The following is a 112501-nucleotide window of genomic DNA, read 5'->3' as shown; positions in this document are numbered from 1 at the left end:
GAGGGTCTATGGTTGCTCTAATGGACATTTTAGTTCAAGGATGAGAACAAGTCATGCTCTCGATGTTCCCTATGAGCCCTCAGCATAAATTTTGTGATATTATATCAGGGCAGGTTTGCCCGGACCAGAAGAATTTGAAGAATAAAACAAAGGGTAATGGTCCCGGAGATGGTCTGAACTAGAGCTGCCATCTCATCTGAATCCAATCAGTTACAATGAGGTAGTATGTTTTTTACTTTTTTTTTTTTTTTCTCTTTTGGTTGGAAGATTTTAGGTTTCTTAACTGATCTGATAAAGTATGATCCTATTAATTATCTAACCAATTCTGGAAATGTGTTAATCTTATACAATTACAATCAGAGGCAATCAAAATCATATAGTTATATGTAACAATTTGAATTGACTTTTGAAGCAACCTGTTAAAGACTTTTTTTTTTTGTTGGTAAAAACCTGTTAAAGACTTAAGTAGCTGATAGCTCAAGCAGTTGAGATGGACCATTAAAAATACTTCTCATCAAACTTATGCCATTCTCTTTTCCCTTCTTCCAGTGCATCATCATCCCACATGACACAATGAGGATGGGCATTTGATAAACTTAAGTGGGCTGCTCATAACCAGACCTGGATAATATATAATAATGACATTTTGTCAGGGTTAAGTTTGGGAAAAGGGGGGGGGGGGGGAACCTTTTTACATTCAAAGGAAGCAAGGTTTTAGTTCATGGTATCGGCCACCGTTCACTGGCAAACTGCACCGGCAAAATGCCTTTCTATTTTGTATCATCTTCAGATTCTTCATTCTGGTGCTAGTGAAGCCTCTCCTCCAGCTATCATAGATGTGGTCCACCAGCTTAAGAAAGGGGAAAATGGATTCAATTGTCAACTGCTCCTTTCGGTGTGTATGGGGCCAATTCCAGTAAAAGAGCTGTTTTTTTACAGAAAAAAGCACTTTTTGACTATCAATGGTAATGGTATTGATCTATCCATGAAAGGAAGGGAAAGCATCTCATAGTATTACCCCACCAGAAAAATTCGATCTTGAATTTTTTTATGGATTATAAGAAAAGGCAATGATGTATGGAGTGTAGGAAGAAGCATCATCAGTCTCAGATTCTCAGTATTCCATTGGATCACCATGGCCCAACTAATGACATTATACAATACACATACAGATGCCCTTCAGCCCTTGAACCATTTGATTTATACAAGAAAATGACATTCTTTGGCATCAAAGATAGTAATTCTTCTATATCTTCACAGAGTTCATTCCATTTTTGGTGATGAGAATCCCCCACAACCTCTGAATCTCACCGAAGACATCGTCGGTGGGAAGCTGAAAGCGGCAGCAAGGACAAGTGTTCCTCTTCTTCAGCCATGGCACCACACACATCCAATGAAACAAGTGTTCACATGGCAATCCACACATCTCCCTCCCTTCCCTAATCTCTTCCCTGCATATGACACACTCCACACCACCACAACCACCTATCTCCACTGACGGCAACACCACCACCGCTGCCACCGACGCCGCCACCTCCCTCACCATCTCATCACCACAACCTACTGCATCAAGAAACCTCCGGCACTTTATCGTTAAATCGACATACGGAGTCAAGACAGCACTACTAGACACTCCAAGACCGGCCAACGTCAACAAGCGACTACGCACTACGTAGTCGTTGAGAACTATGTGCCATTCGGCTGGAGAACCCTGTAAAGCTTGGGGTGCCTGCTGATGAACTTCGCAGAGCAGCATGAGAAGCAAGGCAGCGTCGAGGTCTCTCAAGTTCAATTTGAGGGAGGAGGAGGAGGAAGGGGAGGTTTCCAAGAAGTGTGTGAGGTGTGTGAGGGTGGATAGGAGATAACGAGCTATTAAGAGGGCTTTGTGGTGAAGGGAAATGGTTTGGAGGTGGAGGAGAGTTAGTGGGAAGCGCGTGGAGGAGCGGAGAAGGGAACAGAGGTGGTGGTCATGACGTCGGAACTCCGACGAGACAGAGTTCATCAGATCGGAGAATTGGTGGGTGTTGAGGGAGTAGATTGCTGCCATGATTATCTCGCTGGGATCCTTCTCTTTCTTCTCGTCCATGGAGAATGCATCTATGATGTTAATCATGTCATGTGTGTGTGTGTGAGAGAGAGAGAGAGAGAGACTCTTTGGGAAGGTGAGGGAGTTGGAGAACGTTTGGTTTATAGAATGAACTTGAAAGACTGATACGGACGTGAACCTCTTTTCTATTGACCATTGAATGCCTTTTTTTTTTGGTTTTTAATCCCCCGAGCTCATGGCCATGGGACTTTTAAGGTATTAGAAAGTGGGGCATTTGTGGAAGAAAAAGAACATGTGTAGCAAAACTGTACATTCCCCGACTAACTGGCACGGCAAAATCAACTACGCTAGCAGAGTTAAATGCTCTTCTAACTCACTACAATCTTCTTATAACAAGGTTCAAGGGTATGGAATCGTTGCATGGGGTCGGCTTCAACAACTCCGATCCGTTGGAATGGGTTTGGATTTGTACATAGGATTGGCCTCCACGATTCCGATCCAAACTTGGAATTGGTTGCAATTTGTTCGGAATTGACTTGGAATCAATTGAAACCCTAAAAGAAAAAGCGAAGATTTCTCAAAATCTTTGATTTTTAGTTAGTAAAAGAAAGAAACAATACCAAATAGTGAGATTAAATATGAAACAATAGCGATTCATAAAGAGGGCTCAGTGGATCCATAGAAATGGGATCGGGTGCTGCCGATTCTAATTCAAAATAGAATGATTCAACCGATCCAATATGATTTGGCCTTCCGCCTTCATAAGTAATAAGGGCGAAAGGCAAGGACAGGAAGGAAATTTCTTGGGGAGGAGAAAAGTCAATGCTTCTAATCTCTATTGGAGAAAGAGAGAGGAGGAGTAAGTGTGTGGTTGGAGCATTCTTCCCGTCGTTTTCCTGTTGGCTTCTTGTATGGTATACGACAGATGATCCATTAGCTTTTCTGTTACTGAGATGGAGTCCTCTCTTCTCTAGTAAGTAGTTCTCTTCCTCAGCTTTCGTTTGTAATGATGTTGTGACTTGTGTGAAGGAGAGAGAGAGTGAAATGAAATGGTGGGCTCACTAAATAACTGGATAATGTGTACATTTTGTTCTTGTCCCTTTTGTCAATTGTTTTAAAGTCCCTCAGAACAGAACCACTTAATAATTGAGGAAACTGAGGCTGTGTTTGGTATGCATTCTAGGTTGATTTCGCATTCTCAGATGATAAAAATAGTTGTTTTTATTATCCAAAAATTTGAAATCCTCAACTGTATTCTAAGAATGCATACCAAACACAACATGAGAGTGATCATAATAAGGGAGAAGCCAAGAGCAAAGCACAGCTCAAAAAACCCCTTGAAATGGCTTGAGAGTGACGATATAGTAATTGGTATCAGGATCCGATACTTATATTGATCGGACAGATCTACCCTTGTTTTACTTCAAAAATTTTAAAAAAAAATTTTAACCATTGGTATACAGATTGGCAAGGAATTGAGATGACAAATTCAAAAGAAAATGTTTCTTCAAATAAAAAAGAAGAGAGTGAAAGTACACCGGTGAAGTGCACTGATGGCACTTAAAATCCTCTCCAATTCCTCTATGGTGCAGTGCGGTGTAGTTCAGGGTGGAGAGGTTGACACTTGGTAGGCACGACATCCAACGGTCTGAGCTCCATCACCCCAGTTTTTTTACTTTCTTTCTTCTCGAGCTTGACACAACTGGATATCTCGTCTGCCATGTGTCTGCATCTCCACCCTGAATTGTACTGCACTACACTTTTAGGTAATTGGACAGAATTTTTTCCCAATAATATGAACCCTCATAATACTTCCTAAGCAAAGCGCAGCCAGGCTGATTATGTAGCATTTATGTTCATTTTTACAAGCAGTGGGGCATTTCTGAAAGCAAAAGGGCCACGTGTTGAGTGTTGACCGTACGATCATTAGAGTAGGACTCGAGTGCCTAAAGAGATCCTATGAGCCAGTCTCCCATCTCTTACCTCTTCTCTCCAGGAACAGGATCCTCATAGACCAAACATACACAACTTCACCTTTGGATATACATGTACATTTTCAAACAACAACTTCAGTTGGGGAGTTATTAAATCACTCTAGCTGGAATAATTGATCACTTCTAGCTGGTACCCATCCTCTCTAGTTCTATGTTCCAATAACCCTTTTTTTTTGACTTCGGAATAGTGAAAGTAAAAAAAAATAGTTAAACCAATGAACTGAAATTGATTAAGCTCTGAGCCCACGAATGTATGAAACAAAAGGAAAAGAAAAAACAGATTCTATCTACTTCGATTCTTTTTTGTTTCATCTTTACTTTGTAGAAAGGCTACAATCTGCTTTTGTTCCTCGGCAATTCAGCAACTAAAATTCATCTCAATATAGACCTCTTGCAAGATCATCTACATACTTTCAACTTAATCATTTATGTTTACATACTGTTTCCATCAAGACTTCCTCAAACATCTTCAATACTTGCCACCTATTAAACCAAACTTCCAAATTTTCTCCACTTGAGAGATTGACAGGAGGGACAGTGCTCCATAAAAACTATTCTTGATGAGCAGATGTGTTGAAGAGCCACCAAGAAAGTAACAAAATGCCCAGAAAACATCTGCTATGGACATCTAAAATATCTTACAATAGTTTAGAGGTGGACATTCCTCCCAATTCACCCCCAAGTATGTTGGATCCTAAAGAGTTTTTAGACTGTAACACATCACACAGTTAGCCCAAATCATCACTTCTTGATCAATGAAAGTGAAGCAACAAAACATGAATTATTTCCTCCACCTGACCAGTTTCGACAGAAACTAATTTAGAAATGCTGGGACTTCGAGGAAACAGCTTCCCTGTCAGCTCCTTTATCTGAAGAAGTACCACTTGTGTCAATGGAGGTGGATATAGATTGGTCATTGCATTGGGGCATATAAGAATTAAAAAATGGGGACTTAAATTTTTTTTTTTCCCAGCATAAACCCAAAGTGACTACCCTCTCGCTGGCAAGCTCAACAACAAAAGGACAAACCTACTTCAGCAACATTCTCCATATCTTCCTCATGTACACGGCCAATGACCACACGGCAAGACCGGCTGAGATGTAAAGTAAAATAACACCAGAGGCAACTAGAATTTCTGACCCTGTTAGACTGAAATTTGCAAACATGAAAATGGAAATTAAAGAATTTTCCAACATCCAAAATGAGGAATTTTCCCTCCTTCTGAGTCTTAAGAATTAGTATGGATATTTATGAAGTAATTCAGGAGAATAATATAATATTATTCTATTACCTGCTGTCTCGTGCAGCCAATAGCGCAGTCAATGCAGTCATTTGTGTAGCTGTTTTCCACTTCCCAAGATTATTTACAGCAACAGCCTGACAAGTAACACTTTTTGAATTATATCGGGAATTAAGTATAAACAATTAGCATCCCAATGGTTTTGTAAAATGGTAGGGAGGTATAGGTGAGAAAGAACCTCAAGAACTTTGCTATTTTGTGAAGCAGCCCATTCCCTTACTGCTGACATTGTTATCTACAAAAACGAGGGGGTGGGAAGCAAATAACGTTTGAAATATCTTCATATGATATAAACATAATAACCAGAAGAAGCAACAACAATTACTGCAGGAACAAGCCACATTTTGGTCCCAATCAGGATGCCCATGCATAGTTAAAAAGAGCCACGTAGATCTTTGATAAACTAAAAGTGTTCATTGGAAAATTTTCAACAGCCAAAAGGGGGGGGGGGGGGGTGAGGTAAAATTATCAAACCTGGAAAATAATTCAACTCCACGAGAGTAAATACCATACAGTTTCATTACTTCTAGCTAAAGTTAGAGCCTATAGGCTATCAAAATGAGCCAACCATGATTTGATATGGTTTGGCCACAGTTGGAGTATTATGAAGCAGGTATTGCTGAAGCAAGCTCCCTAAGGTTCTGTAACACATGAACCAGCTGTTACAATGGTGTCTTGGTACAGAAGATGTTAACCATCAGGAGGTTTGCTCGGTTATCTCAATTGTTCTATTGACGAAGAAAGCAACGACGACAAAACAACAGGGTAAGTGAACCATAAGTTATTAAAAATGCTAAGATAGCCATAATTAGTACCTTAGACAACAACAATGGCTGTTTTAAGAAACATAGATCCATTTATTAAACCAAATTGAGTAATACTGCTTTTTATGGGTTTGTATGTTCTCAAACTAGCTAGCATGCCACAACCAACACACATGCAAGAGTAGCAATTGTGCAAGAAGTTTCATCTTATCAGGCCAAACTTCTTGCCAATGTAAACAGCATTTGCACAGCCAGTTCAATAGAATACTTCATTAAAATACCGCCTTTCCATATCCTTCAACAACCCCAACTGATGACAACCAATGAGTGGAAGAAACGTGGCTTGGGATTCAAAAGATTGGATTTACAGTACCTTGTGTAGACACCCCAACCCATTCTTCTTTTGCTGTCTAATTTGGCTGGATCAATTCCAAAGATCAGAAAATAAGTTATTGAAAGAGCAATGAAAGATGCCTTTTACCTCTTAAATGACCTAAAAAGAGAGAAGGAAAAAAAAGGCCGAAAAGGCTGCAAATGCAGTTTGCCAGAACCTTGCAAGGTCGTACACCATAAGTAGATTTTGCACAGTTCGGCATAAACTGGTCTAACAGGATGCCTCAACGCTAAAAATTTTCGTTCTAAAATGTCATTAAGTGCAGAAAACTCACATCTAAGAAAAAAGTGGGGATTTTGCAAGTGCTAGAATTGAATGAAAACAGTTTCTTGAATTATTATAAACCTCTTGTTGGGGGGAAAATATTTATCATACAACCAAGAACACTACATTCTCAAACCTCATTTTCTAGAATTCTACTGGGTTAAGATGTCTAATTGATGAACCTATGTTAAGTGTGGCATGCATACATTCAAAATACTAGAGCAGCATAAAAATTTGAGATGTAAAGAAGAAAAGTACACATATAGACAAAAGGTATATCCAGGGGTGTAAGTCAATCCCAAAGTAGTGGTATAGGTATATGAGATGCAGTAGAGATCAGGTAATCACCTCTCTACCAATTATGGCAATTGAAGGTATAGGCAGTAGCCATGGTACTTCTCCAAACATAGCAACTTCCAATGGTCTGGTACACAATAACACCAAGGTTGCAGCAACCATAAGCTGCATTCAATGAACAGAATAAGCAAACAAAGACCTAGTACAGACATCTAGAATAAATTGTTTCACATTTTTCCCTTCTTTTTTCTTTTCTCTTTTTCTTGACCAGAACACCATGTCTTATTTGACTCAACTAGCTCAATGAACATGAGGCTCTTTTCTTTTGGGTTCGAAGGAGGAGCTCAAACCTTATCGGCTACAGGGTCCAAAAATGCACCAAATACCGTTCCTAATCCCATCTGATACACATAGAAGGAGAAAGGTTCCAGAGACAAAAATGAGATAAAATGGGAGCAACGGAAAGATTATTCAATGTGTCTCTTTCAGAATCGTTCAGAAGTTGAGTACCTTTCGAGCAATGTACCCATCAAGCCAATCTGTAATTGCAGCAGCAATGAAAATACCTGTTGTTGCTGTTGTTCCCCATGAACCATTCGTGTAAAATGCTAGTGAGCAAAATCAACATATTAGCTTTATTAATATACAGATTTCATACAGCAATGAGTGACAGTAAACTAGGCAAAATATCAATACAGAAGGGAAAAAAATAGTGTTATGGTATTTGCATTTCATACTCTAATTGCAGCACCCCTCCCCCCCCCCCCCCCAAGAGAGAGAGAGAGAGAGAGAAGTAATGCTAGGTAAAACCGTAAAACTGAAGTACTTTTAGTCCATATGTTGGATCAGCAAGCACTACCTTGAAAGTTAAATTAACTAATGCAGCTAATAATCCTTTTGTAGTAATCTATTTGTATTCATGCATATGCTTCTTTTTTGGCAAGAAACGTTGCTTTACTAAAGGACTATATGCAGAAAATATGGACAAACATAAGGACACAGCATTGAAATTTGATCCGAGACCATATTTTATCTCCTAATGGTTCAAGATTTCGGTTTCCCAAGAACCCATATGTAATACTGTACCGACCAGGTTTCAACAATATTTTGGAAATTTGGATAATTTCAACGAGTTTCGACCAATTTTAACCAATTTCAACCAGCCCAGTTTCGGTAGTTTCAACCAGTTTTGACCAGCCCATGACATGTCGAGTTTGCACAAAAAATACCATGTTTTGACCGAAACCTAGTAAATTTTGATTTCCTGGCTGGTCGAAAATGGCCTCAAAACCGAGATTTAGAACCTTGCTCCTAATTCCACCCTTGTTTACAATACATTGTTTACCCTCAACAAAGCAGGATTTTTTTTTTTTAATGAATAGCCTAATATATTCAACCAACAAAACACGGAGATAGAAGTAGAACATGAAGTATATCAAAATACCTAAAAATGTACCAACATACTTAAATACTTAACACGCATTCCAAAAACAACCAACAAATAAAAAAAAATGTCTCCTTCCCACTTCCAAACAACAACTCAGCCTTATGCCAACTAATTGGGGTCGGCTACATGGATCATTACCCTCCAGTCAGCTCTATTCAAAGTCATACATGATACAAGGCCAAATCTATGCATGTCTTTCCTCACCACTTTTCCCAAAGTCATTTAGGTCTGCCCTGTCTCTTTTAGAACCTTCAATTTGAATCAAATCACTCCTCCGTATTAGAGCATCTAAAAGCCTCCATTGTACATGGCCATGCTACCTCAAATGTCTTTCTCGCAGCTTATTATGTATTGGAGTTACACCCAAATCAGCTCTAATTCGATCATTCCTTACTTTATCTTTCCTAGTTTTACCACATCCATCCCAACAACCTCATCTCAAGTACACTGAGTTAATCTATACAATGTTTCTTACTTGCCAAAATTTTGTGCCATATATCATAGCCGGTCGTATGACTGTCCTATAGAATTTTCCTTTGAGTTTTAAAAAAAATGCCGATCACACCACTCCGGACGCACCTCTCCATTTCATCCATCCTATTTTAATTCTCTATGTAACATCATCATCTATTTCTCCTTCTTTATTTATGATTGAGCCCATATACCTAAAATAATCACTTTGCAAGGATCTCCCTCTCATCAATTTTCACAATCTCTTTATCCGTCATAGTGTAACTGAAGTTACACACCAAATACTCCGTTTTCATTCTACTTGTATTAAAAGTTAAAACCTTTTAATTCCAAGGTTGATCTCCATAGTTCCAACTTGGTGCTAATCCTTACTTTTATTTCATCCACCAAAACAATATCATCAGCAAAAAGCATACACTAAGGAACCTGATCTTGAATGTCTCTAGTTAGATCATCAATGATAAACGCAAACAAATAAGGGCTTAAAGCCGATCCTTGATGTAATGCAATTATAATTGGGAATTCACTACCTTGACCCCCATTGTTCTTACACTAGTCACCACACTATTATACATATCTTTAATTGTGTCCACATATTTACTTGAAAATTGAAACACATCACTTGTTTGGTACATGCCAATTTACACTTTAGGGACTCTGTCATAAGCTTTTTTCTAGGTCAATAGAGACTATATGGAGATTCTTTTTGCAATCTCTATATCTTTCCATGAGTATCCTAAGTAAATAGTTTTTGTTGTGGATCTTCCTAGCATAAATCAAATTGGTTTTCTGTCAATAGTAGTTTCTTTTCTAAGGCGAGTTTCAATAACTCTCTTGCATAACTTCATAATAGTACTCTTTAGTTTTATGCCTCCATAGTTAATTAATTATTACAGCCATGAATATCACCTTTATTTTTATAAATCGGAACCACAATGCTTCTCCTCCACTCATCTAGCATTTTCCTTGTGCTCCTAATTTTACTAAACGGCTTGGTCAGCCAAGAAAAACCACATAATCCTAAGATCTTCCACACTTCTATTGTGACCCCATCTGTACTAGGAGCCTTGCCTATTTTCATCCTCCTTAAAGCTTCTTTTACTTTAGGCACCCTAATTTTTCGTATTTATCTATTACATGTGGTATCTTGACAAGTAGTACAACCTTCTGGGATACTAATACTCGAAGTGTCTCCATTTAGTAAGCAATAGAAATAATTTTTCCATCTCTCCTTAATGTCCTCATCGCTTATTAGTACTTTATCATCTTCACTTTTGATGCATCTAACATGGTTAAAACATCTTATAGATAGCTTTTCTTCCTTCCCTTCATTTTAGCTATCTTATAGATAGCTTTTCTTCCTTCCCTTTGTGCTCAAATTGTAATAGAGATCCCATATTTCTTTGCCCTTGCTTTTTCCACAAGCTTCTTAGCTTCATTCATAGCAGCTTTATACCTTTTTAAATCCTCTACATCCTTAGTCCTTTGCCATGTCTGCTTGAATGTCATAATCCCACCACCAAGTCTCCCTAAATGAATGACCACTAATCTATGTTGAGTGGTTAAGCTCTCCCCCGGTATAACCTTACAATCCTTTCATAACAACCTATAGGACCTTCTAATTAGAAAGAAATCTATTGGCTACCATGATGCCCACTTTTGAAGGTAATTAAATGATCATCTTTTTTCAAAGTATGTGTTTACTATGGATAAATCATAAGCCACAACAAAATCTAAACTAAAGTCCCCTTCTCATTCCTCTCTCCAAAACCATTTCCTCCATGTACTCCTTCATAGACTCAACGATCTCTCCCAACATGTCCATTCAGATCTCCCCCTATAATAATCTTTTCTCCTTGACTAAAACCTTGCACTAAACCATCCATGTGTTCCCAAAATTGTATCTTACTACTTCAATCCAATCCAACTTGGGGTGCGTAAGTGTTAATTATATTGACAACTACTTTCTCCAACACAAGATGATGGATATAATCCTATCCTCAAATCTTTTAACATCCACCACATCATTTTTTAAATCTTTATCCACTACTATGCCCACTCCACTTCTATTACTTTTATCCCCTGTATACCAACGTATAAAGTCATCCAACTCCTTAGCTTTTATACCCTTCCATCTAGTCTCTTGAATACAAGTTATGTTAATCCTTCTCCTCGTAATGAGTTTTCTAGAAATGCCCCAATATATAATGAGTTTCTAGAAGCTTCATCTCTGGTGAACCGATCTGTTGTAGAGTTACCCAGCCTTGTTCTCCACTTAAATGACATATTTCTATGAGAACACAAGGATCTTGCCTTCCTAATCGAATGAGTAGTATCTCCAAGAACCTGAGTTCAGAGATGGTATCCATTCAATAACTGTAGTTGAATCCACCAACAATCAAATGCTCTGTATGGTAGTAGCAATACCTAGGCCCATAATCATCCCCCCCACCCCCGGAAAAATGTCTGCCTACAATGTCCAAGAAAACAAGTAGAACCTGAAAACATTCACTCAAAAGCACCACTGATTCCTGCTACTCCTGAGTTCCCCAAGCTACTGCTATCAAATTTAATGGCCAACAGGGATGGATTGATCTATTGATTAACCTGTCTTAATGCAAATGGATTCATGACATGATCTTTAACACACTTCTTTTTAGAGGCAAAGAGCGCAATCCAGAACGCTCAGTTCTTTTGGGTGTCTGGTTGAAAAAATCTTCGGGCTTTCCCATAAAATTGGAACTTAATGAGCAAATCAATGAGACAGAGCCTAATAATGTTGAAAAAATTTCAATTTGTTCCTTAAAATTGGAACTTAATGAGCAAGTCAATGAGACAGAGCCTAATGATTTGCTCTCATCTTAGGCATGTTTAAGCATAGATACCGCATTGAGAAAAGTTGTCCAAGCATATTCATGAACCGGCTGAACACTAAATGTGTCCTCTTACATATCGATCAGTGTGCACTTCGATTCAACATTTGCCCGGACAAGAAGATGAAATATTGGAATGACTTTAAAGTTCTAACCTCTTTTCCCAACAAACTCTCAACTTCTAAGAGAAACAGTAGCAGTAGGATAAAGTATCAATACTCTGGAGGAAGGGCAACAGAGGGATCCTCCTTCTACTCCATCATCAAATTAATACCTAATGCTATGTATAATTTGGGAGTAAATTAAACTTCAATGCAATGGCAGTAACATTAGACTTCCTCCAAGAACAGTATAGAAACTATGTCTCCTTGAACATAAACGTTATTGTTCTACCTCTTTAAGTGGATAATTCAATAGATGTAATAGCAACTTTCAGACCCTTCAAGTGATCAATTGCATTTAGGTTTTGAAGATGTGCCTACTATTCTACCGGTTCCTATTCAGGGAGAGCCTTCTCCTCCAGACCCTCCAACGTCAGCTTCTAGTTTGGTTCCTATTCAGGGGGAGCGTAGGCCTGTCAGTCAGATTCCTATTGATAAAGTCTATACTCGGAAGCACAAGGAGCAAGTTGAGACTACCACAACTGTACCTCTTCTCCAATCGCCAGAACTTGATCCAGATCTGGACTTTGCTACACCTTCTGGTAAGGATCCTTCTCTTGACTTACCTATTGTTGTTCGTAAAGGCATTAGGTCTTGTACCCAACATCCCATCTCCAATGTTGTTTCCTATGATTCTTTGTCTTCTTCCTAACGTGTATTTGTGTCTTCTCTTTCCTCTGTTTCTATTCTTCAGAAGTGGCAGGAGGCGATTGCAAATACCAAAGTGGAAAATAGCCATGATGGAAGAGATGAAGGCCTTATCCAAAAATGAGACGTGGGAGCTAGTGGTTCTTCCTCCAGGCAAGAAACCAGTCGGTTGTAAATGGGTGTTTATTGTCAAGCAAAAGGTGGACGGGACAGTAGATAGATAGAAGGCCAGACTTGTGGCCAAGGGTTTTACTCAGACCTATGGGATCGACTATCAGGAGACATTTGCCCCAATTGCAAAATTGAATACTGTTTGGGTTTTAGTGTCATATGCTGTCAATCTAGGCATCAGAATTAGAATCAAAATGCGAGTTTGCACGGGTCTAACTCTGACATGCATCTAAATCCAAATAATCCCACACCTCAAGAGTAGAGATTAAAATTCCAAACCGATTCAGTTTGTTTCTCACACAATAATGCAAACACATGCATACATGCACCAAATAAAACAAACCTCGGGAAGAAAATATTCAAACCGTTCCTCCCTTGCACATTCAAAATGTCATATCGAAAAACCCACAGAAACCAACATTGAAATAATGGAAGGGGGAAAGAGCCCATAAATCAGAAGCACATATCAATATATAAAACAGATCTGGCAATGACAAATCATGATGTTTTTAAACAAAAGAAATGGAACATACTGCAAACGAGGAGCGGGACGGCGGCAACGCGAGCAAGCGTTAAAATTGTAGGCAATGTAAGCAATCTGGGAGACTGCAGTTGTTGTTGTTGATGAAATGCGTGGTGGTCGTGGTTCAATTGCAACGATGGCAACCGTTCCTTGTCAGGCCTATCGTCCTTATTTTCAGAACCCACATCGGGAACAGAGCCTCCAGTCGATCCAGAAGAAGCAGAAGATAAAGCTTTTTTACCCAAATTTCTACGCAAGTACACATTAGGTAATGAAGCACCAAAACGTGCGCAGGAAAGTCGCCTCCAGCCCTCACTCCATCCCACCGAAAATCGCTCTCCTTTATCACCGCTACTACTACCGAGGGCCACCGATCCCTTCGCTCTCGTCATCACCCCAACATCCATCATCGCACTCTCAGTAATCCTGCCGCCACTACTATTGCTATTGCCATTTCCATTGTTACTGCTTATCCTGCGCACCCATTTATTCATCAGGTGCGGCTTCTTGCCACAAATTGAAGTTACCGTGCTCACTTTAACAAGTGCTGCCATGGGGGCTTAATCTGTAATATTATACTAGAGGGACCGCACGGACTCTTGTGTTGTGTTGGCGATTTCAAGGGATTGGTCTCCTTCAACTACGCCATTAATGAGGGTTATAATTCTGACTTTGGAACTTCGAATCGGGAATTCGGAATGTGATTCTGACTCAAGGAGACGTTGCAGACACACAGACTCCAGACGAATGCCTTAAATGGGAAAAGATCTGGCAATTCCTCGTACCCTTCCTTCTAAACTCTTCTTTTTTTCTCAATATATTGAGAAAAAATCGCCAGAAGGGTGTACCGTGTGTTCAGATTCCTATACGGCTCTACCTTCATACATCCAAGGTTTTAGACTTTTATAGTGCACGGTTACCTTCAAAACCGATACAATAACGATACGGATTGGCATGCAACATGGTTTGTAGTCACAGAAATTGGATTGGGATCGGTCTCGGCCGGTAACAATTCGGATTGCCCTTAATAGGATTGGATTGGAGTCTGTTTTTATAACTTTTTTACCCTTTTGATGTAGCAGCGGATTGATATCGGATTGGTCAAGATTTGGGATTGACCTCAATCGATATTGATCCGATCCAAGGTTACGAACCATGACACGGATCGAATAATTTTACCCCTAGTTTTTCAAAATAATCGGGGTTTTTTTTACTGTTTTAGCCTTGGTTCATACCATTTTACCTATTCAATATTGGCATGCCGCTCGGTATGGGTGATTCGATACCGATACCTTAAACCATGCTCAGAGGTCACATCTCACTTGTGGACCCTATTCTCTCCTCATTAAAACCCTCCTGGTTTTCTAACCGCTCATTGGATGGAAATTGCACTTTTGCACTATAGTTATGGTTTTGGGTATCGATTCGGTATTTGATGTATCAGGCGATCCATATTGGCCAACCCCGACACCATACCGGTATCGAATGATATGGACGAGTCTGAAATTTTTTTTAAAAAGGTATGGTATCACTGTTTTTTAGGGCAAAATTATCAAATATAAACAAATACAGATCGATATGGGTCGTAGAATCCATTTATTTGCAAAACGGATGAATGAATGTCTTTCAATTCTTATGGCTCGTGTGATTGGATTTGGATCCTCGAATTATTATCCTTTTTAAATCCTAAAGTTCGGCAGTGCGGCAGTGTTAGGTGGAGATGCCGACACTGGTAGTTCGGACATTAAAACACTGTCATGTGTCTAAGCTATCATGTGTCGGCATCTCTACCTAGCACTACTGCACTACCGAGTTCTAAAGAATTGAAGAGGATAATTTTCCCCAACATAGGGGATGTTGGGATCGCCCAGTGAGGGCTTCTCCAACTGACACCTATGCTGGGAAGATAAAGGCTGCAATATAAAAAGATAGGGAAATTCTTGTGGGTGAAATCATGAATTGAAGAATTGTTTTTTTTTTTTTAGGAGAGGGGGGAGAAGGAGACCAACGTCAACAATGGTGTTTCACAACCATCTTTGGCACAAGATGGCTCTTCAGCATTTGTCAGACCAGCTAAGGAGAACACATCCCTCTGTGGAGTATATTGTCGGAGGAGCTTGGTTAGTCATCGTCGAATGCCACCACGCCACCACCGGTGCCGGAAAAGACTAGAAGATATACAGAGGTAGATGATCATCCAGACTAGATACGGATAAAGTGATCTGTCTAATGAAGAGATGACACGTGGCCAACAAGAATCTCAGGGTCTCACAATCTTAGTAAGTTCGCGTATTATACGCGTGTCCGAATGTTTAATTCAAAAAAACCTATTTTACCATATATTTTTGTATATATAGTAAAATATTCATTTTTTAAGTGCATCCGTATTAAACACGTTTAATACTTTTTTATTTAAGTTTAGTTTTGTTTAAAAAAAAAAACTCAAAACTTAAAGAAGAAAAAACGCAAAACAAAACCCTCGCATAATACGATTTTGGTCTTCTTCTCTTCAAACCCTGGCCGTCGACTGCCCCCATTCCATTCATCTTCTTCATCTCCGTTCTCATTTCAGTTCAAGTAGCCAGTTAATTGCAGCTGGGTGAATTGGCGATTGCAGAGGCAAATGAACTTCCATTGGTGATGTTAGTTCATCTTAGAGATGAGTTCTAGAACACAGCATGTCTTATTTTTTTTTTCTTATGTTGGATGAGATACTTTTATTGATATTTTGATTTGTTAAATGATAATCTTATGAGATGTAATAGGGGATATTATATTGTGTTTATTTTAGTTGTGAGATTTCTTTTTGATAAAATCATTGTCTATATGCTATTATTTTGTTTATTAGGTGGTACATGTCTATTACATAGTGAATATATGCCCGTATTTTTGCTTATATAGCGGTCCTATTAAACACATATCGAATTATTGCTGTATGCATTTTATTACACCGGATTTTTGAAAATTATTATTGCCGTCGAGTCCGTTTAATTGCCGAACGTATCCATTCCCAAACTTACTAACTAAGCTCACAATTCAGAGAGGGCTCCGAAAGTAATTAATGGAAAGCAACATGAAAAGTGAAAACCAAATCACAAATTTTATCAGTCATGGCCTCATGACTCCCCTAAAGAAATGGATGAGTCCATTTTAAAATAGATAAAATTTTGGGATTAAACGAAAGGAATTTTTCTCCTCTCAGGTTCCCTGCCTGATAAGGTTTGTAGGTTCCTCTCATAGGGAGGGCGGAAATGACGACCTCACCCCACCCGGGTAGTGTGTTCGAGCAGGGGGTGAGGTCGTCATTTCCGATCTCCTATGAGAGGAACCTACAAACCTGACCTGGCAGGGAACTTGAGAAGAGTTAAGTCCAAACGAAAGAGGCCAGGGCAATTGTAATGTCGCATTTGAACGGAAATAATTGCAGCCCTTGGATCCTCTCCAGCACAGGTGTCATCTGGAGAGGTCCTCACTAGGAGATCCCAACACACCCCCATTAGCAGATCCGACTCCTCTCCAGCGAGCCCTTTGCCTAGGGAATACCCAATGAGCATCCAACGGCTGGGTTTAGTGGGTGCACACTAGGATGTGTGCCTGCACGCCAAACAGTTGTCAGCTGGAGAGGTCCTCATTGGATGTCTCATTGGACACTCATTGGAGGAGCCCGATGATCCATGTTGGAGAGGATCCAAATCTAAATCTGGGGTGATTTGATATACCTCCATTTCCATGTTATCTTCAAGAATATTATTCATTCAATTTCTTCTGTTTTGTTTGAATTTAGCTCGTCTCTAGGGTGCTGCCAGCCGTTGGACTGTGATACACACATCCCTAGGCGTGCACCGAAATGTGTGTGGCACAGCTCAACTGCTAGATGCCCCCTGGCAGCACCCTGGGTGTTGGGCTCCCTAGAGACGATCCTGATCCGTTTTATTTCTAGATGTATTTAGTTTACTCCAGATTACTGTCATCCTCCCTCTAATAACACTACTCATGCTTCCATGTTCTCTAATGTAATTTTGCAGCATATATATATGATCAAGAAAACTCTGTAGCTGATTCTGCTGCCAATTTTGTACATCAGCAAAAAAAAAAAAACACAAAATACCCAAAAAAAAACTATCAGAGTCTGAAAGCACCATTGTTCATTTAGGATCAACTCCTTCACCATGTAGAAAGCCATCTATATTCCTCTCAGTTTTGACTTGGAGTGCTCGCAACTGCAATTTCCATTCCTAACTCTAGAGCATGGACTTGAGATACATGTACCTGGCATAAGAAGGATTGCATTTGGAAAACCATCTGAGAAAATCAGATGATATGTAGTAACTACCATCAGAGATGCTCACAAACAGGATTGGTTAATGCCATTCTCCATGTTCAAATCAAATCAAATCATTTAATTGAGTCTAGCAGCATATTATTGTTAACCATGGATGGGGTACTATGATGATGACAAGGTGGGTAATCAGTAAAGTATAAATCAAGTGGAAATTGGACTCATTATTCCATGGGGTTTTTTTTTTTAATGAGAAAAAGGAAAATAGATTAACTTAAATGAGAATGTACATGAGATTCCAGATGGTTAACAGAGTATTCAGAAAGAGCCTTGTAAACTAACAAAGAAAGCCTACTTTTAAGACCATTGTCCGTTAAACACTTAAAAGTAGTACATGAAAAGTGAACCGTGCGGTCTGCCAGTTCCAAAAAGTTATGTAAAACATCCCAAGGTATATTACTAGAGTTAGGACTAGAGAGAAGGTTGAGTAATTCTCTATTTTGACTCCAGACTTCTTTGACGTTGATTTTGGAAGCCATGCATTGCACTTTTCCATCCATGGATTAGTCCTGTGAGTTCCGCATTCAATACATCAGAGGAGTAGAGGTGCCCTGCAGAGGTTAGAACAACCTTCTCATCTAGCACTATACAAAAAGCCCAACCAGTTATTTTTATTTGGGGTTCAAAAAGACCTGCACAAATTAAAACAGGACAATGTATTTCAACATTAGAACCTATAGTCAAGGGAGAACAATGATTAGAAAATAGTGGCTTGTCATGCGGAGAGGGTTGGGGGTGAAATGTTTAGATAATTAAGCCATCTAGATACAAACCTTAAAACATACTGGGGATCAGCTGTGGCTGACCCATGGATTACTTTGTTCCTTACATCCCAAATATAATAACAAGTAATAATAAAAACAGAACAGATACAAAGAGAAGATCGTTTTTCCAAATTGCTGGGAAGAAAAAGAGAACGACACAAATGTGTTAGAGATGGGGTGGAGAGTAATTTTGTTCTCAAGCCAAGGGGAACAGAAACCCAGCTATGCTTAGTCCAATCACAAGATAGAAAGAGATGCCACACAGACTCATTACTCCATAGGTTAAATTGTTTTTAACATATAATCCTGGTTTCTTGCTTGCCATATCAGGGTTTAAGAATCGGCCGAGGCCGATCCGATTCTCCCCAATCTGACTCGGGCCAATCCCGTGTGGAAAAACTATAGATGCCTGGAATATGACGATTACGAGGCTGATCTGGGCTCATCCAGTCCAAGCCGATTTCAATCCAAAACTCAATTACAAGTTTCTTGTGCCATATGGAATAGGCTAATTAACAATGTACTATTTTATATCATTTATACATTTCCATAAAACAAGAGAAATGTCAGACTTATTGGAAATTTCCAAATGATCATATTCAAGAGAAATTAACATTTAAGGGACTAAAAGATGTCTATGGTGTGTAGCTTACGGTTGAGCTGTATACATAGTTCTTGGCGTCCAGGCGCCTTTCTCTCGCCTTGACTTTTGGTGTCACCTTGGTTCGCCTAGGCGGCTTAACAACTATGGTTGTATAGTTTGAGATGTTCTATAATTTGTCATGCCCTGTATAGCTTTTTTGGTCGCCCCCCCCCCCCCCCTCTTCTTAAATAAATTATGGAAGAGAGATGGGTGTGCTAGCGGTATACCGTAAGCTAGCACCCTGTGTGTCTATCTCTCTCTTCCCCCTCCCCCTTTTGAAATGATTCCCTTATGCCTCAAAGGGAGGAAGAGAGAGAGAGACAAAGGGTGCTAGCTTACAGTATACCGCTAGCATACCCAGCCTTTTTCCTTAGATTATTTTGACTTATTAGAAAAAGGGAAATCACCACTTCATGGAACTGTCGACTGTCAGGATAAGCTTCCCTTTATGATTCACAATTTTTCTAGGTGGTAAAATGATGTGACAATGTCGACTGTTGTATAGACATCTGCCAGTCTGGATATGTCACTAGTCAAGGTTCAGACTCAAATTCAACCACATACTCTCCTGTAATTGGCATGCATTTCTATGTATGTCTATGTACATTTATAATACTCCGACCACTACTATTCATTTTACCATAATCTTGGATTTTCAAAACTTTATTTTGCCACTTAGCAAATTCTTTTTGGGATGAAACCTAGCATGTGAACAGGGGATATAGGAAGAAACACATCAACAAAATTTGGTCCCTAAACATACCACATGGTACATATCCTTGGGCCGTCAAGATAAGCCTATACTGACGGGCCGACCAGATAACCTTTGCCCATTAAAAAAGAACTGAAATTTAAACTCCTAAGCTAAACATAACTTCAGACACAATCTAACTAGCCCTTCATTAAACAACCAAAAGAATGAGGCCAAAGGAGGGTCATATGCAGTTCTAGTCGCCTATTGTGCCTTACAAAAAGATGCTCAAAGTTGGGCATATTGACCTCAGCCTCTATGAGAAGGGAAAAAAGATGCAGCACCTTCACCCACACCTCACCAACAGCTCAAAAATTCCCTCCAAGAACACCCAGGAACCCAGACCTCCAATAAAGATTCAATAATAAATTAACAAAACAAAGTAACTTACTAAAGGATTCTCTAAGTTACAAACAGTAATGCCTCCAACTTTTTCACCCAAGAGATAACACACCATTAATAAAAACTCAAATATGGTACACCAAAATAAATGAACTTACAAGCATGTTACACAATATGGACCAATAGGAAAAGCAGTTCCATATAGAATTACTAGGGAGCATCTTTGTTCACATCATGCTGATACCTTGCTCTTAATTGTCAAAGAACTGCCCAAATTTTTTTATGGTTGTGTTTCCTGATACAACATGAAGCAATATACTTTACATAATCCATCACTAATCATTTCGTTTGTTGCAATTCCTTCTATTTTTACCTCCTATTGTGAATATCACTTCTATTGATTAGAACATGAAGAATAATTACATATATGAGTAAATTACCATTAATTCAATGTAAGACCACATATGAGTAAGAGTAAAACTACTTCACTATGTAAGATCAAACTTTTATGTTCTCCCTGTTGAAAGCTCATAAGAGGAGTTGCAAGTTCTGGCTTCATCAGAATGAGCTAATCCTAGGAAAAATAAGAGATCCCAAACTTTGATAAGGTGGGCATATCTCTAATGGAGTGCCACTCCTGATGACATTTACCTAATGAACAATGCAGAGTCACCTTCAATAATTGAATTGGTTACAAATTATTCTCAATTACCTTAACTGACCTATTTTATCTTGCCTAATAAGGATCAGGCAATTAAAATTATCTCAATTTTCCATTTCATCCTATCCAGATGAAATATCACTCTATTTCATGGAGAAAAGAGATCATTATGAAGCCATTTATTTGATAAATCATTTTCACAATTATTCTCTACACAGAAAATCAGTCCTGCAATGAAAAACCAACCCTTAAGTCAATGTTTTGAAAAAATAAAAATTGAGAAACTATATTTCCAAGGAATCCAACAACAAAAATAGAACAGGTAAGCAACTTATGAATCAATTTGCACTTCTAACAAATACAATGGCAAACAAATGAACAGAAAGATCTCAACAACTACTTAGTCATGAGCTAAATAGCAGATAGAATGAATTAAAAGGGGCAGGATCGTTACCTATATACCTGTTCATATTCTTCATTCATCTTCTTCTCCCTTATGCTTAAGGTTCCCCCTCCTGTCCATAGCCAACCTTGAGTGAAACAAGGCTCTCCACATAAGTAAAAGACTCAAAACATGTTGAAAGCCCGCCAGGTCCAATTACACTCTGTCTTCCGCTTTTTGGGTCATAAGAAACCAGCTCAATACCAATTTCCATAAGAACTTCACCATTCTTCCTTATTGTTATTGGCAGTATGGACTTAAATGGAACAGATGCTGTAATGTTTGGCAGGGCATCAATGGTGAACAGTTTAGTCCAAGAATCCTTCACGCCATAATCCTTCATCACCCATATTTCAATACATTGGTCACCATAAACATCAAACACAGAAAGGCATCCTCCTAAGACTCCAAGGGTTTTGGAAAACGATATACCTCCATGTCGATATTCATGCTCTGGGATTTCGCGGAATTTCTCTAGTCCAAGGTCAAATGATATAATAAACTCAGAACGAAAGTTCCCATAATTTCCCATCCAGTGTATAGCACCATTAACTACTGCATTCGTCAGTTTAATTTTCCGACCTAGACTGATAATAAAAGATGCATCTTCAACTCTTCTCCACAGGCCTGTGTTTAAAGAGTACACCTTGACTTCTGAGTGATATATAGTTTTTCCCAACCTTCCATACTTGAGATAGTAGTCAATACTTACCACCTTGCAATCGTTGGCTATGGAATCAAAACCAAACCCAAATACAGTGTATGAGGAATTCCATGCTCCTGTGTACTCAATGGGAGCATTTGGTAAATGCTTGATTTCTAGGGTTGCTGGGTTGCATAGGTAAAGAGTATTTCATTACATGAAGCATCGGCAAAGCTTAAACACGCCAAGCCATTAGAGGAACCAACAATCTCCAACAATGAGAAACCAGGAGAAAATTTGGAAAAATCATATCTAAGCACCTCGCTGGATGTCTCATAGTTTATGTTAAAAATTTCATAATTTTGTAATTGCCCAAGGATGAGACGGGGGTAGTTCTCAGCTGAACGATTGAGGTGTTGGGTAATGAAATTAGGGTCACTAATTAGAGTGCGCCAGCCTTTGGATACACACCTGAATCGCAATAGCGTCTCTACTGGTAATCTGGAGAGAATACATATCAGTATTTCTTCAGGTAACTGTGGCATCATTGCCATCAATTGGACTTCTTCCTCCATTGATTCTCGTTGTCTCTTCTTTGTTTTCTGCATCATCTTCTTCCTCGTCCTCCTCCTTAAGAATAAAGGACCATGACATGCGGTGGGCTTCGAATCGTCAGCATTGCTTGTTCCTCTTCTGCTACAACTTAGTTGATCAGACGCAACAGAGAGGGTAGATCCGTGTTTTGGTGGAGAATAAATAGACCTTAATCCAAAAATCCAAATAAAGATGGCTCAACTCTCGAGAACTCGATCAAGGAAGGAGGGTTCCGGAGAGCGTGCTACGTGTTCTGGGATGAAGCCGTTGATATCATCTTTCATTCGAATTTCAAAACTAAAATATTTAACCCAAAAAAATGAAAACGGGAATCCACCTATTTCAAAATTCAAAACTAATCCACCTATTATGAAGCCGTTGATATCATCTTTTATTCTAATTTCAAAACTAAAATATTTAACCAAAAAAAAAAAAGAAAACGAGAATCCACCTATTTTTTAAGTTTAAACTAAAACCAACACAACCCAAGCTGCTCAAACCGGGGTTGGTTTTTTCTACAAAAACTCAAAACTCGATGGCAGAACCCTAAATCGCAAATTTCACCTTTGCAACTCTTCTTCCCAAAACCATCACTTGACGGGACCTCTTTCTGCAACTCTTCTTCTCCATCGAACCCCTGCAACGAAGCTTGGAAGTCCCAAATCAAAGGACCTCTGCTGCAATGACCGTTGCATCCTCATGGAAAAGCAGAATTTTTCTTGGGTCCACGGTCATTTCACTCACCCATGTGTCTGTGCGCAGGGGCAGCTCAAAGCATGCGCCCAAGTAGCATTCTCTTTCCCTTAAAATTATTACAAACAAAAAAAAAAAAAAAAAGATTTTCGATTTAAATTTTAAAATCATTAGTTGGCCCAACAAGAAATATGTAAAATTGTGCGTGGTTAGTACGCATGTTACTACTTACCGCCTTGACCTATGAAGTCGTACGGAACTACAACTAGCGCATATCACTGACGCCACCTCCTCTATATAACTATTTTTTCTTGACCATTTTTTCATTTCCTCCCTTTGTAATCGACTCTATTTTCTCTTCTCCCTCTCATTCTTTTGTTCTCTCACACACTCACTTGCATGTAAGCACCTCTGTGCCTGTGCAAATTATGTGAAATTAGTTATCTATTTTAAATATACATTACGTTCCTCCATATACATACATTATGGGAAATTAATGTTATCTAATTATGAAAGCAAGGTGATTTTGTCAGTATAAATTACAGTCCTCCACATTAATACATGTACATTATTCGAAAAGGCCAACCCATATACATCCCATCCAAACAACCCATGAGGCATGACTCATGGACTACACCCATGACCTATTTCATCCAACCCAATTATCATTCATATAACTTTACGATTGATAATGCTTTATTCATTTTCTTGTTTATTTGTTAGGTAATAGGAATTTTCATTTGTGGCCGACCTACAAGGTCAAAATAAGGGCATGATGAAAACCTTTTATAACAGTAAGAAAGTTTTCCTTCAGCGATGGTCAAGGGATTCTCTCTTGATCGAGGGAATCGAATAGTGTCCATAGGGTATTGACAATAATAGAGATATTTTTGACCACTCATAAATAGAGGGTAGGCATTGGCAATCACCAATGTCAGCCTTTTTACTTCACGTGACAAGAAGATAAACTTTCCCCAAAAAAAAACAGAACTATGGCAATTCACCAAAAGAAAAAAAGAAAAAAAAAAAACTTTTAAATAAAAATTTTGATTGAAGATATTAAATAAACATGCCAATACATTATGGATGCACATGATTAAATGGAAGTACTAATTGCATGCAAGCATGTGAAAATACTCTCTTTGTAATCACTCAAACAATGCAAGAGTAATCCATGGGAGAATTCTATTGCTCTGCATGCAAAAAACACTCACTTTTAATTGAACTGAGCTAAAAAAATTGTCATGTGGCTAATGCAAACCATGTCCTATCCCGACTTTAGTTATTTAAGGAATGATATAAATTGACCAAATAACAAAGGGAGTAAGATATATATGATACCTCCTTATGTTGGCATCATATATGCAATGCTTAGAGATGTTTTTGATGGATTTCAATTCATAGATAAGGAGACCCACATCATTAAATTAGGAAGAGGAGAAGGAGGTTATTAGTAGGTGTGTACATGGTCACAAGTAGACCTTTTTACAACAACAACTATGTCTTATCCCAACTAAATGGGGTCAGCTACATGGACCGCATTAGAAACAAAAAAATAGTAATAAGAAGTGGAAGAAGGATATGTTATCGATTGTGATTGATCTTGATTTTGAATGTATCAATCCAGTTGATTCTAGGGTTTTAGGACCAAATCATTGGGTTTTTGGATCTAGGGGGTCAATTCACAGATTCAACATTTAATTCCGAGTCGAAAATCATTGGCTCGCCTGGCAAGAAATACAATAAAATTGCTCGTAGTGACTACACAAATGCTTTTTGTTCCAGGGTGTTTAGGATCCATACGCTAAAAAGCGGAAGCTTAATGATTTTATGGCTTTTAAGACCCGTTCTTTTTTTTTTTTTTTTTGAAAAGTCAGAGAGACATGGATTGAGAGTGACCCGTTATGCTAGAGAGAGGAAGGTCTAAGTTACACAAGTCAGGGATGTGAATGGATAGTCAAAAATCAGAATTCGATTTGCATCCGTAATTGTTTAGGGATATCAAGTCAGGCCAAGTAGAATGCAATGCAGCAATGCTACAGACATTGTTTCGCTTTCAACACTTGTAGAGTTCACCCTAGGCTTAGGTACAATTAGAGGTTCATTATTCTCTTGATCTCTTCACAATTAATGCTGATCTCTCTGCAATTTTTCTCCTCTCCATTTCTGCTTATTCAAGGGTTTTAAAACATGGAATCAATAACCATATATCGGTCACTGATGATTCCAATATGGATCGGATCAGAATCGGTCATTGGTGATTTTGATCTGGATCGGATTAAAATCAGCCCGAATTGATGCTCAATAACCCTAGAATTGGTCTTCAAATCCAAATAAAGGAATTTCTAAAGTTTATGGGTATGAATCGGTGGTTATATTGTTAGATCTCGCTGCTATTGTTCTACAACTCTCTCTTGCCTTTCCCTTGGGCTCTCTAGCTACTGTCCTTGCCTCCAGAATCGGTAGGAACTTCCAATTTAAATCGGCCGATTTACCAAAAAAAAATAAAAAATGAAGCCATTGACTTTTATTTTTTTTTTTTGGGGTGGAAAAATGAAGTCATTGATTGCAACCGTTACGTAGGCTATCTCGATCTATTTCGTAACCGATGATGGATTCTTATCCAACGGTGAAAGCATGTGATCTACAGCCTCGTATTTATAAGACCGGAGGTGAATGAATACGTTACGCCACATGGAAGAAAGTCAAGAAACCATGCATGGTTTCACTAATTCAGATTCATGATGTCCCTCAGAAGGTGGGGTTCCGTGCTACGATATCTGTAACAAGTGAAAAGTTATGCGTAAAGGTAAACTTCCGGTGCATATGCATCTGTGTGGATTATTATAGTAGGGAGCACTCACGTTTAAACGTGCAGTAAGCCCAGGGAATGAAGCGCGAGAGACGGAGCGAGCAAGTGTAGTGTCTAAGGCTGAGCCTGGGCCGCTGAGGAGCGCAAGATCTTGCATTCTTCCTTATCTACCGACGAACTGAAAATTCGCACTGCCGATCAAATCAATCGTTACATCCAGGGAAGATGAAGGAGACGAAGACCTTAATTCCTCTAATCACTTTCGAGCACAAGAGGTAAAACTCAAAATCTATGTACTTGCCTCCCCAACCCCGCATTTCTCTCTTTTTCTCAACGTCTCTATGCATCCACGCGTCCTTGAATCCCGAAATCTTCTCAAATTTCTGTTCAAAGCGAAAAATGTCGTTATTTCCCCCCTTTCGATCGATCTTTTCTCTTTCGATGGAGATAATTCATGTTGGAGTAGTGTAAATTAACGTAATATGGTCCGTCATTTTCGGTTTCTTATCGATCCCGTCGATCGTTTAACTGTGCTGACGTTTCTACTCTTTGCGTCACGATAAGAGCAGTTTTGGATAGATACGCGGATTTTTTGGTTGCTTTCTTGAAAACAATGCTTCTGTTCGAGGAGATGAATGCTGTTTTAGTCCGTGGCGGAGGATTTTTACTATTTTCTCTTTGCTCTTGCTTTTGAGTTTCACTCGGTTTTTCGAGGTTTTAGGGTTTAGGATTACAATGTGCGTATTGGATCCTGATTCCGATTTGATGTGCGAAATGGTGTCTGATTTTTGATAATTGAGTTGCGTGGGGCCAATGCCGAGCGCTATGGGTAGGCGGATTGTAATTTTCATTGGAAGATGTTATTGTCGCTAGTGAGTAGGCGTCATTTGGACGGCGAGTCCAGGTAATTTGTTTGAGCGACCTCATGGTCAGTATTATATGCTTTCTAGATTGTAACCTTATGACGGATAATGTCCACCTAGTAATTTGCAACTGTATCTTCTTCCTTGATGTCATTTTCAGTTTATTATTCATATTGGAATTGCTTGAAATGTCTCCCGATTTTTCAGAATTGAATAGGCTTTGCTGTAAACAGGGACGCCTATGGATTTGCTGTCAGACCTCAGCACTTGCAGAGATATCGAGAGTATGCTAATATCTACAAGGTACAAGCTACTTTTGACTCTCACTCTGTTTTAGCCCGAGCAGTATATTGAAACAAAAAGACACAAAAGGTGCCTCCCCTGTTTTGCTTGATTCTACTCGTACTTAAATACTTTCAGGTAGAGGAAGAGGAGAGATCAGAACGATGGAAACAGTTCCTAGAGAGGCAAGCAGAGTCTTCTGAACCGCCTGCAAATGGCATATCTGAGGAGGGAGGGGATGCGGCTTCACATACTGAAGGAACTTTGGAGGAAGCAGATACAGCTGTGGACAATGTGGAAGAAGCTGATTCAATTTGCAGAAAATCTGCTGCTGAGGATTCCGTCGAACATGTCCCAGAAAAGGAGGAAGCTCCTGCAGAAATTCAGACAAAAACCCACAAGGTTCAAATTTGGGCGCAGATTAGACCATCCCTTAGTGCCATTGAAGATATGATGAGTTTTCATGTTAAGAAGAGGAAAAATGTACAAAAGGATGAGCAAGGGGTGGGAAGAAAAAACCAGCTTTCACCGATTGAAGAGGCAAGACCCGCAAAAGGGTCATCGGAAGAGGACTCTGAGGACGAGTTCTATGATGTGGAAAGATCAGATCCAGCTCAAGATGCCTCCCCAGTTGACAATGTCAACTCAAATAGTGGTGGTGATGCAGTGTCTCTGGAACCTTTCTTTCCTTGGAAAGAAGAGCTGGAATGTCTAGTCCTTGGTGGAGTGCCAATGGCTCTAAGGGGAGAGGTACATATGACATTTTGTGCTTGTTGAATCTTTTGAAGATGAAGTTATTATCTCAATAAGGCCTTATTTGTAACTACAGCTGTGGCAAGCCTTTGTGAGTGCGAAGGCACGGCGGATGGATGGATATTACCAAGATCTGCTTGCTATTGAAAGCAATGCTCAATCTGAGAAGGATAATCTAAGTGCTTCCAATGACACTAGCAAGGGATCAAATTTAGGCCATCGTTGTGCTAACGAAAAATGGAAAGGGCAAATTGAGAAGGTTGTTTGATGCATGGCTTTGAACTTTAAATTTCAATCTTGTCAAGTTGTAGGTGCTACCTTGGTTTTCATGGTAATGTCATCCAAGTTTCCATCAATCTGATGTGTAAGTTTGTCTTAGCAGGATTTGCCTCGGACTTTCCCTGGTCATCCTGCTCTGGACGAGGATGGCAGAAATGCTTTGAGGCGTCTACTTACAGCATATGCTCGACATAACCCCTCTGTGGGCTACTGTCAGGTATTTGGTCTTGTAAAAGTTCTTATGCTTTATATCAAACTTGTAGTTTATCTACCATGAAACTTTGAGGATGCAGACTCTGCAGTCAACATATATGAGTTTAGAGCCTCGTTACGCTAGTGGACAGAAGTCACAGAACATTGTACATCTGGAGTGGTTTTGCTAAATTTTAGCATTCTCTGTATTATTTTTAGTGACCAGACTAGCACAGCTTGTAAATGAAGAAATACCAATATCTGATACTAGTTAATACGTTTAAGAGCCTCGTTATGCCAGTGGACAGAACATTATCTAGCAATGCTGCAAGAAATACCAATATCTGATACTAGTTAATACATGTTAATCCTTGCTGATGGACACTGTAAATCAGAGTATTGGTCTAATGTAAATTACCAGGGCTTGGTTCAGAATGATGGTTTGACTGTTGGTCACTTGCTCCTAGTTTTGTACTATTAATGTATTAAGAAGATTGTTCAAAATATAGTTAAACTAAAATTCTGGTGAGACTACATGGATAATGCCTTTTAAAAGGAGACATATTTGACACCTTTTTGAGATCCATATGCTTATTGATCTATTGTTGTCGATATTGATGGTGGATTGAAATACAATACCTGGGGATGTGGAGCTGCAGAACAGTATTTCTGGTTCTGGGGATTATTGAAACTGAAGACCATTCTTAGTGACTGGGGAAGGATTTTAATGTTTCATGCCTAAATACTATCGTATTGCTAAGCATGTTGGAACATCAAAAGTTTAACTTAGATTTTTTATTTAATTGATTACTTTTTGACTTTAGGACTATACATGATATTTCCACTTCTAAGTTCATTCTTCTATTTCATGGAAGTAACTTTCCAAATGTGATACTGATTAATGCATATGTTTTTTTCGGATTCTATGCAAATGCAGGCCATGAATTTCTTTGCTGGCTTGTTGCTACTTCTTATGCCTGAGGAAAATGCTTTTTGGTAGGTTTCAAAAGCTTATTTCTCATTATCCAGTTTTTAAAAGAGGTATTTCCATTGAACTAGTATGCAAGATTGGTTTGGGGCTCTTCTTGGATAGTAGGATGATTATCATTCTATTGTTATAACGATTGGCATTGTATTCATAAAGTTATTTTAGGAGAATTTATTTATATGGTTGCTCATCATGGTCTATCTGCCGGCAGGGTTGATATTGTATTTGTCAATTGACCTTTGCTAATTTTATGGATGCTATGTTTCTGTAATATTTTTCAGGACTCTGGTGGGTATAATCGATGATTATTTTGATGGGTATTACTCTGAGGAAATGATAGAATCTCAGGTAGACTTGTTTTGTCTCTAATTGACTGGAGTTGTCTAGAAATTTTTTTTTTCTTTTAAAAACTTGAGGAATTAGTGAACGACCCTCTAACTGAGGGCCTGCATATGTTGGTCTTTTAAAGATTATTTTGTACTCTGTTTCTTCAGGTGGACCAACTTGTTTTTGAGGACCTAGTGCGCGAGAAGTTTCCCAAACTGGGTTTGTATTTTGTGATTATCATCCCTTTACAATGGTGTCAGCTATGTGCAGCAGGTTGACTGGTTTCTTACTTCAAATATGCTGCTGTTGCAGTTAATCATCTTGATTACCTGGGAGTGCAGGTGGCATGGGTTAGTGGACCCTGGTTCCTTTCCATTTTTGTGAACATGCTACCTTGGGAAAGTGGTCAGGTTCTAAATTTTGTTTAATATTGCAGTTCCATTTGAATGTGCTTGAAGACTTTATCTGTTATGTGCCATTGTCATCTGTCTTCACACTCACTTATAAAATTGGAGATGGTTGTGTCTTTGTTCTAATGCAGAACTACATTTTGATGGGTTTCTGTGACTGCAGTTCTTCGGGTCTGGGATGTGCTTTTGTTTGAAGGAAATCGTGTTATGCTCTTTCGTACAGCTCTCGCAGTGATGGATTTATATGGTACTGGGTAAATCAAACCTTGGTTCTGTGTTTGGTATGCTGTATTAGGGGAAATTAACCGCATTTCACTATGGTGAATCTTGGAAATTAAATGCAATCAGTTACTTGTAGGTCCTGCGTTGGTTACAACTAAGGATGCTGGTGATGCTGTTACTTTGTTGCAGTCCCTTGCTGGCTCAACGTTTGATAGTAGCCAACTTGTCTTAACTGCTAGCATGGGTTACCAAACTGTAAATGAAGCTCGATTGCAAGAGTTGAGGGAAAAACATCGACCTTCAATAATAGCTGCTATGGAGGAACGATCCAAAGGGCTTCGTGTGTGGAAAGATTCCAAGGGTCTTGCATCCAAACTATACAGCTTCAAGCATGATCCTGGATCATTGATAAAAGAAACAAATGCAGCGGAAGGATTAGGTGATCTAGAGACAAATGGCGATCTATATCCTATTCAATTGGGATCTGCTAATTTGGATGAAAAGTTTGGCGGTTTAAGAGGGGATGTGGAAGCAGATTCTCTTCCTGATCTTCAAGAACAGGTGCATGCATTTTTTGTTATTTACAGATATCCATGCTCTCCTCCTTCCTAGTATAATAACCATTCTGCTTTTATTGCTGCTATATGTAGAGTTGGGTATATGTCTTGTTTCTATGCTTTACTTATTGGCATATTCATGATTCACTGGGGGGATGAGAAGAGGATGGATAGGGCTTCTTGAGTAGTTAATTTGGACTGCCTGTAAGGTGGACCAGTCACATGTGATAACCAGCCCACGAGGATCACAAACTTTAGGTCCAACAACTGTAATTACTTTGATTGGTTCTCAGATTTGCAAGAAATTACAGATCAATAAAATAAAAAACAGAAATTGAAGAAGGGAGGAACAAGATAGGGTAGTCTCTCTCAGGCTCGGGTCTCTCACCAATGGCATCTCACCATAGACCATACTTTTTTTCTCAATCTCATTATCAAATTCATGTACAGGATTGTAGCCCTAATGTAGAGCTAGGTTAGGGTTAACCCAGCCCCAAGTAAACCCACAATAAATCACAGCAGTCAACCAGCAATAACCTTAACAGAAGGGTACAAACCAGGTTCGAAAATAGGACTTGGGGTTCAGGTCAAACACAACTTTCAGCCACTTAAAAGGAACTGTGAGCAGGGCCGAATGCAACGCTGAGAATGCTCAGCAAACCCTCAAGACGGACTGATTTGGATGGGCAGAAAACGGTAGAAACAGTAGGTCACCAAATTAGAAAGTAAAGGATTAGGTGTAGAGACCAAACCAGCCAAGTGATAATCAATTAATCACCCAACTTGGATCGAGTGTAGATGATGTTAAGGGGGTGCTTGACTCCAAGTTTGATTCAGTTCTGATGGCCTGATGTGGAGATATAAGTGAGACACCAAAATAGAAGGTTAAGAGAAACCCTCCAAAACAGTGCTGTTCTATGACTCCAACAGTAGCCGAATGTTGGACTTGGTGATTGAAGTTTGGTCAGCAATTTTGGGTCAATTCTGTTGGATAAAAGTGGAGATGAGAGAAAGAGAATGAAAATAGAAAGTGAAATTTGGGATGTTCAGGCTTGTGGAATGAGGTGGAAGTGACAATCGAGTGGAGGGAATGGTAGGGGGAAATTGAGTTTTGAAACCCAGCAGGGTTGGTGAAGATCTGGGGGTGTTATGGAATTAGAAAGTCTCAGCCAGAGGAGTGCAGAGGTGCAGCAGCAGCAACCACAATGAGAAAGAGATGTCCTCAGCCCTTGATGATGATCTCCAGCAACTGCAGCAGTCACAGACAGTAGCAGTTGAAGACTCACAGCAGCAGCTCAACAGAGATCAAGCAGGGTAATAAAGAGGAGAAGATAGAAGAGAAGGGGGTAAGGGAATGGCTCTCTCAGCCTGGGTCTCTCACCCACAGCTATCTCAGCTGTTGAAACGAGGAAGATCTCCCATAATTTGTGGGGGCATATTTGGTCCCTGCTTGGCTGGCTCGAGTTGGTTCTGCTGGGCTGGCTCGAGCTGGTGCAGTTCTGGCCCAAAAATGCGATGGGTCTTTTGCTTCTTCCTCTGGCCTGGATCTACATCAAGCCCCTTACAAACTTAAATAGAAGACTCAAAAAATTCACTAAGAAGGAAAGGCCCATTACAACGAAACTGACTCGAAACATAACTCTAACTAAGCTAATGAAGTAAATCCCGTTTTTCTACTTTACCCATATTTTAGGCTTATTAAAGTGGCCCATTACAAAGAAAACCCATGGGATCAAAGACCCAACACCTACATAATCTAACCCGAGGCTTATTTCCAATAAAATAAGCCCCTTTAGGTGGCTTATTTGCATCAGCCTGCCAGCTTATGCACGATAATAGACTTGACCACAGACATGAAAATTTCCACCCTTTTTTTTGAGGGCCGGGGGGGGGGGGGGTTGAAGGGGTGCGATCAGCAATGAATTGTATTACTGCAAATAGTATAGGAAAGGGAGAGGGGGGGGGGGGGGAGAGGGACTACACAACCTGTCTTGACAGGCCCAATTTCAACTTCCCTTTGATTACCAAGAAAAAGAAATCAACTTCCCTTTAGCTTTGTGGAGAATACGCTCAAAAGAAAAAAGAGTTCACTGCTCTCAATTTGAAAGTAGAAGCATAGTTGTCACGACGTCTAGGCGACCCAAGGCGCTGGAGAGGGTCCAAAAGAAAGGCGACACCAATTAGGCGACCAAGGCGCCTGGACGCTTAGGCGACGCCTTGACAACTATGAGTAGAAGTGGAAAAGAAGAAGAATAACTCATCTGGGGTGTAAGGCCAGAAACTACTCCCATTAGAGACGCAAGGGCACAGACTACAATAGTAACAAAGCTGAGAAACTGTTCTACTTAAATTCACTAAAAGCAATTCAAATATTCAATACACCATGTACCTCTTAATATGGTCCTCCTTGCTCTTATATAGAGTACAATAATTGAGAATTAGTTTTCCCCCATTATTGATTCCTAATTACATCCGGACTTGCTAAAAACCAGAAAAAATTTAAGTTACTAAAAACAAATCCAAGATTGAGTTACTAATTTTGGGCATAAACCATACTATTGGATTCCAATATGAAGTTTAGCAACTTCCATGACTTGTTCCCAAATGAAGAAAATTGGAACTGAAATATTGGGTCTGATTGATAATAGTCCTGATTCCTATTGGGGGGAACAAATTGGGAGTGGAATACTGTTTGGGAACACCAGTTTGATTTCATGTTCCCAGAAATCAGACCGGCCCCAAATGCCCTCGTAGAATAGGAATTACAGAAAACACACACACACACACACATATATATATATAAATTTTTTTTGTCTCTTCTACAACAAGCCAACTTGGAACAAAAGCCATACAAAAAAATGGCTGTTCCTGATTTTATTTTTGTGAAAGCTTGATGCTCGACCGACTCCAAAGTCCGAACTGCCATTGCCTGATGCAGTATCACTTGACTGGTTGGGCCAGCATGATAGGCTTTGGAGACCCAAACCCAGACGAAATCAGTCTAACCCGGGCTTTTGGTCCACTAAGGGTTGGAAGTACTTTATTAATTTTGGGTTGAATACATAGGAGTTAAATAGAGTTTGAATTGCAAGTTATTTCAGTTTTAGAGTCTAACTAGGAGTCTTTGGTTTTTCTCTTTAAATAAGTACATTGTAACCCAATGATGGATTTAGTGAATGGAATAGAATACTGAGTTTTGCTCTGTGAGAGTGTGTTTGTGCGTGTGATTCCCCCCTTCTCCTCTACAAGTCTGAGTTTCTTCTCAGATTCTCTTTCTCCCTACCGACCCTCCACCAATTTGGTATTAGAGCTGAAGGATCCTTCTTCTTCCCCATCAACCTTTCTCATTCCCTTCTTTGTCAATCTCTCTCATCTCATTCTCCTTCTTTCCTAATCTCTTTTTTCCGTTACCGTTCTGCCGTACACACCAGCTGTTCAAGAAAATTTGACTTTTTTAGAACAGAGCAGTCGAATCAACACCCAACACTCCCCTGCATTATCACCCGCCAGCCCCATCCCTTCGTTCTCCCGCCTAAACCCTACCCCAGGCCATCTGTTCGATTCCCTCTCGACTCTCACAGCAAACCCCAACCCCATCCTATCAACTTCCACTGAAACACTCTCCCCTTCATCTTTACCCCATCGATTCCCACTCTCTTAGCAAGAAACCCAACCCACCTCCCTACTGAACCAACCCCACCCTTCGATTCCACAGCTAGCCAAACCTCTTCGACTGCCCTCCCCCTCCTGTTTTATGGTTCCGCCAACCAGCAACCAACAACAACAACAGGGAAGAACACTTACTTGGTTCAAAGCTCCCACTGGCGTCATTCAAAGTCGCAACTCCACCTCCATTGACGAAAAAAAAAAATCCCACTCAAATTCAATAATTGTGAGTTGTCCACTGATTTTCTGCTGGTTTCCTAGTCAAATTTCCACCCAAGTTTCCGCAAGATAAGTTATCATCTTTTTAAAACCCGTTCCTTCCCATATTATTGCGCTCTCTTTTACCTATTTACTTTAAGTATATTTTTTTTGTTTTTCCAGAATTGCCACCTCTTTATTCCTATTCTGTTTTGTTCTTTTAAAAAAAAAAAAACTCATTTCCAAGATTACCCCCTCTTTTATACGCTATATCCTTGTTGTGTTTCTATTTGAACTCCAATATTACGATACTGCTATCCTTTTTGCCACTCCTCATAACCTTTTGATATTTACTGTTTTGCCATGCAACCTTTGCCTTTGAGTGTTCTCTTGCTTTATTTATAACCATGGTAACCAACAGTGAGATTCTCCAACAGTTGAATTCATATAAGGGTGCAACTGATGCAAAAATTGATACTCTCACTGCCACTGTCAGTTCCATTTCAGACAATGACGGAATCTATGCAAGCTTCGATTGATGGACTGGTGACTTCTGATAAAGGCAACAGTCCCATGCAAGTTGGGGAATTCTTCCAACTCCGTCTCACGGGACCTGTCTCATGATGCACCTCCACCACCACCACCACCACCATCACCACCCATCTTATGGAGTTGGTCGATATGATGATTATGGAGCTGGACAAGTAGTGAAACCAGGCATCCTCGATTTTTATGGGGATAACAATCTAGAACAGTACCTTGATTGGATTCATAGTTTGGAGACCTTTTTTCAGATGGTACGGTTTGACTGAGGCTACGAAAATCTTATATGCAGAGACTAAACTGAAAGGTACAACTCGAGTCTGGTGGATCAAGCAATTGCAATAGAATTGGACCTGAGGCATTGGGTTAGTCATTACTTGGGCTGAGATGAGTTAAGCCATGAACCAAAGATTCTTGCCGATCGATTACAAGTAGCAAATGCACCTCAAGTTTGCACAGTTGAAACATGAAAACCTATCAGTTGAAGAATTTGTTGTCAGATTCTATTATTACGCCACTCGATCTGATTTGGAGTGGGATGAAGAGGTATTGGTGGCACAGTTCCACAATGGTTTGCAGCCTCATAGCAGTGCTGCACTCGCATCTAGTCAACTGCGTACAATGGAGGATGCTGTACAGGTTGCATATCAAGTAGAAGAGAGTTTGAAAAATGGCCATACACTTGAAGGAGTTTTTCAGACACTTTTCCTGGGGCAATAGTTATAGTCAACAACAGTCTTCCCCCTAGGAAAAGTTATTCAACAAACCACATGCTTACTGGTTCTTCTATGGCAACTTCACGGCCTAGCTGGCCATATTCTCCACCTCAACGTGATTTCGAAATGGCATTTTCATGACCTACCCAACCGTATTCTCCGCCTCAACGTGGTTACGACAAATATTCTGTGATGCCAAAGAATGCCATTCAGTGTTTTATGTGCAAAGGATATGGACTTGTCAGTGCTCAGTATCCCAACTATTTGGTGGCTTATATTGATAAGGATTTTTTTATCCCTTATGTTCCAGAAACGCACCTCGGTTTTGAGACAGTTGATTTAGAGCTAGAGTTTGAACCAGGTGAAGTCAATGGTAATACAGTGACGAGGAGCGACATCCTTGTTATGTTCTTCGTCTTGTTTTGACCACTCACAAGGTCACTGAGGATGAGGATTGACACTGCAGTAGTATCTTTTAGACCAGTGTGAAGTACAACGGCTAATTATAGTCTGGTAATCGATGAAGGTAGTTGCATTATTGTCATCTTTGAAGACGCTGTTTGTAAGCTGGGATTGCAGACAGAGCTACATCCAAATACTTATAAGGTTGCATGGGTGAACAACACTAATCTCAAGGTTACAGACAATTGTTTACTCACAAACTCTATTGGTGGATTCATGGATACAGTACAGTGAGATGTCCTCCCTCTGAAGGTATGTCATATTCTTCTTGGTCAACCGTGGTTGTTTGATAAGAAGGCACAACATTATGGGTATGCGAATATGTACTCTTTCAAGCACGGCTACAAAACCATCAAGTTTTTTCTCGCTAAGGATCTCCCTGACATTAAACTCAAGTAAAGTAGCTGGGTCGTTCCTCCTCTAGCGTGTTTCCTCAGACGGCCTCCTTGGTCATTTTCCAAACCCGACGGAGTTGAGTTCTTTTCAGAGGAGGAGGATTGATGTAGTATCACTTGACTGGTTGGACCAGCTTGATAGGCTTTGGCGACCCAAACCCAAACGGAGCCAGTCCAACCCGGGTTTTTGGTCCACTAAGTGTTGGAAGTAGTTTATTTATTTCAGTCTTTATTTGTTTTGGGTTGAATACGTAGGAGTTAAATAGAGTTTGAATTGCAAGTTGCAAGTTATTTCAGTTTTAGAGTCAAACTAGGAGTCTTTGAGTCTTTGGTTTTTCTTTTTAAATACGTACATTGTAACCCAACAATGGATTTAGTGAATGGAATAGAATACTGGGTTTTGCTATGTGAGAGTGTGTTTGTACGTGTGATTCCCCCCTCTCCCCTACAAGTCTGAGTTTCTTCTCAGATTGTCTTTCATCCTACTGGCTCTCCACCATTGCCTCTCTGAAAATATCCCCCAATCGCCATCGCCAAGACCCCCACCATCGCTGGAACCCATCTTGATCTCACCGGTTTCCTCATCTATTTTGTGCACCCGCATACAACCATCTCCCTAACAGCAACAAGCTTTCAGCTCCTCTCTTTTCCTTCCCAGTTTTTTCTTCTTTATTTGGATTCGCATCTCTGACCAGATGTTTCCGCGGCTTTTCCGCCGTAAGATGTCTCTTCAATACCTTCGAGTGAGTCTCTTCTGAAACACTTTGCTGTGTATCCTGAACACGTGGGTAATGATGTCCCTCTCGCTTGTACGAGTGCTGAGTGCTTCGATTTCTTGAAAAAGACCAGGTTTTTCTTTCACTTCACCAGATCTTCATATCCTTGAGCTACATTTCATTCAGATCGAACATTTTATTTTTACTGGATTTACAGAGGAAAGTGTGGATATCGGGAGTTGACACGCTTAATCCATTCTGAACAGCTTTGAAATTGTGATTTTTTGGTTGTCGTTCTGTGCGGTGAAATGGGAATGGAGACCGTGCTTCTCTCTCTTTTCTTCACGTCATGGTAGATCAGCTCTGTTCCCTTCCCTTAGTGCTCAATTGCGATGTGCTTGGTAGTCGCTCTCGATTCTGCAAAAATTGAAGAAGAAGAACCCTCTTCAGAATGAAATCTGAATCGGTTTGATTCGAGTTAGTGAAGCAGTAATTGCATGGGAGAGGTAGTGAATTAATTACCAAAGAGTTTCAGAACTCCGTCTTCATAGGCTGGGACTTGACCGAATGGCTGCAACGAAAATTGCAGAACCCTGCCTTATATTTTGTGATGGAGAAGTAAAGGGAATATTCCCGCTCATTTGATGAAAAAACCAAAATGTGTAATGGCAATTTGATAAATATTGTAAGGTGTAAAATTGGAGAATGGAACACATTGTACCAAACACTGATTTTGATCTCATTCTATTATGGAATTGATTCCAGAAATGTTTTCCAACCGGCGATTTCTCTCAAAAATCATGGAATCCAAAAAAATCAATTCCACCTGGAATCAAGGAATTGGGTTACCAATTGGGCCCATAGCTTCCTAGTGACTTAAAAAAACTTCAAAACTGGAGATTTTTCCACATCTTGGCACCCTGCTCTGTAAAATGGCCTTGAAATTGCATGTTTTTGACATCATTGGGAAGGTATGTAACTTTTCAGACAGCATCCAATGTATACTAGATAGGCACAAATGTTGCTAAAAATATCTCCATAGAGAAATGATGGAAATAAACCATATAATGACTCATTACACACAAAGAATTGTGGAGTGCGCTCAATTGGAGGAGATTCCCCTTGTGCAGAATTGTGGTTTCTTAAAGAGGACTTGGAGTTTGCCATATCAAGAGGTTGTAGTCGGATGCTTGTGGAGTCAGATTTGACCAATATCCCTAATTGGTTGAGGCATAATCATTCAAACCCATGGTGGCAATAAGAAATTTTGATCTCGTGCATCCTGTGGATTCGCTCATGTACTTGGATGCCTGGATCAGTAAATGAAGAGGCAGACATTTTGGTTAAGTGTTATCCAGCCTCATCCATGCTTGGGGATAACTTATGCCGACTGCTGGAATATGCGTTTTTAGATTTATTGTTCTTTTTGTGATGTTTTTTGGGCGTATTGCACTTATCAAGAATTAATCAATTTTCAATGCATGCACAACTGCCCTTTTGTTGAATATTTACATTCCTATGAAGAAACAACTTTATTTAAGGCTTGTGATACTCCTATAATAGCCCTTTTAAAAAATAAGTGTAGGAACAACATACACCCTCGTACCAGAAGGCATCCCTCGCCCCTTGCTGCACCCATTTTCACTGTGTTTTGCATCCTTATGTTTCTTCATGTGGCAAGTCCTCTGCAGTGTTGCTGAACATTGTTTAGTTGCTACCTTTTCCTATTTGAAAAATGAATAAAAATTTGTGTCGTCCTGTCGGGGCAACATCATGTACAGACTATAGAGTTGAATGTTGGATCAACTCCTGGAGGACACTCCCTTTTTTTTTAATAAGTAGGTTGCCTCATATAGATATTCGTTTCGGGCTGCGCTGCAGGTATATTTCAATTTGGCACTCATGCTCTTTCCATGCTTTAGGCCTAATTGTGTGGCAGATAGGACTGTTTGTCATTGGCCATTTCATAGAGCCATGTAGATTGAAAATTGTAATGAACAGAAGAGGAGTTGACTTTCCTGGAGGTTTTGGTTGTGGAGAAACATCATCTGTAGAGACAAATTGCAAACAAAGAATAGTTGATTCTCCTAGGGAGAAGAGAGAAAATGTCAGAAGATAAACCTGAATAAGATGATGAATACCAAGTCTAAATGTAGTCTCTACTCTTGCTTTGTGTCTTGCAACTTCTTTGTTAATGCCATGGCTTCATGGAGTACCCTGCACATTCCTTCTCCTGTCTCAGGCATTTACTCTAGTGTGGCTGGATCTTATCATACTAATCAGTCAAATTGAATTAAATGTTAAGAGATGAGATGTTTTAACTAAGCTACTTTTAGAATAATCTTTGCAGTATGATGGTTGGTTGCTCAACATTGCAAAAGGAAGTTGGTGACGTGTGTTTCGTATTTGGATGTCCCATCATTTTGTTCAACTAACTTTCGTTGGGAAAAAAGTTTACTGCAGATTATTATAAATGAAGGAGTTAGTGTAGTTTCTGTTGTATACATTTTAATCAGTTGTCTGTTTTAAGCAATTTTCTCACAGATTCTGCTCTCTTTTAAATCGAGATACAACTCATGTGCAGGTGGTATGGTTAAAGGTTGAATTGTGCAAATTGCTTGAGGAGAAGAGATCCGCTATCCTTAGGTTGGTATTTTGATTTGGTTGGATATTTAATATTTGTGCTGATAGTATCTCCTTGAAAATGGCAGCCATCGCTAGTTAGAAATGGAGAATAAACATAATATTTTTTCCTAAGAAATTGAAATGTTTACTTGGATTGTATTTTATTTTATTTTATATTTTTCCAGCACTGAAGAAGGATTTTGAATGGAAAGAATATGAAAGGAAACAAAACAGAAGAAACAGATCCCCAAGCCACAACCAATGTAGGCAATGGCTATCTGCACTTTTGTTGGAGTGCATCGAAGTATCACCTAGGTGGTGCCTGGTCAAACTCATTTGATATCAGCATATGAATAAGCTTAGATTATTAAAGTAGAATATTAGATTGTTTTTAACACTGTGCACTGACTGTATTGCAAACCTGTTGGGAGGAATGACATCAACACCAGCCTATGGCCTAATTCTCCTTTCTTTTTTTTTTCTCAAACCCCCACTGCCTTGCAGCCCCCCACCCAAGGCCCAAAACCACTTAACAAAGAACAAAAAATTAGATCCCATCATCAAGAAAACCAAAGCCAAAACCCCTCCCTGAGCTTCCCTTACACATTACTACCCCCTTGAGGCCGTACTACAGCCTTGTGGAATTAAGCAATTGTCCTCTCTTTGCTCTACCTTGTCCTATACTCCTATGTCTTTGGAGAATAACCTCGACTCCTCTCATTGGTTTTCATCCATTTTGCTCATTATCCAAAGTTTAGTTTAAATCATTATTCAATAGGCCATCAGGTTGGTTGGATGAACTCATCTATGGATCCAATTAGGCCTCCATCTCCACTTGAATCTCATTCTCACCTCCAATCTTCTGAGAAAAATAATTGCATAACCATGGTCTCCCAAAAAATGAATCTCGATTTTGTTGGAAGTTTCATATGCCTATTTCTTATTTAGCAACCCTGACCTTGGATTTCCCTATCTTTTGAGCTCACCTGTTAAACATTCTTATATTGTCTCTTCAATCCAACCTGACATTAGAACTTACTAAACTTCTTGATTTGAAAGAAATAAAATTAGGGCGGGTTCTCTGCAACCTTTATGTACTCTTCTCAGCTTTCTGCTCTGCTTCCCTTTAATACCTTTGATCTCACCATAGATCTTCATTACGCTTTTCTATCTGTATCACAAAAGGGCTCTTTCTAGCTTCTTTGAGCTCCCATGATCATCATTGATTCCCCCAAGTGATGCCGAGCAATGTGACAGCATGTGGCTCTGATGGGTCCACTAATAAAGCAGCAGTCTGAATAACTAATATGTTCAGATATTATTGTTGCTTCCTGGGGTATCCCTTCTATCTCTCTTCGATCCTCTGCGTCCCTTGTTTGAGGCTTTGGTCTTTTGTGTTTTTGATTCTTTTTTCTTCCCCTCTTTCCGGGGCTGTTGTTGTGTTTTTCCTTCTTCTCTTTGGTAATGAATTATTCTGTTCACCCAAAAAAATATTTTCAGATACTGTTATGCGATTGTGGGAGTAGGTTCCGAAACCCTTAATTTTGTTTGCTATGGGCCCACAAGTGACAAATAACTCAAATTGAATGAGTAGTGGCATCTTCATAAGTATTCAGGTCTGGGGAGGGTCATAAGACCCTGACTCGTGATAATTACATAAAATCCCTTTATTTTGACTTTTGTTTCTGACGTATCCAATCTTTATGAAATTCTAGCCTAGTCATTATGACCCTCCCCAGACCCTGCAGTGGCGGGAACCTCGTGCACTGGGTACGCCCTTTTTTTTTAATCACGAGTCTGGGTCTTATATGTAGTTAAGAAGAATCAGTCTTATTCTTCCTCCAATAGAAATTAGAAACTGATTCACAGTAGAAGCAGCCCCCAACAAATTGATGAAACTAACTCCCTAGACAGCCAAACCTGTTGAAACTTTTGGGTAGAGTTTCTAATCCAGTGAACTCTGAAACCCACACAAGTCCTTCAAAATAGATCCCTGAAAATAAATAAAAAAAATTGCTGAAATCAGAAGGGGCACCTCCTTCAAAACCAGGTTTATTGTCTGTTGGATATCTCACAGCTGAGGAGTCCTTAGGGACTGGGATTCTGGGATTTGAATCTTCCAAGAAGAGGCAGCCTATTGTCAAGATCTTAGGCTGAATGGGACTGTTTTGATGGATATGAACAATTTCTTCTCTAATCCAGCAGGACAGCCCAACATCGAAAATGGAACAATAACAGAAAATAAAAGACAAGAATAAATGGGAGAGAGCAAGGAATAAAAGAAAAGTTTGGAAAGGACATGGAAACAAATCTCGGTCGGTTTCGACCGAGATGTCTTGGTTTCGCAGGTAACCGAGACGAGTTGGCATGGGAGTTTAAAAAATACATAGTTTCGACCAAGTTTTGACTGAAACTTGGTTGAACCAGGCCTATATAATACCAAGTTTCGATGGAAACTTGCTTATTTCGCACAAGTTTCGACCGAGAGCAGCAGTTTTGGTGGTTTCGACACAGGGAGGGTGATTTTGGCCCAAAACTTCGCATTTCTTCGTGCAACTTCGACGTTTTGTGCATCTACAAGCTGTATCAAGCTTCCTAGAAAAGTGTTTGAACCTTCAATCTCAAAGGTAATAGTGTTCTCTTCCCCAGGTCATCCTTTATCGACAGTATCTTCGGGTATCCAGCCCAACCATGTGTGCCGGCTCCGCTCCACCTCCTTATAGTCTTGGTGAGCCCTTCCCTAGATTGGGATATCTCAGACAAGTTGATGATGGGGCAGATGGGCAATTATGGACTCTTAGAAAAATTGGGTCCAAAGCATGTCATGGGATACATATGTGGTGCATTCAGAGGAACGGCTCCGACATCTTCAATGGAATTGAGTGAGTGTTGTATAATTTATGTTTTATTTGGTTAAGATGAATTATTTAGTTTTCTAGTACTTTAAGTATATGTGAACTTAGTAGTATTTATAATATGGCTAATGTACACTAATCATTCAGCGACAATAGTAAACTTGGGTCAATAGCCACATATACCTTTTTGAGTGTTTTTTTTTGGGGTGAAAATAGTTCATGCATTGTGTTAAGAATGTCAAAAATGGGCTGTAAAGAATAAACCAGAGCAAAAAAAGCATTTCTAGGCCTTGAAACCACCAACTCAAGTTGGCTGGGAAAAAATACCTGGTTTCGACCAGTTTCGACCAAATCTTGATTTCTGGCTGGTCGATACCGAGATTTAGAACCTTGAAAATGGAGAATGGAGGGGAGAAATTGGAAGAATACACCTGAGAATGAGAAGAGATTAAGAGCAGACCGAGAAGAAGAGTAGCAGTCCAATCAACCTCCGACTCTCACACCAGCCAGCATAAACTCATATAAATTCTTTCAATTCCAATCTGAATATCTAATGAATAATGATGGATTACATGTATATATTAAGTCTATTCCCAGTTGTAATCCACATCTAAAACAGAGTTCAGGATTAATTTGGACTCTCACTCCTTGATGCAGAAGCCAAGTTGTTTGGCAAGAAATACTCTAGGAACAGTGAAGGTAGAAAGAAGGACTGGTTCACTTCACCAATCGGTGGACCAGTCCCTTGGACCATAGAGCCAACCAGCTTTAAGTTGGGCCAGCCCAACTGGGCTGGGAGTTGCTGGGTCTCTCAAACCCAGATCGTGGGGGTAAAAGTGTCAACTCTTTTGACACAATTTTGATTTAAGTGCTGAGGATTTCTTTCTTTGTGGGGACCATCTGAAGATTCCAGCTATCACTTGGATTTTATTTTATTTCTTTCCTAGATTAGTTACTATCTTATATTGCAAGAAATCCTAGATTAGTTACTATTGTATTTTGCAAGTAATCCTAGATTAGTTACTATTTTATTTTGCAAGTAATTTCTTAATTTGTTAGTTTCTATTTTCTTGAGGTGCAAGTCATGCCCTCTTTATACTGTAAAGGTTGTTCTCAGCCTCCCCACGATTTTATGAATGAAGAATATTTGCTAGCTGCAAATTATGGTTTCCTTATCAAGTGTTCATGACTTGAAGGGCTGTTAGGAGCCTGGCTGGGAGAGCCGAATCCCACTATCCCCCTTTCTCTTATCTCCTTCCTCTTTCCCCTTCTCCTATCTTCTACTTCTTCTCTTATTCAATTCCCTACTGTTCCTGTGGTTGTGTGACTGCAATCAAGTGCTGCTACCTACTACATCTGCGACGACCTAGAAAGCATCCTAAACATGAAGTTTTCAATGGCCTTTCATCCTCGAACGGATGGACAGACCGAAGTGGATAATAGGAGCTTAGGAAATCTTCTTCGTTGCCTTGTTCGTGATCATGAGAAGACTTGGCCCACTATCCTTGACATAGCAGAGTTTGCTTACAACAGCTCTATTAATCAAACAGCTGGAAGAACGCCATTTGAGATAGTTCTTGGACTGCAGCCTAAGCGACCAGTGGATTTAGTGCCTTTGCCCCCTCAAGCAAGAGTCAGCATTGAGGCTGATGAGTTTCTACGGCATATTATCGATGTGCATGCAGCAGTTCGACGCCGCATTGCAATCAGCAATGAAGGATACCAAGCTGCCGCCAATCGCCATGGTCGATATGTTGAGTTTCAGCCAAGTGATATGGTCATGGTGCGCATCGCGGTTGAAAGATATCCCTCCGGTGCTAATCACAAGCTGCACCCAAGAAAAATGGGGCCGTTTAGGTGCTGAAATGCATTGGAACTAATGAATATATGCTAGAGCTGCCACCCAACATGAAGATCAGCAACGTGTTCAACGTGGCAGACCTTACTCTCTATCTTGGGCATCATTCAGATGAAGGAGATTCTGCCCATGCTCTATGGCTGCCCCAGTTTACCTCCCCTACAGAAGATGCCATTGAAGAAGTACTTGATGATAAGTATACTATGATGAGAGGTGGTAAGGGAATCTACTCTTTTCTCGTCAAGTGGAAGGATTGCCCCATCAAGGACAACACATGGATCCACACGGATGATTTCCAGCGCCTTGATCCTGAACTCTTTGAGGCCTACATGTCATTCCTCCATTCATCAGAGATGAATGATTCTAAGAGGAGGGGAGCTGATGTAGAAGACAAGTTGTTTGGCAAGAAGTACTCTAGGAACAGTCAGGGGTGAAGGACTGGTTCACTTAACCAATCGGTGGACCAGTCCCTTGGGCCATAGAGCCAACCAACTTTAAGTTGGGGCAGTCCAACTGTGCTGGGAGTTGATGGGTCTCTCAAACCCAGATCGTGGGGGTAAAAGTGTCAACTCTTTTGACACAATTTTGATTTAAGTGCTGTCTGATTTCTTTCTTTGTGGGGACCATCTGAAGATTCCAGCCATCACTTGGATTTTATTTTATTTCTTTCCTAGATTATTTACTATCTTATTTTGCAAGAAATCCTAGATTAGTTACTATTTTATTTTGCAAGTAATCCTAGATTAGTTACTATCTTATTTTGCAAGTAATTTCTTAATTTGTAAGTTTCTATTTTCTTAAGGTGCAAGTCATGCCCTCTTTATATTGTAAAGGCTGTTCTCAACCTCCCCACGATTTTATGAATGAAGAATATTTGCTAGCTGCAAAAATATGGTTTCGTTATCAAGTGTTCATGACTTGAAGGGCTGTTAGGAGTCTGGCTGGGAGAGCCGAATCCCATTATCCCCCTTTCTCTTCTCTCCTTCCTCTTTCCCCTACCCCTGCTCGATTTCCTCTTATTGCTGCTGCCATCTGAAGCTTATACAAATGCTGTGAAGACCTCTTGAAGCCTGAGCCAAGCAACAATCAGGTTCGAGAGCTGCAGCTGCTGCTGCTGTGTCCACTCGATTGAGGGCCTTGTGCTGCTCCTGCGAGTTGAAGGTTGCTGCCATATCTGAACCCCCATATCTCCATAACCTTCCATCAAACCCTGCTGGGTTTTGACCACCATTCCACTTCCCTTGATCCCCTTTTCACCCCCTTCTATTGGCTGGTTTGACAAAACTCTTAACCCCCTAATTTCTGGTTCAACCCCTAATCTGAGTTTTGTATTGCTGATTATTCCTGGGTTATTTGTGACTAGTTCTACCTTGAATTGGTCCGACATTACTCCTACTTATCTAACAAAACAGATAATGCAACTAACAAAAAGATACAAATGAAATAAAAAAAAATAACCATTAAATAAATCCCCTGCATGCCCCTATTGGTCCAAGTGTGTGTTACTGCATCATACTGTATGGGGGGCTGAGATGGAATATTATTATATGCAAGTGATATGGAAACAGGTGAAAGCAACTAGATTGAGGAGTAAAACAATTGAAAAGAGAAATGTGGAATTGTATGCATAACTTAAAATCTAGTCAAACTAAGCAAACTAACCTGATTGACTGGATTGATTTGGTGTTGATACAGTTGCTGTACATCCACCATGTTCAGTTTGCTCAAGCGACCACTGAACATAGTGCATGTGCAAGGAGTTGGTACCTATCATTCCCACAGTAATTATCCTCTACAGATCTAGAGCATAGTTGTCAAGGCGGGTGCCTTGGCAATTAGGGTCACCTATGCAGGCGCCTTGGTTGCCGTGTTAATGTCTATGGGTATCAACGGGCCGGGCATGCCCTAAACCGTTGCCCAACCCTGGGAGCCTCAACCTAAACCCAACCCAGTCCGGCCCTGCTAGGCCAAGCATAACCTCAACCCAGCCCGGCCGGGCCCTGATTGACCTTGAATATCTTGGTCCATTGAGTTATGGAACTAACAAAGCCCAATTACAATCCACTTAACAAAGCCCAGGCTATTAAAAAAAGGGAGTTTTTCGCAGAGAGGCTGTGTCCAGACTCGAATTTGTGACCTTGGTCACAATGGAGGAACCTTTACATTGCACCAAGGCTTGCTCTGTATATATTGTTTAAATTTATATTATATAATACAGGGTCGGGCTGGCCCTGCTAGGGTCGAGGCCTCAACCTAGTCCCAACCGGGCCCCGCCAGGGCTCGAAAAACACTAAACCATGCCCGGCCCTGTTCAGGCTCAGGGCGGGTTTGGGCTGGCCAGGTTTTTTTTGACACCCCTATTAATGTCGCCTTGCGTCCAAGCCCCATCCAATGCCTTGGATCACCTAGATATAGTGACAACTATGATCTAGAGTGATCTCCTTTAGGCCTTTCCCAAAGGGGAGGATAACATTTTCTTAACCTAATAAATACCGCAGCCTAGCTTTTGGCTCCAATTGTGATCTAAATCAAATTATGATTCGAAGCTTTAGTAGTTGAAATTAAAAATAGAAGCTGAAACTAAGTCTTACGGCATTTAGGACTGAAATTAGTAATTGAACTCTTAAACAAAAAGAAATTCAATCCCTAATCTAACGAATGGCTGAAAAACTTAATTGCTCACAGCTCACATGTATCCGAAAAAATTAAAAAAGGATGTAGTTACCCAACTAAACTTGAACTCCTTATAAGTTCTTTTCGAGGGTTAAATAATAGCTCTATTGATAAAAAATCGGAATACATAGTGGTACATATAATTACATTGTAGTACAAGCTTGAAGAAGTGCCTTCCTCAAAGGGACACCATACTAAAGCCCCTGACCAACACAACTATCACAAACTCACAGAGGAATAGGGTCTCAAAATCATATTTCAGATCTAGCCACTCCCTGCTTAGCCAGTTCATCCGTTGTCTCCTTGGCACTTCTTGGTTGCCAATGGAACTATATGTTTGCTTGAGCTATGAGATGACAAATTGGCGTTATCAAATGGGCCATTGCCATGGTTCCCTCCAAATTCTGTCACCATTTCACCACATTAGCTGAATCTTCTTCCACTATAGCCTCAGATCATCCCTTGTTTAACAAGAGTTCAATTCCAGTTCTGAAAGCAATCAACTCTTCCCTAGTAGAGTCCTTCACCAATGGGCCCTTGTAAAACTCCAACTGCCTTTCATCCTGAAGTCTGATTACTCTCCTGCTATTTGAAGGAGCAGCTTCCCCAAAGAAGCATCCATCTATATTTAACTTGGCCACTCCTTTTGGGGGGGGGGGGGGTTGCCAATTGATTGTCCTCCTAGGTCTTGTTTCCCTCATGAACAGCATAGGGACCAATCTAAATAGCTGATCAGCTGGAGTTCTTTGAACGAATCATCAGCTAAAGTCTAATGAGCAACCTTAGATCTGATCTTATCAATCATCTCCATCATATCAGCTTGCTTGTTCTGGAAAAGCCTGTTTTTTGTCTTTCTCTCTTCCTAAATAGCTGATCAGCTGGAGTTCTTTGAACGAATCATCAGCTAAAGCCTAATGAGCAACCTTACATCTGATCTTATAAATCACCTCCATCATATTGCTTGCTTGTTCTGCAACGATCTGGCCCCGTTGCAGAAGACCCCTAGCCTTTGATCGAGAATGGCTCTGGTTGGACATTGCCTTCTCAGGGACCACTATCTGTGACACTATTGGAAAGCTTGTTTTTGACACTGCTATTTACCATATCTGGATGGAAAGGAACCTCAAGAGATGGACTTCCAACTTTCGATCTTTTGATTTGATTTGGAAAGCCATCTCCTTCGATGTTTCCTGTAAGCTCAGTTTTATTCGCCACAGGCACTTTTTGGATACCCCAAGGAACAGACATATTGTTGTATCCTGGGGTCTTGATTCGTCTCTCTTGTAGTCTCCCACCTCTGCGTAGGTCGGGTTGCTTGTTCTTTGTTCTCCTCCCCTTTTTTTTCCCTTCTCTCTTGTATATTCCCCCCCCCTTCTTCTCCCTGCCCCCTTCTGGGTTTTGGTAATTTATTTATTCACCAAAAAAAAAAATACATGATACATCAATACGAAGCTATTAATACTCCTTTCCACAGAAGCTTCCCTTTCCTTTTAAAAGGAGATGATGCCCAATTCATTTGAACTTCTTGACATCTTCAGCGAACACCCAAGGAATGTGAACACAGCTTCGGATAAAGATCTTTCAAAGCAACCTCCCCCCAACTCAAGTCCTCCCAAAAACTTTCTTCTCCATTTCCTACATCATGTCTGTTCCGATGAAGAAACATGGATGTGAGCCTACTGATGTTTTTCGACACTTTGACAGAGCCCCAAGTAATATTATTTACTATATGACTTAAAATTAAAATAAAAAATACTAAAATAAGTAAAATTGTACTCACTACAAATATTTGGTTTACCGATTTACATTTACCATTGAAAGTAAGCTTTTATTACTAGAAATAGTAAACTATCAAAGCTAAAACAAAGATGCTTATATTTATAAAAATTTAAAAAAATAAAGATGCTTCCGCATCCCCTAGACAGCCAAAGTTGGAGGTTTCTTTTAAAGTGTAATGGTCAATCAGTTCATCATTCTTTACCATGCTTTTTTGCAAAAAGAATTTCAATGTACTTAGTCTTCTTGGAACATCTATCATCTGTAATGTCCTACAATGGCTTTTCATGTAGGATGAGTTTGTGCGAGCAACCTGGAATCCTCATCCTTTACGTCTGAATCATTTGGTGTATCCATATGGAAGGTTGCTTGAACCACGGTTTTAGACTTAAGTGCTGAATGATGTCTAAAATATGTCCAAGTGGAAATTCTGAGAACAACTTCCCTGATTATAATTTGATATATTTCTCTTGTGACATTATATTTTTCTTAACTATCATTTATTAGATTACAGAAGTTCAACATGGATCCTGATCTTTGCAGAGCTGAAGAGCTGGAGACAGCACTCATGGAGATGGTTAAGCAGGATAACCGCCGGCAATTAAGTGCAAGGGTATATCTAAAGCATGTTCAGACAAAATAATTATTTGTTCAATGTTCTATGTTTCAGTTTTGTGGTCATAATAGTTGTCAAGGTGAGTTGGGATGACCAAGGAGTGAGACCACCTTATTTTAGTGAATATGGTGCTCGTCTAGGTGGGCAAGACATCACCTTGTGCGCCTTGGTGAGCTATTGACCTAGGCTGTGGCACCATATTCATCCACTAATTTATTTCATATATATGATATTGTACACTATATTACAATGCAATGATATACTCCATGACATTACGAAGTTAGTCATGAAGTATAAGCCCTAAGATCCAAACCTAAATGGATGTTTTTCCTATTCACGATATGGTCACCTAGGTCCCTGGCTGCCGCCTTGACAACTATGTTGGTCATCATGTTAAATTTGAAAGCAGCATGTACTGTGTGGCTTAAATCCTCAAAATGCAGCATGATTTCAACTCAAATTTATGTCTGATTATAAACTTGTATTTGCTTTGCATGCCTATGTACACTTCATTAGGGATTTTGGACATATTTTTCTTTCTCATTGTATTGCTTTGCATGCCTTCATTAGTTTACTTCCAAACATTTAATGTATTAAGTGTACAGTACTGGTTGGCCAATGGCCATGAAGCTGACATATCACTGTTAAGATGGGTGCTAACTAATTAAATTGGTTTGGCTATTTGGTATGAGATTGGCCACCTCAGCTGCTCTGGTTAACATGGAAAATGAATCTGCATAAAAATCAGTAAACTAGCTTATGGAAGCTAGAGATTAGACCACTGATTAGGGTTTAGAGGTTGGCTGGTTGTAAATACAAGGTTTTGGTGCTTAAATAATGGCAGATACCGCATTGTCTTAGTTTAAATTTATGGTAAAGTTGAAGCCTTGAAAGCATACAGGTTTAGAGGTGTAGGTACAGGTTTAGGGGATTTGAACTGAATTTGTGTAGATTAAAGGTGAACAGATTCTACGTAGTGTGTATTTGGGTTTATTGTTGGAATGAGGTGAAAGATTGTTGGATTATTGAAATTCGTGTCTGGACTACGGAATGATGGGGCTTTTGCTTACTGGTTGTAGGCTATGAGGAAACAAGAATGAATCAGCAAACATAATCACTGAAGACTGAAATGGTAGATGAATTAATTTGTTCAAATCAATCCAGTATCCCTCTAAAAGCATTCCTATCTTATGAAAATATCAAACCTTCTACAGGATTTTGGTAGAACTTCTAAACGGGTAAGCAAATATTTCCATTAATATATGACAAACAAGTAGTGGAAAGCTTACATATAAAAAATCCTGTACATCGTGGACCTCTAACTTTGATAGTTTGATTTAAACCTAACTATCTAAATACCATCAAGATAACTTGGTACCATGTTTGGAAAAAAAAAGTACAATGCAAACAATAGAGCCAAAAACTAAATAAAAATGATGAAATATAATTCTGTTTCCACATGAAAAAAGTTGTGGCCAAAACACAAGGGAAAGATCCCTCTTGAGTTGACTGTGGAGAATCTGAATTGCTCAATACTTAGATGCTTTTCAAATAATTAAGTCTTTTGACACACCTGCAATGCTGTTAGGTTATATCTGAGCTGCAGTGCGTAACATAAAAAAATCATCTTTCAAATTAAGGAAGGTGAAATGAAAACGAAAATGATAAAGAATTTTTTCAATGGGCGTATTTACTTGGAAGTAGAGTTGATGTAGAGTGGTCTGACAAATATGTGCGGAACATGACATAGAAAGTATTTTCCTCTTTAATTTTTTGCAAGTGGAAGTCATTTAAGTGAAAATGTCACCCCCCCCCCCCAAAAAAAAAAGAAAAGAAAGAAAAGAAAAGGAATGGGGTCCACAACAATTCACATTACAACCAAATCCTTAGAGTTAATTGTCAATATAATGTGTGTTTTTTTTGTTGCACTTTTGGCTATTTTCACTTGATCTTATTCACACCCATCTCATTTTACTAGTAATGAAAATCTATGGTTCTTCTAATCTTATTCCATAGTTGTTTCTTTTCATTGTTTGATGTTTTTATAATATTTAAATTGATTACGATTATACTAATTGAATGAGAATGTCTACTGAATCACGAGGATATGCAAATGGAATTTCTTAGCACCTTGTGTTTTTGAGGAAAAGGTTTCCAAGCAGGGGTTGTTGGGAAGCTTTTTTTTTTGGTTGCTCAGCTATTTTGAGCTTGATGAATGCTGATGTTTCCGTTCTGACAATTGAGTAGATTGGGACCCACTGGACTGGTCACTATCTGTTTTTTTTGGCACAACTGAACTGTACTGCCTGCTGTCTATTTGACTTTCACGTTCTTATTTTCAGCCCGCAAATCATTTTTCAGCGTGTTAACTTTCACTACTTTTCAAAGCTTTGTTCTGCCTTTGGCGAAGTGCCTCGGGGCTGAGGTGGAACTGTACACAAAATTTCAGTGCCTATTTACTCCCATGTGGCAGATTCTGCCGGCTTAGGGAATATTATTCTCTGAGCATGGACGGCTATGTGTTTTGAAATTCTACTTTCTTTACAGTCCAAATCATGTAAATACAACATAATAGAAAGGTGCACAAGTGTCCTTAATGGAATAACAAGGAATAAAGTGGAGTAAAACAAATATGAACGCTATTATTGGAAAACTACCTAACAGGCTATATCTGCAAAAACAGATGTTCTAAGGCTGAATTCTGGCATTCTTGGCAGTTCTTGTTTGTTCTTCTCTCTACCTCTCCCTTCCCACTTCTTGCGAGAAAATCTATTTACGTGAACAATTAACCTAGCTTTATTGCTTAAAAGACCAGATGATCTCTTTTCTGCTTTACAGGTTGAGCAGTTGGAGCAAGAGGTAGCTGAACTGCAGCAGGCTATTGCAGATAAGCAGGAACAAGAACGTGCAATGCTTCAGGTTTTTATCCATCCTCTTATCTGTTGTCCCTTTCTGTACGATGTTTTTTTTTTTTTTTAAAAACCCGAATATTATCTGGGACCCGGGGCAGCCCCTAGTATTTTATTAATTAACCAAAAAGAATCAAAGAATACAAGGGGGGGACAGCCCGCCTTACCCCAAACCAGATCACTTAATCGCTCAGAGACTCTCTTAGTGAAGCTCCCCATACAAGCAAGCCCCTGTGCTAGAACCTGAAGACCGGCATACCAGCCTTGTCTTCCCTAATAATACTTGCAAATCCCCCCCCCAGGCAGGCTGTCCTGGTGGTAGGTGAAGGAAGCGCCTGTATCACAAGCGTGCCTAGCCAGCCAGTCTGCCGCTCTGTTGCTTTCCCGAAAGGCAAAAGACACAGTGGCCCGAGTCCAAGAGACAAGTGCCAAAACATCTTGGAACCAGTACCATCCCTTCCATAAGTTACATCTCTTGAGGTTGACTATACTAACTGCAGTAGCCGAGTCAGAGTTTACCACCACGTCCTTAAGGCCGAGCTCCTGGCATAATTCCAAGCCGTCCCTTAACGCTCTGAGTTCCGCCATGGAATTAGTGCACTCCCCATAGGAATTTGCAAAGGCTGCCAGCACCATGCCACTCTAATCCCTAATCACCCCTCCTCCAGCACCAAGTCCGGGGTTTCCTTTGCAGGCTCCATCTACATTAAGCTTCACAGATAGAACCGGGGGACACCAATAGATAGGGAGGGGCCGTTTCAGCTTTGCATCTGTAGACACAAGGCCAAAACACTGTAGAATTAAGGTATTCCTAGGGGATTCCAACCTGCCAATCTTGGAGGGTAACTGAATCTCTCTTACCCATCCTTTGATGCGCTCAATGATGGAGGTAGCACTACGACACCTCTCCTCATACTTTCTGTACGATGTTACATAATTGCAACTTGCAAGGAATGCATTTCCTGTGGTATTTGTTCAGGATACTTGTAGCTAATGTAATTCCCTTACAAATGGGAATTATGCAGGAGTGATTGTACATGACTAAAAGTTAAACTTTCTTCCGTTTTAATTTTACTGCCTGATTGGCTTTGGATTCAATGTTAGAACTTGCTGAACTTACCTACCCCCACCCTTTTATTCCTGTTGATATTTCCTTTCCATTTCCCTGCTTAGGAAACTCCAAGAATAAAACTTGAAAAAGATGCTTAAATGGTTTGTACAGTGACTTTATAATCTTATGCATTTTAAAAGCTTTAACAACTCTGAAATTATCTTTTTCCCTGTTCAGTGGTTTTGTCCTGGTCTAACCATATATTATTGCTATTTTTTTTCTCATGTTAATTTATTATTGGTCCAATTTTAACACAGGTTCTAATGCGGATGGAACAAGAACAAAAGGTGACCGAAGATGCTCGTAGATTTGCTGAGCAAGATGCGGCTGCTCAAAGATATGCTGCCAACATCCTTCAGGTTCGTTCTTAACACACTGGTGGTTTTGAATGATTGGAGGTGTTTCCCATGTGAATATCTCTGAGCTGATAGGTTGATGAAACTGATGCCAATCTTCACAGATTTTGAATATGATTGTCAGTTATGCATATACTGTGGGCAGAAAAAAGACCATCTGTATTTCTTTAAGTAAAAGCTCAGGCAGGGTTGCTTAGTATCAAAATGATGCAACAGATCAAGTTTGGGGCAGATTTTTCCAATTTATGAGCAGCATTAAATATTGCCCATCCCTAACCTGAACCACCCCGCCAAGCATTTGAGGGACTTGCCCATTTCATAAGCTAATCTGACCTGGACCTGGTGAGTCTGGGCCGTAGAAAATTTTCTTCATCAGAGGTGACGCTGACCCTGACCCTGACCCTGGCAATGATCAGACCCTGGCAATAATCATAACAAATCCTAAACAATTTGGTGACCAAAAAGCTCTTGGTTTTATTTGCCCATTGTCATTGCCACATATTATAGAAGCGGCAGGCCCATATTAGAGAATATGTTGAGGTAATAGATGTTGAGGGTGAAATAGGTAATGCTATAGGAACCTTACTATCCTAGAGCAAATATTACAGGGTTTGAAATAGCTTTTAGAAGCCAGATGAGGTGAACGTGAATTAGGTTTTCCAAGAAATTGATGAAGAGGGAAGAACTCTAATAGAAAAAAGAAGAACAGGAATATGAAGAGGGATGAACAAGATTAGTGAAGATAAATTGCCACACAGGTTATGTGAAGATAAGAGAAGAGAGATTGCTATAAACAAAATTTTATTAATCTCCAATCATGTGCCTTCCTCAAAAAAGGAACAAAATTAACATGTCCATGTTTCTGACTTGTAGCACTATATTTAAAATTGTCACTTAAAGCTCCACCTAAAATGAGAAATCCAAATACTGTAAATTACCATCTCATCTGAACTTTCTAAACTACTCAAATTAAAGAGAACTAAATTGAACAAGAAGTAGAATGAGACATACTATAAATAGTAAAGACTGGATTTACCAAAAAATACAGAATTAACATAGACCTAGATAATCCTTAAGGAAGACCATTATAGTAATATTAACTCCATAGAAATATAATTATCACCTATTTTTTAACATTTGAAAATAGCCTCCAAATAAATCCATGATTACCAAGTCCATGTTACTTCCCTGGTTCTTCATCAGTAACTCTGCTTTATGGTAGGGGTGTAAATTGGTCTAGTTCTGGGCTATTGGTCTGGTTCCTTTAACGGTTCCGGCCCTAAGGGATCGGGACCAAAACTGGGCCATAAGCTAACCAGTTCCAAAACCGAGATCCAGGACCATTGACTAATGGTGGGCCGGTTCCGGTTGCTAATCGGCCCCAGGCACCGGGCAAGAAGTTCTAAATTATAGTTAATGGCATTGAGGATCCCATTTGATTGAATTACTCTAATGGTAGTGTCCCTAGGTCTTAATGCAAACTGAGAACCCATACTGTAATAAATCCCAGATGCAGAGGTTCCTTGGAAAACTAATGCATGTTACAGTCAAGTAATGGCAGAATAATAGTAAGCTGATTCAATTGACAGGGAAGTTCTGTTGTAATTAACAGATGTAGAGCTAAACATAATTCCAAATATAAAAATCAGAGAAAAGAATAGCAGAGATCAGATCTGTGTTACAGACTACTCACGATAGGGGGTGTGTCCCTAAGTCCCTATTGTGATGTAGTTGTTAGTCTTAGTTTCCTTGTTAGGATATATTTAGTTTCCTTGTTGAAGTCTACTTTTGGTCTTGGTCTTGGTCTTGTACAAGGTTTACTCCTTATTTGCTAATATAAAAACATCATAGGCAGTCCACGATAGACAGACTGATTCTATCGTGTTCACCACATCCTCTCTCCCATTCTCTCTCTCTTCACAATCGCTGGTACTGGTTTCAGATCCTGGTTTATTTTACTAAGCAAGGCAGGAATATGAATAGAAACAAAGTAACAGAATATGAAATAGACTGACAAAACAATACTGGTTTACACAGAATATGAATCTGAAACTGACTAACAATTCTACCATCAGATAGAAGTGTTCAGTAACTAATATCAGGATTTGAGATGTAAAAACAGATTATTTTACTTACAAACCAGAATGTGAGGTAGATCAGGACTGTTCCCGCCCTACAGCAGCTACAAATTACCTTGATTCAATACCTGCAACAGCCCACAGAAAAGGCGAAAAAAAGAGTATCACAGAGAGGAGAAAACAGAGAGAGAGAGAGAGAGAGAGAGCTTAACTTGATTGGAAAGTCGAGGTTTGAATCCAACATATAAGGTAGGATTGAGAACTAACCAGAATAATCAATAATAAACTGCAATAGAATATCAAAAAACAGACCAGATCCAGTTCTCCTCCCTTCACCTTCACAAGGTTTGGCTCTTTGCCTCTTCCTCAGTTCCTCTATTGTCTTCAGTCATCTCCAGGGCTGGTAACCCAAGAGTAAAAGGATGGCAATCTCCGCCATGGAGGCAGAAAAGCATCACTTCTCTCTGTCTTGATTGACGGCATCTTCGCTAGCACAAGCTTTAACAACGGTGGCAAAGATGAAAACCTCCGGTTGTAATTGAACGAATGCGAGCATGTTGCGAAAGCTGGAGGGGGTATGGTGGGGGGAGATTAGATTGGCTATGAGCTGTAAGAATGAACCCCATGAGACATGGTCTCGTTGGCCCGGACACACAACCTAATCAATTGTTTCAGAACCGGCCCAATAAGCTATTGGGTGGGTCCAGAGTCTGGTCCAAAATTTACACTCTTGCTTTTTGGTCACTACTGGTTAGTGATCACCACGGTGTCCATAATGCTCCTGCTGTTGTTGCTTGCAAATCCATTGCAACCCTAAACAATGGAAAGGTTTGTCCTTTTTAAATTTGGGAGCGATAATCATGCTTGGCAGGCCTGTACAAGGAAGCCATGGGTATGCATTCAGCTCTTCCATGTGGCAGCTCCGATGGAGCCGAAATTTTGTAGACAAGTAGACCACCTGCTCACACGTCCAGTATTTTGGAGTTGGCCAAGTGGCAAAACAAAGCATCGTCTAGGAATTACCAAAAGGACAGGACTACTGGGGGGGGGCATGGACATGCATGGGGTGGGGGTAAATGATTGAATTTGAGTCTGAAAATTTGGCAAAGGTCAATCTAGACCAAACCTTTTGCCTTAAATTTTTTTAAGAATTTGTTGAATAATGTAAACCAGAATACTGTGGGGGGTATTCTGGTCTTTTTGGGAAGTTTATTTTATGCTTTAAGTTTGTTTTGTTACTGCCTAGCTATGTCGGCTATGGCAGGGGTATTTTAGTCCTGTATTTTTATTGTTAAGCATTATAAATAAAGGTGCCTGGGTGATCACAATCGATCATTCAAGCTTTCTCAATTCTGGTTCTGATATTCTGGTTTCGAACATGGTATCAGAGCTAGGGTTTTAAGACCACCTCGATTTTCAAAACCAGAATTGAGAGAGCTTGAATGATCGATTGTGATCACCCAGGTACCTTATTTATAATGCTTAACAATAAAAATACAGGACTAAAATACCCCTGCCATAGCCGACATAGCTAGGCAGTAACAAAACAGACTTAAAACATAAAATAAACTTCCCAAAAAAACCAGAATACCCCCACGGTATTCTGGTTTACATTATTCAACAGAATGATACAGAAACAGCTCCTTCTTCCAATTCCTTGTATTTTAATACCAAGAGATGCTTAGCCTTGTTGTTCATTGCTCATGTGGTTTGCCCTTGTAGTTTGGTAGGGTTCTGTGGCTCTCCAGCTGCACTAAACTGAGATTTCTAGATATAGTGTCTCCTCTAATATTCTGTTTTTCATTTTTTATCTAGTCTAGTCTTACAAGAACCAGATGGATGCAGGAAAAATATGAGGAGGCCATGGCATCACTTGCACAAATGGAAAAGCGGGCAGTCATGGCAGAAACAATGCTGGAAGCTACGTTGCAATACCAATCTGGCCAAGTTAAAGCACTACAATCTCCCAGGTACATTTCTGAAATTATTTAATTGTTATAAGGGAGAGGGTTGGGTATGCCACCAGCTTTCGGTTCGCTAGCGTCATACACCAATCACAAGGCTGGACATAGGAGGGCAAGGGGGTCTTTTCCAGAAGGGGGGGGGTGGAGAGGATGACACATGCTGAGCATCCTGGCGGCGTGCGTAGCCTTTTCCTTTGTTATAAATGCTCTCTGGATCGCTGATGACTATATCTGTGAACATCAGTGTTTCCAAAAGAAGGAAAAAACATGCATGGGGAGAGGAACCTATTTTGTGCTCACAAAGTGTAAAATAGGTGTATTGTTTCTTTTATGGGCATGGGGTTTATTTGTACTTGGTTTAGAGTTTTAGATACTGATGTTCTATATAAGAAAAATAGAAAATAAAAAAAAAAGGAAACAAAGAGGAATAACATTAGATACTGTTCTTCCTCTCCATAAATCATGCCTCGTACAATTGCTGTTTATTGAAGGTTGTATGTGTTGTAGATCGGTGCATCAGGAACCTGTACAGGACATACCCACAAGAAAAGTCGGTTTGCTTTCTAGACCATTTGGACTTGCCTGGCGTGACAGGAACAAGGTTAGATTTTTTGGTTTGTCCTATTGACTTCCTTTGGATTGGTTTTTAACTTGGAGGATCAACCAATTGGATAGGAAAACTTTGCCAATCCACCTGGGACTTGGGAGGTTGCCCTCACTCATTATGTTGGATTTAGATTATAAAAGAAAACCTTAAAATCGGCCAACTCATCCCTACAGGTTTAAATCATAGAAAGAATTTAAAATCAGCAATCAGCCAACCTCTACAACTCCCCCTTGCCGGCCCATCTACTTGTTTAAATTATAAAAGAAAAAAACTTAAAATCTGGTGCATGTGTATGTGCACATGCAGGCATGTTGTGCATGCGTGTGCATGTGTGTGCGTGCGTTTGTGCGTGGTGTAGCGCATGTGCTTGTGTTCTTCCTTTTTCTGGTTAAAAATCCCAACCCTACAACTCCTTGTCATAACCTGATTCATTGGTCTAATGTTATGGTTTCGTTTCTCAATGACCTCTCTCTGAGACTTTCCCTTTCTCCATTCTCTTGTCCCCTATGATTTGTTCTCTCACCCAGTCTGTATTGTTTCTTTATCTCTCCAATTGTCTCTCCACCCTGCTTTTCAATTCTGATTCTCTCTCCCTTCCTCTCTCTCTCTCTCTATCTTTCTGCATGCGATTTTTCTGCCTTCCTTTCATTCCCTTTGGATTGGTTGCTCGCCTTGGTGGATCAACAAGTGGATAGGTGAGCTCTTTGCTCTCAACATATTAGGCAGTTTATAAAAATAAAAAAAGGGGGGGGGGGGTGGTTATCAATCCTTTCAAAAGCACTGCCCCAAACCCCGGCAACTCCTTACTTGTTTATCATCATCTACTTTTTTCTTCCTTGGATCTCTCTTCTCTATGATTTCGTTATTCTCATTCCCTCTCTCTTTATTCTCCCCTCTTTTATTCTGCCATCCAAGAAGTACGTGAATGAAATATACTAATTATATTCTTTTGTATTTCATCAGTAATTACTAATTCCCTATTGACAGCTAATCAACTTACTGAGTTAATTTCTTGAATTTAAAATTATGGCTTAGTGATGGATAATATGCTGAAGAACTTCCTTTTTGGATGTAATATGCGTTGATTTATTGAATGTAACAGGGGAAATTGAGAAATGGTGAGGATCCAAGTGAGGGCAACTCCAATGAGTCAATTCAGAGCACAGTTATGCCACAGGACATGAATGGCCAGCAAGAGCAAGATAAATAGAAAACAATTGAGGATCAATTTGAGACTTGATTCGAGAGCTTCCCAAGTTGATTTCCATCCATCCATTCAGGCTAATTTTCTCAGATCCTATGATTCTGTACTAGATGGGGTTTTCCCTGCATGAGCTTGTATTTGTATAAATACACATCCTCCAGTTTGGGTATGAAATCTGTATCAATGTTAATCCATAGAGCTAAAAATATCGAGTCTTCCTGTTTGTAATTTGTTAGACAGAATCAATATAGTGCCAGGGCCATCATTATTTGCTGTTCATTTATTAATAATAGAAGAGAAAAATTAAGTTTTAAGTTTTTTCTCTCACTTTTTACTCCTTAATCCTCAAATTGCCTCCACGCTTTCCAGGTAAAATCCAAAATTTACAGGTAGAGTCTGCCATCTTTTAACTTGCATATTTGCTCATTACATGTATTACCATTGCTTGCTTGGCACTTGCTCATTAGTTATTAAAGTCCTTTCAGCTCTCGCCTGTCAATGTGGAGGAAAATTGAATGTTCTCAACTTCATTGTATAGCTCAACTTTCTAACCAAAAGAGAAGGCTTCTAGCGTCTCCCTTGCATACAGAAAGGGCCACGGTGGGTAATACCATTGTAAAAAATTCATCTCATGTACATGCACTAGTGTAAGGCGCAAACGTTCATGGAGTCTGAGGAGGGTCATAATGTACGCAGCCAGCCTTTTTGGTGGGCATAGCCGTTAGCCAGTGTAACTATCTCACCATTATTGATTTGTTTCTGGTACAGAACCGAGGGCAGATACGAGGGCATTTGATTTACAATTGTTCAATTTCAAGGGTATCAATATGGCTGGTGACAACTATTAAATGATTTACTTGTGAGAATGGGCAGTTAAGTGGATATGTTCACATTATCTAATCCCAAGTTAATTTTTATTAATATACTATAAATTAATTAAAATCTTAATCAATAAAATTATCAAAAAAAAAAAAAAAGAAAAAAAAAAAAGCAATGAAAACAAGAAAACCCATGGTCAAAATGACCTAATTATCAATATAAGGAGAAGAAATAGCAACAGAGTGTAGTTTCCCACCAAGAGACATCGAATGTGGAGAGAGCGTGGATTCCATGGGCATGGATGTGGGTGTGGGAAAATAATCCTCTCTACTTCTCTAAAAGTGTGCAGTGCGGCGGTTGCATGGGAAACGGAAAAAATGAGGATGGCTGCAAATATAATAAACTAAATTCAATTAAACTATAAGAGACACCAAGGTCTAGATGAAAACATAGATAGAAGGACTAAGCTCACATGTACACCGACAGGAGAGGAAAAAGATGGCAGAACTCAAATTTCTGGTAATATCGTACAGAAATAAGGGTGGGGAAGGCACCTGTTTATCTGGGGGTAGATACAAAATTTGATAAGCAGGACCCACTACTTGCCAGCCAATATACATACCAGTGAGAGCTCTGATGCATGTGATCAACGATGTTGATCACAAAAAAAACAAACCATCATTAGCAGCCATGTTTGGCAGAGGAAACTCTACACTCAGCAATGGTTTTGAGTAGTATCGAGTAAATATTCTGGCTTGATCCCTCTCATACCCATTACTACCACCATGAAGTTACCAGTCATTGTCCCTTGTTCGAGGAATATGGTGGGCCATTCGAGAGCTTTGAACTGGTTCACTTTCAGAGTCATGTGCATGCGAGGCAAGGTAAGACAGAGCAGTAACCACATCAGCTATGAGAGGACGCATGGTGGGTTGCTCCTGAACACACATTGCAGCAACAGCAAGCGCTTGGTACAAGCCCCTCATAGGATATTGGCCCTGGAGCATAGGATCAGCCATTTGTGGGAACTTCCTCCGATCTTTGAACAGTGGTCGTGCCTGAAAAAATTTTGCAGGAAAAATCAATACAAAAAACTAGGATTTTACCTAAAAATTCTCCTTTTACACAGGATTTTTACCTGGAAACAAACAGAGCCTACGTAACAATAGCTGGCTAGAATAAGAACCTGCAACCTCTACAGTTTTTCGTTTTTAACTTTGGATAAATCCTCTTTTGACTCAACTGGACACTCGACATCATTACTTCCACCAACACTGGATGGAGGATGTAAATCTCCTCATTCAGTGAGTCTTAATCCATTTTAGCAGTCCGGCAACATTAGTCTAATATTACTAGCGACATCAGATACTTCATCAAGGAAAGTGACTACGTCCAAGTTGATAAGACATCAAAGAGATTAAGGCAAGAATAAGAAAGTGCTCTTACCCATGCAACCAAATTGTGCTCTGCAGCAGATTTTGAATTGTCAATCGCTTTCCTTCCCGTGATGATCTCCAAAAGAACAACCCCAAAGCTATAAACATCAGATTTCAGCGTAAGTTGACCTGTCATTGCATATTCTGGTGCACAATATCCGTATGTGCCCATCACCCTAGTGGAGACATGGGTCTTATCCCCAACAGGCCCAATTTTGGCCAAGCCAAAATCAGACAGCTTGGGATGATAACCCTCACCAAGCAATATATTTGAGCATTTTAAATCACGGTATATAACAGGGGGATTCGCCTTATCATGCAAATACTCCAAGCCCTTTGCTGCACCACTGGCTATTTTCATCCTTGTATTCCAGTCGAGTTGTTTCTTATCTGGTGGAAGGTCTGAAAAACAAAGCGTATGAGATGGATTTCTACTAGTGCACAAGATGAATACTCATCCTTTGCTGTACCAAAAGCATGTAAAAGAAAAGATTGCAGAACAGCTCTCATGATGGTAAGGGAAAAAGCAGTTAGGCTTGGCATATATATATATATATATATATATCCATGTAGATGGTCTTCCAAGGAACCCAATGGCATGTACTCGTAAACGAGAAGTCTCTGATCTCCTTCAGCACAGTACCCAATCAAATTAACAAGGTTAGGATGGTGAAGTAAACTCAACATCAACACTTCAACAAGGAATTCCCTGTTCCCTTGCAAGCCACTTCGATCAAGCTGCTTGATAGCCACAACCTACATTCAAAAAACACCAAAACCTATTACGTAGATAAAAAAATCAATAGCGGGTGGAGGTAAAGTCCACTCGATGCTGACAATCAAAAGCTTGACTCATGAGGGATATCTAGAACAGTGAACACCAATAAATGCAGATACTTCAAAACTCCAAAGGAAACACACTAAGGAGGGAAAGTTTAGTAATAGGATTACAAGAACAGAAGCTCCAGGCTTCTACAACAAATACAGATACTTCAAAGCTCCAAAGGGAATTCAGCAAATAGAGACATTAGACATTCAGCAATAAGATTACAACAGCTGAAAACTCCAAAAATAACCTTATAATAGTATAAGAATCAAGACCTGATAAAGTAGACCAACCTGGTTAGTACTCTCCAATCGTCCCTTATAAACTCTACCGAAACCTCCCTCACCCACGAGACAATCTTCTCTAAAATTCTTTGTTGCTGCAGCCAATTCACGGAATGTAAGTGTCTGTGCTGCAATGTAATTGGATCCTCCATCCTTGGGTGGCTCCTTCTTTACATCGAATGGGGGATTTACCTTCAACTTATCTGCAATAAAGGGGCATGAAAATACCATAACTTACATAAACAAACAAAATCGTGTTCTGATTTGATTCTAACAAGAAGGCAAAGTTAATATTGCCATGAAAGACTCAGAGAACAATCAAGAAAAAACGAAAGAGAGAAACGAAGAATGGTTTGAGCTCAGATTTCTCCAACCATGCAACACAAACAAAATATTCTCTGCTTAAGGGTACCCAATGCTGTTTCCGTCAACAAAAATAAAATAAATAGATAAATAATAAAACCAAAAAAAGGAAAGGAAAATGTGGAACGCCTTTCTGATCGTTTTCTTAAGAATAACCACAAAATTTAACGAAGAAGAATAATACAAGCTAAGCCGGGAGCTACTTCCCTACAAAGCAATCAAGAAGACGAGAAGAAGAACGGAGACTATCTCTATCATTTAGAAGAGTTAACTGCTCGTTTACAAGAAACTTCAGGAAAACCCAAACTTGAACCACTCGATCACAAATGACAATGACGATATCTGAGCCTAACAGAAGGGAGCGTGAGAACCAGAGAGGGGGAGAAAAAAAAGTAGGAACCTGAAGTTCCATGGGACTAACATTATCAGAAGGCAATCCAAACATACCCTCACAAGAGACGAATCACTATTCTCAAAATCAATTGAACAGCACAACCATTCATCGACGAACCTATACAAGAAAGAAAGAGAGAGAGAGAGAGAGAGAGAGAGAGAGAGAGAGAGAGACGATTTCAGACTGAATGAACGAAAAATTCTAGTCGAGAAGCACCAAGGCATCCTAGAGGAATTTAAGCAAATCCGCAGAACAAGTGAAAACCCAAAATGAGGACGCTGAAGATCATCCAATCGACACTATTTTGATAGATTCAAAATCACCCAGGAGAGAGAAATCCCCAGAACCCAGGTTGGGCGTTGGGGTTTGGGCAGTTGGGACTCAGGTGATTATCTCCAAATGGAGTGAAATGGAGGGTTGTTAAATGTTTTTCGAATAAGTAAGGCAAAGGAATTGGAAGAAATACCAGAAGCTGAAGTGGGTTGGATCTGATCCTCTATCGTCTGCTGCTTCTTCTTCTTCTTCGTTTTCTCTATCGAATTTCCAGAACAGGGAAACCAACCCATGACCCCTCTTCCTCTGCCTTTTCCTACCAAAGCAACCAAACCAGGTGATCGAGAGAGCTAAAACACCGTGACAGACAGAGAGAAAGAAGGACAAAATATCGCTTTTTAATATTCCTTCATCTTTATATTTATTATTATTAATTGATTTCCCATTAATTAGAGAAATGGGTATTTTTGGAGGTTCTTCGATTTATGTATTTGGGTGTTTAGGCCATTTGGCAGAACATCTCTTCCCTTTCCCTTGGGTTCCTCGAGAGGCGATCTGATTGAAAGCGCTGCTTCAAACTTCAAAGCATGGTTTAAAGAAACAGGATCGGAATCCGGATCGGTTCTGACCGATTCCCAAATCAGATAAAAAATAAATCGGCAACGGAAAAGGATAAAAGCGCTAAACTAAGGGTGTCAACCGGTTTGACCGATTCCTGGTCGGTTTTCAACGGGTCTGATTGGTCCCTACCAATTTAAGGTTCGATAGGCATAAACTAGAGTTGCAATAGGTCGAGTTAGGTCGGGCATTTTAAAACCTCAGCCTAATCTTGAGAGTTGAGTCCCATTACCTGCGTCTAGGACCTGAAAATTCAAACCTTGACACACACTCAAAGGTTGGGCTGGACTGACCCTAATTGGTCTTGACTGGGGAGGGGGAAGGGAGATGCAGGGATTGGGATGGGCTGAACTGAGTTGGGCCAGACTCGGCTTGACTCAGCTCGAGGTCTCAACCCTGGCCAGGCCCACCCCTGATTCAAGGCCAGAAATTCCCAATCCTAGCTTGCCCTCAAGGCCAAGGCATCTCAACCTAGGCCTTGTTCTGGCTCACGGTAGGTCAATGCGGGCTCGGACTGAGAGGTCCAAACTTGCACCCGTAGCATAGACGCATTATTGCTATTTGATTGGTGATCCATAATCAGGCTTATTAGGGTTTAAATGGGGCTAATTGACTAATTAAACTATAAACGTACCGTAAACTGGGTATAATAAGGCAAAAGAGGTCGGTCACAACATTGGCTTTACACCGGAAAATGTTTGATTATAAATCGATTGGTGCTTGAGTCCGACAAGGCCTACCAGTAGCAGTGCAAATCAGCTGGAATCAGGATCGGCGTTTGCCGTTTCCAATCCAAATCAGGAATCAGCTTTCATCTTTATGTTTTAATTTTCCCTACCTAATGTCCAACGATCCAAACGGCGTGATTCTTTATTTTAGGAAGGAGACATTAGCTTGCTTCCATACCAGAGACTTGAGGAAGAGTTAAAGCTGTACAACTGAGTAACATGAGAGAATAGAGACCCTAACCTAACCTAACCTAACATATGGGACTCACAAGTCGCTCTACACCAAACCCATGTATGTATTCTCATCCTCCTGGGAAAATAAAAACCATTCACTCTTTTGTACACTTATCTCTCACCATGAGCATGAGAATGGAACATGTGAGAGTGATCTTATAGATCTGATGTTAAATTCTAAGCATAAGGGAGAGGGTTCTTTGAACAAGCGGCATAAAGGAACACACCAATGAGGTGCGACGGAGTAGATTCGTACATAGAAGGATAGCGAGGAGGTAATTTCATATGAGAAAGAGAGAGAGAGATTGTTTTGATTATTTCAAAGGCCACTTAAAAGATTGTAATGAATTGAAGTATGACTGGATGTACATTCCTCTAATGAGCAAAATATAGTTATAAATCCAACCACCATATCCTTGATGGGCACACCCCATGTATTCTCTTTGTAATCATGGATTTTTCAATAGTTAGACTTGCCCCAGTAGTAGAATACTGTTTTGGCGAGGGAGCGGGGATCTTGGGGTCAACATATCCACCAAATTTCAATCCTATCTGACATGCCAAGTGGCAAAACTAGATGCCTTTGTAGGAGATTCCATCCTAGATGGCTGTACAGGAAAATGGGGTCTAGAATTTTTACTCATCTTAATACATAAACCAAAGAAATAAAAGGTCATAGTTTCAGTCAGAGAAATCATATTACTTTCTGTTACTCCAACAGAAAGCTAAGGTCCTATACAATAGGGAAGAAGAACAAGAAGGAGAAGGGGGAAAGAAGAGTAGAGCAGAAGGAGAAAACGAAGAACAAGGAGGAGGAGCAGGGGAAAGAGGAGGAAGAGAGGAAGACGAGAAAAGGAAAGAAGAAACTACATTCAGTGATGAGAGAGAAAAATGCTGTCCCTTTTGGCATATCTGGACCAGAGGTCAGTTGCTCTCTTTGTAGAACACAAAATGAATGCATTAGTCATTCATCAAATCTCACGAGAAGGTGCTAGACAACAACCACCTTACCATACAATGTGGCTTATGAATCCATTTTTATACATGATTAGATGTTGTATGCATGCACGTAACAATAGTGTATACATGTAGATAGATTTCTTACCAATCTATGAGATGGCATTCAGCTCATGTGACTTGCTGAACTGCTCTGATATACATAAAATGAAATTTACTCACCTGTGCCTTTTTGCCAGCTTGAGAACACAATGAGATACGGTGAAAATTTGAAAACAAAACTTAAAACTTGTATATATTGAAGATGCTTAAAGGAAGGTATGTAAGGTAATACAGGAAGTGGCAAAATTAAATAAGAAAATTCACTAGAAGCTAAACAGGAACTGGAAAAAGAGAACTCTGGACAAGCCACTCCACCCATTAGACAGATCTATATCCACAGACAAAACCACTTTCATGGAAAAACCTTTACAGGGAAAAAAGTCTATGAGATTGAACTAAAACATGGACATCTAATAGCTTGACCAAGGCCCCATGTGGTTGGTTGTAACCAACAGTGGACAGAAAATCTTATTCTTCTGGTGTTCTGTAACTTTTCCTGACTTTGTTTGTCAGTTCAATAGCCAATTGCTAAATTATTTCCTCTGGGATTTGTTAGCAGGAGCTAGTGAATCTGGGTCAGAGCCCACTGGATTCAGGTTCCTAGTGACGGGCATATCATGGTTATGCTTTCCTTCATATTTTGTGATGAAAGCTGTAGGATCATCCAATGCCCTCTCCACGTGCTTGCGCACATTGCATTTGAGACTAGTACATCGGTAGTAACTTCTGCAAGAACAAGACAAGAACAAATATTACTGTACGTTAGTATAACTCAAAAGAAGAAAACAAAATAAGAATCTAGCAACAAAAAGGCACAAATCTATGAGACAGAAAAATACTAAATTTGAAAGAAACACAAACAGGAGAAACTTAGAAATTATTTAAAAAAATCATGGTAAACATGCAATTGCATCCTTGTGCAACTATTCCTTCATGCAACACATAAATATATCCCTAGCATTGTTCACATGATGATTTCATAGACAAAAGGGGCACACCATTGGAAGGGTGAAAGCTTCATCATTAGAAGGCACTTATTAGGTACAAGTCAACCTAGGATATGGACCACAGAAGGAGGAAAAGTCAATTTAATTTTGAAAGTTTGAGTACTAACCTGGGGTACGGATTTCCCTTCACAACTTTTTGCCCATATTTTCGCCAACGAAAGCCATCACCAATAATCTCAGAGTCCGTGGAATTTTGCACAACAACCCGAGGTTCTCTTACACTTTCGCCTAGTACAGACTGGTCATCAGATTGATGCTCATTTTTCCTGAAGGAAAGAAAGCAGATACCAACATCAATAATGGCATCCATCCATGAAACACAAAACAAGGAAAGATATTAGTATAGTGACATACTTCCACAAATGAGCAAACCCACTCATAAGCTTACCAAGTTTCAAACAAATCTCTTAGTATATAGACACTAAAAAATCCTCAAACTAGGTAAAGCAACCTCTTCTATAAGTTCTTAGCAGATACCAGATATTGATTTTCCTTGAATAATATAGTGAAATCATTTCTTGCGATGTATGGTAAAGACTCTCTGCAGATCTAAGGAACAGCAGAAAGTGGTTCTCATTTTGTACACAAGCTATTCAAAATTCAATTAAGCTCTTACCTCCGCTTAGACTTAGGTTCAGTGTCATCTGCATCAACTCCCCTGGTTCTGTCTTCAATGTCCCCACTAAGGCCACAGGAATTATCAGGAGTCCCAATACCACTATTAAATGCATCTGTTGCAGCAGGATCATAAGAATTTAGACCTTTTTCTGGATAAGTAGGATATACCGACAGGCCAACTTCATTCTGATTCTCTATATGACCTTCAGATCCTTCATTAAGCTCATTGAGTGTGTTACTCCATAAGGGATTGCTGGTATCTTGGCCAGTCCCATCAGATACAAACCCGTGTTCTTGTGTTCCTAATGACGGCCGTTTAGGAGGCTGAGGCTTTGAATGATTGTGCTCACCCTTGTAGACAATTTCTGCTATCTGCCCATCAAATGATCGCTCAACCTTCTTTTTCACAGGGCAATTTGGGTGTGTGCATTTATAGTAACTTCTAGGGTATTCACTTCCTTTGACTTGCTTCTGACCATACTTTCTCCAGTTATATCCATCATAAGAAGGTCGATCCCCACTAGCAGTGGGTACAATACCCTTTTGATTATCTTCCAGGTTCTGCGATGTCATCTTTGACTCACTTGCGTGACTTATTTCCACTTGTGATTGTAATTTCTGACTAGGATTTGAAGGCAAATTGGTTACCAAATTGTGTTTTGCTTGGTCTTCATGTTGAAACTGTGCCTGCCCCAGTGCTAGTGCTTTCTGATGAATGATATCAAAGTTTCCCTGGAAAAAACAAAATTTTGTGATGCCATTTTAGTCTCTCATTTTCCCCCTCAACTCTTACAAAGCAAAGAAGCAAAGGTGGTTTTTTTCCCTTTTGGGCAAACACCCGAGTTGATGATTTCAAACATATGCATACATCATTCTGGGTTTAACAGTTGAATCGCCTAACTGTAAAAATATGGACGACCTACTAATCTTACAGACGGCAGCTTCAGTGGAAAACCCCCATTTGTTTCACTTTATTACACTCTACTAACCCCATCATATGGCAATGGATCAGTTTTCTTGGCACGTTAATAATTAATAATTACAAGAAAAAAATTGTCAATTCAACAGAAAGTTCAGGTAATATGAACTAGCACATTGAAAAATGAATCATCTGAATTTTGGCCTGGATCAGCAAAATATCATTCTCCAAGCTGCCAAAAGAGGGAAGTTCTAGCATGAACAGGCTCTAGATGACCACTCTAGCATGGTATCTTCCCTCCCCCCCCCCCACACACACACAGAGGAGAGAGAGAGAAACCTGATTTGCCAAGAGAGAAGCAGTTGTCCTTGATACAACCTTTGCCAAAGGTTTGTATACCACAGCAGGTTTGCTGCTTTGTTCTGAAGCCTTGTTACATGAATCACGACCTGCTGCTTCAGATACCTCTCCCTGAAAAAATTTGGAAAACTGCAAGTATCAGGGGAGCAGATTTTCTGACAGCAAACAACCCCAAAAATAAAGACCAATTCCAATCCCTCCTTCCCCCACCCCACCCCACACACAAAAAAAAGAAAAAAAAAAAGGGAACGATAAGAAATATGTGAAACAAGAAAAGGGAAAAACCTGAGATGAAGCCACCCCACTGCCCAAAGCACGATTTGCCACTGGTTTGAACCTCACTGTCTTGGGTCTGATAGCGGCAACTACTGTTTCAGAATATGAAGGAGGCGAGGCATTAATGGCGCCTGCAAGGAGCTCTGAGAAGGAGCTAAAACTGGAACAAGGTCTTGAAGGAATTGGTTTGGCTATAACCATCCTCTCTGCATCTTTAACTTCCATTTCAAATGAAATAAACAGCGTCAATCTTCCAGGTCTTTTGGTTCATGACCTGCCACTAATTCCAATAATTTTTGAAGTACAACCAGCCGCTGATCTGGATCCCCATAGAGGGGAGTAAGATGGGAGCAACTGCGAGAGGAACGTCATATAGGACGATGGTAATTAGCCGTTTGAGAAGTTGATTCTTGTTGTATTGGCTCCGGCATTTTTAAGCTCAAAATGGACTCCTACAGACCTGCCAAAAATTAGTAAACACTAGTATTATAAGAGGCTAAAATGCCAACGTAGCAATGCTGTATACAAATACACACATAAATGCGATATGGATATATTTCCAGTTTCTAGATTTTGCAAATCTCTAGGATTTCCTAATCACTTGGGCTCAAGTATTTGGATTTGGAGTACCTACTATACCACAACCACAAGTATTTGGATTTGGAGTACCTACTATACCACAACCAGCTATTACACCCATGACATATAATCCATTTCCGTTTTTGAGTATTGAAAACCATGCTACAGACATAACAACAATTGCTGCTGACTAAAATGAAAGCTCTGATGTGATACACAAATTCAACTAGTAAATCCATACACTTGTGGTTTCAGATAAATGTAAAATCTGTTTTTGAGAAAGCATAATGCATATGTAAAAACTACAATTTTATATGTTATATTTTTCCTTTTTAGTTTTAGCTATCATAATTTAAAACTTACGAAAAGGAGAGCTTTATTGTGGTCAACGTATAGATCAGTGGACCAGAATTTACCACATTAGCAGAGGTTGCCTTGGTAAACATATGGAGCCTTCTGAGTTGCTAACTATGATGTCAAATTAAAAATTCTTTGGCAAGAAAATTCCTTTGCCAGGTGACACCAAGAAAAGAAAAATCTTTTGATAGAACTTAAACGTTTATTGTCAACGAACAGCGTTGCCATGAAAACTGAAAAGTCAGGTGCCAAATGCATCATACATTAACGCAAGATTATTTCCTCATGGCCTAATCAAGACATTACAATTTCAGAGAAACCTCACAAGCAAGAAAAAAGGCTCCCAAAAATCTTCCCCACTCAAACGAACCAATAAAACATCTCATCTAAAACCTTAGAACTACACAATCCCACTTAACATCATAATTAAACTAACTAAACAGTACATCAGCCATATCAAATCTGTTTAAGATAATATGTAAATTGCATGCATTTCACTAGAGAATTTGATGCAAGACTGAAATATCAAATCTGCGAGGACAATAGTTCTGTTTGAGTTCCATGAAGAGAGATCTGAGATGGTTCAGATCTGTGCCACATCTGGCCAGATAAATGAACTGAAACCAGTATTAGGACTCTTGGATTTTGATGGAAGATTGAGACCTAAAAGAAAGGATTACAATTGGACTGATTTGAGATCTATCAAGGAGCATCTCCATAATCAATGGCTTGATTCTTCATTGCTTTTCCTTCTTTTCTCTCAGTACTTACCTATGTTCTTCTTTATTTTTAAGAAATAAAGACTGGGAATGCAAAAGAATCTGTTTTTTCTTTTTATATCAGCAAAGAACCACTTTTCTTCATGTACATGAGCTGATTATGGATTGGCCTCCTCTTGTTTCCATATCATCTCCTTCTATTAATAAAATTGCTGTTACTTGAAACGAAGAGAAAAGGACCATTTTCAAAAAAGAAGAAGACAGACAAATATTAAGCACACTATTGAATTACAAAATAATATTGACAAAATCACTACCTAAACAAATAGTAAGCTTGTAACCTTTAATAGATCCCTATATTGACATTTACTACAACTATGATATCACTTTTATTCTTTTTCTCTTTGTTGCTGTCGCACATGACCTTCAAAAGATTGACAGTTGCACAAAGCTTCCTTGTGGATTCTTCAACATAAAGAACCCAAGCAAAACCCAAATTGACTTCAAGTTTCGGACACAAACTATATTTACAACTCAACTAAAACTAAGTGCAGTCAGTTTCTCATGGAGTTGTATTCAGTCAAACTGTTAAAGTAACTTATAACACTTAGCTTGTGCTTTTCTGGGTCAACTTTAAACTTCAAGAAGCCAATTTTTTTTTTCCTTACAATTCTTTTTATGGTTCCTGAAGTAGAAGGTATTGGTTTTCCATCAACTTCTCACACTCGGAAAATCACCAATGGTCACAAAATCACATTCTCACAAGTTCCTCTCAAGAATCACACAGACCTTTATCCTGGATTTTTAGGGAGCTAATGGGTACCCAATTATCAATGGACCTGGCCCTGATTAATTGCATCCAGGTTTAATTTCAGGTATCCACTCAATAACAGGTCGGATGCAAATCATGCTTGAAGACCAGTTTAAATTTAACTTAGAATTTCTTGCCTTTTCTCTTCTTCTATAAAGGGGTTGAAACCCCACACTCTAAAATGAGCACCCCAGTGCACAAGGCTCCCGCTACTGCAGGGTCTGGAAACCCCACACTCTGCCAACCAAAAACCTGCTGGCTATCAAGTAATCAAGCATGTTTTCAGTCCAGACAGTGTTTAAGTGGGGTCTCTTTTATGAATTCCTAATCTCTTTCAACAGGAGATGCCATAGAACCCCAACTTACATCTATCTAGAAAAATGTCAATGCCCAATGATCCTCTGCTGCAACTACCAGTGTGCAACTCAATTTTGTAATAACAAAATTTCTTCTGCTGTAACGACCAGTGTAATATTTACTCAAGAAACTTGTTTCAATAAGCCCTCTTAATCAACTTGAAGTTGCCCGGTACATAGAGAAAACAGAATTGGAATCCATATTACCAGAACTCACAGACTGAGCTTTCTGAATCTTTTATTTAGTACACAAAATTCTAATAGACTTTTACACTATAAAATAAAAGGGAAATGCAGCCATTTTCTTACTTCTTACCCTGAAAAGCAATGTGTAAAATGAAGCCATGAAGGAAAACAAAGGGCCAGCCAGTTTGGAGTAGTGACCTCCTAAGGGTGAAGGCAATCCCCTGTATGGCTCTCAGCAATCCTCAAAACTACTATAACATCAATCAATTTGTTGCTCTCTCATATCATGACAGGGGACTTTGTGGATAGTTGCAGACATCCTCCCATTGTGAAGTAGTTCAAATATCTATTCTACAGCCCATCAACCTCCAAGTTCTTGAGCAAGCATCCCTAGAGTTGCCCCTATTGGCTTCAGCACAAGAAAACTTCCATCCACAATTACTACTACCTCCCTCATGTTGCAAAGTCATGCATCTGTCCTTTCAGTAGCTCTGAACCTTCATTTCAAAATCTTTGAATTTCCAATTATAAGACCCATACTGCAATTCTTACTCCTTCATCCTAAGGCGCTTCAACAGCCAAAGATGAAGTAATTGGGACTTGCCCACCCTAGTTTTATTGAAGTATTGTTTCGATTCTAAGATGCTCTTTCGTAATAAAGTAAAACAGAGGATCAAGGAATCAACTACGTTACTAAAAAATTGTATATCTATTAATGGCTTCGGTTCACTTTCAACAAACATCGCCCAGATAAGGGGTTAATCGACATTAAATATATTGTACAGCAAGAAAACCCTGTATTTCCTGTCCCTATCATAAAAAACAAATGAGTGCATCAAGCGGAGGGAAACCAAACTCATAATAAGAAATTTTGAAGACACCAAAGATTCATTTTTACTGCAATTGAGGAGAAGTAAACAAATTCCAAGTAATGATAATGATAACAATCCAAGGAAAAGGAGAATTGACTGGTCATAAAACAAAACTTGGGAAGTTTCTTTTATAGCTGAAACTACCACTGAAAACCTTCTCATGATGCAGCGAATACCCGGGGGAAAAAAACATGGTAGAAGGATGAGAGAGAGAGAGAGAGAGAGAGAGAGGAAACTAACCAGTAAGTGGGAAGAGTGTGTGATTTCTATGAAGAGTTATCTGTTACCTCATTTTCCAACTTCTGAGCCTTCTAAGTTTCGAAAAACGAAGAGAAGAATTATTGAAAGAATGGGAAAGTGAGGAAATGTACACTGCAGAGGGAAGAAGCTATTAGATGATTCTAATAAGATGAAGCCATCACTTTCCTTTTATCCTTTTTTTTTCACAAGACAGACTGATAGATAGAGAAATATTGAACCTCGGAAGGATGAAGATATGTGTAGTTTTCGGTATCTAATGATATCAATAAAGGGCCCTTTAAAGTCATAAACCTTTATGCGAGAGAGAGAAGAAGCAGTACAGAGATGAGTTTTGGACCAGAATTTGAGGAAAGGTGATGATATTACGAATGGGTTGAAGGGCACGTTAATACACAGAGCAAATAAACAGAGAGACAGAGACTCACTAGTAAGTAAACAGTGATCCCTACCTCGATCTTTTTCCGAATTCCAAGCTCTAGGCTTCCTGCAACCAATGTTTGAGCAAGCAAGTCAGCTTCAGCAGCAGACGAGCAGTGGTTGGAGAATGGAGAGTTGGAGACTCGTGGCCCGTGGAGAGAGAAGGAGAGAAACCTCTGAAAAGGTGGCTCTTTTTTTACTTTTTGTAATCTTTTTTTTGGGCTCTCCCAAACTATTTACTTAAAAAAAAAAAAACCAAGGGAAAATTTTCGTACACGCCATTAATTAATGGGTGAATATTTATGACTGTTTTTGAGAGACCCTCTAAAAGAAAAAAGAGCAATTTTATGGATAAGTATGTCCATAAGGTATCCTTATCTGATGAAGTGGAAATTTTGTAAAGAGGTAAACTAAAAGGTTCCTATTCAATGGTCAACTTTTACTTTAAAGGGACAATGTGTCTATCTCTCTTTCCCTCCTCCCTTGTGTAATGACCTCCTTACCCTAACCCTCCCCCAATCGAATTTAGCTCGTTTCCAGGGAGCCCAGCACTCCCAGGGTGCTGCCAGCCATTGGGTTGTGCCGCACACATCCCTAGGCATGCACCGAGATGTGTGTGGCATAGCTCGACCACTGGATGCCCCCTGGCAGCACTCTGGGCGCTGGGCTCCCTGGAGATGATTCTGATCCCCCCCCCCCACCTATAATGCTTAGACTTCTAAGAAAAGTTGGATAACAACAAAAGGATGTGTTAGGTACTTGACAGATATGCCAAAAGTTCCACTGATGGAATGCGTTAAAAGGGGAGTATTATAAGAAAAAATTGAAGAGCCATACAATTTGGATCCTCTACTGCCGAGCTGCCCGATAGGATAGTGTTGCCGAGACACAACAAGGCGAGAAATGACCTCCTTTCCCCCACTCAGGCAAGGTGCTTAGGCAGGGGTAAGGCGGTCATTTCCCACCTTGCTGTGTCTCGACAGCATGGTCTTGCCGGGCAGCTCGACAGTAGAGGATGAGGATCCTAATTCCACACAACTGAGATGAGATATTATCGAACTCCGAGTTTCAAACACGCAAAGTCATGCAACTAACGGTCTTCTTTTCAGAAGTAATAGTACTCTAAGTTTGACTTTGATTATTTACTATTTTTGAAATTCCATTGTAGCCCTTACACCGGTGACTGGTCACACACAATTGCTCTGTAGCGGCGGAAGCGCAACCGGTTACACGAAATACAAAACACGACACGACAGAAGATAATATAATTAAGGGCAAGAGATCTCTACTTGGTCGCATGGTCTCTACAGAAGCGTCTGGGTAAATGGGTGAACATGTATGGATATCTACCCAGGGCGACAGAGGCGTCATTTCACTGTACCCTGTAAGAGGATGTAGGAAATAACACCAAGTAGAGATCTTTTTCCCTATAATTAATTAATTGGTGGCGATGCACACTGGGTAATTGACCAAAGTCCATGTAAACTCTATCTTCCCTAATATCTAGGGCTATGCCTGGATCGGGAGACCCAACCAAAAGCTCTGCCATCACCTCGTAGTATATTACAACCTAAACATTAATTGTGGAATATTCAACATTTCAACCCCAGTTCATCAACCAAATGAAGATTTTCCTCGTCTAGATTCTCTCTTTTTTTAATTTTTTGTGGTATTGGAAGTTTCAATCTAAAATATCAAGGCTATAAAGAACTCTTCCAAGTATATAAAGAGAGGGAAAAAGAGTGCTCCTTGGTCGCGTGGTTCCTACGTCTAAACATAGCCCTCTAAAATGATCATTTTGCCTCTTGTAAAATGAAGAATTCCCTTGTTGATGTCCCTATGCCCTCCCCCATTGGCCCCTGTGCTGGTGTAGGGGCTATTCGACCCAACAAAGTTCTTCTTCCCATAAAGATATTAAGGACTTGAACAAACCAATGTAAGACTATAACTCTAAGACAAAGTTTTCCTCCACCCAGAGGATAGTTCACCCACCATCCTAGGGTTCACAAACCCCTCTTAGGGTTTTAGTATGTTCCAAAATAACCTCCCAATACCCTTTCCCGCCCTCTCTCGTCCTGCGGTGAATGGAATCCAATTCACCGTGGGTGGAGGGAAACTCAGTCCATAACTCTAACTCCTAACATTTCCTCACATGTAGATGAAATGAGATGCTGATATACACGTGAAGAAATAATGTAAGAGAAAAAAAATCAAGGAATCATGAGTTTTGATACTATGTTGAATGGTTGATCCTAAAATGATAATCCATTAGATGAAAAGAATTTCTTAAAGTACATATTCACCCCCAAAAAAAAAATCTTTAAGTACATGAAGACACTAACAACCTAAACACATCGATGAAAGACTATTGCTCTATAACACGCAAGAAGTGGCACTCATTGGGTTAACGTTATATGATGGGAAGACCGAGGAACGGGTAAAGATTGAGAGAGGTCTCTACCTTTTCTTAATATGAATAAGAGAGAGAAAGAGAGAGAGAGTAATTAAGTTATGAGAGAAGGTTCTCTATGCAAGTAGCAGAAGGGAATGTACCAATGAAGTGTGACAGAATGATATTATACATAAGACGGCAACGAAGTCATTTGATGTGAGAAGAGAGAGAAATACAATGGTACTAGTTCGTCCTACCTCAACGGCTCATAGAACCTTTTCCGTTAAGTTATTACGCGAAGGGATTAAATTAAAAAAAAAAAGAAGGGAATTCCTTTGCATTAATAAACAAATGGATACCATGTAATCTAGTCTAGATGAGGAAGGAAAGGATGAAACAAGAAAGAAATAAAAAAAAGAAAGACTAAGACAGAAAGCAGAAAAGAACAAACAATGAAAAGTTGTTAAGGGGCAACAGGTCAACACAAGGACAGAGGAGATGTTGTCATTGGAGTCGTTGGGAATGAACCATTGGATTTTGGGGTGAGGGTGTGTGTGGGGGTTCAACTTCAGATTTTGCTCAGAGACTCCTCAAAGGGTTAGGTGAGAAGAAGTTGAAGAAAGTTTGTTGGGAGCTGAGTCACATGACAACACGTACGAGAAGCTATAATATTTGAGAGAGAGAGAGAGAGAGAGAGAGAGAGAGAGAGAATATATTGTAGTGTTGTGTGTGTCCTTTTCAAGCTTCCATGATATGTCACGAACTAATTTTCCACGCCGTGGTGGACTGGTAGCTGCGTTAACTCCCGCACGTGTGCAATGCATGACTTAACCCTCCCACACCTCTTTGCTCTTTCTATTCAAAAGTTTTTTTTTCTTCTTTTGGATAAGATTAAAAGTATGTGAACCAATAGCGTAGTCTATCTATATGCCTAAATATTAGGGATGTAAATGGATAACCGAAATCGAATCCGATTGCATCCGTATTCGAGGGCATCCGTATTCGTTAGAGATATCCGGAAAATAACCGAATACTCGATTAAAATCCCAAAAAATCCGAATACTTAATAATAAAAATTAAGTAAATAATGATTTTAGGTTTTGAAGATAACAAGTTAATATGATGAAAAGAGAATCTGATCTAAGAGATATGGATTGAGAGAGAATTGTATCCGCTAGGGAGGAAGGTCGTTACACAAGGCGGATATGTAAACGGATGGTCGAAAATCGAATCCGATCCGCATCCGAATCCGTTAGAGGTATCGTACGCCAGGAATATCCTCACATCCGATCGTATCCGATCCAAATCCGATCCGTTTACATCCCTACTAAATATATCAAGGAGAAAAGTTCTCTATGGGAGAGTGTGACGCCCATGCTTAGATATAGAGGAGGTGAAATAACTGCCTTGTCCTCCATGAAAGGCAGAAATCCCATTCCTCAATGGTGCCAATTTGCACGCTCTCATTGACGTCCGTGCGTGCACAAGCTACACTCCCCTACAGAGAACGTTGGGCCATATATTAAAGGGGGAGGATTCCCTCCAAAGCTAGTGTGTAACTTCATGCCTTGGAGGAGGGGTATTATGAGAAAAACACTAAAAATAGGGGGATATCTGAGAAATTTTACAAATGAGGGGTGCCCGCATATAATTTTGAAATTAAACTGACATGTGAAAAAAATTATATATCACAACAAACGTACACGTGTGGTCCTATCTTCATGGAATGTTTTGATTATTATTAAATAACAAAATAATAATAATAATAGTAGTAGTAGTAGAAAAATAGTTTTTTTGATCTAGTATCAACCCAAAACCATCTGATATGGCCATACATATCTGTATCACCGGCGACCGATATCGTAAATTACAGACATGGTTCCGACCAAGCTGATTAATGATATATGTTCTTACAAAATGATATATTAAAGAGATTTATGATGAAAATATGGTGAATGTTCCTTCAAGGTAACAATCTCTGGGTTTGTTTTATGGCTTCAATGTATAATTAGGAACATAAAACAAAGAATGGAGACAGAAAACCTTATAATGAACATCTTTTAGCTTCAAAGCCATTTAAAAATAAGTTCTCTTTTATTTATGTCCACTTGATCTGCCATAGCATATTTGAAAATTTGAATACCACTCAATGATTACAATAAGTTTGTTTGGCATTCAAAGACTCTAAACTCCCAAAGCCATTTGACCAACAAACTATGTAGATAGAGTGAAATACACACCACAAAACACTATGGATGTGTCCAAAATCCTTATCCCTCCTTGTAAGCATTTGAAAACTTCAGAACCAGTTATCACCCAAAAATATCCACAATGGTGGATAAAGAAATCTTTAAATGTTTGAATTGGAATTCAATTATTGGTGATGAAATGGCAGCCAGGCCTAAATTAAGGGTACTCTAGTTGCAACAGGAGAAGAACATATAAAGGTCAATTCTTTACAGTTTTAGTTAGTTTAACAAAACTGAAAAAGCTTTTACTTGCTTTAGTTTCTAGGTAAATAAACAAACACTAGAGCCAACTAGCATGGAAGACGAAAGAGACTTGAGGCCATATTTGGATGGCTAGAGTTTCCAATGGAAAACATTGGAAAAGTTGAGCATTGTAATGGTGGAATTCTATATTTAAGGAGGACCAAACATAGTTTAAAGGAGATTAAGAAATAAAATTAGTGTATCAAAATAGAAATATTTGTCCAGCATTATGCTTTGATCTCTTCCCCCCTCCTTTTGAAAAGGGGTTTTCTTCCTCATCAGAATGCCTAGTGAAATATAACACTTCACTATTTGTCACTTGGCAATACATAGTTGAGTCCATGTGATAAAGAACCAGGCAACCATCTCATTGGTAGAATTTAAGTTTAAAATGAACAGAGGAAGTAGTTAAAATTATAAAAGATGTCATTTTGTATTTTATATTCATCTCCGTTTGATGGCATTTTGATAATTTTACTAAAATTTGAATCAGAGTTTGAACAACTTTTCTTACTATGGACAAAATTAATTTTGAACATTGAGATGAACGTGGAGCCCATGTACTGCCAAATTAATGACAAATAGTAAAACATTTTACTTCACTAAATATAGTGACAACGGATAAGGAATAAAACTCAAAAATACATTATGAAGAGAAGAAACTTTGATACCACTCGAACGGAGAGAATTTTCTCCTCCGGCTTTGACTTTTGAAATTGGGGAAAGTCTTCCTTTACCCATGATGAAGAATTAATTCATGAATCTACTGGTATACTCTTTGCTTTCCATAAAAAAAGGCCAAGTTAGCTAGTGGTGAATAAAAGGGTACTGGTACTGTGAGCCTATTTCTATTCACAAACCTACCCATGAAAGACAATTTTGGTCATCCTTGAATTGGCTTTGGCCCATTCTTGTGCCACCACCACTCGTCTCCAAACATAGGAAACTGAATTTGCCTTAAACTGACCAATAAAAGGGTATTGGTACTGTGAAGTGGATCCAAGATTTGGTCAAGTAACCCACCCAATAGACCTTCAAGGTAGCACTAGATACCCAATTCTTGGATAGAATGCTTCATGCTATGGTCAAACAAGTAACCCACCCAAGAGACCTTAAAGATAGCACTAGATACCCAATTCTTTGATAGAATGGTTCATGCTATGGTCAAACAAGCAACAAGCGTAACGAAAGGCTGCTCTTTTTGATCTCCTTACAAAAAGCCTTTTATCTCCCCTGGCACTGGTGGGGACAATTCAAAATTGTTCTCTCAGAACATGAGCATCATATGGGGTCAGTTTCTTTCTCATTTTTTCCCTCAACGCCTTCTTGCCTCAGTTTCTTGTTTATTCATGTCTAATACACTGATCTGTCTTGATTTTCTCTACTGTTTCCCGGGTAAAGCCCGTTTGTTCCCAAAGAGGTGACGGTTTGCTACCCTTGTTGATGACACATTCCAATCACAGTTCAATAATTTTGGGCTTGTTCCCTGAGCTGACGGGATGAGCAAGCACACCAATCAGCGGCGGATTGGATTCATAAGTTGGGGAGAGAGAGAGAGAGAGAGAGAGAGAGAGAGAAGAGTGTGCCTGTATAGCCTATGCCGCTGGCTCAGAGACCTTTTTGCCTAAGTTTTCAGACAATCCAAAGGACTGCAGGGTTACCTCATCTTCAGCATCCTCTGGTGTACACCAATTTCTTTGCAAATCAGTTTTTATTTCCTCCCCCAGCGGCTAAAACATCGTATGCTGATCTTGGTTCAATTTCTGTTTTGCAAGTCTCAAAACAAACTGTAAACAAAAATTGAAAGGGAAAGAAAAGAAAACAGAGTTAGAGCCCATTTCCGTCTGATACCAGAATAGGGGAAAGAAAGCACTTTAGGAAACAGCCGACAAACAAGTCCAAACACAACCAGCAGCAACAAAAGGAATGACAACTTATACTGTTCTTACAGAATGAATACTCCCCTTTTGAAGGGTGGATATCTTCTGTGTAGTGGCAGTCATGAAAGTCCATAACCATTAAATACAGTTCAAGGTGTCTGACTGTTATCACGTCAATAGTCTGGTCTTGAAGGACTGACATACTATCAACTCGTAACCCTTTGCTCAAAAGTCCTAGTCCAAACTCTAAGTAGTTTCACTTTACATATGTAGAAAGTGCTTATCACACGGACATAATTCCACATGCACTACCAGGCACAAGGGTAGGTTCTGATATCTGCATCACGGCTGGTCTGTTTGTTCGGACACTGGCTGTCGCACGAATTGTCCACGAACACGAGGTCGCTGCTCTGCCAGTTTCTTCCTGCTTTGGTAGCGGACCTGAAAAGACGAGCAAAGGGCAGTTCCATCAACTCTTTCACAATGAATTAGAATAGAAGACTTGCATGTTCAATTAGGTCACCCTGAAGATCTGGATCACCTGGATTAGTACCTGCTTGGTGAATAGATAGTAGTAACAACTGTATGTAGCATTATTCCAGGTAGTCGTGAATCTCTAAGAGTCAGCTTATTGAATACAGGGGCAGGTAATTTATCTATGGAAAATGCTAGACAAGAGACCGTCCCTCAGAGACAGCTGGGAGCAACTGATAGTGGGACCCATCCTGTATGGATGCACGAGCAATGCATCCCAGCCGTACAGCATGGTTGTGAGCGACACAAGCTTGTGTCACTAACCCTACCCTTTATATATTTATAAAATCTACTAAGTTCTGATATCCACTGTTCATACATGCAGGCAAATATTTCTTTTGAGTAGGTTCTCAAGTCTGGCCAATTTTTGAGTATGCTAACCCCTCACAGAAAGCTATTTGTTCAACAAAAATGAGTCTTCATTCTGGGAGAGATTTGTTAAGAATAGCTGTATCAGGGGTATATATGTACATAACCCCTTTTTTATGTATTCTTTGTGTCATTTGTATGAGGCCAAGGGCCTGTGTATAATTATATATTCTTTTCAATATAAGCTGTTAGTCTCTTGTTTTGAGACACAACACATAAAACCAAAACCGTGGCTGCTCTCTTGAAGTCTCTTCTCTTCTTCTTCTTCCACTCTAAAAGCTAACATGGTATCAGAGCATTGATCCTACTGTTTGCAAGTGTTCGAAGGAAGTTTGGAGTGTGAAGAAGGGTTTCATTCACCTGTTTTCTGCTGCTGTTCGAAGGACTGGTTAGGTCATCTTCTCCAGCTTGTTTCTCTCTCGTTTGGAATCCAAATGGAGTGCTTCTTAGTGCTCTAGTTTCGTTTGGGGGTCCTCTTTGATCTCCTTTGCTTCTCTTTAACCTTCTGCAAGCACCCATTCATTCCCATTGCATCTTGGTTTGGCTGTTCTGCCCAGAATTTCCACCAGCTAGAGTTCTTGTTAGGCACCTGCTCTTCAATAGAGCCCTGTTTGGCCATTTTTTATGGTCCATTTGCATCGTTTTTGGGTAAGGAGCATTACTCATCTTTATTCCGCTGCTATTTGAGTATTTTCTGAAGATCTACAAGTGTTTCTAGCCTTTTTGGCTATTGTTTGCCCTGTTTTTTGTGCCTACTGTTTTGGGACAAACCTGTTTGCTTGAAGTGCTGTTGTTTCCTCCTTTTAAGTAGGTGATTTGAGATCAAATATGGGTGAGAAAAATGTCGAGACACCCTTGCCCCTTGTGGAAACAACTCCATCTCTCCCTTCTTCCTTTGAGAGCCCCAATATCCAACTTCCTATTGCCAAGCTTGAGAACCACAACTATTTGGATTGGTCCCGATCCATGAAACTGATTCTTCGGTGTAGGGGGAAGATGGGGTACATATATAGTAGCATCAAGGCCCTCCTTCCTACCGAGCAAGGGTACTCCAAATGGGACACTGAGAATTCTCTTGTGATGGCTTGGCTTCTTTTCTCAATGAAGCCTGAGATTGGAAGAAGGTTTATGGGCAAGGAGACTGCCAAAGACATTTGGGACAGTGTGGCCCATATCTTTGATCGGGTTGGGGACTCTACAAAGGTGTACCAACTTCTCCAACAGATTGTTAGCCTGCGCCAGGGTGATAGAAGCATCTCTGACTACTATAGTCTTGTTGTGGGCCTGTGGGAGGAGTATGATCACTATAGAGATCTTCAGTTGTGTCCTGATGATGAGGTCAAGGTACACCGGCTGTTTCAGAAAGAGAGGGTCTTATTTCTCCTTGGCGGCCTTAATTCTGACTTTGACCCTCTTAGGGTACAAATCCTTGGCCGACCAAGTCTTCCCTCACTGGAGGAGGTGTGTGGATATCTACAGAGTGAAGAGACCCGTAGGGGTGCCATGGGGACTACTCCCACTGTTAAGCACTCTGCTCTTGTTTCTTCCACCCCTCAGGACTCCACTAAGGGAGCTGATAAGGGGGCTGCTAAGGGAGATGATAAGGGAGCTACGAAGGGCCGATTCTTATATGACCATTGTGGCAAATCCGGGCATACAAAGGACTTTTGTTGGGATCTCCATGAGAAGCCCCCTTCTAGTTCCTCTGGGGGACTAAAGGGACAGCGGAAGAAGGGGCCTAAGGCTCATGTTGGAGTCATTGAATATGATCCATCCTCTCTTTCCAAAGACATTGCTGCATTTCGCCGGATTGTGGCCCACCTGGATGGTTCCTCTGCTACTCCTACTTCCACTGCACTACAAGCCTCTTCCTCCTCCGACACCACACCTTGGGTCATTGACTCAGATGCCAAGGATCATATGACTGGTAGGTCTCAACTGTATAATTCCTATTCTGTTTGTTCTGGGAAAGATAAGGTAAAAATTGTTGATTGTTCCTTCTCTTCCATTTCTGGTAAGGGAAATATTCAGGTTACACCACTTTTACCCTTGAAGTCTGTCTTTCATCTTCTTAACTTTGCCACTAACCCTCTTTCAGTTAGCCAATTGACTAAATCTTTGAATTGCTTTGTCACCTTCTTTCCTACCCATTGTCTTTTTTAGGATTTGATGACGAGGAGGGTGATTAGCAGTGGTCGTGAAACTAACGGCTTGTATGTTTTGGAGACTGGTGCTTCCCCTGTTGTGCAAGCTCAGTCCTATGTTTGTGGGCAAGAAGGTGGACGTACTCAAAAGGATATTTTGCTTTGGCATCGTCGTTTGGGGCACCCTTCTTTTTCTGTTATGAGGAAATTGTTGCCACATTTATTTACTTCTTTTTCTGTCACTCATGTTTTTAATTGTGAACCTTGTCTATTTGCCAAAAGTTGTAAAACAGTTTATGCATCTAATGGTAATAGATCTACTTCACCTTTTCATTTTATCCATACTGATGTTTGGGGGCCTTCCCCGGTTACCTCTTTGCGTGGCTTCCACTACTTTGTTTCTTTCATTGATGACTATTATCGGGTTACTTGGGTTTACCTTTTGAAACACAAGAGTGATGTCTATGTTGCATTTAAAATTTTTTATAAGTTAGTGTATACCCAATTTCAAACTCGGATCCAAATTGTTTGTTTTGATAAAGGTGGGGAGTATATGTATAGTGGTTTGGAAACCTTTTTTTCTGACCATGGCATTATTCATCAGGTGGCCTGTGTTGATACCCCACAACAAAATGGGGTGGCTGAAAGAAAAAATAGCCATCTCCTTGAAGTGGCTAGATCCCTTTGGTTTACCATGCATGTTCCAAAAACTTTTTGGTTTGATACTCTACTCACTGCTGTCTTTCTTATTAATCACATGCCGTCTAGTGTCTTGAACTTTAAGGTTCCTCTTGATGTCTTACCCTCACAGTCTTCTTCCTTTTCTCTTCCTCCAAGGGTGTTTGGCTGTATTTGCTATGTACATATTAGCAAATCTGCCCGCACTAAATTGGATCCTAAGGCTCTAAAGTGCATCTTTCTTGGATATTCCTCCACCTCTAAAGGGTATAAATGCTATCATCCTTGTATCGTTGGTGGCTTCTCTCCAGAGATGTCCATTTCTTTGAAACCATACCGTATTTTCAGTCACCTCTTTAGGGGGAGTGTTCATCTTTTGGTGGTGGTATTGAGGGTGAAGAGGTTCCCGAGTTTGTTTCATTTCCTTTCTCCTCTCCTGTCCCTATTTCCCCTTTTCAGATTGACAAGGGAAAGAATGTGGATACTGTTATTGAGGGGGAACCTTCTGTGGATACTGTTGTTGAGGGGGAGCCTCTTAGTGCATAGGTGAACAGAGAACAGGGGGAGCTACTGGTGTATACGAAGGACAGGAGAAATCCCTCTTCATGGCTTCCTATAAAGAAGACTTGCCAAAATCCTTCTTCGTCTCCTCATCTTGAGCCTTCATCCATCGAGATAGGTATACCTCCCTCTACTTCTACATCCTCAGACTTAGATCTTCCTATTGCTCACCGCAAGGGAACTCGGGCATGTACTGATCCCATTGCCAAGTTTGTTTCCTATGATTCTATCTCCCCTACAGGTATAGCCTTCACTGTAGCTATGTTATCCATATCTATTCCCAAGAATGTAGCAAAGGCTATGGTAGATCCACAATGGAGAGAAGCAATGAATACAGAGATGTTGGCTCTTGAGAAGAATCACTTGAGACCTTGTTGAACTCCCTAAAGGGAGAATCCCTGTTGGATGCAGATGGGTATTCACAGTCAAGTTCAAGTCTGATGGTATTGTGGAGAGGTATAAGGCAAGACTTGTCACCAAGGGTTATACACAGGTGTATGGCATTGACTATCAGGAAACCTTTGCTCCGGTAGCCAAGCATAACTCCATTCGTGTACTTCTCTCAATGGCTGCAAACCTTGATTGGCCATTGTACCAGCTTGATGTAAAGAATGCATTCTTACATAGTGACCTAGAAGAAGAGGTATATATGCACTCTCCTCCTGGGTTCAAGCATCCTGATGACAATGGGAAAGTGTGTCGTCTTAGGAAGGCTCTCTATGGACTCAAACAGTCTCCTAAGGCTTGGTTTGAGAGGTTCAGACAAGCCCTCCTGGAAAATGGATATACTCAAAGTCAAGCTGATCACACATTGTTTATACAAAGGAAGGGCAATACTATTACGGCTCTCATTGTTTATGTTGATGACATTGTGGTCACGGGAAACAGTGAAGCTGAAATCTCAAAGCTTAAGCTTTATTTGGCTCGGCAGTTTGAGATCAAAGATCTCGGTCCATTAAAGTATTTTCTGGGGATTGAAGTTTCAAGATCCAAGCAAGGGATAAATGTTTGCCAAAGGAAGTTTGTTCTTGATCTACTTACAGAGACAAGCTACTTAGGGTGCAAACCAATCTCCTCCCCTATTGAGCAGAACCACAAACTAGGAGAAGATTGTGGTGAACCTCTTGTGGATGTGGAAAAGTATCAGAGATTAATAGGTAAGCTAATCTATCTCTCCCTCACCCGGCCTGACATCACCTACGCTGTTGGAGTGGTGAGTCAGTTTATGCATGCACCCAAGATGGGACATCTTGATGCAGTTTATAGGATCCTCAGGTATTTGAAGTCATGCCCTGGAAAAGGCCTTCTCTTCTCTAGGAATGGTCACTTAAGAATTGAAATATATATAGATGCTGATTGGGCCGGGTCTATTTCTGATAGAAGATCCACCTCTGGATACTGTACCTTTGTTGGGGGAAATTTAGTCACCTGGAGAAGTAAGAAGCAACCTGTGGTAGCTAGGTCAAGTGCTGAAGCAGAGTTTAGAGCCATGGCTCGTGTGTGCGAAATCTTGTGGTTGAAGAAACTTGTTCAAGAATTGGGATTTGAGACGACTGAACCTATGAGTCTATATTGCGATAACAAGGCGGCCATAAGTATTGCTCATAACCCAGTTCAACATGACAGGACAAAGCATGTTGAGGCTGACAGATACTTCATCAAGGAGAAGATAGACTCTAAGACTATTTGTACTCTTTTTGTGAAGACAAATGAACAAGTGGCAGCCATCTTCACCAAAGGACTTAGCTCTCATCACTTTAGTTTTATGTTAGACAAGCTGGGTATGTACGACATATACCACCCAGCTTAAGGGGGAGTGTTAAGAATAGCTGTATCAGGGGTATATATGTACATAACCCCTTTTTTATGTATTCTTTGTGTCATTTGTATGAGGCCAAGGGCCTATGTGTAATTATATATTCTTTTCAATATAAGCTGTTAGTCTCTTGTTTTGAGACACAACACATAAAACCAAAACCGTGGCTGCTCTCTTGAAGTCTCTTCTCTTCTTCTTCTTCCACTCTAAAGGCTAACAAGCTGAGCCGCAGACCTTTCCGCCAGTGTACAGAATTGGTACTGAGTTTATTAGCTATATTTGGTCCCAGGGACATACATAAAGGCACAAAAACAACTGAAGTTGGTTACCTTCTTCTCAAAGCATCTCTCTTTCCTCTTCTGACGGAACTTGGTCAATACAGCAACTCTTTGTGCAAACCGGTTTTGATCGACTCCACTCCCACCACCACTCCCACTGCCGCTGCCAGCTCCACTTCTTCCAGTTATCCCATTGTCGCTTTCCATGTTCATTCCTCCAGTGTTCATGGCAGTGCTACTTCCATTCTGCCCATTGCTCCCATAGTTACTTCCTGAGGCACTACCATTCAGGCTACAGTTACCAGTATTACCTTCCATAAGCCCACCAAACACATTCGATGACCCACACTGCGGAGCAGCTGCTGCCACATTTTTCAATGAACAATCGTCATGATCTGGTGGTGGTTGCTGTTGCTGCGGATTATGGTGATGGTGATGATGGTGGTGGTAGTGATAATGGTGATGCTGGACTGGAACCTGTTTATTTGAGCCTTTTGGTTGTGTCTGGACTGTGGCAGCTTCTCCATCATTAGCCTTCTTGGATATGATTTGCTGAGATGGACATATGCGACCATTCTGCACAGGTTGGAAGGCAGAGGGATGCAGAGATTTGGCTGAAGAAATGGACGCACACTTGTCATTGAGAAGTGCTGGCTTGGTGAAAGCATTTTTAGTTGTGGAACCCATGTCATTATTGTTACTACTGGATTGTTGATTTGGAGGGGTTCCATTTGAATGTGAGAGAAAATTGTGCATCGATTCTGTCTTCAGTGCTTCTGAACTATTACCAAGAGGAGAGCAGCTTCCTATGTTTCCAGTGGTAGCCTGATTTGTAGTTGAAGCAGTGTTGTACCTGCACAGTGATAGAGAACATATGAAAGCTCAGCTGGTTCTGAAGCTGACAACATGAAAATTGAAAGTATTATAGGCCTACAAGTTTCATTCATACCTTGAGAAGGCTGAAAGGTCTGAATGTCTTAAAACATTGCGTTCATCAAGAGTGGCAGTTCCAACATCTCCAACTCGTCTCAACCTCTTTAAACTCAGTTCAAGGGATGGTAGTTCTGCCCTGTCAGATACAGTCTTATCTCTGACATCTGGGATCTTGGAAGGGGCATTGGGAACTTCAGAAACTCCTGTTTCCACCTGATGATTGGTACTGTTGGCAACCGTAGCTATTAATTTAGCAGCTTGGGCCCTCATTTCGCCTATTGGCTTCTCGTTGTTCAGTTGTAGTCCCTTGCCTATTTTCTCATCATCTTCCTTGCGGTCTAGTTCAGGCAATATCTCCTGCTTAGTGTGGGCAAAATTGATAGAGATTTTCTCACTTGGAAATTCAAGTTGTAAACCTGAATTTCTAGGTACTCCAATCTCCAAATCTTTGCCCATTGCAACAGTGTCTGAAGAATGGAAAACAATGGGTTGCAGCATGGATTAGTACACTGCAAAGCAACTAATCATCTGTATGCAAGATTTCCCTTCTTTTTTTTTTTTTAATTTGTAGTTTTTTAAAGCACATACCAAGTTGCTCATCTTGTTCTTTGTATTTTCTTGCTGCATGCACAGGAACCCATTCATTGCCTAATGCTTCAGTCTTCAGATGAATAACCTGGGCACAGGTGCTATCAGGAGGATCAGCTTTTTGGTCCCATGGTGACATAGGTTGTGGACTGTCAACTTCTACTGCCCGTTTTGTCCAAGAGCTCTGCAAAACAAGATCATAACTATGCTCAGGTTCTGTCAGCATTCAAGAATCTTAGTTCTTTAATGTCTTCTGTGGTATTAAAACTGGTGTGAATTTTTAAGGCTACTTTCAAGTCAGGCTTCTGGTGTCAAAAGACAAAGCTCTGCTTGTAGCTGTTAATGTCATGTTTTCCCCTGATGAGTCTCTCTTATCTCTCTGAACAGATAATGCATAGGTCATGCCAAATTAGCATAAGAATGTAAACCATATTTAGTAATAGTGAAGGGATCAGTTCTAAATAATTATAGGGGAAGAAATGCAAGACCAATATAGTTACAAGGATCTTGTACTTTCCATTTAGAGTTTCTTCATGTTAAAGGAGTCCATGGTAAGGATTCTCAACTTGCAAACCATTGTAGCCAGTCATTTGAGATAGTCCTATGAAACCTTGCCATGTGGAAACTTTGGTGAAACGTATATATGTGTAACAATGTACTCTATGTATGAGCTGTAAAGCAAACAGAACAATAATGATAGGAAGAGAAGGGGGAAAAATTATAGCTAGTAAATAGAGGTGTAGGTGGCAAGAAATGGATCCATAAATATCCAGTATCCAGGCCAAGAAAGACCAAAACATTTTAGTGGTCATTTTGATTTGGTCCCAGAAAATGAAATTTTCAGAAATTTTGGTTAGTCTTGGTTGCTATAACGAGGTTAATAATCTTTTCTTCCTTTGGGATCAACCTAACCCATATTCTTAACCCATTTTGGGAATCTAGAAGAAATGCATACTGGAAAACTTCAGGAATTATGGTAAAAAAAGGGAATGACTGAGAAAACCCAATATTTTAAATATACATATTGGTTTATAGCTGGAGTCTAAAATTTCCAAAAATTTTATCTGACAAAGAAAGATCTGGATAGAAGAATAAGAATTGAGAAATCACGTCCGCATGACGTAAAAGAAGTATATAGATATATATAAAATTGGAAGTATATCTTATTTATTTATTTATTTATTATGAGGCGTATCCAATTTTGCTGTGGAACAGTTCTATCTAGCTCCTTAGACTACTACAAGTTGAAAATCCAATTGTACGCAAGAAAAAAAGCACACATCCTTTTGTCTAGGCTGCTAATACTGGAATATTTGTCTAATTCTTTCATTCTGAGTACTGCAATAAAAAGCAATAGGTACCCTCCTACTTTATCATTTAGGACTGCAATAGCTCCACTCTATAATGTATTATAAAAATTTTAGCATTACTATAGTCAGGGAAAATTACAAGGGTCTGTCTGGTTTCAGAGATTCCAAATGGTTGCTCCATAATTTTTTTGATAAATACCCTAGAACACTAAACTTTCCTTCTTGAATTTAAATTGACATCCTCGACCTCAACTTATGCAAGGAAAAAGTAAAAATCACCCACACTCAAGTTATTGAAACTAATTTATACAAAATCCAAAAATGCAACTTATAATTTATTTTTCTGATGATATCCCTGCCCTTCTGGTTATGGAAACCCAGGATGTAGACACTCCGAAGCTACCCTCTTTTACAACCATGTACTTTATTTTCTTTCCTTCCTTTATCAGTAGAGGTCAGAACCAGAAGTACGGTATTTCATAAGACCAGAAGGTATTCAACTTGGCATCAGGTCAGTACAAGAGGAAATGAATACAGATGTGGTTGGGAGGAATGGAGTCTGGGTGGTGCAGAATGAGTGCAGCTCAGGTTCTTGTATGAGAACCATTCTCGTATTGGCCTGAGCCACACAGATGGAATCCAAGAGAGGTGGGTCCCACTCTTGGATTCCATCTGTGCGGCTCAGGCCCTTACGAGAATGGTTCTCGTACGAGAACTTGAGCGAGCCTCGTGCGGAATCTAGGTCAAGGAATACCCTATTAGGTCCGCTATGGGCCCACCCAAGCTGTTAAGAGGTCCAAAATGCAATGGCAGTGGCAAATATGTAATTTCAATGACAACCAAGTACTTTATAGAAGCAAACTACCAATAGTCGCAATACTGTAATTGATTGGACTTCAAACTAAAGAGAAGAGAAAGAGTAAGTGGGGTGTAACGTATTGGAGAGGAAGGGGTAATCTAGGAATAAGAAATAAAATAAGGACAAACAGAATTAATGAAGTACGGGAGGGCAGTTTCGGAAAGCAACTTAAAAAAGATAATAACGTGAAGGGAAGGAGGACTTATCTTCAACCTTCGAACACCAACAGAAACCAGCGGAATAGGGGAGACTTGTGATGAGAACTCCCACACGGCAAGCTCAATCTAACCCAGACTTTGGCATTTGAGTCGCAATGCACAACCCTATGAAGCCCGACCTTATATTATAACGATATGCCAGGGTGTTCCCCAACAAAATAAGTGACGCGCTACAGTATAACCTGGGTGTAGCTAAAACTGAAAAGTGAGCAAGAGTTAGATAGAGCATCCCCTCTAAGCGACGCACCGCATTGGTGCCCGGATACGGTGTCAAGTAGGCAAGGTTTCTCGCACAGTGGACGAGTGCAGATAAAGAAGCTAATCCAAAAGCGTAAGATTAGATTAACATCTTGGAACATTGGATTTTTAACAAGTAAGAAGAGTCTAGAATTGATAGATGTTATGAGGAGAAGAAGGACTAACATAGCTTGTATTCAAGAGACTAGAGGGAAGGGTAAAAAAGCTAAGGAGTTGGACGACTTTAAACTTTGGTTTATGAGGGATAAAAGTAATAGAAGTGGAGTAGGCATAATAGTGGATAAAGATTTAAAGAATGATGTGATGGATGTTAAAAGATTCAGAGATAGGATTATATCCATCAAACTTGTGTTGGAGAAAGTAGTTGTCAACATAATTAACACTTATGCACCCCAAGTTGGATTGGATTTAAGTAGTAAGATACAATTTTGCAGAAAAAAGCTAAGAAGATTGTGGGAAAAAAGCAAGGGCGAAGAAATATAAAGATCTTATAACAATCTGAGCACAAAGGAATAGGAAAAGCTATCTATAAGATAGTTATAGTGAGGGAAAATAAGAATAGAGATCTTGACCATGTTAGATGTATTAAAAGTGAAGATGGTAAAGTACTAATAAGGGATGATGCCATTAACAAGAGATGATAAGGTTATTTTTGCAGTCTACTAAATAAAGACACTTCGAGTAATAGTGTTCCGGAAGACTGCATTACCTATCAAGACACCACATGTCATAGATATATACGAAAATTAGGGTGTTTGAAGTAAAAGAAGCTTTAAGGAGGATGATAGTAGGCAAGACACAAGGCCAAGATGAGATTCCAATAATAATGTGGAAGAGCTTAGGAATCAAAGGGTTATCTTGGCTAACCAAGTTGTTTAATAAGATTATGAGCTCAAGGAAAATGCCAGATAAAAGGAGAAGCATCGTGGTTCCGATTTACAAAAGTAAAGGTGATATTTGGAGCTACAATAATTATAAAGGCACAAAACTAATGTGTCATACTATGAAATTATGGAGAGGGTGATTGAAACTCACCCTAGACAAGAAACTACTATTATGGAGAACCAATTTGGTTTTATGCAAGGAAGATCCACGACAGAAGCTACCTACTTGCTTAGGAGACTCATGGAAAGATTTAGAGATTGCAAGAAGGATCTCCATATGCTCTTTATTTACCTAGAAAAAGCTTATGATAGAGGGAGAGTTTATCTCGCAAGTACTAGAGAAGAGAGTTTCAAGTAAATATTTGGACATAATTAAAGATATGTATGACGGTGCAATTACAAGTGTAAGAACTGTGAGGGGTCAAGGTAGTGAATTTCCACTGACAATTGGATTACATCGAGGATCAGCTTTAAGCCCTTATTTGTTTGCGTTTATCATCGATAATTTAACCAGAAACATTCAAGATGAGGTTCCTTAGTATATGCTTTTTGCTGATGATATTGTTTTGGTGGATGAGACTAAAGCATGGATTAACGGCAAGTTGGAGTTACAAAGGTCAACCTTGGAATCAAAAAGTTTTAAGATAAGTAGAACGAAGACGAAGTATATAATGTGCAACTTTTGTTACACTAGGACGGATAATGAAGTGGTGAAAATTGATAAGAGCGAGATTCCGCAAAGTGATTATTTTAGGTATCGGGGCTCAACCATAAATACGGAAGGTGATGTAGAGGATGATGTTTCACAGAGAATTAAAATAGGATGGATGAAGTGGAGAGGTGCGTCCGGAGTGTTGTGTGATGGGTGTATTCCTTTAAAATTTAAAGGAAAATTTTATAGGATAGTTATTACGACCAGCTATGATGTATGGTGCGGAATGTTGGGCAGTTAAGAAGCATTGTATAGATAAACTCAGTGTAGCAGAGATGACAATGTTGAGATGGATGAGTGGCAAGGATAAAATAAGGAATTATCATATTATAGCTGATTTGGGAGTAGCTCCGATACATGATAAGCTATGAGAAGGTCGTTTAGGGTGGGCCATGGCCATGTTCAATTGAGGCCTTTGGATACCCCAATACAAAGGAGTGATTTGATTCAAATTGAAGGAACTAAAAGAACCTAGGGCAGACCTAAAATGACCTTAGGAGACATGGTGAGGAAAGACATGCATAGCTTAGGCACTGTATCAAGTATGACCTCGAATAGAGCTGATTGGAGGGCAAGGATCCATGTAGCCGACCCCATTTAGTTGGGATAAGGCTGCATAATTATTGTTGATAGAATAGAAACCAGGTTTGGTTTCAGTTTGGTGTTTCATCACAAGGAAAGATTTTGGGTCTGAGATTCAGAGCTTAAAGTCGCCTAAAGCCAGCAGTCATACGCCTAGACGATGGGAGGAAAGAAGAAGGGGTGCAGGAGATCAGTTCACAATCGAAGGATATTGTTGTGCGCCAGAACAGGGTATGTGAAAAGGGAAAATAGGAAAGAAGAAGAGAGAGAGAGAGACAGAGATGGCAGCAAAGAATGGAGGAGTGGAAAAGGTACTGTTGGCCAAATCTGCAACTCGCCACACACTCTTAATAAACAACTCAAAACTTCTATTCAATTCATTCTAAAAATCCATTGTGCTACATGCCAATAAATAAGTAAAACTCCAACAAGAAATAGAAACTACTCTAAAACAAGGATATTAAAATATGGAAACTATCCCCCTACTTAATCTACCCAACCTTCAAAAATAAAGAGAATAAAATAATGATTACATGTAAATAAATCTCCTATGTTGTAGCCTACCAACCCTTGCCAGACCAGAAAACTGGTTTAGGACCACTCCTTGGTTTGGGCTTCCAAAGTGGTTCATGATTGTCCAACCAAAGTAGAGCAACTGCATCACTCACATTGTTCAATGAACACAGATATTGTTTGGAAATTTCTTAAATAGTACCACTAGCACAAAGTTCCAAACATCACAACCATAGATATAGAATTTCACTACAAGACATTTTCTTACTACTATAAATGGTTGCAACAACTTTATATGATTCCGATTACAACTGAAACTAAAGGAGCTCCCCAACTCATACAAGATTTATGGATTTTACAATCCCTCGTTCAATATTCCAGATTTGGCCAATATGAGCAATCACAATCAAGCTGAGACAGCAGGCCATCAGGAGATCCAGTTTGTAGCTTGCGGGTGATGAGCTAAATAAAGGAATGAATCTGAATCAGACTTGAAGATAAATTTATGAACCCAGAATTCATCTCCAGAAATTACGGAGAACTCAATAGAGAGATTCAACAGCTAAATCAGATTGTCCAGAATTGTGTCAGGTTGACAGAATCAAAGGAAGAGTTTAACAGATAAAGACAAGCGAATTGCAGAAGGTTTTAGAGAAAAGATGATAAAATCTAACCTGACTCTAGTTCTTGAACAAACAGAACCTGCAAAAAGTTTCAGATCTAGATTCTAGACACGACACAAAGTGATACAAACAAATGAAAACAGATTGCTAAGAGTTTATATAAGATAGTGAAGGGAGAGAGAGAGAGAGAGAGAGAGAGAGTTAGCTGGCCTAATTGTTTTTAGTCATGTCTAAAGTGACTTGACAACTACTCGACTAGAGCCCAACTAAACCCCTCCAAAATGTAGGGAACTCACGTATCATACCTAAATGACACTCTTCACTGACTTAGACAGTAACCCATGGCAGACTTTTTGATTGGATCCACTTACTTAAGAGAAATAAACAGTGGAGAGCCACTCCCTCCCACGTGACTTTTTTGAAAGGACCCAGAAGATAAGGGGTTGGATTTGAAGCTGAACCACTTTGTGATGCAGAAGCCGAAACCATGATTAATTTGGCTGTTCTTTGATTTTTTCGTTGGAGCCTTTTTATTTGTTTGTTCTTTTAGCCTAAGGTTAAAACAGTCTTTTTCATGGTTTATCTTCTTAGTTCCCCTCCACGATTTTAGAGGGATTAGTATTTTATTTTATTTGTTTTAGTTGTTTACACTTATACTCCTATTTAGAGTATAAGTCTATTCTATGTTTTATAATTAGGATTCAGATTAGGAATCCCAACTCCTAATCTGATTAGGATTGCTTTAGATTGATTATTTGTAAGGCCTTTAGGCCCCCCTTTATTATTATAAATAGTAGAATCGTGGGAGGCTCCCCCACCTATTATGTTTGAAATTTTGTTTCTTCTTGCTGCTGCCGCCATGACTGCTGCTGCTTCTCTGTCTTGTGTGTCATATCAAGGCCCCTTGTGAGTAATATCAAGGGCTAGGGCTGGAGTAATCCGGCGACTCCTTGCATCTTGCAGATCGGGAGGTTCGTCATCTTCTTCCTTCAAGTTCTTCAAGGTTGCTGCTGCTGAAATTCTGCAATTCCAGTAAGAGTTACAATTTCCTGCAACTTTATCATCTCTTCTTCTTACTTCCATCTAACCTAATCGACTTCCCCAAACCCTAGCTTCATCTACATTCATCACAGCCCTATTCCCTCATCAGATTACACTCAAAACCTAACCACAGGTCCATCACAGTAACCCTCCCACTCGATCTCGGTTGCAGCCTCACCTATCCACTACAAACCCTAATTCCCTCCCTCAACATAAAAACCCAGAAACCCTAAGATCTGCCTAGGCCTAACCAGCCATCAAAACCCCACCAAAGTCCAGCCGAACCACCCCCTCTCTGCTAGGAAAACTCGACCTAAAGCCCAGCCCCTAAATCTGTTCCTAACCCTAGTTTCAGCTTAGATCCTAAATCTGGAAACCCAAAACCCTAACCCTAATATTTCTGAATTTCTATTTCTTATTCAAACCTCATTAAAACCTATTCTAATAGACTCCTAAAATTCAGCAGACCATTACCCAATAAAACCCTAACTCAATCTCCCATTCCTAACCCTAATTTTGCCCTAGTTACCCTAAACTGCCCATTCGGCCAACCCTAAAACAGAACCTGGTCCTAAGTGAGATTTATTTCACCTAGGCTACATTACTTTGACTTAATAATCTTGGGCCTAGGTTTCCAAATTGGATTGGTTTTATTAAACCAATAGATTGCTAATGCATCACAGGCACACCTGAAATTCCTTAATGGATGGCTTGGGTTCAACTTCTAGGCCTCCTGGACCAAACACCCAACATGAATAAGCTTCTCTGTCCCTGAGTGGTGCATAAAAGGTGGCGTTAACCGAGTGATAAAAGGTTAGGGGGCGCTAAGAAATAGAAAAGTTAATGGTAACATAAAATCCAAGTTGGTCACTTGGTTGACAAACCAGCTTGATACAGTGATAAAAATAACTCGGAGGCTTCAGGCTCATATCATCCATCAATAAAGATACTGAAACAATTCACCGATTATAACATGGAAGTGCTGGAGATGAAGAAAGAGATATAACCTTAGAAGTCGAGTGCAAACAAGTTCATGACTAAAACTGTTAAGTTTTGCAAGTAGGCACTTTTAATGTGAAGCCGGATATTCTCTCTCTCTCTTTCTTATAGAGGTTAGGATATTTTAGGAAAGGGATCATAATGAGGCCAATATTATAGATAACATTAGGCATTTAAGATTAGTTGCCTCTTCCATAAAAAAACAGAGCACCTCTGACAGGTGAAATGCATCTGGAAAGAATTGTATTATCCCCTAAAATAATGCCCCTCACCCTGTGACTAGATCTGAGCACCTCTAAGCAAGAGGTCGGATGGTTTTCTTTCTTTTTTTAGCAGATTCTCTCAAGTTTGGCATCACTGATGAACCATAGAATTGCTAATCACTGCAAAGCCTGAGAATTGAAAAATGTAACACTGTAGATTCACCTCTTTCATCACTCTAAAGGCTTGTAGATCAGATGAACTATTCAGGCAGCAACAGTGTAATTCACATGGTACACAGTTTCGCGAAATTTCACCAAATTTCATGAAATAATGTGTCAGTTTCGCAGACTGTGGAAACGAAACAGCTTGTGATACCTTAGCATAGTTCTAGGCGACGCCTAGGCATCCAGGCGCCTTGGACGCCTGTGGGTTCTTAAGATTTACCTCCTTTGAGTGCAGATGTGGCAAATTTTATTAACTTTGAAAGGAAGTTAGATGATCAGCAAGCTCTTGATCTGATCCAAGAGGTGACCCCTGAAGAGGTGAGACAAGCTATGTTCTCTTTGAAGGGCAACAAGGCTCCTGGCCTGGATGGGTATACAGCTCACTTCTACAAGCAGGCTTGGAGTGTTGTTGGTGATGATGTTACAAAGGCGTAATTAGTTGAGAGGGGTGGGGAAGGAATGAAAGGATGGAAAGACGAGCAAAGCAAAGGATAACACACAGAAGAAGAAGCAAAGCACTAAGGCATTGAAGTCAACAGTTTCGTAGCGTATCCGGTTAGTGAGAATAGCCATCGTCGATAGCGGTCATCAATTCATTCGGGTTAGCGGTACTTAGTCCGGACTCCTTGTTGGTTTTGTCTTGCTTCCAGGCCCCCGCCAACGCCTTGGGTCACATAGAAGCCATGACAACTATGTACCTTAGGATTTCAATGTTTCGACCGAAATTTCAGTCTTTTATCTTCGCTGAAATTCCAGTTGAAATTGTTCATGGCACATACTTTAAATACCATGTTTCGCACAAAATGGGTCATAATTTCGACCCATTTCGTGACACTTTGGCCTGGTTTCACCACAGGCCCTTGGAAAATACTGTTTTCTTGCTTTTTTGGCCAAATCACTATCGTACAAGGTTGAAACCAGTGCTTGGGCAGTAGAGGAATGCAGTGGAAGCGACGATTTGTTGCGTTATTGGAAGATTTGTGCAAGATTCAAACTTGGAGGTATATCACTTCTCCCAAAAACTAATTTTTGCAAAAAAGAAAAGATGTGAATAGTTGGTGGTTGGCATTCAAATTTTTATATCTTATACATTGTATCCCGATCTATGACTTCACGGCACCGGAATTCATTTTCTATTTTTAAAATATTTTTTTATTTTTTGGAAAATTTTGATTGTGAAAAAATAGGGATAATACTCTGTGTTTAGAGGTCAATTTTACATATGTTGGACACTGTTGTCCGATCTACGGCCTCAAGGAGTCAAGGGGTCCTTTCTGTCCAAAGGTTAATTATTTTAATTTCTTGATTTTAAAATTATTTTGAAAAATTACAAAAATTTGAAAAAAAAAATAGGGAAATATTTTTCTGTTTTGGTTTGATATTTCTTTGAGGGCGGGCCTTGGTGCACCGGTAAAGGTTGCTCCATTATGACCAAGTGATCACGGGTTCGAGTCTGGAAACAGCCTCTCTGAGATAATAGGGGTAAGTTGTGTACATTATGACCCTCTCCAGACCCCGCAATGGCAGGAGCCTCATGCACTGGGTAGGCCTTTTTTTATTTCTTTAAAATTGATGAAATTATTGTTGTTGTACTTACAACTGAAAATGATGATATGTCTCATTCCATTATTATTTTGGTAAATCATGATATTATTATTTCTAAAAAAATTATAAAATTTGTTTTTAATTAAGAAAAGATATGAGAGGGGAAAATAGGATATCTATATGATTGTTTTAAGAGTCTTAAATGATGTAGTATAGCTAATAATGAATGCATTTTTTTGACATCTCTTATGTTCCCTACCAGGATGTCAGAAGTCGAGTCTCTCTGTGGTAGAGTTCGGCAAGCTGTAACAGCCTGAGTGCTTACATCTCAGGAATCCTGCCATCTTTGATTGTTTGGGAGCTTTGGAAGGAGAGGAACAATAGAAGGCATGGGGAGAGTAGGCGCACTGCAGGGGCAATAGTGGAAAAAATAAAAGCCTGGGCGAGGGAAATCCATTTACCCCCTAAGGTGGGTCACTCAGGATCCTTGAGGGACGGGCTAATATTGCAGTGCTTTGGCATTATTCCTCCATTGCCCTCTTTGAAACACCCTCTGCCTATTTACTGGTGCCCACCCTTTGTCTCTGTAAAACTGAATGTGGACGGTGCGAGTAGGAGAAATCCAGATTCTGGAGGGGGTGGGGGGGTCAATAGGAACCCGAATGGTGAGGTTCTGGCAGCCTTTGCTAATTTTTATGGTGTTTGCACTAACTCGGTTGCCGAGCTTCGAGCATTGACGGATGGCTTGCTCTTGTGTCAAGATTTGAGTCTCCTTGATGTAGTGGTTAACTCAGATTCTGCTTCCACAGTCAGAATGGTTAGCCAGAGGAAGTGTAACTTATGGCAAGGTTGGTACTGATTCCGTGAGATCTTGGCCTTGGTTTCTGCTATGCGGGCTACTGTGAGTCTGTGACAGTTGCATTCCGGGAGAGTAATAGAGCGGCTGACTGGCTTGCCAACCTGGCATGTGATACAGGAGACTCTGCCACGTTTCAGTAGGGCTACATGCCTGTGGGCGATTTTCAGGCAATTCTACGGGAGGATAAGGCGGGTCTGCCTGTTCTCAGGAAATAGTTTCTTTTTGGGTTTTCTGGCTTAACTTTTGAGAGGTCAAGAGTGCTTTTGCTCTTTGGGTTGGGGTAAGGCGGTATGTCCCCCCCCCCTTGTATTCACTTATTCTTTTGAGGATTTTAATAAAATTCTAGGGGCTGACCCGAGTCCCAGATAAGTTCGGGTTATAAAAAATAAAAAGATTGCGCAATAGCTGAGGGTGGAAGTGGAGAGATGTAGCATGAAAGCATGGAATGCCTATAGGAAATGATAAGAAAAAGTCACAATGTAACTATTGGGCATTATAATAAATTCAGGGAGCCACTACACAGAAGTGGCATCTGGCTGGTGGCTACAGGGATGTGGCCAAATGTGGCAAGGTTCCTTATGAGGTACAGAAGGCCACGGCTAAGCTCTTGAAGGGAGGAAGACAAAAGAAGGCTGAAATGCAAAGGACAAGAGAGGAGTTTGAGGAGGCAAGGCTAGAGAGACACCCACTAGCAGCAGGGGCTGACTCTGATAGTGATTACATGCCTGCTGATTTTGAGACAGAGGCAAAGAAGAGCCAATTCCAGCAAGCTCAAGCAGCAAGCCGAGTCACCCATCAAGCGGGGAGGGTTAGGAGAGGACATGGGGAAAGGAGCTGGTTACTCTGGCTCTAGAGTACTTGCACCAAAGGTAGGGCCCACAAGGGAGAGGAGGAAGAAGTAAAGGCAGGGGGAGTTGCCTTTCAAGAGATCACTGTGTGTGAGGGAACCCCCCTCCCCCCAAACACCAGTACCAGTTGATGATTATCATTACATTGAGGTGCATCAGTAGGATCCTCTACTGTATAGGACTAGGGATACCAGACAGAGATGGCTTAAGCAAGTCTGGGTGATTGGAAAGGGAAACTTGGTGATTCCATTTCAAAGTTCTTCTACTTTAATAGCATCCCAACTAATGTTGCTCAGGGACCATACTATCAGGCTATTCTTGACATTGTAGGGAAGGCTAACCTAGGAGTGAAGGGGTCCACTCCATATGAATTGATGAATGTCTATTTGTCCCATCAAAAGTAGCTGAAAGAATACATTGATACATTGAAGGGAACATGGGAGAACTATGGAGTGATTGTGATGTGTGATGGTTGGACTGGATCCACTAGACAATCCATCAACTTCCTGGTCTATTGTGATGGTAAGTAAGACTATCTTTTTGAAGTCTGTGGATGCATACAAGGATAAAAAGGATACAAAGTATATTTATAAGTTGTTGAAGATGTAGTAGGAGGTAGGGGTACAAAACCTTGTCCAACCGGTGATGAAAACAGGAGCAACTTTAAGAAGGCAGGTGAGAGATTGATGCACAACAGCAGGTACTAGTGTACCACCTCTTTTGGACACCATATGCATCCCATTGCACTGACCCCATGCTTAAGGACATGGGAAAGAGATCCATGGTAGCGGATATGGTCGAACGGGTTAAGACAAGAGACCATATATGTCTACAACCATGGATATGATTTACAGATATTGAGGGAGAAGTGCGGTGGAAATTTGGTGAGGCCTGGCATTTCTCGATTTGCCATCAACTCCATTGCATTGAAGAGTTTTGAGATGAAGATGGGTCGTCTGAGGTCCATGTTTGCTTTAGAGGAATGGTGTGGTTGGAGGGAGTCGGGTTCGCCACAGGGTAGGGCAACATTTGCAGTCATCTCTAGTGACCAGTTCTAGCATGTCCTGAAGGTCATTCTTATATTGGAGCCAGCGATAAAGCAATTGAGGATGGTAGACTTTGAGAAGAAGCCTACCTTACCACACCTGTATGTTGCCTTGAAGATAATGAAGGAATGTGTGTGAGCAACGCTAATTCATGGTGGAAGGGCATACCTGAAGATTGTTGAGGAGCGATGAGAGAGGCACTTGATGCATCCATTGCATAGAGTTGGTGAGGTTTAAATGTTTAGTTCAAGGTACTTAAGTTAATTTACATTCCAATTACATATTCATAAGTATTGACAAGTTCATTATATAATTCTCAGCATACTATCTCAATTCCAAGTACCAACACAAGCGTCAATGTGGGATGGATAAATCACTGATAGAAGTAGCGGAAAATGTGATGAGAAAGTTGGAGCCTAATTCAACCATAAAAGCGAGATGCAATTATGAGGTGAGATTTGGTAGTCACTAATTTATCCAATATTTATAAGGAATATAATTACTTGATTTTGTACTAATGCAACCATTTCACATGTTTGAAATGAGTATAGATAAAGATCTTCAAGGATGCTCTTGGGAGTTTTGGTCATGCAGCCGCAACGTCTGCCAGAGAAACCACGGAACCTGGTAGGTACACAGCATTATTTATCATTTTGTCTACATTCAATTCATATACAGATGTACTAAGTACAATCACTAAACATCAATAATCTAATGCAGCCGAATGGCAGGTACTCTATGGAAGAGATGCACCTAATTTGAGAAAGATAGCAATCAAGGTGCTCTCCAAAAATTGTTCTGCCTCCGGATGCGAGCGCAACTAAAGTACATTCTCACTCGTCCACTCTAGGACACAAAACCAACTGGGTCACACACGGTTGGAGCAATTGGTGTATGTGCATTATAACATAAGACCGAGGATGCAGCAAATACACAAAGGCATGGATGGTGGCGATAAATATCTGATCGAGCTTGCCAATATTTTCCAGGTTAACTCGGATGATAAGGATCCCCTATACGAGTGGGTGAAGATCTAGGTAACCCTACCATGGATTAGGTTGGGGGTAGGCCCAACCCCGAGATAGCTAGTCAGATGAGTATTGATGTGGACGAGTTTATGGCGTCTCGAGAGGACTGTGTTCATTCATAGGCACCACAACCTTTCAAGTCTCAAGCTGGTGGAGATGATGGTGACATCGACTGGCCGCATTCTAGTGGCCACACTCGCACACGTCCCCATATGATGGATGATGATGATGATGGGGGTGATGGGGGTGATAGACATTCATGTATGCATGAGAGATGCCACGAGCCAAAGTTGGAGCCAGAGTAGCCGCTTCACAGGCAAGACTTAGTTCAAACATGCCACACAAGATGAGCACCACGGTGCACATGCAGGCTACTCAAGAGGCATGCGTTGCTGATTCATACCACCACCTAAGGATGATAACATGGAGTCCATGGACGTCAATGTTACGAGCTTGATTTACATTCTTGAAGGCTTGAGTATGGATGAGAGTGTTATGCATGGGGCAATGGCGTGCATCATCAAATGCCACGGGGAGCACTGGTTCCGACTATAATGGGTATGGTCGGTTTGGACAGTTTAGCTCTTCACCGTCATTATCCTCCAAGTATGAGGGTCAATGACATCAGTCACACACCATGGATTAAGAACTCGGTCGAAACCATCGAGATATCTCGGTTTCGCAGGTTTCCAAGACGAGTTGGAGGTGGATTTTTAAAAGTGCAGGGTTTCGACCATGTTTCGGTCGAAACATGGTTGAACCACCTTGAACCAGGCCTATATAATACCTCATCTCGACCGAGAAAGGCATATCTCGACTTGGTTTCGACAAAAACCCCTCCAACCAAGGTTTCCCCATGTATGGGAGAAAGTACCAGGTTTTGACCTGGTTTCGGTAGGTTTCGACCAAAACTCGGTTTCAGCCAGGTCGAAACCTGAGTTCTTGATCCCTGTCACACACATGGGTCAGATTTTGTAGACAACATCTCGTTCTTGGCCCCCAGCCATACATGTCAATGCCGGTTCCAGATTCACATGTACCATCCAGTAGTAGTGGCTCTCGATCGAGTTCCTCATGGTTCAAAGATCTATACCCTAGGTTAGGGTATTTCTAGTATGTTGATGATACAATTTATAAGGCTGTTGTGGAGGACTTCGAGTGTTTCTTTCACCACACTATGACATGGCCAGCTTTTGTGGTAGGAGGATAACTAGATTCAGTAGCAGCAACAACATTCTAGTGGTTTTGATCCTGACCGAGACTCGTTTTTGTACGAGTCTAGGACTCTAGGATGGGCATAGGGGTGACTCATTGCTTGTATTGTACTATTGTTTACTCTGATATATGTTACTCTTTATAACAAACCATGTATAATGCATGATTTATGAAATGACTTATAATTTGATGTCTATTAATTCCTAATACATATTTAAGTTGTTTTACTTGAATTATATATGTTCTAGTTCTAAACATTGTGTGGAATAGGCCATATTAGAGAATGTAAACAGTACACACTACCAACTTAGGGTCCAAAGTCAAACTACCATTTTGGGTGTATTTTTTCAAATCTAAGGGTTCCACTATGTTTTAAAGGGCCTAAAATAGGGTGTCCTAGAAGTTTGAGGACCTAATTTGGTCATTTGGCCCTCGAAACCAACATCGAAACTTGAACAAAAAACGTACATGTTTCGACTGAAATTTTGGTTTTGGTCAAAACATTTCGGTTTCGAACCTGGTTGAAACCAGGTTCAAAACCAAAACCTAGTACCTTGCTAATTCATCAAGATGCACAATACGATACTAATAACTGAAGGCTCTGAACTAATAGGTCTAAGATAAAAAAAAAATTCTTTCTTAAACTGCCATTACATTGAATGTGTTCTGAGTCTTTGACAGGCCAGAAGAAACGCAAGATACCTCCAAAAAAAATCAACTTTTTTTTTGGGGGGTGAGGAGGGGAGAGACCAATGGAGTTTTTTGTCCAAAAAATATGGGCAAGACCCTTACATTATTAGCTTATGCTTGAGAAGATTGCATGAAGTGCTATCAAGAGTCGAGACTCAAGACCGACCGAGTTTGTAATCACCAAATAAAACTATATCAAGTTAATGATCAGCAGATGTAAACTAAAACAACACCAAACTTTTCCTTCCAAAACATGAGCAATCTTTTAGCAACAGTAGATGAACAACCAATGATAAAGTAAATATACCACTCAGGTTTTCTATTTTCCTTCCGAAGAAAAAGAAAAATTAGTGAAAAACTGAGGGCGGCACAAAGAGGTCATACAAACACGCAAGACAGTTAAAGCTTGAGAACAGCTTTGAGGCAAACTACAGACCACAAATCATACTTTTAGAGATGTAATAAAAGATTAGACAGAACATACAAGTAGATCCATACCTGAGTGCCACTTCCATTGTCACTTCCATCCCTAACATTTAAACCAATGCTCCCATTATCATCTTCATCATTGCTGCTAGTATTGTTGTCAAACTCTTCAACACTTTTTGACTTAGCAGATTTTTGAGTCTGTACACCACTTTCACTTCCACTACCACTAGACTGAGAAGAAGATGAAAAATTAATGCAACATTGAATAGCAACAGGAAACAGCAGCAACAGTCCCAGTCAAGTAAATTGTGTGTAATTCATAACGACTAGACAAGCAATAAATCTAATAGAATCCAAAAGAGTCTCCTTGATTGAAACTCTTACTACATATATGAGATCAACCTTGCCAATAAGAACAATTCTATTAGTACAAACGAATAAATTGATGGCCTATTACCAAAGCATGCCATTAGAATGTCCATACTAATATCAACAAATGACCCAAGATCTAGTTTCCCGAATTTTGTTCATAATATGAATTTACATCTCAAGTTACAAAAAAAAAGATTCAAATTTCCATCTAAAGTTAAAGAAATAGAAACAAATTAGCAACTCACACTATGGCATCTCCTCCAAATATGCTGCCAAAGGTTTTTAAGCTCATTCTTTCGAATAGGCTTCACTAAAAAGTCAACTGCACCCTTTGACAAACACTTAAAGACTATACCCATAGAATCATGAGATGACATCACTGCATACAAACCTCATTAGGTTTAGTAGTTAAACATATCAACCTTGCTAGAAACCATGAGAACAAGAACTAGACTTTAATGCCAGAGGCCCAGAATTAGTAATGAAGGGATGCAGGAAAAATACTTACTAATCACAGGAATATTCTTGCAGGTTTTATGGCTCATTATCTTGCAAAGAAGACCAATGCCCGATAAACAAGGCATGACCACCTCAGTTAGCACAAGATCAATATGATTGGTCAGATCTTGTAGGATTTTCCACGCTTGTAAACCATTTGAAGCAGTTGTAACTGCCAAAATCCAATCCAAAATTCAGGATGACGAAGAGACAACAGGTATGAAGAACTAAATATTGAGATAATGACTGTCTGGTCACAAAATCATATACAAGTACCAAGACAGCATTATGATGTTACTTTAGTACATAAAATTAGAAATAATTGCTCCAACTTAAAATTCTTAATCCAAAATCTTCATCATAATAAACTACTATTAGGCATTAACTATTATGGAAATAAATACCAAGAAAATACATATACTTTCATAAAACATTATCATAAAAAATAAAAGTCGACACCACGTTAAAGGTCTAATGAATCCATCACGTTCCTTTAAATCATTTACTTTTTGTCCAGGCAAAATGTCATAGAAAGAAACTAATAAACAGAAAAGGGATTTGATTAGGGAATTCACACCTTATTTTAACCTCAAGGTATATTAAGGATTCCAAATTAGGAATGGGACAATCATAATAATAAATGTAAATGGAACCTAGATGTACATTTCTCTTCAGCACCAACTCCAGACAGGGAAAATTTTCACATCTGGCATTGTGGTGGAAGAGCTATGGTAGAGGAGGCTGAGGTCTTGGCTTTGAAGTCTCTGTTTCTTATAAAAGGGATAATAAACTTAACTGTAACTATTGAGGTCGCTCCTAACATACAAAGGAGCAATGTTGGGATCTCTAATTGCACCAATGAGAACTACTGGAGCCACAGTTCAGTGATTAGGACGAGTAGCAAGACTAGGAAAGAAAGAACAGAATTGTATACAATTCAGGGAATTTTTCAAGTTGCACCAATAGGTGACAAGATGGCCTAAAAGAGGAGCGAAACACAAGGGAAGCTTGCTCACGTGGGTGGGCACCAATAAGGGGTGATAATTGAACTGGTTGAAGGGCAAAGGGAAGAAAAACATGATGCAGTTAAAGTTAGTTGGGAAAAGGATTTAAAAACGACTGGCTTTAAAAAGTGCAGAATTGAGGTACAATATTTGTATAGCAGACTACAATGAGTTGGGATACTGCTTAGTGAGAATTATAGGATGTAGACGGAGTCTAACTGGCAAGGTAAAATACTAATATTTAAGGAGTACGGACTGAAAGGTTATCCAGGGGGGCAGCCTAATGATGCAGGACAGAATTCAAGAATTCTGTAGATGCAGTCTACGTAAATGAGGTGGGCTTTGACGTGGACCAGATTAGGTTTAGGTTTAGGGTTTAGAGTTGCAATTTTCATTGCAACTCTTGTTCATGCTATCGACTCTTTAGAATCAAATTTTTCAAAGTATAAATTAGACAGAGAAGTAGGGAGAGTTCTTTCTCTTTTTGAGATTTTAGGGAAAATTATCTGAAGAGGATATTGTACATCCTCTTCTCTTAGCTTTCTATTCTTCTTTTTTTTTTTTTTTTTCAATTGATGACACATGTGGGGGTAATGATGTGTCACTAAAAAGGGAAGAGAAGAAGTAGTCTTCTCTCTCTTCATTTAAGTTGGTGCTCCCTCTTCCCCTTATTATATAAAGTAATAACTTAATATTAGTTAATACTTCCCCTTATTATATAAAGTAATAACTTAATATTAGTTAATCTTAATAACTAATAAAATCCAAACTCATTAATTAATAATCAATGCACATTCGCCAGGTGTAATCCTTCTTTTGGGGTAAAGATAGCAGGCACAGCACAATGGCTCATAGCCTCATACTCTCCCTGACAAGTTCCTTTTTAATCAGTTAACTAACCTGTCTCCCTAACTCTTCATGCTCCGATGGACTCATCTAATAAGCAGCTTGATTTGGAAGAAAAGATCCTGGGATTAGATCGATCTGATGTGGAATGTCCCTCGTGATGATAATCTAGTTGGTAACCTTGGAAGATTAGGAATGCCCTTAATGAGAAGTAGGTCTAGCGTCTTTAGTCACTAGAGCTGTAGAGCTTTAACTACCCACTATATTAATTAATGAGTTTGGATTTTATTAGTTAATGAGATTAACTAATATTAAGTTATTACTTTATATAATAAGGGGGAAGAGGAAGCACCAACTTAAATGAAGAGAGAGAAAAGGCTCCTTTTCTTTTCTTTTCATGACACAGCATTTACTCCACCACGTGTCATTAATTGGAACAAAAATAAGGAGAAATAAGAGGAAGACGATGTATGATATCCTCTCTTTAGAGACTTCTCCCCGAAATCTCAAAAAGAGAAAGAACTCTCCCTATTTCTCTCTAATTTATACTTTATGAATTAGATTCTAAAGAGTCGATTGCACAAACAAGAGTTATTCGTGAATTTGTCGCATCTCTCAGCTGCTAAATTGGAGATGAGCTCTAATCCCTTGGAGGTGTTGCATTTGTGACACTCAAAGTTACTGTTCTCTCAATCCATGTGATGAAAATTTGGATTTGAAATCTCTATACCTGCATATGGTTTGATCCTTACCTCTGATGAGATTAAAGAAACTAAATTTAATTTCCATGTGATGAAAATTTGGATTTGATCTCTCTCTCTCCTTCTCCCTCTCTCTCTCTCTTATGACTAATAAATCATGGCACATATAAAACACACAGCCGCTGACACTGGGAAAAGGAATAACCCCAATGGGAAAATCCATCACAGATGCCTATCGGATATTGTCGACAATTTCCAATGAAAGTCAATTATCAATAAGAACAGCGCGAGTAGATATAACTTTTATTCCTCCTAGACTTGCAATAGTCAACTATCAACTTGGTCTCTCTACTTAACAAAATCACATGGCAAACCTTTAGGGATGGAAATAAAATTGTCACAACCCAAGTTTATTGAAACGGCATGCAAAGAATTTGAACATCTGATTGGGTATTTTTAGAAAATAAATATTAATACATAATATTTTTGAAACCTATGCAAACATTTTACAAAACGTGTCACCGGATTCGGATTTTCATCCAAACAAACTCTCTCTCTCTCTCTCTCTCTCTCTCTCTCTCTCTCTCTCTCTCTCTGATATTCACCCAATATCGGAGTGGATTTCAACCCCAAAAAAATTATGGGATTGGATTCTTTTGAGCATCTTTTTCACCCATACTCAAACATCATGAATCCAACACACCGATATATAGTCAAAGGAGACATCAACCGTTGGTACACCAAAACCCATAATCTCTGGTTGCAATGATAAAGAGCTCTCCGGTTCATAGTATTAAAACTCGCAAAATTTTGGTCGAGATATCGAATATTTCGAGTATCTCGACCTGTCCGAAACGAAACGCAAGTCCGATACGAAAAAATGCAATATTTCGAATATTTAGGAAATTTCGGTCATCTCATTTCGGAAATCTCGGTAATTTCGGTCATCTCGTTTCAAAATTTTCGAAAATCTCGGTCATTTTTGGCATTTTACACCCACAGAAAAATACCATATTTCGATGAAATTTCGGTATCTCGGAAATTTCGGTCAGACCGAAACATCGAAACGAAACGAGATTTAGTACCATGCTTCGGTTTAGGGACCAATCGAAGACTACTAACCAGAATCTTGTTCTTTAAACAACTGTAAGTATTCCATTCAAGATTCTCAAGTGATCTAATTCAATGTATACACAGTATTTACACCCACATTTGTGTCCTGGAATCAACATTCGTGAGCACACATAATGTGATGAACATATGAACAGAATGCCCGGTTCTGTCCCTAGTCATGAACAGATTTAAGGTCAAAAAAACATATAGACAACCACAGCCCGTTAATGTCATGCAATCACAATCATAAATAAACAATTGAACTAATGATGCAACAAAATTTGCAAACATAAACTTCGTCAGGTGCAAAAGAAAATCCAATCACTGTCCACAGAGTAATGCCAATCACCCATTAAACTTATCAGATTGCTGCACAAATTACCCCGCTCAAATCTCTAGCAATCCAAATCAGAAAACAACTCAAACAAACTGAAAAGGAATATAATCCTCACACTAAAAGATTTGATGACTTCCTTAAGACCACGAAAAATCTTGCTTCACAGCAAATGGGACAACTCAGAAAAGGAGGTGTGCAACATATCAAGACCCACAAACTGTTTTAAGAACATGATACACATTCACTTCCATAATGGAATATAAACACACTACCTCAAGTTGAGGATCAAATAAAAAGAACACTCTCTGCCAAACAACAAAAAAAAAAAAAAACACAACTAACCTTCATAACTGCAATTACGAAGCAGAGCACTGACCACATGGCGTGTTGAATCATCATTTTCCACCAGCAGAACTTTCAATGTTCTAAGAGGCAGAAAACTCTCCCAACAAACCACTGGGCTTTGAGGCTGCTGTTGTTGTTGCTGCAAAACAGCTGGAGCGTGGATGGTACCTTCGTATCCTTCATTTACATCCTCAGCAACCTCGTTAACCCTTGACTCATCTTCTTCAGAGAGACCCTGCCCCTCACCCACAACTCCGCCCCTAATTTCCTTGGGCTCTTCATGCACGTGGTTATTTAGTTCGGCCAACCCTTTGGTTCCACCACCACCATTGTTCAGAGGAACACTCCCCATCAACCAGATTCAAAAAGACTGATGATGAGGAAAACACAGGATTGAGCTGGTGAGAAACCCTCCTTCACTCCACTAGAGAACTTGCACATTCCGCTGCCCGCAAGAAATCACCCTCCACAATCAAACGATCACCAATTTAATCGCATACCCTAAACGCATACAAATTGCAAGATGAGCAATCAGGCGAGAAGGAGATATAGAATGAGATAAATGACTAAAGGTCACCACAAATTGGATTTCAAAGAGATTAAACTGCTTCAAAACATAACTCAAGCCTCAACAATCCACTCATACCCAGTGCGAACACAGCAAGACATCAGATTAACAACAACAATTCAAACCCTAATATCTGCTCAAAACAGATAGAACTGGTACGTGAATAAAGCTTGAACAGATCATGCAATTCAAAAGCGTTCATCTAAAAATTTTAATTAAAAAAGAAAAAAGAATTCAATCTTTTATACACAAAAGATTTCAAGACTTCCTATAAGTGAGCACCGTAATTATCTCAATAGTTGGAAAAGAAAAATGACATTCTTTAATCAGATTTTATCTAAAATAAGCCCCAACCGAAAATGTTAGGGGAAGAGAAAAAAAAAAGTATACCTCTAAAGCTTCATTGCTGAATAATAACAAAGAAACCACCGTCGAGCTCGATCTTGTGGAAGGACTGCAACAAACTACCAGATCAGACTGGAACTGGAACTGGAACACTTACCAGGAGCTTTACGCAATTGTTTTCAGATCGGTATAGGTTTGGGAGTGCTTTATTCGTCTTCTTCCTTCTTCTTCCTTTAATTTTCTAATTTTTTTCTTAATATGTTGCAGAGAAGCTTGACTGGTCGGGAAACCACGAAGAAGCTAAAGTGAGAAAATTATCGACGAGATCGAGAAGATATTAGATTATTCGAGGCGGATGACGTGGAGAAAATGGAGGTCTGGAGCGTCCGCCGAGAGCCACGTAAGATTCTAGAACTTCCCACGTGGACAAGAATGAAAGCCATGGTAGCGTCTGACATGGACAATATCTAAAGCGGGAAGCACAAGGGTTCGTAGCGTATCTTAAATGATCCGCCAAATCTGGCCCCGCCCACGTGGCTCACCCCAAGCCCAGATAAAGGTCTCGTCGTTGGGCTGTGGGCCGTGAGACACGAAGATGCTTCAAAACC

The 112501-nt window shown here is 39.8% G+C and overlaps 7 protein-coding genes and 2 long non-coding RNA genes across 12 annotated transcripts; 1 reads left to right on the top strand and 8 right to left on the bottom strand.

The window, feature by feature from the left end:
• Nucleotides 1-1215: 1215 nt before the first annotated feature.
• On the bottom strand, nt 1216-2123 carry LOC122669342 (E3 ubiquitin-protein ligase SGR9, amyloplastic-like). The gene has a single exon (XM_043866093.1). It carries the CDS (start codon nt 2111-2113, stop codon nt 1247-1249), a length of 867 nt encoding a protein of 288 aa, XP_043722028.1. The 5' UTR covers nt 2114-2123; the 3' UTR covers nt 1216-1246.
• A 2239-nt stretch (nt 2124-4362) lies between these two features.
• Nucleotides 4363-13943, bottom strand: LOC122669324 (CDP-diacylglycerol--glycerol-3-phosphate 3-phosphatidyltransferase 2-like). Of its 2 annotated transcripts, XM_043866083.1 has the most exons (8): nt 13366-13943; nt 7572-7669; nt 7412-7462; nt 7113-7226; nt 5521-5577; nt 5334-5419; nt 5048-5191; nt 4363-4952 (listed from the first exon to the last, which is right to left on the bottom strand). In XM_043866083.1, the coding sequence occupies exons 1-7, from the start codon at nt 13907-13909 to the stop codon at nt 5071-5073; spliced, it is 1071 nt and encodes a 356-aa protein (XP_043722018.1). In that variant the 5' UTR covers nt 13910-13943; the 3' UTR covers nt 4363-4952; nt 5048-5070. The 2 variants fall into 2 exon arrangements, with proteins under 2 accessions (XP_043722018.1, XP_043722012.1); XM_043866077.1 differs by having other exon boundaries at nt 4363-5191; nt 13366-13942.
• Nucleotides 13944-21355: 7412 nt separating this feature from the next.
• LOC122659499 (F-box/kelch-repeat protein At3g06240-like) lies at nt 21356-22515 on the bottom strand. The gene is made up of 2 exons (XM_043854630.1): nt 22158-22515; nt 21356-22026 (listed from the first exon to the last, which is right to left on the bottom strand). The coding sequence occupies exons 1-2, from the start codon at nt 22513-22515 to the stop codon at nt 21356-21358; spliced, it is 1029 nt and encodes a 342-aa protein (XP_043710565.1).
• Nucleotides 22516-26169: 3654 nt separating this feature from the next.
• Nucleotides 26170-60565, top strand: LOC122671168 (TBC1 domain family member 9-like). 2 transcript variants are annotated; one of them, XM_043868273.1, is made up of 19 exons: nt 26170-26314; nt 27136-27205; nt 27323-27934; nt 28014-28196; nt 28320-28433; nt 29346-29404; nt 29678-29744; nt 29891-29942; nt 30036-30128; nt 30297-30380; nt 30492-30916; nt 40193-40254; nt 49939-50008; nt 52850-52930; nt 54289-54390; nt 58311-58435; nt 58937-59030; nt 60139-60298; nt 60365-60565. In XM_043868273.1, the coding sequence occupies exons 1-18, from the start codon at nt 26265-26267 to the stop codon at nt 60244-60246; spliced, it is 2451 nt and encodes an 816-aa protein (XP_043724208.1). In that variant the 5' UTR covers nt 26170-26264; the 3' UTR covers nt 60247-60298; nt 60365-60565. The 2 variants fall into 2 exon arrangements, with proteins under 2 accessions (XP_043724208.1, XP_043724214.1); XM_043868279.1 differs by lacking the exons at nt 60139-60298; nt 60365-60565 and having other exon boundaries at nt 58301-58435; nt 58937-59031.
• On the bottom strand, nt 37950-38180 carry LOC122671184. Its single transcript, XR_006334318.1, has 2 exons — nt 38131-38180; nt 37950-38025 (listed from the first exon to the last, which is right to left on the bottom strand). It is a non-coding gene; the product is annotated as an uncharacterized LOC122671184 (long non-coding RNA).
• Nucleotides 60566-61745: 1180 nt separating the features above from the next.
• LOC122661251 (probable serine/threonine-protein kinase PBL7) lies at nt 61746-64999 on the bottom strand. The gene is made up of 5 exons (XM_043856598.1): nt 64829-64999; nt 63615-63808; nt 63062-63251; nt 62506-62897; nt 61746-62117 (listed from the first exon to the last, which is right to left on the bottom strand). Exons 1-5 carry the CDS (start codon nt 64926-64928, stop codon nt 61851-61853), a joined length of 1143 nt encoding a protein of 380 aa, XP_043712533.1. The 5' UTR covers nt 64929-64999; the 3' UTR covers nt 61746-61850.
• Nucleotides 65000-67451: 2452 nt separating this feature from the next.
• LOC122661240 (WRKY transcription factor 44-like) lies at nt 67452-70998 on the bottom strand. Its single transcript, XM_043856587.1, has 5 exons — nt 70464-70998; nt 70158-70289; nt 68898-69631; nt 68389-68547; nt 67452-68000 (listed from the first exon to the last, which is right to left on the bottom strand). Exons 1-5 carry the CDS (start codon nt 70677-70679, stop codon nt 67808-67810), a joined length of 1434 nt encoding a protein of 477 aa, XP_043712522.1. The 5' UTR covers nt 70680-70998; the 3' UTR covers nt 67452-67807.
• Nucleotides 70999-71622: 624 nt separating this feature from the next.
• LOC122661260 lies at nt 71623-81099 on the bottom strand. Its single transcript, XR_006332853.1, has 3 exons — nt 81022-81099; nt 74575-75015; nt 71623-71680 (listed from the first exon to the last, which is right to left on the bottom strand). It is a non-coding gene; the product is annotated as an uncharacterized LOC122661260 (long non-coding RNA).
• An 888-nt stretch (nt 81100-81987) lies between these two features.
• Nucleotides 81988-111480, bottom strand: LOC122657195 (two-component response regulator-like PRR37). Of its 2 annotated transcripts, none has more exons than XM_043851927.1 (8): nt 110978-111480; nt 106645-106806; nt 106382-106515; nt 105834-105995; nt 89678-89861; nt 89106-89556; nt 88208-89009; nt 81988-82217 (listed from the first exon to the last, which is right to left on the bottom strand). In XM_043851927.1, exons 1-8 carry the CDS (start codon nt 111330-111332, stop codon nt 82119-82121), a joined length of 2349 nt encoding a protein of 782 aa, XP_043707862.1. In that variant the 5' UTR covers nt 111333-111480; the 3' UTR covers nt 81988-82118. The 2 variants fall into 2 exon arrangements, with proteins under 2 accessions (XP_043707862.1, XP_043707864.1); XM_043851929.1 differs by having other exon boundaries at nt 89690-89861.
• Between the last annotated feature and the right edge of the window lie 1021 nt (nt 111481-112501).

The sequence above is a fragment of the Telopea speciosissima genome, chromosome 1 (assembly GCF_018873765.1).
Source record: "Telopea speciosissima isolate NSW1024214 ecotype Mountain lineage chromosome 1, Tspe_v1, whole genome shotgun sequence".
NCBI classification, from domain to species: Eukaryota; Viridiplantae; Streptophyta; class Magnoliopsida; order Proteales; family Proteaceae; genus Telopea; species Telopea speciosissima.
Note: the sequence above shows the minus strand (reverse complement) of the source record. Positions and strands in the feature narration are given on the sequence as shown.

Coding starts and splice junctions, on each gene's coding strand:
- LOC122657195 (XM_043851927.1), bottom strand. CDS start 111,332: ATGGGGAGTGTTCCTCTGAACAATGGTGGTGGTGGAACCAAAGGGTTG. Junction 106,807..110,977: donor TCGTAATTGCAGTTATGAAG/GTTAGTTGTGTT, acceptor GGATTTTGGCAG/TTACAACTGCTTCAAATGGT. Junction 105,996..106,381: donor TTTGGAGGAGATGCCATAGT/GTGAGTTGCTAA, acceptor TCTTCTTCTCAG/TCTAGTGGTAGTGGAAGTGA.
- LOC122661240 (XM_043856587.1), bottom strand. CDS start 70,679: ATGGAAGTTAAAGATGCAGAGAGGATGGTTATAGCCAAACCAATTCCT. Junction 70,290..70,463: donor GTGGGGTGGCTTCATCTCAG/GTTTTTCCCTTT, acceptor AAATTTTTTCAG/GGAGAGGTATCTGAAGCAGC. Junction 68,548..68,897: donor GAACCTAAGTCTAAGCGGAG/GTAAGAGCTTAA, acceptor TCTTTCCTTCAG/GAAAAATGAGCATCAATCTG.
- LOC122671168 (XM_043868273.1), top strand. CDS start 26,265: ATGAAGGAGACGAAGACCTTAATTCCTCTAATCACTTTCGAGCACAAG. Junction 50,009..52,849: donor GCCGGCAATTAAGTGCAAGG/GTATATCTAAAG, acceptor TCTGCTTTACAG/GTTGAGCAGTTGGAGCAAGA. Junction 54,391..58,310: donor ATGCTGCCAACATCCTTCAG/GTTCGTTCTTAA, acceptor AGATGGATGCAG/GAAAAATATGAGGAGGCCAT.
- LOC122669324 (XM_043866083.1), bottom strand. CDS start 13,909: ATGGCAGCACTTGTTAAAGTGAGCACGGTAACTTCAATTTGTGGCAAG. Junction 7,670..13,365: donor CGTCCCGCTCCTCGTTTGCA/GTATGTTCCATT, acceptor TTTGCTCACTAG/CATTTTACACGAATGGTTCA. Junction 5,192..5,333: donor TTGGCTGCACGAGACAGCAG/GTAATAGAATAA, acceptor TGCAAATTTCAG/TCTAACAGGGTCAGAAATTC.
- LOC122669342 (XM_043866093.1), bottom strand. CDS start 2,113: ATGATTAACATCATAGATGCATTCTCCATGGACGAGAAGAAAGAGAAG.
- LOC122661251 (XM_043856598.1), bottom strand. CDS start 64,928: ATGGGTTGGTTTCCCTGTTCTGGAAATTCGATAGAGAAAACGAAGAAG. Junction 63,809..64,828: donor CCAACCCACTTCAGCTTCTG/GTATTTCTTCCA, acceptor CCTTTATTGCAG/ATAAGTTGAAGGTAAATCCC. Junction 62,118..62,505: donor AGCACAATTTGGTTGCATGG/GTAAGAGCACTT, acceptor AAATTTTTTCAG/GCACGACCACTGTTCAAAGA.
- LOC122659499 (XM_043854630.1), bottom strand. CDS start 22,515: ATGGAGGAAGAAGTCCAATTGATGGCAATGATGCCACAGTTACCTGAA. Junction 22,027..22,157: donor AAGCTTTGCCGATGCTTCAT/GTAATGAAATAC, acceptor TTGATTCCATAG/CCAACGATTGCAAGGTGGTA.